Source organism: Eleginops maclovinus, chromosome 22, assembly GCF_036324505.1.
Source record: "Eleginops maclovinus isolate JMC-PN-2008 ecotype Puerto Natales chromosome 22, JC_Emac_rtc_rv5, whole genome shotgun sequence".
NCBI lineage: Eukaryota > Metazoa > Chordata > Actinopteri > Perciformes > Eleginopidae > Eleginops > Eleginops maclovinus.
In genome coordinates this window covers 2,617,823-2,743,463 of record NC_086370.1, presented here as the reverse complement: position 1 = coordinate 2,743,463, position 125,641 = coordinate 2,617,823, and the positions used below count along the sequence as shown (strand labels likewise).

Below are 125,641 nucleotides of genomic sequence, written 5' to 3'. Positions count from 1 at the left end.
CCATGTCTGTGGCAATAGAGTAATCCTAAACAGTCCAAAACTGGAGAGAGGTTACGTAAAGTTGTGGTGATTATGTTGGTTGTGGAAGAGGCTGGGAATAGTTACAGTTATAGTTGCATCTGTTTCATTTGAAAACAAGTGGCTGTGGCGCAGGATTGGCTATGAGAGCCGATATAAGGCCAGAGCATCCTGGTTTATTGAAGTTGTTAAATACAAACCTCCCACCCTAGAACCACTCACTCTCTAAGTCATACCTTTGAGAAGAGGAGGCTGGTTGACGCTGGTTCGGGGTCAGACTGATAAAAAAAATGATGGTACTTATAGTGGTATAGTGGTAAGGGTGCACCACAATGGTTGCAATAGTGGGAACAGCTGCAAAATGCTGAAATACGGCGCAGGATCTAGTGTTCCGCTCTATGTTCCCTGATATCAAAGCGGCAGACATCTGGCCACTTGAGATGTTCAACCAATATGTGAGCTCAAGATTCCATTGCCATGAAACTGTAGGGCCACTAGTTATTAAGCTCTGACTGGCGGTGGGGGAAGGAAGAACCAATTAGGTCCAGGGTGGTGGTAGAATACAAGGGGAACTAAACCGCCATGAGATCCTTTAACAAGTACAGAGTAGCTGTCAGAGTTCAAAGGGACAGAGAACAGTTTACATTTCCCTAGGGAAAAGGTAACACGTGCATGAATGCAAACTTGGGCAAGGTCAACAATTTCACCAGTGTGAGAGACAAGGGGCATAGCTACGTATGGTATATGTGAGTGGGAGGGTTAAGAAGAACTGAAGGAAACCACAGGTTTTGAGCGATCATCAAACATCATGGAAGGCTGTATTGGAATCAGTCGTTGTAGTTGTGATAGCTGGTATCGGTGTGGGGGGAGCTGAGGTGGCTAAAGGAGTTAGGATAGGAACGCAGAGACAAAAAGGAAAATGTGCTGGGATGGAAGGATGCTCAGGATGTTTGTGAAGGCTTTAGGAAAATATCGGAGGAATGATATTGTGCTTAAGATCCTGTAGGGGGCCAAGGTATGGAGCCGAGGGCTTTAGGGAACAGGTTGGAGGAAAGGGATTGACTCTGGGACTTTAAGAACTGCAGGCTTATTGCTATCTGAAGGATTGGAAAGCAGTTCATGGTCCATGGTTAAAGATAACCTTTTTTTACGTACTCGTCTGACACGTTAATGTTAAACCAGGATGTATTTTTGCTTTATGCAGGCATAATATCAACCAGTTTGCGTTAAAATAGAGTTGCTACTGCAGTAAGAACCGTTCCAGTAATCCCACAGCGTCCCGGTCTTCTGACTGTCTGAGGATGGTGGTGCAGGCTGGAGGATCTGTGCAGGCGGACCGGGGCAACGTGAATCCGTCCGAGCATGAACGACTTATTGTCTGTAAATGATGAATTCAATCTGGAGTGGAGTCGCAGTGAACCGGTGCCATCAGCCTTTTTTCAGTACCGAGCTCTGGATCAGTTTGGTCAGTGATCTAACTTCCTGGTCCAGTGCAGCAGTGGTAGTGGTGATGACTGGACCCTTAGGGTGGTCCTTAACCCTTCCAGTGAGGCTAGTCAGGGATAGTGGCCGCTGAAGTTGAGACCATCTGTGACACCAAGATCGATCGGGACTGTTGGACAGCAAGGCCAGAGGAGCACGTGGTTGTTTCTTGTGGCAAGATCTTTGACTTCCACCTATATCCAGGTTTTGTCTAAACCGGGTATCAGGGTCTCTAGTCCCTCTTACTGGGGGCGTGCGCCCTCAAACCAAAGTGCAGATTTTCCCTGCAAAAAGGTAAAGTGATGCCAGAAATCACTGTTGGTCATAAATGGTATAATGACTCCAGACGTATGAAGATGGTGTCAGATCTCTGGTCAGACGGCAGAGACAGCTTTGTTTTTTAGGGAGAATAAATAGGGGATGGATGTCGGTGGGTCTGCCGGTGGACGAGTGGCAGGCAGCAGGCTGACACTGAAACTGAGATTTCTGAATTACATCCTTTCTTTCTCTCCTTTTTTCTGGATTGGAAGTAAAGAAAGCAGAGCTCTGGATTTATTTGTTGTTTGAGGGGCAATATATGACTCAGCAGTTTTTATTTTCCGCTTCGCTCTGATGCAGGATTTTCACCTGAAAGTGGTCTGGGCCGTAATTTCGGCTGGAAGTGACATTAGCGCCCTCATTCTGTATTTTTCTATTGATGTTTTTTTATAAGTTTACATTATCATTTTCCTCACTTGGACTGCCTATGTTTAACTTTTATTATAGACTTTTAATCTATACACACAACATCTAAATCTATCTGTCCTGGGGGAGGGATTATCTTCTGTTGCCCTCCTGAGGTTTTCTTCATCAAATTGGTGTCAAAACGTTTGCCTTACAGAAGTGTACCATGTGTCACTCATCATAGCCTTCTTCCAACTTGATCACAAGAGCTGTAATAGTTCTTTCGTAAAACAGCCACTAGTGTCGGACTGTAGATACTGTATGTCGTCATTCCTTGTGACTCAGCTGTTCAGAGTAATGACACCAGTGATGTGTGCAATTGTAGTTGTTGAGTTGCACCTACATGAACTAACACAGGCCTAATTCTGGTCTGACTGGTCATAGTGCTTACCCCTTGGTGGTATTAACAACTTGGAAACAAACGCTATCATAGTTTGAGTTTTACTAGTGTCTAAACTATGAGATGTACCTTTTGAAAGCCCTAGCAGCTGTATAATCCTGGTGATGCTCAAACCATCCTCCTGACAGAACTTCCTCCTCTGCAATCTTTTCAAAGCTGGTGTGGAACTGGAGAAGCTGCGTGTTCCTGTGTATGACTATCACACACGGGAGAGAGCTCCGTGCTGCAGGGCAGGGTCTACTGCTCACTGAGTCATGTTTCTGGTAGTGAAAGCTGCCGAAGTCTTCCTGTTCATCTTCATTTCGGCTTCCCAGTGCGACGGAGCTGCAGGCTGCTGCTGAGCTAGAGGACTCAGGTGGTGGTGATTCCTGAGGACCCAGAGGGGCTGCTCTGATGAGTGGGTAACATTTCCCCCTGAGGACACGCAGACTAAGGGGTTATCTGTTGTATTATGCACAGTATGTAAAAATGCCAAAATAACAAAGCCATTTAAAACTGTTTCTGACAAACCATTAATGAAGGCGCAGGCTCCCTGTTCTGGTTATCCCGTGCATTCACACGTCAAACACTGCAGGTTCCTGCAGTGGGTTTCCCTCCATTCCTCTGAGACACAGACGATGGTGTTGTGTGATGTTCATGGAAAAGAACCAGCGGAAGTTGTAAATACTTGCTTGAGGTTAACATTGTTGGGATTAAAGTAATACACATGTTGTTGTGTTATGGAGAAGAAAATGTGTTAAAAACTTGGAGCTCAAGGACACTCTCATTGTGTGATACATGATCAGATACAGTCCGTTAGAATGTTCCCTCAGGTTCTTCAGGGATCCCTGCTGAATTATATGTTTGGACTCGTACTCCTGCAGCACAACGTGTAAATCTGTTGTAATAAAAATAAATCTAAACTTCCTCATAGGACCAAGCTCCGAACCTGGGGTGCAGAGTCTTCTCCGTCGCTGCCCCTTCCCTCTGGAACTCAGTCCCCAAAAACATCCGGGACTGCCCCGACCTCATCATGCCTAAATCACAAATCAAAACTCACCTTTTCAAAACTGCTTTTCATCTGTAAATTAATGTCATGTTTTACACATTAAGTGTGTTGTCTTAATTCTGTTTTGATGAATTTGACCTCTGTAAAGGGTCTTTGAGTTTTTAGAAAAGCGGATTATTATTATTATACATAAAATTTACCCCAGGTGAAATATTGATGGAAGCTGAGCAGTTTACTGTAGCTAAAATCATTGTTTTTTATCCAATTTAATGTGGAGAAATGTGCTTCCCACACAGCAAATGAGAGTATTATCATATTTTGAGGACAGGTCAGGACGAACTGGAGGAGGAGGCGTGCCTCTGCGGTCTGTCTGATAACGCATCTTGTTTGATCTCAGAAAGCCTTAAGCCTTATCCATCAGAGTTGCGTGGGAATGAAAGATGTACAGACAAACGATGCTTTGGCAAAATGTGCTGTCCGTGGGGACTTGGCTTGGGAACTGGAAGGTCACCGGTTCAAATCCTGGAAAGACCAAGTGCTACCGAGGTGTCCCTGAGCAAGGCACCGCTCCTTACACTGCTCCCCGGCACTGTACATATGGCAGCCTACTGCTCCTAACACTGGGATGGGTCAAATGCAGAATGGAAATCTCCCCTCTCTGGGACCATTAATGGAACATTCCATCTTCTTACTTGCAAGACACTAATTATTCCAATGTGGTGTTACTTACTGTATTTAAAGTTTCAATAAACTCAACTCAATAACTGACAAAAGCTGTGACTGTTGGTATTCTCCTGGGGGGCCCACACAAATAACCACATTGTATGTTACATAAAAGGATTTTTTTCATGATAGTGTCAGGATGAGATTTTTTCACATCGCCGATGTTTTGGGGCTTGAAAAGTAAACCTTTAAAAAATGAATAGCATAGAGAATAAAGAGGTTCTAAACAGAGGGAGATAGTTATAATGTGGTGTAGAAATATCCCCCGGTGTCGGATGTAGCTTTAAGTTGTATACGAATAATGCTGCAGCTCCTCTCACCCCCCAGTGCTGCTTCCTTTGTGTAACATCACAGCACCTGTGGTACCCAGGAATCTTCTATTTGAAGTATACAGAACATGAAATACCAGATTTCTCTATGCCCCCTCTAATATCATCTCATGAACTGAAATAAAGTCAATGAAATGCTGTTACTCCAGATGATACACAGGCTATTTTAAAAAAGTACTTTACTCTGCAGCTGCAGCTCTCCTTCTCACCGGGGAAATATTAACAAATCATCCAGATATTATAGGAATTCTGTTTCATCAGCGCCAGATAATGATATCATGAGTCAGAGATACGTCTCATCGATCCTTAATGTCAATCAGATTCATATTGATCTACAAACTAACCGAGATCAGCCAACACATTATGTGGAAAACACATACGCGTGAAAGTGCTCTAACAGAGAGACGGGTGTGAGTCCCCGCAGAGAGCAGGGGGGGGGGCTGCGTGTTGTGAAATACTTAATGGCGGTCCTTTCTTTAATGTTAAAGATCTCCTATTATGCTATATTTGAACAATTTATTTTTTAGGGTCATATCTATATAAACATGTCTGAAGTGTTTTGCTCAAAATACCAAACAGATCCCCCATTGTAGCATGCCTCATCCCCCTCTATTTCAGCCCTGTTCCTGAGTGCTGATTCTGTGACTGTAGCTTTAAATGAACTAGCTGCTGCTGGCCACGCCCCTTTGGAGCTGCTGCTGGCCACGCCCCTTTGGAGCGTCATGATCTCTCCTCTGAAGAGAGTTTTCTAATGGAGAAACTCAGCTAAATGCTACGGTGGTGTATTGTACGGTGGTGTATTGCTATCACACTAAAAAAAAAAATAAGGCTCAGTATCAAGTAATTACGTGAAAGTTTGTTGTTATAACAAGATCTTTTTCACGTTTAAACAAGATATGTATGATGTTATTACATGAAATTATCACGTTATTTCATGATATTACACGTTATAACGTGAAAACATGGCTTTACTTTGATACACAGCCAAGCCAGTCTACTAGCGCGCTTCCCTTTCACTTGAATGTCCAATCTGTAGCGTTTAGGCCTACTTGAGAATGGCTGAAAATGTGGATTCTCCACTCTGGAGATTTCTTCGAGGTCGGGGTGTTCCAGAGGACTGTCTCTTCCGAATGGAGCAAGATCATGTAAGTGTATTTTACTGTCCTCAAATTGTAGTTTGCTGTAGAACTGCTGAACATGGCTGCTAGGTGCTGTAGCGAGCGATAGGCAGTGTTGGCAGTGCGCAGCCCTGCTAAAATGCGGCAAATATGTGACCTTATATCAAAGATACTAAAGTCCTATTTTACAGTCTCTGCTTATATCAGCTATAAGCTCTGACTGACACATGTTTGTGGTTTTCAATTTTCACGGATAAAGAACAATATTGTTGACGGCATGCACTAAACCGCAAGGGTAAGCTAATCTGAAAATGGGGGATAGTTGCTAGCTATTTGGCTTCTCCAGTAAATGGGAGTCTGCTCCCAAGCGCTGTCCTGTTTGGACTTTGGGCACTTTCCCCGGTAACTTCGGTAAACGCTCTCTTACGAGCCTTAAAATGGCACAGCACTTTGGACACACCATCATCAGGGCCTCACATGAACTTGAGTAGCCTATTATTAGCAAAAACATGGAGTGGAGGGATCCTATGTTGTTTCAGAACTGTAGTTTTGGTATCACTGCAATACTACAGTTTTTACTAGAGAAGGCTGTAAACGCAATGTTTGGACACTAAAAACTGCTTTATGAATAACCTTCTGTACTTCAATGCAGAATGCAATACTTTTAACACGAAATGTGTAGGCAGTCCTATCCTGCAGGGTAAAAAGAATAGCTAGTGCCTGCTACGCCATCGATCGACCGACAGATAGGCCTAATAAAGGGCGCCATATCTAAGGCTGTTTGCTTGTAAACTCTGATTCGGGTGATGGTTCAGTCAGTCTAGCGTTTGCCACGGCACAAATAGCAATGATAATCATTCCAAGTTTTGAGTCATTCCTAGGTATATCTAAATAACATGTGAAAAATCTACAGATTTATATAGTGAAACATACTTTTTTTTAACGTCAAAGTTGGAGATTTCCTATTCATTTTTCCATAGGGAGGCAACGAAAGGGAAATCCGCGTAGCCTACTATGAATAGGACCAAAGAGATATCAATTTGAAACGTTCACAGTTGTTAATTCACATTAAGGCAACTATTTTTTGTTTTAAAAGTTTTCGGAAATATGATGATTAAATGTCCAAATGAGATATCATCTTAAATAGGCTATGTGGTTTAAAAAAAGACCTATGCAGCTGTTGCAGCAACAGGCTAAACTTAAAACAAAAAGCAAAATTCCCCCTACATCACATATTCAAAATCTACCTTCTAGAACAGACTTTTTTCAAGATGAAGGTAGATGCAGGTAGATTTTAATATGATACAATGGGGTTTAAGGATCAATAAAAGGAACCATTACTATTGCAATTTGTTTTATGTTTGGCCCTTTTTGGGTTTGATTGACTGGACAATTAGTGATCTGAGTTTAGGAGTGTCATTTTAGGCTATATGGCCAATAGTGAGAAGTTGATTGATGAGACTTGATTTTTTTTTGTCTTAATTCCTTCAAAAGGTGAATTTTAAAACACACTGAGCAACAATTGAAGAATACATTCATCATTTCAGATAAAAGGATTGAATTAGAATGTATTTAATTACCAAACAAATGATTATTAATTTAATTACTGTATGCATTCATTGTTTACTTGTTATAATCACTTAGTCTCAGTTCATAAAGATAATGGTATCATACTACGCCCCTTCTTTGATTCCTGTGTGTGTACATACAGTAAGTTGTGTAGTCTTGTACTTGAGTTGTAATTATTATTATGTCTTCACAGATTGATGCCACAGTCCTTGATTATATGGATGACAACACTCTGGCTGACTACATCCCAACTTATGGAGACAGGATTGCGGCAAGACGCTTCTGTTTGCAACACAGTGCCACTGTCAAAACAAAAGAATCTGCAAAACATTCAATGCTGGAAAAACTGAAGAGAAAAATGGGCATTGCTGTGAGTGATGAGAACAATAACCAGGAGACGTCTACCAAAAGACAGAAAATACATTATGCAACGTGCAAAAAATTTGCAGAAAAGAAGACAAGAAAAGTGGAGTTGGGATGGATTCACGAAGGCAAACAAGTCAGAAAGCGCAAAGGAGGGGGGACAAGGACCCTTGATGTACCCGAAGAATCAAAGAAGACTGACATACTGCAGTATGCCAAAGATATTTTCTTCCCAAATGGAAAAAATAAGCTAGGAAAGTTTGAAACATTTAGCCATGACATAGTAGATTATCAGGAAGAAGCTATTTTTGATGATGCTATTACAGTTGGGGAACTCTACAGCGTACTAAGAATGGGAGTGTTGAGATTCTACCTGTGCACAAAGGTTCCAAAAGATAAAGATGCTGAAGAATGTGTCGGGGAAGAATCAAAGATGAACCAACAAATGCAGAATAGCATGCATGAAGAGGACGAGCTGCCTCTTCAAACTGTCGATATAGAAGCTTTTCTAGACACATCTGAGGTGATGATTGGCCCTTTTCTCGGAGAACCCATGGCTGGCCAACTGGATGACACTTTGTTATATCAACCTGATCTGCTGCTCAATGAGGACACTGCCATCATATCAGTCATATTCCCCAGTGCAAGCTCAGCACTCATCATTCCAGACACAGCAAGTGACAACTCATCCAGCATGTCTCGCTCCACAAGTGCAGCAAACATTGCTCCCGAGTCAGCTATAGATGATGTAGCAGGTACCTCTACAGATTCATCTGTTGTGAATATAACACTTAAACTACACAGGGTCAATCTTCTGGAAGAGATGATAGCCCAATTCAAGGATTCAGCACTTCTCAAGCACTCCCTTCGATACACTTACATTGATGAAAGAGGAGCCGACCTCAATGGTGTCTCAAGGGACGTGTATGCTGCATTTTGGACACAACTTCTGGACCACACAGCTGAAGGGGAGGACCTGAGGGTTCCATCTCTGTGTCCTAAATGGCAAGAGGAAGAATGGAAATCCATCGGCCGAATCCTACTCAAAGGATTTCAAGACCATGGCTATTTTCCCTGTCGCTTATCCCCCGCTTTCGCAGTTTCACTAATTTTTGGTGAGAATGAAGTCTCAGATGATGTGCTTTTTGAAAGTCTTCTTCTGTTTGTTTGTCAATCAGATAGGAAGTTAATCACTACTGCCTTAAAAGAAGATCTTTCAGAGGACGACAGGGATGAGCTGATAGATCTGCTGGACCGCATGGATGTGACAGCCCTTCCAACACGAAACAATTTCAAAGGCATCCTTCTAAAGGTGGCACACAAACAGCTTATCCAAAAGCCAAGATATGCATCTGAGAAGATGTCCTTGATAGCTGGTGCCTTCCTAAAGGATGCATTCACAAGCCCTCAACATGTCTTGGACATGTATGAGGAAAAAAAACCAACAGCCAAAAAGTTTCTGAAGCTACTAGAAGCCTCTCCTATGACTCAAAGAGAGACCCAGAGCCTTCGTTTCTTTCAACAATATGTTCGCGGATTGGATGCTACAGGTCTCAGACGGTTGTTAAGATTCATCACAGGGTCAGACATAATCTGTGTGAACAAAATTGAGATTGTGTTCACCCCAATAGATGGACTGGCCCGACGACCTGTGGCCCATACGTGTGGTGCAGTTATTGAACTGCCATGGACATATGCTACCTATCCTGAAATGCGCACTGAATTTGACAGCATTTTGACTGATAAAAGCGCATAATTGTATAGAGTGGTATGTATCTCATCTGTCTCAGTGTAACAGGTTCATTTTTGAGAGACGGAGGTACACATCGTTTGCAAAACAAGCCTTTTTCTTTCAACATGTTGAGTTTCAGAGAGCAGAGCTCAAGATTTTACCACTTTTTTGTGTGACTGATTTTAATGTTAGTTGAGCTCAAATCTATTTCCATATGTAACCTGTTGATGAGTTCCCACAGAGAGCGATATGCTTAATACCTGTATATGTATGGGGTCGTGCTGCTCTTGTTTGTTTATATCTAAACTTGTTTTTTTATTAGGTAATTCATGTTGATGAGTTCCAGAGTGCTGTGAGTTCAAGACCGATTGATTTCAATGTTAATTGAGCACAAATCTATTTCTATACTCTTGTGACCTGTTGTTTTATCAGGTAATACATGTTGATGAGTTACCAAAGGCAGCAATGTGATACTACAATTGTTGCTATACATGTTACTACAAAATAAATGTAGACTTGCACTTATCACTCATTTTTTCACTGATCATATTGCATCATAATGTTGGGAAACACAAGTTTATTTTGTGTCATATTTAAGTTTGTTTTATCCTATAAAAAAAGAAAACATAACCACACTGAATTCTTGTAGGCCTATACATTACTTGGTAAACTACAGTAGGCAAAATAGATCAATAAATTAAAACAAAAATATTATGGTTGGGATCTGTCTATTCCTCAAATATGAAATGTTCAAAACAAATCAACACAGTTGACATTATAGTCCTGAATCAATACTCCAGAAATCATGGGGTAAATTGTGTAAACCAGGGGAAAAAATCACAGCTAGAATGCCTATTGCCACAAAGTTAAGTGAAAATAAAGACTTAGTTTGAACATTATTTGTCCTGTCTGAAAGAGAACATATGGTAAAAACGGGCAAAAGACAACCCAAATGTGTTTTGGTCTGTATGTCTCCCTTTACAGCAGAGTATGGATGGATGCTCGCAAAAAAAGGTACAGTTCAATGGCTTCCTCTGCAGTAGAGGGTGTGTGCAGATGATTTTCTGCCATTGCGAGACAGCAAATATCAAAAACAGTCTCTTCGCATGGAAATGGTCCTCTTGGCAGGCATTCCTCTCGGCATAGTTGTACTTGTTGAGGTCGTACAGTTTTCAAGTGATCTGTACTGCCAAACAGTTGTGGAATGCTGTACAATTTGAGTGGTTGTCCACTTGGAGAAACTGCATTCCTGCTTGGGCGAATTCTGTGGCAGTTCCAAAGCTGGGCCACTTGCTGCAGCTCCCTCTGAAAAAAGGACTAGAAATTAGACTATGCAGGGGCCCCTTTTCAGACCAAACACAGCCCCTTTAGATAACAATGTGGTAGCCTACAGAATAAATGTTTTTGTTTGTTGATTCAGGCATTCAAAGACAAACTCATGTTGAGAAAAAATATATTATTTAGAACCTTGGGACAACCATAATGCTGATTACCTCCGTCAAGGAGGTTTGGTTTTCGGTCGCGTACGTTTGTTTGTCTGTCTGTTTGTTTGTGTGTTTGTCAGCAGGATAACTCAAAAAGTCGTGAACGGATTTTGATGAAATTTTGTGGAGTTGTTGGAAATGACAAAAGGAACAAGTGATTAGATCCGCATTAGCGTCTAGATGTTATGGCGTGTAGATGTTATGGCATCAGTGACCGCATGGTCTTGACGGAGGTTTGCGCTCTCTGAGTGCTTCTAGTTCCAAATGTATTTATGTTGGCAGAAAGTAACAGTTCTGACGGGTGCTGCTCCAGTACCAGCATTGTGGAAAATAATTATCCCCACCACATAGAACTTTTGGCGATATGTCATATTTAGTATTAAATTAAATTGTATTGAATGGATAAATCAAATATCACTATGGGAAAGTGCTTTCGTCAATCAATTGTGCCCCACTCAAAGCCTATTACATTTTGGCGACACCGTCTGGAACTTGTATTTCGTCAGCTGAGAGCTGAGATGCGCTCTCAGAGTGCGCTCCGACGCAGAGGACCCAATCTCACCAACAACCCTCTCTAATAGACGATCACAGTTATCCAAGGCAAACATAAGTTGAAACTAATATAATATATCCATTTAGACATTTAGCGTACATTTACTTTCAGCTTTTAAACAGGTACCGAGGTTCGGACTTTGGTGGCCTGCTGGCCACCAGGGCGCAATTTTGAACAGCCTGCAAGGGTTTGGTTTAAAGATTTTACGCTATAACACACAGGGAAACCAAGGTTTGTACCTACCTCAATTATTTCCAAGCACGTGAACCGAATAAGATTCATGTCCAAGAAATCGCCTGAAAAATGATCCTGGTCTTTGAGCTCTTGAAATGTGTTCATCCAATATTGCGCATGGTGTGTTCTCAGAAATCCCCACCATTGTTCAATTCTTTGATTATGGTTACTCGAACCGGTAATGTAGCATCTTTCGGAAAACGCATCATTATGGGTACCTCTTAGAAACTGTTGCATTTGCCCCAATACACAATTCTCAGTGCCGAGATCAGTTCGGACACGAGAGGGAGTGCCGCCCCTGCTGTCAACCTCATCAATAAAGTACCCCGCAATGACCCTAGGATTGCTACTGGTGGAATACGCGTGTAGCCATATAACCATACGCGAGAAACCGTCCACTGCGCCATTGATGCATATTCCATATGGTTTCAGCTTGTCATAGCCTATGAATCCACATGCCATAAGAAGTTCGGGCCTGGGTTTATGTACCGACGTCGTCTCAGACGACGTCTTAACCTCAGCTCCACTCCTTCTGGGTCGAGAATTTTCAGGAGACAGCGAACAGTGGTCTGAGTAACAACCAAACCCGCTTGTATGCATTTCAAATGAATAAACCTGTAGCCATGCAACATTCCATAATGGTTAAGTTGCTCCTGAATGAAGAGCGCGACTTCCACCAAGTCTGACTGGGCTTTCCTCCTGAACAACCCCAAGAACTTCAGTCGCCTCCTTAGCGTTGGCATGCTTATTATAATTCCGTCCATCCTAAGAAATGCCAATATCTCCCAGTGTCTCAGGCCAAGTAGGAAATAAAAGCATATATTATCAGAAACATCCATCTCGGGCAATTCGGTTGCGCGTCGGGCCGTTTTACTTCCTTTATAGGGTATTTCTTTGAAGCGAACGCTGTTTCGTCCATGTCATTATCTTGAAATAACATGACAGTTTTATGTAATAACGTGATTCATATCATATCTTGAAATAACATGATATTGTCATGTTATAACGTGAAAATGTCAGTATCATGAAATAACGTGATAATTTCATGTAATAACATGATACTTATCTTGTTTAAACGTGAAAAAGATCTTGTTATAACAAGAAACTTTCACGTAATTACTTGATACTGAGCCTTATTTTTTTTTTTAGTGTGATAGCAATACACCACCGTAACAACAACTCTAAGTCCCTCCTGCAGACATCCTGCTGAACACATAGACACACACACAGAGGTGCTGGGGGCGGGATTCAGCTCGTGACTGTACATGGGGGACGATAGGTTGGGACGTGTCACGTGGGCGGGACGTTGTCAGGAGTTCAATGTAAAGCCAGCCCACATTTCCGTTATGACTTCATAACCGAAACAAATCTGGATCAGCTCGTTTGTACCCTAGTTTTTGGAGATGTGGGTAAGGAGGAAAGAGAGAGGGTTGTATTTTCTGACACTTTGTGAGTCTCCTTACACACCGGGGACACATATTTATGTATAAAAGACAGCAAAGAGTGCATTTTGCATAATAGGGGACCTTTAAAGAAAGGACAACAGCGAATAGAAAAGGTGAGTGTACAAAGTCGGGTCACCAAACTAGTCGGGAATATGTTCAGAACAGCATTTAGTTTAGTTTTTAAAGGTCCCCTATTATGCAAAATGCACTTTTTGATGTCTTATACATAAATATGTGTTCGCGTGTGTAAGGAGACTCACAAAGTGTCAGAAAAAAGAAGAGACAAAAGTTTAAGGGAGTTACTGCAGTCACATTTGCACCATCAAGGATTTCTGAACTAATCTGGGTTTTCAAAGAGGCATCCTCTGAGTGTGTGTGAATGGGTTAATGCTGAGGGGTTGCAAAGACCGGAAAAGTGCTATAAAAATGAAGTCCTTTTACCAGTTACTAAGTACATTTACTCAAGTACTGTACTTAAGTAAAATGTTAAGGCACTTTTATTGAATCCCTTTAGTTACTTTACAGATCTGGATTAATGATGGTAAATATAATCAGCCCTTAAATCAGACTTTAGTTCACCTGGAGTAAATCCAGCAGCTACCCTGCAGTATATAGAGTCATTAAAACTAGCTGCACCTTTACCAGCTCTGAGAACACTTTAATGATCAATCATTATAAAACATATCAGAGATATTATTCTGAAATGGACCAATCAAACAATGACTACTTTTACTGTCGCTACTTTAAGTACATTTAGATGAGAGCACTTTCTACTTTCACTGGAGGAACATTTAGAATGCTTTTACTGTAACAGAGTATTCCTACACTCTGGTACTTCTACTTTTACTCAAGTACAAGATACGAGTACTTCTACTTTTACTCAAATACAAGATCTGAGTACTTTTTCTACCTCTGCCTTTTACCATCTGTTTTAAGTGATTGTTGTCCAGGACCCAAATTGTTTCATTTGAAAGAAGGTGTTTGTGATCATGTTGAATTCACTCGATTTTGAGTTTATTTTGTCCGTTTATATTTTATATGAGTCAGGAATGAAGTCATGATTTTAGACAATGCTTATTTTGGCAAATATACTGTTTTGTTTTCCTATCACATTTCAAACCGTTACATTTTGTCTTGTCATGACTTATTTTTGTCAAATATGAATTACAAGTATTTTTTATTTAAACTGACATAAAACCGGAGTACATTTCATATTAGAGACCTTAACAAACCTGACACTTTTCAGAAGTGTAAGATGCTGTAGAAAAAGGGAATACGTTGACCCCAAGTCTACAGGGGTCCCCTCAGTTTACAGCTCCCTGGTCCCTCTGCCGCAGACGCCATATATCTCCCCCTCCGAAGCTGAAATGCACGAGGCTGTAATTATGTATTCCGACTTTAAAGTTCACAATGATGCAGCATTCAAGTGCAATCAGGGAAAAATAACAGGTATTCACATATGGAGTATGAAAGTGTTTCAGTGTTGGAACCATTTTTTACAACTCTTCTTTGGCCTTTAAAGGTTTTGTCATCTAAATGCAAAAGAAAATCCAATAAATGGATTTTAGCAAAAAATATAAGCTGTGTACATTTTATTTGGGAACAAAACAGTCTATTGAGGTAGGCAGAGGAAACAGGTTTTAGCCTGGTACTCAAAGAGCTTTGGATGATTTCTCCTTTTGACAAATAAACAGTTGTGTCATTTTCCATAAGTCACCCTTACAAACTTTATTAAGGTTTATCGGTTCAGGATGAAGGGCCGGGGCCCCTGAGAGGATGGATAGAGCTGAGGCCTGTTCTTCTGACTCAAATATTCTCTAGCTTTGTTTTTAAAGCCTTTAAACCAACACCTACATTTTAGAAGTGAAGCTGTCAAGACATTCCAACTATAAAATGTTTTGAATTTCTGAACAAACAGCAAGGGCCTGTTTCACCCTCAATATGAAGACATGATCCACAGGGAAGAGGAGCCCAGAGGTTACATCATTTAATTTGTATCATTTAAGTCCCAACACTGGAATATGTTACTATAGTCACTTTTATTTTATTGCTTCTACTCATTTTTAGCCATTGGTGTACTTATGTCTTTTTGTATTCTATTCTTAAAGTTAATAGGTCCCCTATTATGCAAAATGCACTTTTTGCTGTCTTTTCTACATAAATATGTGTCCCCGGTAAGGAGACTCACAAAGTGTCAGAAAATACAACCCTGTATCTTTTGCTCTTTACCCACATCTGTAAAAATGGGGGTACAAACGAGCTGATCCAGATTTGCTTCGGTTATGACATATCGGAAATGTGGGCTGGCTTTACATTGAACTCCTGGCAACGTCCCGCCCATGTGACACGTGGGGGATGAGGCATGCTACTATGGGTGATCTGTTTGGTATTTTGAGCAAAACACTTCACAGACATGTTTTGTATAGATACTGCCCTACAATATATTGTTGAAATATAGCATAATAGGAGATCTTTAAGTTACTTTTTATCTGCTATGCCACTTTTGCTGTAACCATGTGAATGTCCCCGCTGCGGCACTAATTAAGGAATTGTGATTCAGATTGTTCCAACGACATTCATAAAGAATGTGAATGAAAACGGATGTCGTGTGTATTTTCTTTGGACCTTGTACTATACTTTTAGCTGTCCGGGGTCTCTGGACTTCCAGTCTCTCTTGTGGAGATGTTTGTTGACACGCAGAAAGAATCATTCGCACAATCAATCCGTACTTTCAAGCTCCATTTAATGTCCTAGCAAAAGGAGAATGTGACTGTTCTAAGGAGTGAGTAAAATAGAAAGTGCATTTTTGTTCACTGAAGTTCAACATAATAAAAAAAAGATGAAAGCATTTTGTAGTCAGACGGAGCAGAATCGTTATTTTGTAGAAATAGCAAAGAAATCAGTAAAGGTACTCAGTTGGAGTATTTGGTGGTATGGTGTAGATCAAAGGCACATCACAGCTTTGTATCTCACTGGGGATTGTTGCACACGCACAGAAAACACACATACACATGCACAAGCCTTCAAAATACATTTCCCATGATGCTCTGCCACAGTCTTACGATCTAGTCATGTCGATGCAAAACGCTCATGGAGATTTCTGAGAGGCAACAAAAAGTTGATCCAGAGAATGGTGCTTTTTTAATTTGGAGCCTGTAAAAGGGGACAACATAGCATTAAAACGTGTCAGCCGTTATTCAAGCGGGATGATCCGGGAGGAATCAGAAGAAGCAATGATGACCGGCGGGGCGTTTTTATCTCAGATCTGTTCTGGTTTCTCATGTTTAAATAGTTTCCTTAAAGAATGACCCCAGACCCTCGTTTACAACTGTTCTTGTTCTAACAGTCAAAAAGAAAGAAAGGAAATTAACATTCAGTAAACATTCTTCTAAAGGTAGTTCCCTTATATAATCTGTCATCTTCTCTGCCATTATGTATACATAAACAAGTTTAATAACAGACCAATCAGTGGTTATTTCACAATTGGAAAAAGCACAAAATGTTTACACTCTTTTACAGGTAAATAAAAGTTTTTCCGACTGTTTTCATAAGGGCATAGCATACTTCATAGTTCGTCTCACGGTTCCCACATCCCCCCCTCCCGGCTATCTGCTATTAGATCTTTACATACAAATATTGACAAAGTGGTGGCTTGTGCTCTGAAGCCATCAAGTCTTTTGGAGAGTAATAATCATCATGAGGAGAGGGGAGGGAGGGAGGGGGAGGGGTTGAGATGCTGGGAATGGATGGGGCGACGGGTGGGTGGGCGACGGGACTCATAGCTGGCCCTCGCTGTCCTGGCTGCCCCCCGGCTTCTCTGCGTCGGGGCCTGGCAGCTCTTTGAGCAGGAGGCCGGCGCTGCGCTCAGAGAAGTCGTCTCCGTCGGGCTCCAGGCCGTCGGGGCAGGGCAGCTTCAGAAGCTCCTCTCTGAGCTGTGCCGTGTGCCTCTGTGGAGGGGGGGGGGGCACAGGGGCAGGGTTAATGTTACAGCAAAACAGTAAGCACAGCTCTCTCATCAGATCAAAAACATGTGCCGTGCTGACAGAAGAGCAGGAGGTTATACGGGATGGGGGTCACCTCACAACTCATTTTAGTTAATCTAGTCATTACATCTATATTCCTGTTTTATTTTGAGTAACATCTGATTTTTATTCTGGTTTTTCCATGCGTACTATCTGTGTGTCTGTCTCACTCTGCTGCTGCTGCTGTGTCACCGGGTCCATGTGATCTTTGAAATATGGAAACTAAATAAGATATTCTAAAGTGTTGTGTTCAGGTGTCCAGCAGCTGTGGGACATCTGGATTATTCAGCGAGGATAAATGTGATTTTGATGTCAACTAGCAGGACAGGAAGACTAAAACACAAACTGTGCTGCAGCTGGGCTCACTCAGCGGTACAGTCTGACTTTATGTTCTCACAGGAAGTGGATCATCCCTTTCCCTCTACATGTTCCACACATTGCTCAGATTTCAGTGTGTTACCTTGAGTGCAGCGGCATGGTGGGACATGGTGCGGCCCACCCTCTTGTCGCTGCTGTACTGCTGGATGTCAGCGATCCACTCCTCACACTGAGACATGATCTCCACTCGCTTCAGGTAGAAGTGTTTGTGGATCACCTGCAGAGACACGACGGGGGACAGTTTAGACACGACGGGGGACAGTTTAGACACAGGGGGACAACAAAGGCTTTGCTTACAAATAAAAGATTCATAGCCGCTGTAACAAAAGCACATTTCTGTTGAATCATTATGTCATTATTGAATGTGTGTTAGCTAATTGATGTTCCAGTGTTACAGTACATTCTGCCCCCCCGTCAGGAGTTCAGACTGACCCACTGTGGGTCTGACAGCACCAGGCATTCAGCGGGAACATGCGTCTGGACACCTGTCAATCATCTGAATACATCAGAGAAACACTCCCCAGCACCCAGACTCGTCAGCTTCAGAAAGAAGATGTTTCAGGATCAGCGTTTCAGCGTGACCCAACCCAGACCGGCTCTTCAGAATCACTTGCGGTATTAAAAGCAGCCTGAGCCACACTGATCTCTCTCTCTCTCTCTCTCAACATCTAGTCCCCCTGCATCCCTGCCTCTCATCTTCCTAGCAACAGTCTCCAGGGCCAGGCCATCAGTATGCCGTGCTGGATGTGTCTGCTGCTTTGGGTGACGGCGGGATAGCCTCAGGTATCATGGGGACTGCTGATTTACTGGTTCCCAGTGGGGAGGCAGAGAGGGTCTGAGGAGCGCTTTAATCTCCCTCCTCTCTCCACATCTCCCTCGGCTCTCTACATCAGTGTTTCCCAAACTTTTTTTCTGGGGACCCACATTTTGAGAGACACAAGCCATCGCGACCCAAGTCAATAGACAGTATCCATAAATCATAAAAAACAGGCCTACATTTAATTCTAAATGAATATGCCTATCAACATTAGGCCTAAATTCAAGGAACAAAATCATCAATAAAAGATTAGGCTACAAATTATACCAAATATATACAACCTTCTTTTTTCATTAGATCTGTTTTCACTCTTTTTGAATATAGGCCTATTCAAGTGACAGTTGAAGTATATCAAAAATCTGTCATTTAATTTCACATCTCATGTAGGGTCTGCCTGGCTAATGGGATAGGTGGGCCTGCCTGCGTTTTTGTAGCGCGTTCCAGTCCAGAGTGCAGGAGGAGAGCGCAACACGCATATCAGGCGCTGCGTTAAGTATATTTCTGTGCGTTGTGTTCATATTTGTCATAACAGAAAATCCCAATTCGCACTTGTATGTTGATGTGAAGGGAATAAGCACAACAATACTGGCTCTACTGAGGACAGGACATTCCGACGAAATGCTTATCCAAAATGACAGTAAGGTCGTAGATTCATGACGTCTTTGCAGAGTGCGATCGCAGCTGAGCTGCAACAACTCAGCTTTTCCTGCCGGACTTGTCATTCAGAATGTCTCTCTGTTGGGAAATAGCGCTCAAAGTTCTCAATAAGCGCAGCGAGATGAGCTTGAATGAGAGCAGTTAAGTGTTCCACCATCATATTCCTCAACGTGCTGCAACACATGAAACATGTAATGACTTGGGTTTGGCCGTTTGAGTCGTGCAAGGCACAGCTTCAATGACTTTTGGAAATCCTGGATATTTTTACAATTAAGGAAAACATTGTCGTGCCGTCGTTGCAAGTTCAAGTTCAGTTCGTTGAGCGATGAAAAGATATTGGCCAGATAAGACAATTTGAGAAGCCAATCATCAGTGAATAAATCGGCAAGAGCATTCTTTTTCTGGACGAGAAATGAATGGATTTCCTTTCTCAGTTCATAGACTCTGGTCAAAACTCTGCCTTTGGACAACCAGCGCACTTCAGTGTGAAACAGTAAGTGCATGTGTTCTGCTCCCATGTCAGTGCACAGTTGATCAAACAACCGGCTGTTAAGTGCACTGCCCTTAATGAAGTTAACAACGCGAATAACTTCGTTCAGCGTTTTGTCGAGGTCGGGGGGTGTTCCCTTGCATGCCAATGCCTGGCGGTGTGTGAAACAGTGATTCCATGGAATATGCTTGCCTGCTGTCTCCTTTATTCTTTTTAAAACTCCACTATTCCTGCCTGTCATGATTGCGGCCCCATCGCTCGTTGTGCCCTCACAACTCCCCCAGTGAAGTCCACGCGAAACCACATAGTCGTTCAAGACACGAAAAATGTGTTCACCTGTGGTTCCAGTAGGAATATCCAAGCGACACAAGTCCTCCATAAATCCATTTCCCCACGCATACTTAACATCAACCAGCAAGGTCCTGCAGTCTAGAGTCGGTCAACAAGCTGCTCTTCCAGGTTGTCTGCAATGTCATGTATTCTTTGGGAGACAGTGTTGTTACTCATCGGGATGCATTAACATTTTTCACCTGCCTTTTCGTCAATGACTGCCCTAACCATATCTATTACGGCGGGCAAAATAAATTTTTGGGCAATCGCGTGAGGCTGTTTCTCAATTGCCACACGGTAAGCAACCTTGTAGGATGCGAGTTGGGCTTTGTCATTTAATGTAACATTTTTCCGGAGAACGTTTGCAGATGACTTAATCTCGTGTGCTTTTCTTTGAAAAAAATCTAACGGTTTGTCCACCAGATCAGGGTGCAGTGTTTCTAAATGTCTCTTCAGACTCTCGTTCACCAGTTTTTCACTGCAAAGGACACACATTGGCCGTGCATCCTGACTAGGACCAGCATAGTTCACAAAGCCATAATTCAAAAAATACTCTTTGTACGGCCTTGCTGTTGCAACTCTTTGTGTTTTCAAAGGAGGCTCAGATCCCTGCACGATACCAGCATTAGCGCTAGCGTCATTTTCCACTACTACACCCTCCCCTGTTTCATTCATGGTTTCATTGCTCACACTCGCTTCATTGCGGACGCAGCTGAGGGTCGCGACCCAGTCTTTGGGAAACAGTGCTCTACACCCCCCCCCCCTTCTCCCTCTGCTCTCTCCTCCTCTCTACATCTCCCTCTGCTCTCTCCCTCCTCTCTCTACATCTCCCTCTGCTCTCCTCATCTCCCTCTACATCTCCCTCCTCTCTCCATCATCATCCCACTCTGAGGCTGCTTCCCATTCTCCTCCCGTCAATATTCCTCCCACCCAACCCCCCCACTCCCTGTCCTCCTTAAGTAACAATCAGTGGTGTGGGCGGGGGTCCCCAGCGAGAGGGATGCTTCAAGGTCACAGTTGTGTGGTGAACAGCTGAACAGACAGGGGAGAGTAATGGAGCCATGATAAGAAACATAAAGACGGCAGCACAGGCCTGACCTTAAGCATGGACATGTCCAGCCATGTGCTTTAAGGGGCAGGGGGGGTTCCCCGGGGCTCCATGTGGGGAGGGTCAGCAGCCGTTTAACTTTTGGTATTTAGACATGACCATCGATCAACGCATGGTAGGAAGCGCTGTATGCTAACCATGATGAGAGTGAGGAGGCTTTGACAAATGACCTTTCAGGAAATACATGTGCGCACGCACGCACACACACACACACACACACACACACACACACACACACACACACACACACACACACACACACACACACACACACACACACACACACACACACACACACACACACACACACACACACACACACACACACACACACACACACACACACACACACACACACACACACACACACACACACACACACACACACACACACACACACACACACACACACACACACACACACACACACTTCATTGAGCTGTTGCAGTCAGAGAAGGCTCTCTGATGGAGAGACCGGCTGCTGATAAACCCAGTGACCTTTGAGGTGATGCTGTCCTCTCAATATTTCACAGGGCGTCAGAGCAAGAGCTGGACGTGGGGAGACGCTCCACACACCCAGGTTCAAGGACAAGACCAAATCATGCAGCCATTAAAAACTTTTGTATTCTTAGTGTTCTGTAATTCATCATCAGAGTGTTGAGGCTCAGCTCTACCGACACTGAGCAATGCAGAACTCCAAAATGGAGCAGGAATACTTGATTCCGCACATGAAACAGATTCAAACATGGCGTACTGACAACAAACGCTCATCAACTTCAAACAACGTTACCTTAACTCCACCGAAAAAGTCATCATTTCAAAGACCAGTATGCCAACATGTTCACAAGGTCATGCTAACACGCCAATGTGGTGCAGGTTTAATTTGATCAAGGTCACAAACTTAGTTTGGTGAGTTAGCATGTGCACATTTTATAATAAGCAGCTATGGCCGATGGGAATCTAATCAGCTATGCTTGTATTCATGTGGTATTTGCTCATAAACCAACAGATCCTCCAACCTTGCCACCTCCAGAGCCTCAGCACCAGCCGGGCTAACACTGTGTGTTTTTAGGGTTGATTCCTCAGAAACTTCTTCCCCGCTCTAACAGCAGTGAGGCAGTTTATTGTAAATGCTTGCAGCGTTTCTCAACAGTTCAGTTTAGGGGCTTGAGGTAACGAGGAACCAGAACCAGGTTTATTTTGTAAAGAAAACAAAGCAATAATAAGTTGAAGACTTCTGGCTTATTTATTTTAAAAATGCACCTTCTTGAAGCAAGGTAAAACAAACTGGTATCAGAACCAAGACTCCGGTCTCTTAATTTCATACAAGTGTTTTTTAGGCTATTCTCATATGTAACCTGCAGAGAGGTATCCATCATTGCACTGGCAGACAAGGAAGTTTGTGGGAAAGCCATTTCAGACCCGAAGTCAGCATCATGACCCTCGAATAGAAGACAAGACCACCAGCAAGCAGCTTGGTGAGAAAGAGACAACTGGTTTGATGGTTAGAAGATGGAAGAAGCACAGAATGAGTGAGTTCCACAGTGACCTCACACATGCACTTTAATGAGTGTTCTCCTGCTCTCACCAAACACATGCACACCACGATCCATATTTTAACACCAGACTCATTGTCCTTAATTCCACATGACAATCTGCTGCTGCATAATTCAAGCCTGTACTCTGCAGCTCTTTAAAAACACCATGTGGCAACACTAGGCTCACACACACAAAACAACTTGGTGATTCCACTAATCCAACGCTCATAGGAGAGAGAGAACAGCAGCAGGGTCTTGAGCTTGTCCTATGGAACCTGATTTGGGTGTATGTGAGCCTTGATGATGAAAAGGACTTTCTTACGAGATAAGCACAGACTATTGAGGGCCCGCGGTGGAAGGAAACCTGTGAGAGGGACTCAAATAGCCAACATTTATCAATTTGGTGTTTTCACAGGGAACAGAACCATAGCTAAAAAAAGCAAGTAAAGGATAACCAATGGAACAACTGACTGAATAACCTTTGGCCCTGTGTTGCTAGGGCTGAAATGGAAATGATAAAGTGAGGTTTAAACCAGCAGAGCATGAGCAGTTCATAACAAGACCAAGTCAAAGATTGAACTCCCGAATGGAAGAACATCTTTTTGTTTGTGACTCTAAGTTGGAACACAGGCCGTCAGTGAGATGAAAGTAACACCAAGAAAACAAGGCTTACTCTAACCAAGAGGGGTCTCTCCATTCCAATCAATTCAAGCAATGGCAGCCATCGGCTTCTTTTCTCACTGACTGAAGTAAAACAGAAGCTCCCTTTAAAGTCTTCGGCTCCTTCATGTTCTCTGACTTGTTTGGAGTTGGTTGCCTGGTCTGTTTCTTTGCACCCTCCAGACATTGAAAACAGTTGGTCCCAATTTCCAAACGGTCAAAATGATTCTATATTACACATCCTGATGAAGTGTTAGCAGATGATGGAATCCTGGTGGAGTGTTTTGGCTTCAACGTTAGACTGCCTGGTCATCAGAGCTTCATGACATGCTGTCATAGGGGAGCATCTCTGTTCCAAATGAGGTCAACATGAGGAATAATGCATGGACTCTTGACAGATAATAGTAAAGCTGTTGCTAGCAAAGTGGCTGCTGTCATTCATCAGAAGAGAGAGACCAGCTGAAACAGCAGAAGTAGAAGCAGAGGCTTTTGAAGCTGCAGAGCAAACTGAGACAATCCAACTGGTTCATATGGAGGCCATGTTTTAGGACAGGCTAAGCTACTGTATGGATTTTCAGTCAGCCTCCAGACGCCAAGGGTAGATCTCACTTCTCTTATTTGTCATTTCCTCGCTCCTCAGTCTGACTGGAGGTTGATTTGTGTGCGCCATCTTAAGGAGCGTCCCATGGTGCTAAATTGTTCCGGAGGAGCGAGGAGCCACCACAACATCCTCCGGTGAAATCCTCAGCCCCTCGCCCCGCCCCCTTACTGTGTATCTGTCAGATTGGACGCTGCAGCGCATCACTGATCTGATGCTTCTTAACCTGAGAGCAGTTTAACAGACATCAAACTCAAGGGAATCACTCCTCAGTTTATACAGTGTTTCAATTAATGTGTCATATCTGAACAACAAAGTGGAAGAAATCTCTTTATTGGAAACATATTTCATGATCACTTCACGCGACACGAGGAAAGGACGTCCCATTGCTCTTAAAACTCATTTCCATGCTTCCTCTCTATTTGCGTTGTTTTCTTGCGTCTCTCCGTGCATCCCTGATGGGAGGGACTAATGCGCAAGGAAAAGACGCAAGTGAGGGAAGCAGGGTTGCATGTTAAGAGACATGGGAGTTACCCCTAGAGGGACGGTGGTAAGGAACCATACATCTACTCATAGAGAAACAATGCTGTGAGCCAAACACTGGAGACCTGCAGATGTGCTTCATATCTGCACTCAACCATCCTGATGGCTCACTGAGAGGGTCCCTCTCTTCACCTCTCATAAAGCTGACACATTTAGTGTCAAGAGGAGCTTAAGATGCCTCTTCATGAAGAGTGACAGGATGTGCTAAGACTAGTGAGAGGAGACAGCGTCAGTCACACATCAGATCAGGGGGAGCAGAGGAACAGCTGAGGGGAACACTGTCAGCAGACAGCGCTGCAGCTTCAGCAGGGTGGGCCAGAGGAAACCAACCAGAGAGGAGGCAAGAGCAGCCTCACAGGGGACTCACTTTGTGGCAGATTACTGGCACACTGCGGGTACATTTATTTTGACTGGACGCATTCCTGCATATCTCTTCAATATCTCGATCTCTTGATTTTTAACAAAGCAACTAGGAATGGTGCTGTGCTCATCAATGGCACATTCCATGTCAGTTGAATAGGCAGGCTAATAGGTAAGATAGCTACTACATAGCTAGCTTCCCACCTAGCTATATCCATAAAAGATTGTTACAGAAAAATAGAAACAAAATTGATGAAGCTTTGGTTGTCATGTAGAACATATGATCTGCTCCTCATTATCACTCTGTACTGATTGTTATAGCAACAATTAAAAATAACATTACCTCCAAAACAGATAGCAGCTAACTTGAACACATTCTTTCAGTCTGATTGAGAAAAAGTTAAATGAAATTCAAATTTAAATGTGGGGCCATTTTCCAAGAATGTCTTACCAGTAATTAATATAAAACTATTCTAATACTTTAAGGAGACAGAGCTGCGCCCTTGCAGATATGCACTTCACTGAGTGCCACAAGCTTGACTAGTATAAATGTAATAGTTGTTAATGTCTTTATGTTCATGTGACAGAAGGCAGCACTGAAGCCACTGCTCCTGGTCTTCCTCTCTTGGATGTTTGTCTCAGCTGGAGACTTTAAGGTGCTAAAAGGCCAGGGGGTGAGAAAAGCACATGGGAGATTCTCAGCAAGGTTAATTGAATTTCTCAGAGCGTATGTGTGAGATTGCTCAGCCAGCTGCCTCTGCCATGTCCTCCCCAGTCCCCTCAATATCTCTCGCTACAACGCTCCGTTTCACACACCGGCTGGGTGATGTCATACACTCTTTTTTCCTCATTTCATCCAATCCAACTGTGGAAAGGCCAGATTTTTAATATACCATCTTCAGATCACACATAAATACCAGCAGCTGTCTGTGGATACAATCAGAGAAGGGTTTACCAACTCACAACGGTTTACTCCCGCTCTCAACTAAATCTTAAAAGCCTGAGGATCTGCTTGATTCCAACAATGAGGTGAATCCAAGTCTCAGGGACTTCATTGCTGTGTGATGGATTCAGAGAATACTTCTAAAGAACCTCACTGCAGGGGGATATAAGAGCCTCACAAAAGGTGGAAAAAGACTACATCTAGAACACTATCCTCCTTCAAAATACAAAGCATTAGCAATCCTCTGGGATTTATAGTCAACGCATGAACGCATGTGTAATTCCATGGAGCCCATATCATGGCTAAATGATTCATTTATTATTAAAGCAAAAGTTACCAGACTTCACTTTGCCCACTATGATAATGACACCAGCAGACACTACTTAACTCTCCAATTAGTACTAAATCAATTGTGACAGTTTTTCTCAAACAAGACAATTAGTCACATTTTGATATTCAAGAGGAAGAGGTTTTCTTTTATTTATATTTAAGTGATTTTTAAAAGATAAATGACTTTCCCAACTGACGGCTTACAAAAGACAACAAGAAATGAAACGTTTATTATTTCTTTCATGTAGAACAAAGCGCTGTGTAATAAACTGATGTGATATCAATATGTGATATGATAGTGGGTATCGTCTTTGATCTTGGATATGGTAATATAGCATGAGCATCTTTCCAGGTCTTAAAGGCTGAATTACAGTACATTATTATATTCTGAACTTATTCTAATATTTGCCAAAAACTTGACAGCCTCAATAGTCAGCCCTACAATATTGTTGCCTTGTGAATATCGAGGCCCAGCTCCCACAGAAACAGGATTGTGATCAAGCTTTGTATAACTGTATATCATGTACACCACTAGCATAGGTGTGGAGAAGAATTCATCTGGAGACATTTTAATATACAGAAGAATAACAAATCAATGTGTTCCTCAAAAGTCCTTCAGCTCAATTTCATTAAGCCAAAAGAGCAGTAAAGCCAAATCCAATACATAAAACAACTCTTTGGAAACCTATTCATGAATTCACTCCATGTTTATGTTTCTATTATAAAATGTGTATCATGTAATCCTATCAGAGTGGTGGGATCACTTGTGGTTCTTCCCCCTGCTCAGCCCGTCTCCTCTTCCTCCGCTCATGTCTTGACATCTCTGAATGAAGCTGCCCTGGATGAGCCGGCTGACAGATTGTTATCTTCCCCTGCACTATCAGTCTAACCAGAGACCATATAAAGGATTACATTATATCAAAAAACTGGGAGAAAGAGAGGGGGGAGGAGAAATTGGCCAACCTCCAGACAATGTCATCTACCGAGGGATTAATACCAGGGGGATTTATTACCAGCCCGAGGGAGGAGAAGTTGCTTTCATTCCTCTTCAGTTGATGGGAAATGTCAAGAAGGGCGAAAGGTGTGAAGCTAATGCATTATGTAAACATCTCTGTATCATATTAGAAATGTGTATTGAGAGTGGAAGTGAAGAGAAAGTAATACGTCTGCCTCCGCAAAGAATACAATCAGTAACTTTAACAGAATTCTATCTTGAACCCCTCCTCTTCAACAAATACCAGCTTTAAAAAGTAAAAATGACCCTGATTCCTCTGTAGGTGCAGTTCAAAGAGAGCCCACAAAAATAGAGATCCAGTTCAACTTGATCCAGAAACTACACTATCACACAGAGCGGCGTGTTAGAGGAAACATCCGAGCCTCTTTGTAAACAGGAGAGTGACTCCTACCTCTTTGAAGCATGGTGAGGGGTTTCGCATCTGCTCCAGCATGGCCCATTTGACAGAGGCCTGCCGGATGTTGCCGTCATACTCCCGGGAGCTCTGGGTGCCGCTGGGAGTCCCGCGGGAGCGCTCATACCCCGGCTCGTTGAAGTAGGGCTCAGCCACCAGGATGAGGGACTGCACCGACACAAGAACCTACACAAGAAAAAATAGGGAGGGGAAATGAAGACTCAGGATACCCAATGGTTTAAAAAGTCCAAACAGCTGTTCAACTCTTCCCTCAACAGACTGACACTAAGACTTCACACTTATACAAATCTGCAGTATCCTATCCATTATTATCTTTATCTATAGATTATTAGTAATGATACACCCATGTTTATTATAATGCACATGCAATAAATAGAAGTGCAATGTGCAATTTCTTTACCTCTATTTTTTCTAATATTTTTGGCTCTTTCTTAAGCTTCATAAGTTTATACCTTATTTTTACAGTCAATGGTTTATACGCATATTTGGATTATTTTATTTCAAACAGCTGAACTTAAGCATGTTTCTAACAATCTCTAGTTTAGTTTGTAATGTTATAGCACATCCTTTCTTTAACTTCTTATACTCAATTTATTTGTATTCTATTTGTTTGTTATTTTTGTAAAATGTAGCAACTTATGAAAAACCTAGTTTCCCCATAGATAAATACAAAAATCCTCCTGCCCTAAAACTCTGCACACATTGCAACACATGAAGGTGTCCCAGTGGTTCGGTGTAACCCTGATCCTTTGGTAATTACACGGACACCCCGAGTGTCCTCCACATCTAAAGCCTCTTAAATATTCTTGGCAGGGATGGACTCTGACAAAAGCAAGGAATATTTCGGACCCATAAAGATATATCCCCTCAATATATCTGTATTACCAGCTCGATTAATGTCTGTCTCAAGGAGAAAAAGGACGCCGCCCACTCCATTACAAACAAAGAGGATCCTGGCGCTGAAGACCGTGCAGCCATCCTGGAGCTGGCTGCTGGGCTCCTGTAAGCTCCATCAGGAAACCAAACCCAAAGACCTTCAACTGTTGTGATCAGCCAGATTTCAGAGGCAATATCCAGCCTTGTTGATGACCGATTTCTCCCAGCCTACTCCCCTGTCTCCTATTCAAACCCCCTCATTTTCCATTATTGATCCGCAGCACGCTAAAAGAAATGATAATCAATGAAGACATCTCTATGCACTCTTGAACCGTGCAAATGAGGGATTTATAAAAGAGAAAAAGGAGGGATCATTTTCCAAGGGCCCCTGCTCGCTGTGTGTGAATGTCATCGTGCTGCGTTCAAGATCCATACCTCTGTGCACCACTAAAGATAACCAGCCGTTGCTTAATGTCTAAGGCTTTAGACAGAGATGTAAGAAGTACTCAGATCTTGTACTTGCGTAAAAGTAGAAGTACTCAGATGTTGCACTTTAGTAAAAGTAGAAGTACCAGAGTGTAGGAATACTCTGTCACAGTAAAAGTATTCTAAATGTTCCTCCAGTGAAAGTAGAAAGTACTCTCATCTAAATGTACTTAAAGTAGTGACAGTAGAAGTAGTCATTGTCTGATTGGTCCATTTCAGAATAATATCTCTGATATGTTTTATAATGATTGATCATTAAAGTGTTCTCAGAGCTGGTAAAGGTGCAGCTAGTTTGAATGACTCTGTATACTGCAGGGTAGCTGCTGAATTTACTCCAGGTGAACTAAAGTCTGATTTAAGGGTTGAGTATATTTCACATCATTAATCCAAATCTGACTAGCAACTACTAAAGGTAGTACATAAATGTAGCGGAGTAAAATACACCATTTACCTCTGAATTGTAGAGGAGTAGAAGTATAAAGTAGCATACAATTGTACTTAAGTAAATGTACTTAGTTACTTTACACCACTGGCTTTATATGTTGTAAACACATATAAACTAGTCTCTTTACAAAATGAAAACATGAGGAAATGTAACATTTGACAGTTTAGCTACGATTGGTCTTGGTTGTCTTCACAGCTGTGTATCCCCCGTAACGCTCAGTCTAGAGTTGAGCATTTTCAGGATAAAACATGAACACAGTCTGCTGAATCAAAGCTGAAAACGTGACGTCTTGGCTGAACATGCAACTGAAGTCTTCTGATCCTGAGTCCAGGATGAGTGATGTGTGTGAGTGCGCATGTCTCCCAGGTAGAGATGATAGTGGTTTGTGTTTGCTTTGATTAACACCCACACAATGTCGCCAAAGCAAAGTAATAACTCGGCTTTAAAAAGGGATCCTTCATGTCAGCTGTTGATGCACTCGGCCCATTAATACAGAGCCCGGGGCGCTGTGGTGACAGGGTACAGATAAACTGCAGCCTGCGACACAAAGACTCAGAACCAGCCCTGCTGATCCTCCTGACAGGAGGCTGCCTGATGGATCTGAAGCTCACCTGTAAGAAGCTTGAGGTCTGTGGGTTCCATTTCTCCTCTGGTCTGCCATGCCATGTGTTGAGGATACTTAAACATACCTGGGTAAAACACAAACGAGAAATGAACTTGAGTTGCATGTTATTTTACAGAGGTCAACATCACATATCTAAGGGGAACAGCCCCCTCCATTGTTGGATTACAATTGAAAAGTAAATATAATCCAATGCCGATACGTGTGGTATATTACTATATACAGGTCTTTTCTTTTGTGAATTTGAATATACTTGCTGTTCATTTTAAATGATATGTGTATCCTATGAATATTTTTTAAATAATAATATACATGTATTTTATAAGCGCTTTACAGGGGTAATAAGAAAGACAACAGATAAATAAAGTAAAAGTCACATTTTAACTCGTGTCATGCTTGACAACACTGCTGCTGTGACAAAATAACTAGGGGAAGAATAAAGTATGCATCTTTCTCTTGATTGGACTCAATATGAAGCTTTGACCGTCTTTGTCTTCCTATTTAACACCAATTACTGTTTAACCTGGTGCAGGGCTCACAGCTGGACACTACAAAAGCTCCAGCAGAGACTCTGATGCATCCATCTTCTCTCCCCGTTCTTCCCTCCTCAGCGTGGTGAGTGATGGCTCGCTTCCCTCAGTTTTATCCCAGCCCCAGTTATTTTTTATAGCAGCTGTCTAGGCTCATTATTGAAATACATGCGGCGTGTCAGCGGCTGCCTAATGATGAGCCACAGATGGGGGGGAGCTCAGACACCTTGACCCCAACTACTCAATGGAAGAAAGCCAGGACCAGAGAGGGAGAGCTAAATATATCCTAACATCGCTAACAAAACAAAAAATTCTCAGGAGGGATGTCTGCCAAATGTCAGCTTTAATAAAAAATTGGACACCTGACAGGGACGGTCTTCAGATGTGCTGGGTTAGTTTGACACTTCAACACCTTGTTGGCTCTTGATGGACAACCATCTTTTTTATTTCACTAAACAGTGAGTGGAGATTAAACCTGGAAACCCATTTATTTCTAGAACTTCCTTCTCTTTGCAGTCACTACATGTCTTAGTTGTGCAGGTTTTATTCTTTATTTACAGAAGATATAAGGCTACAGGGAAATGACATCATTTACAATTCTACTTCAGGTCTTCCTAGATGTTTTTTATACTGCATTTTGATTTTGTTTGTGTACATGTTTCCTGTTATCCCAACAGGAAACAAATACCATATATTCAATTGAGAGGTGTCATAGAATGGGTTTGTGGAAAAATGCAGGCTGAAATTCAACCATGGTGTCTGTTGGGAGATGCATGGGCTTAAACCAAGTCAAGTGTACTATTGGATTAAGTTAACAGTAGTGACTAGAATAGGACAAACTGAGTATTGGATTAGAATCACCTTCAATATTAAAGTGATAGCCAAAAGCAAAGTGCTAGGATCCATAGTTTAAATGAAGTCATTCACACTACAACAGGTTCTAAACACACACATATGTGTGTATAAATGAACAGCCAAGACGGTTTGTGTTTAGCAATACAGCAGCCAAGCTGATGAGACATGCTGGGGCTGAATAATAAATGAATCAATATGAAATTAGTCTGAAATAAAGCCAAATTTGCTACTACAGTCAAAACAGGGAACGCTGGCTCAGTAACCACGGCAGCAGAATAGTTTCCTCTGATTGGTGTGTTCCAGACAAACAGACCCTTTAATATTTCACAGGCCTACTAGTTTGTACATACACATTATATTACCATAAGCTAAAAGCAGAGCTAATTCAAACCAAAGTAAAAAGTCTAGTTTCTCTTTTTACATTTTTTTTAATTTAGGAGGCTTGCCTCGAAATCTCATCTCAGGTTCAATTTATGTGAGTTTGAGTTGTGGCAGTGCAATGCTTAGGAGGAGACAGAAAATGATTTCTTTCTGGCCTTTTAACCTTTCATTTTGGTAGTATATAACTATTTTCAAATATGAAAATTAAGAAATAATTCATTTTTTTCAGTTATCTTGAATCATTCATTATATACAGTGGTATGCAAAAGTTTGGGCACCCCTCTGAGATTTCATGACAATTTGCTTTTCCTTTATAATAGAAGATCACAGCAACAACATTTGTTTTCCTACAAAGATGTAGACGTTTTAGTGTTTTCCAGAGCAAAATTCTTAGGGTAGCATTACATAGTTTTATTATAATAAAATAAAATGCAAAAAATGGGATGTGCAAAAGTTTGGGCACCCTTATAAATAGCATTCATTTCAACACCTGTACGGATTTATAGCTGACAGGTTGCTGCACAAAATTGCTTTGATTAGCTCATTAGACCTTCAATTACAAAGACAGGTGGAACCAATCATGAAAAAGGCTATTTAACATAGGTAATAGCTGGCTGTGCCTGGCCTAGGTTCTTTCTTAGGGAGTGGCAAGATGGGGACCTCAAAACAACTCTCCACTGACCTGAAAGCTAAGATAATCCAACATTATAAATTAGGAGAAGGGTACAAAAAATTATCTGACAGGTTTAAACTGTCTGTCTCCACAGTCAGAAACGTAGTTGTGAAATGGAAGGCCACAGGAACAGTCCGTGTGAAGGAAAGATGTGGTAGGCCGACAAAAATAGGGGAAAGGCACAGGCGAAGGATGGTGAAAATGGTCACAGAGAAGCCACAGACCACCTCCAGAGAACTACAACAACATCTGGCTGCTGATGGTGTAGTTGTTCACCGTTCCACAATCCAGCGTACTTTGCACCAGGAAGAGCTCATTGGAAGGGTGATGTGCAAAAAGCCTTTCCTGAGTGTTAATCACAAGAAGAGTCGCATGAGGTATGCAAAAGCACATCTGGACAAGCCAGAAGCATTTTGGAACAAAATACTGTGGTCAGATGAGACCAAGATTGAGTTATTTGGTCATAACATGAACAGGTATGCATGGCGAAAAAAACACACTGCATTCAATGAAAAGAACTTGTTGCCCACTGTAAAATTTGGTGGAGGATCTATCATGTTATGGGGCTGTGTGGCTAGCACAGGTACTGGAAAACTTGTTAAAGTTGAGGGCCACATGAATTCCTTGCAGTACCAGGAGATTCTTGACAAGAATGTTCTAGAGTCAGTCACAAAGTTGAAGCTACGCCGGGGTTGGATTTTTCAGCAGGACAATGATCCTAAGCACCGATCAAAATCCACCAAGGAATTCATGCAGAAGCACAGGTACAATGTTCTGGAATGGCCATCCCAGTCCCCAGACCTTAACATCATTGAAAATGTATGGATTTATTTGAAGAAGGCTGTCCATGCACGGAGGCCAAGAAACCTGACTGAACTGGAGACGTTTTGTGTGGAAGAATGGGCCAAAATACCACCTGCCAGGCTTAAGGGACTTGTCTGTGGCTACAGGAGGCGTCTACAGGCCGTTATTGCAGCAAAAGGAGGCAATACTAAATATTAATGGAATTATTTCTTAGGGGTGCCCAAATTTATGCACATGCCTATTTTTGTTTGAATGCACATAAACATGTTTCTGTTTGACCAATAAAAGTTATTTCACTACTGAGATGTTTCTGTTACCATAAGGTATAACATATGTTAAAATGAAGTTGCTGCTTCAAAAGCTCAGCAAGTGACAAACTGATGCAGTGGTTTTCCTAAGGGGTGCCCAAACTTTTGCATACCACTGTATATATTATAACTCAAATCCTAAAGGACGACCACATCCCTGCTTGTAATGGATGATTTAGAATAATGAAAGGGAGAATAAAAGCAACCCCTCCACTGTGTGCGAGTGTTCTGATTGATGACACACACTAACAGACTGAGCTGGTTTCCACTCACTTTGCCATCATTGTAGAGGTTAGGGTTAAAGCGCACACTGTGTCCCCCGGTGGTCTCCAGGTTGACCAGAGGGGGGGAATTGGGGTAGTCCTGTGGGAAATACACATCGAACTCGAAGCAGCCGTTGGCATATGGTGTGTCGGCTGGACCTGTGATCAGAACCTGAAACACAGAGGAGAGGCTGTGAGGAGGGAGGACTGAGAGGGTTATTCATCACACTCACTGAGGGAGGGTTCCTTAAAGGGAGGTGGACACACTGATAGCAGCAAGTACACATTTAATCGAGTGCAAACGGCTAAATACCATGGTGAAATAGTGGTGACTCTCTCACAGCCACAGCAATGTAATTAACAACAGGCTAAAGGGTGGAATGAGCAGAGAGAAAGAGAGCGGTTCTATCTACACCTCTCCTGGCAGGTGGAGCAAAAACTATTAGTTTCCTGAACAAATGAGATGAGATGAGCTCATGAATCAAACAAACAAACAAACTTGTCATAAAGACATAAATGCACATGATAAGCTCATTCACCAGAATATCTAAAGATTGAACCTTATAAGGATTGTTTTTCTATAACCCAATTATTACAACAACTTCTTTACTGTAAATACATCAAACTATATATACTATTATTTTACTGATTATCTTTCCGATAACCTAATAACAGGGAATTACTTCAATGATTTGATTTATTTTCATATATTTTCTTGTTTATACTTTTATGTACTCATCTGTTTTTGATTGCTAGTTTATTTAATTATTTGTATTAATATTCTTTTTTTGTCACTGTTTTTATTATATTACATTTTTACGTTTGAACGTGGAATCGATGTGTTTCTTTGATTAAACTTCTATCTCTACAGGTTTTCAAGGTGGGGTGGGCTATCGGGGCTGGTGATGGCTTGTTATTAGAACAAAGGAAAACGGATGAAGATCATTGTCAGAAGTGTGCCTGTTCTTCAATAAAGAAAACATCGATATCTTTCCGTTATCTCTTCTTGGGACCGAAGGGTCGCCGGTTCACGTCCCGATCGGACCAAATAAAAAAATGGAGTGAGCTGGTAGCTGGAGAGGTGCCAGTTCTCCTCCTAGGCCACTGCCGAGGTGCCCTTGAGCAAGGCACCTAACCTCTATCTGCTCCCTTGGCGCCGGGTACCTGGCTGCCTCTCTGCTCTGCCACCTCTCCTCTGCATGTGGTTGTGTGTGCATGTATTTCCTCTGTGTTTGTGCATGTATATCCTCTGTGTGTTAATGTGTGTCAACACAACAGAGTAGAGAAAGCAATTTCCCTGTAAGGGATTAATACAAGTATGTCTTCTTCGTCTTCTTCTTTAACAAACAAACGTAACAAGATAATATTTGTAAACCCTACTTGTATTCCTGAACAGAGAAGGACTCGACCCCAGTTTAGATGTATTATATTCAACCGTTGTATCATACAGCCAACAGCAACTTTTTTTTTCATATTGGATTAAGACAACAACAAAAAATTCTATATTTTTTGGGGGGCTTTTTGCCTTTAATCGGATCGGACAGTGGAGAGTGACAGGAAAGTGGGAGAGAGAGTTGGGGTGGGATCCGGAAAGGACCACGGGTCGGGGCGTACGGTGCAGGTGCCCCAGCCAGTTGCACCATAGCTGGGGCCGGATTACGACAACTTTAACGTTAGTACTATTGGTACAGGTGGCTGGAGACTAACGGCGTGTTATTGACACGTGAGAACCTTTGGATTTCAATTCATCTTACTGGTTCCTGAAGAAGAGAGTCTGGCTGCCCTGGAGCCCAGTTCTCTGCTCTGCTCTTCTCTAGCTAACAGCTGTTTGCTGCTGGCACATCCACATCTCTCCTTTTTGTTAACCAAACACCCGCTGCCCACACGGGACACACCACTTGACCTTTTGTTCAAATGAATGGGGACACACCCTATGTTCTCCGTGGTGATCAGCAGTATTCAAGCTCGTTAGCTGCTAGTGTCCGAGGTGCATTCAGGCTCTGTTTATCAAAAATGTGGATTGTGAATGTGGCGTTAAACATTACTGAGAAACTTGTTAACGTTTAGAGTTGTCTGAAGAATACATTTTCATGGCAACATTAACTATTTATAAGAGAAGTGAATTATTACATGTTAAAGAAACATGAGGGTATGTGAAATTCATTGGGATTAGATTTCAGTAGTATCGAATGGGTATTCCTTTAAGCGGCGGCGCCTCTGATCGGGCTGAACAAATGCTACAAAGCTGTTGTGTTCTGGTGTAAGGGTGCAGGGTGGGGCACAGGATGCGCTGACCCTCACAGATCATGAGATTTCCACCTCATCAGCTCCTGTTCCTTTCTGCTGATGCTGCTCCTCAGGCCATGCTGCTCTCATGGAGAAAGTGAGTTTTAGTCGGTGTGTACGAACGTGTTTGCACGGAGGAAACAGTGCAGCGCTGTGACAGGACTCTTGGCTATGGACTAAGATCCTTCCTTTTATACCCGCATGGTGCTCACAGCAAGAATAACATACAGCTCCGGAAAAAATCAGGAGACCACTACAAATGTTTCTTAAATCTCAATCTCTACATGTATGGCAGCCATTCCAGTGTCTGTTGAATTCCAACACAGAGAAAATGTGCCAGTAGTTTACAGAATAACATAAAATAAAATACAAAATGTACTCAAAGACATACCTATAAATATTAAAACTAGAGAACATGATGAAGTGGTCCCTCAATTTTTCTCGGGGCTGTATATAACGCTTCATTCTGCTTTGTGGTGAAATGCATTTAATGTGGGTTTTTTCATGTGTATTTGTTCCTTCATTAGGGCTACTTTATTTGTTTGTACACCCACAATTCTTTACAAAAATACTACTGTGTAGAAATATATTTATTTTTTAACAGTTTTTATTGAGATTTCCAAATCAAAGAAAGTATTCATTCCATATCATCATACTGAAGTTCTTTTGATGCCATGATGTTATGATGCCTTTCTTTTCTGCCTTTGTTTTTTCATGCTGCTGGCTTTCCTTAAAGGGTTCTTTTGGCGAAACGGAGCTGAAGAGATGAGGATTTTGACATTAAGCAAGAGAGACTTTGCCATTAATCAACTTGCGGGTTGAGTGCCATTAATTAAAGGTCAGTGGGGGAATGAGTATGAGCTGTGATGGTAAGTAGAAACACCTAACGTAGTAACACAGTCACTGTAGTTCTGGTCTCTATTAGTCACAGACCCTGTACACACCAACAAAACTGTGACATATTCATGACTTTAGAACCATTTTTGGTGTATTTTACCTTCATGATGTCCAGTCTCTCTTCATCACAGCGGACAAACACGCTGGAGGAGGAGGACAGGGGCAGGGAGGTGGACAGGGTGACGGCCTCCTGGGCGAGGCGACGAGATCGGGCGGCGCTGTTGGTATCGCTGGCATTCTTCACCTGAGACATGTAGTGGTAGTTCACCTTGAACATCACCTTTCCATCCTCGTCCTCCGTCACCATTTCAAAAGTGTCTGCAAAGAGAGGAGGAGTGAGCTCACAGTGTGTGGAGGAATGAACTACTCTCAACTCAACCTAGAAACATCCATACCACCTGTAAACACTTTAAATAACAACTTTTAAATTGGAATTGATCTTTTTAGCCATGTTTGAATGGATTTTACGTCAAAACAATTCAATGAGGGGAGTATAGCAAAACAGAAGTAAGAGTCATTTAAGATGATTTTAAAAACTGAGAATCATAAGCTTCAAAAAGTCTTTCCTAACCATTAAAAGTGTTTAAATGATTTGTTAGGCCCACTTATCAGTTCTTCTTTCCTTTAGAAGTAATGGAGAGACGGACGGACATGCTGGGGCTAGCTAGTCATCTTGATAAAAATAATGTCATATTTCTGAACACCGTTTACAGCTGAGCAATATTTAGAAACATTACATTATGTCATTCTTCTGTTATAAACATTAAAAGCTGAGAAAAGTTTGAATGTTTTTTGCCCTTAGCCCAGCTGGTCTTTAGTGATTCCAGTAGAATTAGTGTCATTTTATTGACACATAAAAAATATTCCATCTATTGGCAAAAGAGGGAGGTCAAGCCATGAATAATAATCCATCAGTTCTCTCTAAATGACTAAGCTGCCACCAACATGTCCTCATTATCCCCCCAACAGAAACACACACTAATATCCCCTGCTGTGTGAAATACAATGATATAATCAGAAGTCTCTCCAGAGTGAGTGACAGTCCAGCCTTCACTCTGTCAGTACTCGTCTGTTTCTATTCCGCCAGCACAGTCTCCTGCGTTTTCAGACATCAAACTGCACACTGAATACTTTTCGAAACTGGTGTAATATGTGTAAACATGGCTGAGTGGTGTAGTGAGGCCAACACACGACTCAGAACTCACCAAACTGCAGCTTCTTCATGGCAGCCACGTATTTCTCCTCTAGAGAGCGCAGAATGGACTGAGGCTTGGTTCGAGTTGACACCTTCCTCGAAGACTCCACCAGCTTCTCTCTAAGGAGGAAACAAGAATCACAGACGAGAGTGAAACAGAGCAGGGATGCATTCCAAAAAGTAACAGTGGCATAAGAGCATCAGCTTTGGATCATGTTTCCTGTTTAATTTCTGATCAACCACCTAGAAAACAATATGGAAGGATCTTCTTATGTTTTTCCTTCCATTAACTTTTATTATATTCAGATAGGGTCTGTGTCAGTTAGACGAATGTTTTACATCGACACCTTTATTTATTGTCAATTCCATTCAGTCTCGTTCCTGGGCATCCGGTTTGATATTAATGATGTATTTTAAAATGTTCCTGAAACATTTAGCCAGTGAGTTCAAAACACATGAGATTAACAATTGAATACAAATGTGAAAATGAAAGAATGCAAATAATAAATAAAACATGTAATTGGTTTCGTCAGTAGACATGGATCTGTGCGTCATTAAGCAGGACACAGTCCACAGTATAAAACCAGAGTGCAGGGGGTTGTTCAGGTGCCGCTGCTGCTCTGGCACTAATAGGATCAGTAACGTAACCATGTGTGCAGAAACAAACTCAGTCAAGAGTCTCTGAAGCAGGTAAAGCCATCCGACAGCTGATCAGCAGTGATCAAACCTTCAGCAGGAAGGACTTTTAATGTCTCTAAACACCCACTCCCTTGCTCCATGCATTTGGACGGAATAGGACACACACAAGTTGACGCAGTATCAGAGAGGAAGCACCCCTGGTTATAAGCTCTGTTCTCTGTAGACCTTGAGTTAAGGTTATTTCATCATGACTACTCTTTCTAAGGTTAAGAATTAACTTGTACATATTTCCTTTACATTAACATATTCAACCCTGGAAGCGTGGAGGTGCACACAGAGTGCAGCGGCCATTTATTCAGCATGTTGACTGAGCACAGGTTCATCGAATACTTCCTGTCCTCAGTCAATCCCGTCCTGCTCTCTCTGATAACGGCTTGTTTCTGACATTTTTCCTGGAGCCTCTGTCAAGACACCGCACATCTGAGTGTGATGCTGGACGCTTTTTCCATATCGATTTCTTCATATGAACCGACATGACACTCATCTCTTTCTGTTCCCCCACATGCATACTTCAACTTCATCTAATGCCCCCCCCAAGTGATCAGCATGATGGCTGTTAACGTGGATCTAACATAAAAGCCCCTGTAATGGGCGTGTGGGGGGTCATTTGTTTTGTGCTCTGCTTAGAACCTGGTGATGTGGGAGGTGTGAGGCGGCAACATTTTATTGATGCAGTTGCTTTATTAAGGTGGGAGCCTTCCTTCAGTAATCAATCAGGTCCTGGTCCCGCCCCTTTTGATTTAACACAGGCTTTCCTACCTGTAAGCCTACGAGAGAACGTGCTTTAATTCATCACAATTATTACATTTAAATGAAATGTATATTTGTCCCAAAAAAAAGGATATATTTATTACATTATATTTATTTTGTATATTTCAAAGCCTTACGTCAAAGGCTGATCTTGTTGAGAGGTAGACAGTTGGTTCTGCCTGTTGCGGTGTGTGGCTCCACTGATTTATACTTGAGAGCCACAGTGGGCACATTAGGGTAGGTTTGACCTGTGAGAGTATTTGGTCAAGTCGAGATTTAAAAAAAAAGAAGCCCAAAAGCGTCCTTGATAAAGATTGAATTAAATCTTCAGACGTTTTGGTAAGATAAATGATGTTGCTGTCCTTGCAGTAGAGGACAGGACGCAGACTACAGATTCGTAAGAGAGACAAAAATAGAAAGATGGAGATAGGAGAGATCTGGGAAATGATTCAACACCCCAAACACATCTGGGTTTGTTTTGGCCTCAGGTTTAATGTATGGATGTAAATATGTTGCCCAAGTGTTTGCAGACTGGGATTCCAATCCAACTGTGCAATGAATCCCCAGGAGTGTGTCTTTGTGCATACCGTGGTTGGCCTGCCGCAGGCTGGTGGTGGCAGCGTACACAATCTCAGCGGTCCTCTGGATGTCAGGCACCAGCAGAGTGAGACCCTCTGGCTCTGGATCTGAGCTGTCCGGCTTCACCACACCTTTACCCTTATCTTTCTTTGACCTGAAAGACACACATATATTTACATTCAGTTATAATGTGATGTTGATAAGATAAAGGCCTGTTGTCCACATATCATTTACCAGCCTTTCTTTAGCCCTTAGATAATATATCACTTGTAGCTACAAACAGCTAATCATATTCAAGTTTTATATACAGATGTACAATGGACCATGTGACAGCTTCATCATTCCCTGCTGTCTCTCTGACTTATGAGGAGCAGAGAGGTTCTTTTCACTTTTGGTATGTATTTATGCAGAGTATATGTATGGAAACCTGATTACAGAATATATACGCCGAGCTTTTGGAGATGGGGATTATCTGGTCACATCTCTTATGTTAGGGCTGTGTTCCAAGATACATCTCTTTGTGCATTTAACAGGCAATGTGTCTTCCCCAGAAATGTTAATTTAGCTATGAAAACATACAAAGCACTTTCTGGACTTTTCCTGACCACTGCCAAAAGCAGCTGAGTCTCAATGTGTCCTCAATGACCCGGGGGTACATCACATACCCATAGAGCCAATGGGAGGAAAAGGTTAATAACATAAGAGCGTGTTTGCCTGGAGAGTTGGGGTAATGGCTAAATCATAGTATGAAATCAGACATTACTTAGTAAATTTAGCCCAAAATATAACATACTTATATTTATGGAAGGTATAGACCTTGAGGTGCTGTGTGTATGTTGTCCCTCTCACCTGAGACGGTTGGTGTATGTGTCCACACATGTCTTCATCTTGGCCAGCAGCATCCCGACAGAGGTCTGTCCCTCTGAGTGCTCATCATCGTCCTCCTCCTCGTCCTGTCCGGGGTCTCCTGAGAGCGGCAGCAGCAGTGGAACCAGGGTGGTGCAGGTGGAGGTGGCCCTCAGCAGCTCCAGCAGCGCCCGGTAGAGAGGCACATGACGAGCCATATCCAGGACTGGAGAGAGACGAGAGGAGACACAGTGTTAGAGGCTCCAAGAATAGGGCCATAAAATATATCACCTTCTTTATTTTCCAATAAACACATCTCTATTGCACAGTGATAGGACCAGGACCTTCACAATCAAACATCTCAGTCACAGAAGCTCAGAAAATAATAATAGAAATGTGCTGGGGGGTAGGCAATATCATTTGTGACCTTAAATATATGGAGGGGGGAAAAAGATGACTTTTAGTATTTTCAAAGCAACAAAAAACACTGACTCATCTATTGCAATAAAGATCAGTGCTACCACCGGTGGCCAGACGTCATACTGCAATACAGCGTCGGACTTCTTTAAACCAGTAGTAAAAAGCTAGAGCCAGAAACAGAGACAGAAAGGGCTAGAAATAAATATATACCTTATACAGCATATATATATACAGAATATAGATATAGAGAGAAGGATGAATGTATAGAAATAGAGATGATAGATACACTAGATGTATAGATAGATGTGACAGACAGAGTTATCCATTTCTGAAGTGGTTCTTAATGCCACCCACTGGCACGGAAACATATTTATTAGCTATTTATTTGCAGCTACTGTATTAAAAAATGTTTTGACAATTTCCGGTGGCACACCTGATGATCTCTCCCGGCACGCTCCGACTACTCTAAGACTGTGTTTGGGTATTTTGAGCCTTTGTTTTTGCATCCAGCAGCACTTGACCAAAAGCCAATCACAAACAAAGGCCTGTTGAGGCCGTGTGAAGTAGGCATCAACACTGGACCATGTTAGCCAGATCATTTTCTGAGGGGCTGTCTGGTGTGTGTGTAAGTTTGTGTGTGTGTGTGTGTGTGTGTGTGTGTGTGTGTGTGTGTGTGTGTGTGTGTGTGTGTGTGTGTGTGTGTGTGTGTGTGTGTGTGTGTGTGTGTGTGTACATGTGCTTGCCTTGAAGTGTCAGCCTCTAAATAAACAGCTCTTGTTCGGGGCTCGCGGACTGTTTTACATTTATATTGAAATTCCCCGCTCTCCACCGTCGTCACCCAGCATCTGCACAACACTGACCTGCCAGAGCTTCAATCTGCTCTCAGATCCTTACAGCGGTGGCTTTGGATGACACCTAGCATGGAATCCTAGTCCCTTTCAGTTACCTCTGATGGTCTATGTGCAGCTCATCACAATGTTTTTTTTCTACACTATGGGGAATAAATGTCACTCTCATGAAAGACAAAATAATAAAAAAGAAAGGACATTAAGATATTCAGATATTTGATGCAAAAAAATGCAACATTTTTGTCCTTTTTAATTTTGCGCTCATGTTTTGTTCTTTAGCCATGGTAACACTGGTCATTCAATTATTCGTGGTCCCTGGAGGCTAATCCTTCGTTTACATTTAAATGATACTATTTTACCCCCGGACATAAACATAAAGTCTCCCTACTCTTATTTCAAAATGATAAAACAATGAACTAGTTAGAAGGCTTGCAAGGGGATCCAACATGTATATTTTCTACTTTTTTTATGCTATTTTATTTCTGTTGAGATGACATTTTGAATAGTTTATTTTTAGTGTTTTGTTGACTGTGTACAATACGCAAGAACTTCCCAAAGTGGGATCAATAAAGTACTTCTTATCTTATACAAATATATATCGTTTTTAAAAGATATCACAAAACTATTCCAACAAACCTCTATGAACTTTTATTATTTACCTTATGATACAAATGATTGGATACGGTTACTGGTTCACTTTCTTTTTAGGAAAATAACAACAACTGCCTGGTACAATTCTGCAATAAAAAGGTCACATGAACTGGCTTCTCATTTCCTGCCTCTGCACTCTGTCATATTTCCATAAAATAAAAAAAATACCAATCTGGAGCGTGAACACTGATACAGAGCAGAGAGCAAAGAGGCTGTTCTCCTCTGAGACACAGGAGAAGTGGAAACCCAAAGAGGCGGGACATCCATCACCGCTATGACCGGCTTGGTGGAGCTGACCTGCGGTGCTTCCAACAGCCAGCCTTCATCTGGGCCTTCTCTCTGTGACTTAGGGCCTTCTGGGGGCCGTACAGAGATGGGTGCTGCCAGTAGCCATGTTGGATGTTCAGGCTGAGTAATAGTTAATGGAGGCCTGTAGACCCGAACAGGAGTGCCTGCCATGAGTAAGCATGGCCTATGAAAGGGCTGCCTTTAATGAAAGCACTACTGTTGGACTGTAATGCCTCCCTATAGCCCCACCTCGTGTCAAATCAATTGCTAAAATGGCTTCAGGAAGTTGTGTTTCAAAATCAAGTTGTGAGTCCTCCAGAAATACACACTATCATTTCTATACATGTAGTTCAAAACCCTGGAAATAGAACTGATCATCAACCGCAGGAACATCCCTCACTGTCATCAAATGCCAAACACAGATATTCTAATTAACACCAAAACCCTTTTGCTCACACACAACTCCACAGCGCCAGTGAAGATGCAAAGATTCCTGTAATTATAGCTGACAGATTGACGGTTGGTATTTTACTGGGGGTGGAAAGAAAATGAACATGTTTAGAAATGGACACCTCTGTGATGCCAATTAATGTAGATAGTGCCATGGCAGGGCCAAGTGAGGAAAAATAAGTATCATTTCCATATTTTAGAGGCAATCACAGCTTTCTACAGTATATGCATTGTACATGGCTGCAGCCAAAACGTTCCATACAGCTTTTCATTCCTCTGTGTGGAACACCACTTATCATTTGAGAGCAGCTCATAATTAAACTCTTGGGACCTTCGTCCATTTCTAATGAAGCTAGCTGGGATGCAGAGAGATGTGCTACTTTAGAAAGAGCATACTTGCCCTTATTAGCTGGTGCTGCAAATGTGCATGATACTGATAACAAGTTGTTCTTTACGTACGTCAACTTTACTATACACTGCATCTGTCATTGCTTTGTGGTCAGACAGAAGGCAACGCAATCACTACCACAGTCGATATACAGATTGGGATATGCCTTGATTCAAATACAAAAAACACAAATATGAAAAGGTGCGAAACTTGGCAAACATCTCACATTTGTGTACACACACACACACACACACACACACACACACACACACACACACACACACACACACACACACACACACACACACACACACACACACACACACACACACACACACACACACACACACACACACACACACACACACACACACACACACACACACACACACACACACACACACACACACACACACACACACACACACACACACACACACACACACACACACACACACACACACGGTATATAAGATGTTTGTGGCAAATACAAAAACCAAGACGAGTCACATTTTTGAGTATCAGCTTTTAAAAAATCCAGTGTGTCATAGGATGTAGTTTAAGCTCTGATTTACTTTACTTGAAATGAATCAAACTAGAAACTGGCCGGTAAAGAAAGATTTAGTAGCTGGCCATAAACATGAAACCAGATCAATGGTAATGCTGCTCCGTGTGTGCTATGCATTATATGTGGGGCAAAATAAGTAGAATCATTAATGCACAAGACAACGAACTATGCACATCATCTATATCCATTATTAAACTAACAATAGTATAAAGTATAAAGAATAGCAGCAGTACAGTAACCCTCTCAACACAGTGGCAGTGGTTGCAAGTACATAGTCATTATAGACAACAAAGGCAAATATAAATCAAGAATGCAAACGTCTTTGAGGTTGAATCTAGAAATACAAAAGAAGTATAGTAACACAATCATAAAAATGAGTATCGTAACGTAACTATAGAGGCGTAGTAATATACCCATCCTACTGCTTCCATGGCAACCCACTGAGACAACAGTATATGACAGTAACTGATCTTCATAAAAGCCACATGCTCCACATACTTATTTGTTTCCTGTACTGGTCAATAAAATACACAGAATGCAGACTGATGAGGTATTCTGCTATGAACCTGTATTGTGCAATATATGTATTGTGATGGCACTGAAAGTATCTCAAACCACTCTCAAATGTACATTTACCTATTTAAATGCTGCTACTATTATTTAGCCATGGATTAGTAATTATTTGTCTTGATTTCTATTTTTATTTCCAATGTGTCTCTATATTAAACATGCTAGCTACTTTATTATGGCTTGCCTTTTATCTGCTATTTCACTTTTGCTGTTAATGCCCCCGCTGCGGGAATTATACAGGAATTCTGGTTCTGATAAAAACAGCGATATAAAACCATTTATGGAGGTAAACACTGAGTCTCCTGGGGGAACAGCAGAGTGGTGTGGGGGCTTGTTGCTGCTGCAGGATGGGTGTCCATTAACTTCCCAAAGGGAGGAGGGCGTTAAGCATGCGGGTCACACTGATTGAGTGGTCAACAGTCTGACTCAAGCTCTTGGCTCCACAGTGTCAGGTCTGCCGGCCCCCTCAAGGGCAACGGAACAGAGGAGACGGGAGCCCAGACAGTAACTGTGACATGTCTCCGCAAACACACAGTGTGCGTCAGAACACACCGGGGATAATGTGCATCACAGCTAAACTACGTGGAACCGCCAGAGAAAAATGTGGCCTGGAGCTCTGTGCCAATTGAAAGACAGGAGGAGCTTTCACTGCATTTTTGGATATGGTTTATTTTTTAGACTATAACACCTCTGATGTGCAATATAAATGCAGTATATACACCGCTTTATAATTATTACCATTATTTATAAAACGTTGTTACTGCTATTTATTGTTGTCCACATGAATGTGTTTTTGTAATTTGTGTGTTTTAAACGGATCATTCCTAGATTCTCAGGCGAGTACAAGGAATTCATTTTATTATGGATCATAATTTCCTCTTCAAAGTTATGCTGAGCTAGTGATGGGGAGTCGGTTTGTACAGATGATTTTAAAAAACTTCTACATTTCTAATGTTAAGAATAGATTGCCTACTGAATGTATAGCAAGCCCATTGTTTTGCGTCAGGCAAAGATACCGGTGGCATTGCAGTCGCACTGAACTGTGTCTCTTTGATATGTTGCACTGACAATTCAGTGAGCGACATGAGGTTAGTTTAATTTCTTTCTCCATGTTTTGAGCTGTACAGTTCATTTAAAAATCCACTATGGTCTGTAACTCCATATCGAAACTGGCTTCGTAGTCCAACTTAAGGTTATGATGCATTTGTTGCAGCACTTTTAAAGGCAGTTAAAAAAAATTAAAAGAAGCCCCGGAAAACATGTAGACCCCTTCAGCATTATAATTGACTCCTTGTTTTATTATTTATAGGTTTGTCTTTGAGTTAAATGGTTTTTATTTGATTGTATTCTATAAACTACTGACATTTTTCTCTGTGCTGGAATTCAACAGAAACTGGAAAGGCTGCCGAACATGTAGAGATAAAGATTTAAGGAACATTTGGAGTGGTCTCTTCATTTTTTCCACAGGCACTGTCCAACAAAGCAAGTCTACACATCTCTGAATTTAAAGCAGCTTTGTATCGGTCATGTGCCTTACTAATTCAAATGCAAGATACGCCAGGGCTGAAATAAGATACTATTGCAAAAACAAAAGGGGCTTACTGCTTACAGTTCAATGAAGCATACAAAGACACACTATTTACTCTGGGGCTTGATGGATTAGGGCTGATGGTAACCATATTGTGCAGTCTGGTTGTCAAAAAGGACAATTCAAAACAAATGAAAAACTGCCCACTGAGACAAAAGAGAGTAGTAAAGGTTGGTTGTTCTGCCATTATATTATATGATATGGTACTGTGGCATATTTAGGACATTTTCCTCAATATGTAAAAGACCTTTATTCAGGAAAAGTGAATAATGTAAGTCTTTATTTTTTTATTATTCAGGTAAATCGGTTATAAGCAAAACATTTGGAGGAATAAACTGGATTCTATCAAGAAAAATCATTTCCCTCCAGAATAAATAAGGTAATATTATACAAATCCCAACCCTTCCTGGTGCCTATCTCATAGCAATAAGGTGGGGGTTTCTAGTTTGTTGGGATTCTTCCTTTGGATATTAGAAAAATATATGAAAAAGGTTCCTTAAATCTTGATCTCTACATGTGTGGCAGCCATTCCAGTGTCTGTTGAATTCCAACATAGAAATGTTGTCAGTAGTTTATAGAATACAATAAATCATTTAACTCAAAGACATACAGTGGTATGCAAAAGTTTGGGCACCCCTCTGAGATTTCATGACAATTTGCTTTTCCTTTATAATAGAAGATCACAGCAACAACATTTGTTTTCCTACAAAGATGTAGACGTTTTAGTGTTTTCCAGACCAAAATTCTTAGGGTAGCATTACATAGTTTTATTATAATAAAATAAAATGCAAAAAATGGGATGTGCAAAAGTTTGGGCACCCTTATAAATAGCATTCATTTCAACACCTGTACGGATTTATAGCTGACAGGTTGCTGCACAAAATTGCTTTGATTAGCTCATTAGACCTTCAATTACAAAGACAGGTGGAACCAATCATGAAAAAGGCTATTTAACATAGGTAATAGCTGGCTGTGCCTGGCCTAGGTTCTTTCTTAGGGAGTGGCAAGATGGGGACCTCAAAACAACTCTCCACTGACCTGAAAGCTAAGATAATCCAACATTATAAATTAGGAGAAGGGTACAAAAAATTATCTGACAGGTTTAAACTGTCTGTCTCCACAGTCAGAAACGTAGTTGTGAAATGGAAGGCCACAGGAACAGTCCGTGTGAAGGAAAGATGTGGTAGGCCGACAAAAATAGGGGAAAGGCACAGGCGAAGGATGGTGAAAATGGTCACAGAGAAGCCACAGACCACCTCCAGAGAACTACAACAACATCTGGCTGCTGATGGTGTAGTTGTTCACCGTTCCACAATCCAGCGTACTTTGCACCAGGAAGAGCTCATTGGAAGGGTGATGTGCAAAAAGCCTTTCCTGAGTGTTAATCACAAGAAGAGTCGCATGAGGTATGCAAAAGCACATCTGGACAAGCCAGAAGCATTTTGGAACAAAATACTGTGGTCAGATGAGACCAAGATTGAGTTATTTGGTCATAACATGAACAGGTATGCATGGCGAAAAAAACACACTGCATTCAATGAAAAGAACTTGTTGCCCACTGTAAAATTTGGTGGAGGATCTATCATGTTATGGGGCTGTGTGGCTAGCACAGGTACTGGAAAACTTGTTAAAGTTGAGGGCCACATGAATTCCTTACAGTACCAGGAGATTCTTGACAAGAATGTTCTAGAGTCAGTCACAAAGTTGAAGCTACGCCGGGGTTGGATTTTTCAGCAGGACAATGATCCTAAGCACCGATCAAAATCCACCAAGGAATTCATGCAGAAGCACAGGTACAATGTTCTGGAATGGCCATCCCAGTCCCCAGACCTTAACATCATTGAAAATGTATGGATTTATTTGAAGAAGGCTGTCCATGCACGGAGGCCAAGAAACCTGACTGAACTGGAGACGTTTTGTGTGGAAGAATGGGCCAAAATACCACCTGCCAGGCTTAAGGGACTTGTCTGTGGCTACAGGAGGCGTCTACAGGCCGTTATTGCAGCAAAAGGAGGCAATACTAAATATTAATGGAATTATTTCTTAGGGGTGCCCAAATTTATGCACATGCCTATTTTTGTTTGAATGCACATAAACATGTTTCTGTTTGACCAATAAAAGTTATTTCACTACTGAGATGTTTCTGTTACCATAAGGTATAACATATGTTAAAATGAAGTTGCTGCTTCAAAAGCTCAGCAAGTGACAAACTGATGCAGTGGTTTTCCTAAGGGGTGCCCAAACTTTTGCATACCACTGTATCTATAAATAATAAAACAAGAGAAAATGATCTTGCTGAAGTGGTCTCTTATTTTCTTCCAGGGCTGTATATTAAACCTGCCGCCATTGGACAGTTTATTTTTGATAGTTTATTTTTTGATGGCAGGGTTTTAACTTTTACATACGAGGAACGATCATGTTCTTTGGCTGAAGGAGCATATTGAAGCCCACCTGAACAGAAATAAAGCAGGGAGGGAGAGAGGAGGGGGGAGAGTGAGTCATAATGCTAAAATAAATGAGCCAAATGGATCAGAACTTAAACATTTCAGCGTGAAATAACCACAGATGAAGACATGTAGAAGTAAAGAAGCAGACTTCCAGAATCCTCTTTTTGGAGATACATTTCTAACCACACACAGAGCCGTACATCTTTGCCCTGCCTCCCTCGTTGTTTTCCACCCATCCTTTATTTCCCAGCCGCCTCCTATTGTTGCCTCTTCCTCCTCTCTCCACAGGTCTGCCAGAGTACCAACAGCTGATGATGGGCTCGACTAAACCCAGAGCAGAGTGTGGCACAGCCGGGCTGGATTCACCTCCTTCACTTTTTGTTATTGTGTGCTGTCTAGGTGGTAGCTGTATGCTCAACCAGCCCCCACATCAGTGGGAGGGGAGGAGACAACAGAAAGTGCGAGCAATGGCACTCCCCCCTCCCTCCCTCCCTCCCTCCATTTCATTCTCTTTCTTCTTCATTGCCACCGCCATCAGAATCCTCCCTCTCCTGCCATCGTTCTGCTTGGTTATGCAATGCACATTCCTCCCACGAACTAGCTGGTGTTGGAGACCTGCCGTAACACTGCTGTCACCGGCAGCAGATGTAGATCCATATTGCCATAGCGACTGTCTGGCGCTCCGGCTGCTATCGCCTCTCTTCAGACGTCTGCTCCATGGGATTTTACAGCTTTTCTTTCACTTCTGGAATATCATCTGCCAGACTCCACTGACTCAGGGACATAGACAATTTCTCCTTGGCTCAACGGAGGCTGGGTGTCACCATCAGCTGATCCTACGGACAGTTTTGTCATGACTGGCATGGGGGCTACAGTGATGGGCAAGAGGCTTTAATGAAAATTCAGGAGTAGTGCTCATCAGAAGGGATAGAACTGAAACAGGAGGTGTTGGATTCACTGATAAGTTGGCCAGGGGGTTGGATGAGTTGTGTTTAGGCAAAGCAGTAAACTCAAGAGACAGCAGACAGAGAAGATGGGAGGAACAGTGGGGAGGCAGGAGGGGGCAAATGGGGAGAGGGTATCTCCTCACCCCCTCAGAAGAGGCTGCTAGCGCTTTAGCAGCAGCAATTCAAACCTGCTGATAAGCAGCAAAGAACAGCGAGGGGGAACTTAATCAAAAGGGAAGTTGGGGGGTGGAGGGTTGTTAACCTGACAGGTGGAGCTACAGACTGGTGGAGTTGAGACAAGGCATTTTTACTGGAAAGGCGTCGTGCCACTACTACCTTCTTTTGCTCCGTCCGTCTGTTGCTCTCAGGCTCAGTGACTACACATCTATTCTCTCCCCCATCTTCCACATGTCTTTGGAGCCATGGCTTACCAGTGAGGATCCAAAAAGCATGCCGGATGTTGTTGTCTTACACCTGAGACGCCTTAGGGTAAGCTACTTTATACCGTCATTTTTATTTGTGTGTATTTTCAGATTTTGTAATATCAGGCATTTCAGTGAAATAGGAGAAGGGGGTGAGGATGAATGTTCCATTTACATACAATACAAAGAAGGATCGTGTTTATGTTTATGCTCACACCCTCTCCATAGTCCTTCATAGGGAAGGTGGGCACTAAGCTTAAAAAAACTACTTACAATCACATGGGGGTGGGGAGCTGTTAATCATTAACGGCAAGAGTTGGGCGGGCGTGAGGGGGCCCTTAACAAAAGCATTAAATCATGCTTACTTTGACTCGAGGGAACGCCTTTGTGTGTTAGTGATGTCAATAGAACAGTTTGACTGCAGATTATCCAAGGTAGAGGCTGATCGGCGCTGATGGACAGCTGCTGTGAAAGCATCCGTAAACACCGCTGTTTACAGACTCCCCCCTGCCCTGCATGGACATTGTTTTGTCGATTAATGATTGATTTCTTTCTGGTGGGAGGATAATGTTGTTATGAGTGCCACAACCCAGATCAGTTTGGCCATGCTTAGCCTTTAATTGATTGAAAATAAAATATATTTTTGTTGCTTTTTATGTTTGTGACAACTTCTGACATGATCTCCCTGATTGCCCTTTATTCCAGGCAAGTGTTCCCCTGCCAGGTTAGCAGAGCATCAGGATCATGGGCACCACAGCCATCACCCTCGAGGATTTCAAGGCACTCGAGGTCAAGGAGGAGCAGGAGGAGTCTGTCTTGGCATTTCTGGGCATAATTGGCACATTCCTTAACCTTTTTGTAATCGTCTTTGTTTATATTTACACCACACTGTGAAATCTACAACATAAAGGATTCTTTAAAGCTGCCGTCAGAAGAGACGGTAAAGGAGGAAGTGAGCGGGCAAGAAGGGGGATTAGAAAGAAAACTGACATGAACATGTTTCCCAGAAAGAGGTGGAGGAAACTGGACACACGGGAAGAGGCTGAAGATGGAGAAGCCATAATGCCAAGCCATAGCCATGAGCCGGGGAGATAACAAAGGGCTGAGACACACAGGAACCGGGCTATGTGGGTACCAGCGTGGGCAGAGCCAGATGGACATGATTAAGCCCCACTAGTGGCCTGATGGGAAATACAAGCCTCCATTTCAACTCATTTTCTTCGACTGCTGGTCTCTTTGAAGGTCTTGTGGACAACAAAGATGCATTTCTTTCATTTTAATTGGACGTTGATAAGACTGTAAGTACTACTTGAATGGAAGGGCTTTAAACACCTGATTACAAGTAGAACCTTTGAAGCTTCTATGGAGACCACCATATCCCATCAGTCTTCAGGGCCACATATACTGTAGCTTCCTGGCCCCTGTCCAAGATTAATGTGGCTCTTAGTTCTGCTGTACTGTCATCCCTAACAATATCTGCCATTTCTAACCGACTGACCAATAACAACCTTAAATCTAAACAAATTTCCATTTAGGAAAATGTGTGCAGAAACTTTTACATCGTGCTGATGAGGAATTGTTACTCCAAAAGGGAAGAAAACTGAAAAGCCTGAGATATTTTTTATTAAAAAACTGTTTCATTATAAAGAAATGTGAGAGAAAGATAAACGTGTCAATAAACCATGTAGCCTATTTACATGTAAAGTGAAGCTGGGTCTATCTTTTGACTTTTTCTGCATCTCTGTCAACATGTTCAAGTTGGTGGGAGGGGGTTGGAATATTATCATATATTTGTTCCTGTTTATATCAGGTGAGCAATCTTTTTCCGGTGTTGAAAAAGCTTTACATACACCTGAATAAAGTCTAGATGTAACATGCAATAGGGGATATCTGAAAAATAAAATCAGAACATAATCAAAAAAGGATAGCAGCCAGCCATTTCTGTGAGAAGCCCCGAAGGAGTGTGTGTGACAGAAAGTAAGAGAGCCTGAGGATCATCACAGGAGTTATTTTAATGGCGCATGCAGGAGGAAGATTATTGCTTTCATGAGACTGGGACAGGAAGAACCCAATTGGGAATTGAAGAGCATCTTTATGGTTGCATGTTCATAATCCCATAAAATGTAGTCTCCCTCTGCTGGCTGATGCATGCTACATCCCAACTGACAGTGTGGAGAAGGTGTTTTCCTGCTAGCACGAGCTAAACAAGACCAATCTTGACTGAAACCCCAAATGGAAAAGAAAGTGAAAAGGAAAACCGAGTGGGAAACTTCTTCAATTCATCCAGCAAGCTAGAGAGCCCTAGGTAGGGAGAAGAAGCACCATGGCTTCTGTAATGACTTAACAAATAATCTGAAGCCAGTGCTAACAAACCCCACCGTTCACACACACTTATTCAGTGGTGGGGATGCTTTGTAAACACACTCGCCTGTCCGTCAATTGCCTTCTGTTCCACATGGTCTCTACGGTATATGGATTGATAAATCATTACCAGCCAGCCTAGTCATGTTCAGATACCCTCCAACAGCATGCGGACGCCCACTTAACATGAATGATGGAGTGGAATAGACACTACCTCACTGGTGTTGCCTGCTGCAGCTCAGATTACATTACATTCATATTTGTCTTGGATGAGCATAAAGGTTTAGCGAGGTTTAGAAGAGAAGAGATGTTTAGTCTAAATACAACATATGAAAATCACACATCAGATCTGGAAACCAATTAGTGTCAACCACATTGTGCAAGGAATTCATTCCCCGATTAAGATCCATTAGCATCGTGCTGAAATGTAAAGGTGTTACCCCTTACTAACGGCTCGGTGCATATGATGGAGTGCCAGGAGACGGTGAGAAACTGTAATGCATCCCAAAAGGCTTTGCCAAGACACAGATGATTAATGTGGAGCAGCACCCTACACTGATGGGGCTGAGGAGCTGTGTGTGTGTGTGGGGGGGGGGGGCTGGGATAAAGCTGCTTGAAAATGAAAGCCTGCGTGCTAGTGGGTTACAGTAAGAGGAAAATAAAGAGGGGGGTAGTTTAGAAATGAGAGGATTTATTTCTCTGGGGGAGGAATATTTTAAGAGTGCCATTAATTAAATCCAACCAAGAAAACAGTGTTTCCAGTGGTAACAGTATGTATAAAGTCTGTTCCGGACTTTTACCAGCTCTGTGCTGCTTTAGAGGTGTAGAGAGTTATATCGAAAAGGTTTGATCTTACACAACTTCTACTTCAAGAGCCTAAACTGAAAGACGACTGGAGAACGTTAAGACGTGCTGTCATATCATCCGTCACTGGTGACATTTCTACGCTGATCTGCGTTGTAATCAGCAGCTGTACTGAATGTTTTTCTGTCTTCTATCAGACACTACGATGCAGAGAACTATCCTCTGACAGCATGAACAAATATCAAAACAGTGTTTGAGGTTAGGGAGATGAATAAACCGCCCATACGGAATAAAGACTGGGTTAGATCGTGACCATGGTCACTGTTAACACTCCTTTATTATTATGCTGTTGTCACAGTAAATGTCACGATAAAGTATATTCAGTACTTTTAAATAAATATATTTAGCATTTTCAATACAGGTAGATCATTTTGATAACATGTACATACACCCAAATAAACATAACATGAATATAGACCTCACGTCTTCATCGAGCTGCAGGCTGTCAGATCTCTCAGTGACTCATGGCAGCCAGCTCTTCCTGACGATTATTGACAGCTCAGAGCTCCTGGGCAGCTAGCCCTGTTAGAGAAGGTGGTCTCAGAGCCCCCAGATGCTCCATGACTAAAATAAGCTACATGCAACGGGCTAGTTATCAGAGTAGGATGACATATGGAGTGCTATTCATAGATTGTAAAGGTGTGTAATCATTAATGCTATGCTTCATGTAGCAAAACATAATCAAACAAGGGCTATAAACTTCATAACACACACACACACACACACACACACACGTTATTGTGTGAAGAATTAAGCAGATAATGAGGAGCAATTACAACACTCAGGGTGCTTTTTATCAGCTGTTACTTAATGATGAGAGCTCGGCTGCATTAGCACACAGCAACACGCTCACACAGAGAGACTACAGCAAAGTGAAACATCCTAGCACCAGGCACAGTCAGCTGGAACGGGCTCACAGCTGACAAACACACAATGGTCATTTTGAAGGTGTGTGTTTGGGGGGGGAGAGTGATGCTAGACTCTGTATGTTTCAAACAGCTGCAGCGTGTCTGTAAAGGGCAAACTCCTCGTTCTTTTCAATCATTTGCTCAATTAACTTGCTTTCATATTCCTGGCAAATGGTAGAGATTTTAATGGCTGGCCCCCCCGGGCATGAAATGTCATAATCATACTAATAATACCGATGTGTGTGTGTGTGTGTGTGTGTGTGTGTGTGTGTGTGTGTGTGTGTGTGTGTGTGTGTGTGTGTGTGTGTGTCTGAGTTGGTATTATTATTATTATATTACATCCACGTCCTCAGAAAACAAGAATCAAAAGTATCCGCTGTGTATTGGAACTTAAAATTCCCTCACATCGCATTAATTAGAATGTATTTTGTGCTCATATAAAGTATATTATGTCATCAAACATTTTGTATTTACTTTCCTGGCACTTAAGTGGAATAAATGACAAGGGAAAACAAACAAAAAAACTGTAAAACACCGGTATCAGCGAAGCTCTAATCAACGGCAAAACATTTGACAACGGTGCATCCAAACTTCTTTTCAATCATTTCATCAATGAAACTTGCTTTTGTATTCCCGGCAACTGGACAAGATTTAATGGGTTGCCCCCTTGAGCAGGAAATGTCATCATCATACTAATAGTAATGATGTCTCTGTGTGTGTGTGTGTGTGTGTGTGTGTGTGTGTGTGTGTGTGTGTGTGTGTGTATTATCTCCACTGATTTACTTCTCACTCGGGTTGTGTGTTACTGAGGTCTCGAGGGAGTGCAGCGCAGTTATTTGGATCAGCGGTTCTGTAGAAAGCCCCGTCTGCCTTGCTGCACTCCTCAGTCCCTGCATTAAACTGTATAAAGGCGAAAGGACACGCTTCAAAATCCACTTTACAGCACAGCCATTTCCCTTACAGTCAGCAGGGGATGCGTCTGTGTTCTTTCACACAATAGCGTGCCGTTACAATGACAAAAGGAGGATGTGTGCATGTACAGGTGTCACCCTTTAAATGAAGGAGTAAAGCCAGCCAGCCGGATCATCAGGTCTGGGACAAACACATTAAATGAGGCTTTGACTTTTTTGAGCAATAACATTTTGATGGAAGCATTGGTCCTAACAATGTAGACGTTTGCATTGACTCACATTTACCCCCAAGATGCATCAGCATGAGCACATCCTGACTGCATAATAACCATAGTTTGCTCACAGGCAGACGGATTAAACCACGGAGGCAATTTGCGCTTCACAAAATAATGCAACTTCTTTGAAAAGGTTTCAATTGTCCTCCTTTATACTCAGGTTGAATGCTTCAGGAAAAGCAGAATAGTGGGTTATTTTACTTTATAATTTAATTTTACATGAACTGCCAGAAATGCCACAAAATTGTTATTGAAAGTATAGATTTGTTTTCGCCACATCGCCAAGTGAAGAGAGTATTGTAAAGCCCCGCTGCAGTCGGACTCAGAAGGTCAGCCGCACTAATAACCTGCAGGCACGATATAAGCAACGGGCTGACCTGACCTCCACACTGCTGAAGCCCACTGAGGTCTGCTGGAAGCACCTTTTTCAGCCAGAGGTCTCACTGACAGAGTACAAGAGATTACCTGAGCATGTGGTTAAAGCTGCACCGCACCATCTACAGACATGTTCCTAAAAACATGACAATACGCTTTGATCCAATTTGCTCACATTATTACAACATAAATATCACAATTCTGATTGGACAGTGTCTCCTATAAGCATTAAATGTATACTACTGGGACTCCAGTGGGATTGAAAACCAAGACAAGCACAGCCTCAGCCTAAGATGCTGTAGCTCCATCTGCTGTTTCATGCTGCACACACACAACCACACACCCACCCACCCACACACACACCCACACACACCCACACACACACACACACACACACACACACACACACACACACACACACACACACACACACACACACACACACAGAACTAGAGTGCAGTGCAGGAACTCTAGCCTGCAGTAATCACTGAAAGCAAAGACCAGAACATCTATCCACCATCTCAGCCTCAAAGGCCGGCATCTGGCAGCACTTCACATCATGACCAGAAATCCTCAGACATACAGTGGGGCAAAAAAGTATTTAGTCAGCCACCAATTGTGCAAGTTCTCCCATTTAAAAAGATGAGAGAGGCCTGTAATTTTTATCATAGGTATACCTCAACTATGAGAGAAAAAATGAGAAAACAAATCCAGGAAATCACATTGTAGGATTTTTAATGAATTTATTTTCAAATGATTGTGGAAAATAAGTATTTGGTCAATAACAAAAGTTCATCTCAATACTTTGTTATATACCCTTTGTTGGCAATGACAGAGGTCAAACGTTTTCTGTAAGTCTTCACAAGGTTTCCACACACTGTTGCTGGTATTTTGGCCCATTCCTCCATGCAGATCTCCTCTAAAGCAGTGATGTTTTGGGGCTGTCGCTGGGCAACACGGACTTTCAACTCCCTCCAAAGATTTTCTATGGGGTTGAGATCTGGAGACTGGCTAGGCCACTCCAGGACCTTGAAATGCTTCTTACGAAGCCACTCCTTCGTTGCCCTGGCGGTGTGTTTGGGATCATTGTCATGCTGAAAGACCCAGCCACGCTTCATCTTCAGTGCCCTTGCTGATGGAAGGAGGTTTTCACTCAAAATCTCACGATACATGGCCCCATTCATTCTTTCCTTTACACGGATCAGTCGTCCTGGTCCCTTTACAGAAAAACAGCCCCAAAGCATGATGTTTCCACCCCCATGCTTCACAGTAGGTATGGTGTTCTTTGGATGCAACTCTGCATTCTTTCTCCTCCAAACATGACCAGTTGAGTTTTTACCAAAAAGTTCGATTTTGGTTTCATCTGACCATATGACATTCTCCCAATCCTCTTCTGGATCATCCAAATGCCCTCTAGCAAACTTCAGACGGGCCTGGACATGTACTGGCTTAAGCAGGGGGACACGTCTGGAACTGCAGGATTGAAGTCCCTGGCGGCGTAGTGTGTTACTGATGGTAGCCTCTGTTACTTTGGTCCCAGCTCTCTGCAGGTCATTCACTAGGTCCCCCCGTGTGGTTCTGGGATTTTTGCTCACCGTTCTTGTGATCATTTTGACCCCACGGGGTGAGACCTTGCGTGGAGCCCCAGATCGAGGGGGATTAGCAGTGGTCTTGTATGTCTTCCATTTTCTAATAATTGCTCCCACAGTTGATTTCTTCAAACCAAGCTGCTTACCTATTGCAGATTCAGTTTTCCCAGCCTGGTGCAGGTCTACAATTTTGTCTCTGGTCTCCTTTGACAGCTCTTTGGTCTTGGCCATAGTGGAGTTTGGAGTATGACTGTTTGAGGTGGTGGACAGGTGTCTTTTATACTGATAACGAGTTCAAAAAGGTGCCATTAATACAGGTAACGAGTGGAGGACAGAGGAGCCTCTTAAAGAAGAAGTTACAGGTCTGTGAGAGCCAGAAATCTTGCTTGTTTGTAGGTGACCAAATACTTATTTTACCGAGGAATTTACCAATTAATTCATTAAAAATCCTACAATGTGATTTCCTGGATTGTTTCCCCCATTCTGTCTCTCATAGTTGAGGTATACCTATGATGAAAATTACAGGCCTCTCTCATCTTTTTAAATGGGAGAACTTGCACAATTGGTGGCTGATTAAATACTTTTTTGCCCCACTGTATTACGACAATTCCAGCAACAGACATCACCAGCAGGTCAACTATTTGTCCCACAACCCGACTTTCTGATTCCCTTCACAACCATCTTGGCTCAATGTCCACATCAAGTCTTTTTCTGCAGGTGTTGGTGGCATATTGGCAGGTTAATTCAATCATAATAGTAACTCACAATCACACCAGAATGCCCTCTGAATCTCTCTCTCTGTCTGTGTGTGTCATCAGTGTAAATCAGAGCCACAGACAGTTTTTTCTACCTGGTGTCCCGATGCTACCTCTTAGCCTTCATTGGTGAAAACAGGGAGCCTACCTGAGTCGTTGCGCAGGTAGGAGGACATGGCAGGGATGAGGCAGGACTGGCTGAGCAGCTCCTGCAGCACGGCGGGCAGCGCTGAGCTGTTGCTGGCTCTGCTGTCGGCTGAGCATGCCTCAGCACTGTGGCAGCTGCTGGAGCCTGCTGGGTTGATGTAGCTTGCTAACACCTGGGGGGAAACACAATGTGGACACCCTGTTAGACCAAGTACCAATAAAACCTCTCCACTCTGAATTGACAAGTACACACTTTTACATTTATCTGCAATTTAAAATATTGATAACGTGTGGATACTAAGTTATTTTTAATATGCAAGTCCATTCTCTACTTTATCTGCACTATACGTCTGTTGTTGTTGTACGTTTCCACCTGCTGCTGGACAGACAGCGGAGCTCCTTCAACACACTGCTCCAGCTCTGCTGTCACAAGGACAGATACAGGAGAACATTCCTGGCCACTGCCATAACTCTGTATAACAACTCACCTCTGGCTGGCAGACAACTCACTGCTCCTTAGTCTCTCCTGGATAACTGGACTAAAACTCACACTGTACATTTGACTTTGAAACTCACTGTATATTTTACATTTATATTCTATTTAATATTCCATTCCTTACACACTTAAAAGTATATATAATATCCTACACTATATTTTGTGTACATTTTTATTCAGACATTATATTTTCATTTTTTAATGCTCTTTTATTTCTATTGAGAGGTTTAGATTTTGAATTGTTTATTTGTAGTCTTTTAATTTCTCTAATGTGCAATGCCTCGTCTTTTTATGCTGCTGCAACAACAAAAAATCCCAAATTGGGATCAATAAAGTACTTCTCTTATCATTTCTCCATTGCGTGACAAATAAAGGACTTCTGATTCTGAACGCAGTGTTGGTAAACGATGAACCGGTATCATGGCTCCGCTTATGGTTTCTGATGTTATGGAATGACACGGGAAGGAAAAAGTCCTGGAGAGTAAACCTGCACACAGCCTGCGAGTTACCACTGCTAAACAGGCTTCAGACTCAACGCTCATAATCATTAGGCTGACCGTTTTATAAGAACAGACTATATACAGTATGATATATACTCTTTGTAATGAAACACTGAGTTGACAGTTTCACGTGACAGACTTTAGTTCAAACACTTTCTGAAGCCACAGGTTTTTTTTAAAATCTGGCTTTAAAATGATGTGAACGAGTGGACTCACCTGCAGCAGACAGGTGACGTGTTCCTCTTCCAGCCGCTGTTTGGTGAGGGCCTGCTCCACATCCCAGCCTGAGGCTGTGGATCCAGTTCCAAAACCAGTTCCTTTAGCCCAGTACAGCTGCTGCTCCTCACTGGTGGCCCCACCATGACAACTGGACATCTGCGGCTGCCAACACACACACACACACACACACACACACACACACACACACACACACACACACACACACACACACACACACACACACACACACACACACACACACACACACACACACACACACACACACACACACACACACACACACACACACACACACACACACACACACACACACACACACACACACACACACACACACACACACACACACACACACACACAATAATGATTAAACTTAGTCGGCTCTGGGTGGATTTAAGAACACTCATCTGAGCATGTATTCAATTCCCCTTCTCTGTTTTTAAGGACAATGCCTGCCAGTGTTTTGTTGGAGTGGAACGGATAAACGGTTTATATTCTCTGGCCCTCAATAACATTCATTACTTTCAGGGGTATATAAAAAGCTGACAGTATTAGACACTGTCCAGACACTCCCTTATTGGCACTATATCTGGGTGAGTCATACACACTTTGATGAGCTCAGTCTGTTGTATTTGGTTTTAAAAGTTTCATGTGTAAATATTATACAGCAATGTCCAGTGTCAAAAATGGTCTCAGGGAATATAATGAATGTCTACTATAGGAACTAACATTCATCACTGTAACTGCGGCCATTTAATCCAAAATGCTCTCACCTTTTCTGACATACACAGTGTGTGTATCCAGACACATTCAAAATGCACCACTATAGAATAATGTAAATATCACATTTGTAACTCAGGCAAACAACTGCATGGCTCCCTCCCTATACAGCCTCGAATTAGAAACATGTAGGAATCTCTTTAAAAAGGGAAGACTCCTGCATATTCATAGAAAACATTTTTATTCAGATATCTACGGAACCTCTCTAAATAAGAACATTCATATTTCTTCCAGACAATCTGGCATGACTTTAGTTTTTTCTCACTTTATATGAAACCAGAGTCTATACTCTATCACCGAGTATATAGTCTATAGGAGCCAACATGGATGAAATCAATATTTTTGTTTTTTCTGTCTTATTTTGTGCTCTCATTGAAGCTCTTGGACAGGGGGGGCTGATGGACAGTCAGTGACAAGTCTCTGGCTCACATTCAAGTCCTCTGCCCCATGATCTGTCTTCGACTTTGACAACCACATAAATCCACAGAGGCGGTGTCACCAAAACAACAACAAACACTGCCGCTACCCTCTCTACGCAGGTTCCACAACATGGCAACAAAGTAAGTGTGTGTGTCTGTGTGTGTGGGCTAGTGTGTGTGAATAACTCCGCTGTCCGCTTGCACACCTCTACCCGACACCGAGTCCACATCTCCCCTTTCCTCCACGACCTCCGCTGGCTACCCATCAAACAATGGATTGACTTCAAGATATTACTCATTACATACAAAGCCATCAACAACCCCCTACCTCTGTGAACCCCCTGCAGCCCATCAGGAATAAGCGACAGGGCCTTTCTCTGCAGCCCCCCCCCCCCCAAAGTGTCTGGGAAAAAGCTCTACATAAATATGATGTAGTATTCTGAACAGTGGGCCGTACCTCCGACACGCTGCTGCTGGCGTTGGGGTTGCGGGGGGCGTGGTGGCTGAGGGCCGACAGACAGGCCAGGATGAGGTGGATGGCGCCGATCTCCAGAGCCATGCGGCGCAGCAGGACCCCGTCGTCGGTGGTCAGAGGCGTGCTGCTGAACAGCGCCCGCAGCACGTGGAACGGCAGCGTGGGCAGCACGTTGGCAGACGGAGACTGCAGGATGTGACCTGAGAGGAACAAACAGATGATTGATTCACTGGATCATCTAAAGACAGTGTGATGCGGCTATGAAATTGTTTTGGGTATTTGCAATGACCAGTGTCTTTCCACTCCATTTAAGGGAATCATTGCCCAGAAAACACCCGTAGAATAATGACATATTCTGTACGTGTCTGTCTAGCTGCGAGCCTGATGTCTCACCAAACAAAATACTCTGACATCAATATCTATCAACGTCTTTCATTTCAACGGACTGGAAAACTAACCCCACCAGACTCAGGGACAGTTTAACCCAACAGGCCATAAGACTGTTAAACTCCTGAGCTCTGTGATATAACATATAGCGACCACCTGTATGGATTTCACACATTTATTTATGACTAAAATAAGCGGTATTTTATTCCTGTAAAGTATTTAAATGTTACATTCAGTTTTAGGCTCATCTTATTCTATTTTACATGTATATAGTCTACCTCTCTTGGTCACTTGCAACATTCTCTTGCACTTTTTAATTCCTATTCTGTTCTTTTAGACTGTTTTTTTTTTATTTGCATTTTATGAAACTATTCACAAAGCACACATAACAAAATAAACACATCTAGGTACAAACATCAACTACATAACAGTTGACAAATCCCAGACGAAATGAGTAACAATAATAATAATAATCATACAAATAAAAGAATGGATACAATATTATATTGTACATTTCTCTTCAAACTGTTTCCCAGTAGTCACCCAAAACATTACAGGCCCAAAATATATGAGCATGATGGGCCTTCTGCTCACTGCATTCTCTCCAGCATTTTGAAGTGAGGTTTTTATTTTATTTAGATTTATTGATGTTGCATTGCTGAAGGAGATTTAAGATTTACATTGCCAGAACTACACTGTAGCTGCTGTGCAAATGACAACAAAGCCTTTGAACATGTCCCATTAAGATTCAATTCAGACACCGATGTGTGACCGGTCTCACCGAACCGGATGGAAAAGATACTCTGACATTAACACCTATCAATGTCCTTAATTCCACTGTACAGTATTTAATTGTACATTCTGTTTTTGTTTATCTTATTCTATTTACATGTATATAGACTCCTGCATTTACTGGGTCACTTACAACATTCTCTGCAACATTGAGCTCATCTTATTCTATTTTACATGTATATATTTCACTAATGCTGCATGACTTGCACATTAGTCTTGCACTATTTTATTTCTATTCTGTTATTTCTTGCAATATTTGTATTGTTTTTTATTATTGTATGTCGTATATTATATAATAATAATAACAATAATAATAACAATAATAATAATAATAATAATAATAATAATAGGACTATGAGGGAGAAAAACAATAAAAGAGAAATAAATACATTTAAAAACAAAACAAACTAGGCAGCTTTGTTTTGTTTGAAAAAGATAAAGAAAAGGCTGAGAGCATAAAAGGTTCAAATATATAATAAAGGACCGTCAGTCAAAGATAGCTCAGATATATTAGGTGGCATTGTTGGAGGAGCCTTGGACTTGAGATGTTTCTATTGCCATGACTACACTGTGCATATCACAATCAAATATTTGAATCTTGAATTGAATCTTAAACTGACTAGAAAAGTAAGAATCAAATCAGACATGAAAAACAAACACAGTGTGATGTTACTGGCAGCTGTTTGGTCAGACTTACTGCCCTCTCCGTCATCTGTGACCCCCAGCACCAGGCGCAGCAGGCACTGGGCGTGCTTCCTCTCCTTCAACAGCACCTCTGCGTACCCCGGCAGGCGTAGGAAGAGGCCGAAAGCCGCCAGAGAGTGGGCCGGGATGGGAGACATGGTCTGCACTGAGGACGAGGATGAGGAAGATGACTGAGACTGCTGCTTGTTGATTGGCGGGGGCTCGGTGGCGATGGACTCGGGGGCCTCGTACACCAGCTCGCCCGACTGCTCGATGGTCACCCACTCAAATTGGTCGCTGTCCTTGGGTTTCTCCTGCGTAGCGGAGGGCACCACGGGGGCACTCACCTGGGACAGAGTGAAACGTTAGCAAAGGTGAGAGTTAATGGAGGCAATGCTGACAGCAGGATGTAAGGGGGCAAGAACTTTGCAGTGTCATGATGCAGCCAATTCAAGCTGAGGGAGACCATGCTCTCCTCTCTACAAATTGGGAATACAAATCATGAAACTGTTCCATTTCCAACAAAGTCAACTAAAGTATTTAATCAATCTCATGAAACGGCCATTCAATTTGAGCGCTTATTCTTAACATGCTTCAATAGAGTGGTGTAGAGTCCTGAAGCCCGGAAATGAGTTTAACCACATTTGACCGCGTCTGGTTCCCTGGTCTGGAAGTCTATACATATTTAAACGTTTTGTTGGTTGGATCCCTGAGGTAAGATCTGTGTTTAAATCAAGATCACATATTATTTATGTTATGTTCTCGACACAAAATGAGACAGAAACTACCGGACTCATGACTCATGACGCCGTACTTGACTCTCTTGGTGCTTTTTATTGTTCAGCATATCTCTGAGTGAGTGGTACCTGCTGAATGACATCAGGGTAGAGCATGGGCAGCCTCTCTGCGATGAGGGCCAGCCCTCCCATGCCTGCAAAGACCTGCAGCGGGGACTGGATGGGGTTGGTCTCCAGCAGAGACTCGTCTGTAGCGGCATCCAGACACTCCTCCCCAGGCGTCATGGGCTCGTCCTCAGGACAGCTGTTCAGCATGTCGCAGTGGTCCACTGCAAGGAGAGCAAACAGAGGACCTGTTGTGTGTTCACGCACTGTCTCACATTTTGGACACTTTATCAAATGTACTCTAAAATGAATATAATATCTCCTGCTGGGATGTGTAAAAAGATGGAAACCAGGTGTCAGATTTGTTTCTACATATAAAACAAATCTTTAATGCTATACTTAAAGATGTAGTTTGTTTTTAGTTAAATGCTTTAAGCCAGTTGCTGTTTTTTCGTTGTTTTTACTATTATAAAACAGTAAAACAATTATTGGGATTACTGCATAGTCCTTAAAAAAGCAAGGATATTAAGAGGGGTTTAGCCTTAAACATGTGCACATTTTTACTAGCAGGGTAAATCCTTTCACTTTTTAAAAATGTATTTTTAGTATTACTTCACTTTTTTGTGAAGTGGCTGTCGTTTCTCACCCTAATTTCCTAAATTATCCTTTGTTTTGCATTTAATTTTACTCTGTCATTTTGTATAATGTCTGTGTGTTTGAACGTGTTTCATAAAGTTTCCCTGGTTGCAAACTCTTATTTCCACCGATATAGACGTCAGTGTTGAGCTGTGTGGTTACGCACGCTATCAGTCTATCACTCATCTCTCCAACAGCGCAGCAGAGAGCAGGAGGATGAGGAACACTGGCTCTCATTCATCAGCAGGTCTTAATGTCTGCAGAAGGGGGGGGGGGCTACCCTTGGATGAGCTATGTGCTGATCCAAAGACAGAAGATGAAACACCGTCCTAATGCCCTTGTTTACACTTCTAATGTGGCATTGAAGACAAAGTCAGACACTCAAAATGAAACAAAGGGTGAAAGACACACCACCGAACCCCCCTTCTACTAATGCTTACCCACCACCAGTTTATTGTGGAAGCACAGTCTTGCCGTTTAATGATAAAATAAAACTCTGGTCTATTGATAGGTCATCCAATCTCTCACAGAGGAGAACATCTGACGGACGATTCATCGCTATGTTCAACTTTCAAGATGTGTTTTCTTCCCCAACACTTTGACCTCTCTCTCTCTCTCACATGACCACATTAAAAGCACGCTAGCATTTAACAAGGCGGGAGGGTTTTTAAAATGCAGACAACAAAAAAATGAACAAGTGTAATGTAAAATAAAGAAGCTGAACATTATTAATCGATACCTGAGGAAGCCAGTCCTGCTGTGTTTGCATGCGAGTCTCACTCCATAGCTAATGGTCACTGCACTGAACTGGGCTCAAGCGGGATCTACTGCTGATAACGGCTTCCAACGAACAGACCCAACAGCTCCCCCTCATGTGAACTCTGTTATCTCTTAATGGTTGCTGCAAGCTCTGCCGAAGCAGCGTTTAGCTATTATGCCCTAACTATCTGGATCAAACTCCCAGAATCCTGCAGGTCCGCTGCAACTCTCACTACTCTTAAATCCAGACTGAAAACGTATCTTTTTGCCGCTGCTTTTGATTGAGCTGTTCCTGTCACACTGCAGCGTGGCTGTTGTTCATGTATCAAATGCCTTTTTATAAGTCTTTCTGCTGCATTTTTGTTTTTCTTAATGTCTTTTATTTTTCGTAAAGCACTTTGAATTGCTGTGAGTTGAAAGGTGCTATATAAATAAACTTGCCTTGCCTTGATCTTTTGTGCTTTTAGCACCATTAGCTGCTAGGCTAACGGTAGCCTAATCACAGATAGGCTCTGGATTTAGATTATATTTAGATAATTTTTTTAACAACTTTTGGAAGTCATGGTGATATGATAAGAATGACAAAAAAACAGAAGGGAAAATGAAAGGATTTCTCTTGGTTGCCGGCTTAATGGGACATTTAAGTACATAAGAGGGTGGAAAAAAACCCCACTTACAAAACAGAACATTTTGTCCTTCAATTAGAACATCTATGTTCTGAGTTACACAACGACCCATCACAAACGGACCACACTGTGAACTATGGAGAGTGGGCAGGACATGGGGAATAGACAAAAGGTGCCCGAGCAGATCTGCAGATTCACCAGTGCTGAGGTCATCAAAAAGACATCGATGTCATAAATGAATCCGACCTCGTGCTGAACCTGGATCTGCAGACTTAGATGGCTAAATATAAGCAGTGATAAAGGAATCACATCAATGGATCGGCAGTGTGGCCTTCTGGCTAAAGGAAGGTCAGCAGTTTGATCCCAGCTACAACCTGTCCTCCTCACTAAATGCCCTTCCTTTATTATCTGACTCATTGATAAGCAAGGGTAATCAGAACAAAGGACTGCAAATTATTCTATAAAAACGATTCCCTAAATCTAAAGACTAACACAGTACCCTGTATGACACAATCTTTCTAAATGCCATTTTCAGTACATGAGATCTGCATTAATTTCAAAAACTCTATGTATATTGTACATTTAAAGACATAAAGCAGCCTGACAATAGCACAACTCATCAAGTCTAGAAGAAGGAGAGACTGAGCCACTGGACCAGATTCTCACGGCAGCACAGCGCCTTTAGAATGTGACTGCGTTGTAAGCCGCTAGAACTCTTTCTATCCACATTATTGGTATTGCATTAACAAAAGTTGTACAAATAAATCATCTGGTGCAAAACAATTATATTTTAACTATCATGTGCTATTTTATTGACTTGTACTTAAATCTTATTGTTTGTCTGATAGATTATGAAATGTTTTTAGTGTTTGTTATGTACCTGGGGACTGCAGATGGAAATTAGCTGTAAAATCTGGCATAAAGCATCTCTTCTCTTTTATGAGATTAGCCTAATGTATGCATGGTCTTTGTACAAAACAAATACATAAATAAAATCTCTTTATTTCCCTTTCAGATGGCTGGATATTAGATTGAGGGCAGAGAACACCAAATCATTGGTTTTCATTTATTTTTAGCTTTTTTCTTTTTGTCTGTGCATGTTCAGATTGTGTATGTAAATCTTGAATTCCCACATGGGATTGGCCAAATGTTGGTATGAAACAGAAATAACATCAATGAATGTTGAATGAGCTGGTACCTTTCTCCGTGCGCAGCCTCTTGAAGGAGTCTGTTTTGGAGAGGCCCGGGTCGGAGATGACCTTGGAGCCAAGTTTGACGGTCAGGTTGATTGACTGGTAGCCCTGTGGAAGTTTGCGGTCGTACAGGAGAGTCAGGAGCTGGGCCAGGGTCATCTCAGATGGGAGGGGCTGACCTGAGGGGAGCAGAGGGAACAGGCACAGGTCGTTAATACGTGAGCTGATCAGACTCAGACACTTGAGTGTCACCAGATGGGAGTCGGCAGGTGAACCTGATGCTGGCAGTACCTGGAAGCAGCTTGTGGTACAGGTGGAAGACAGGCACACTGATGGTTTTGGCTGAGGGGTCCACACCAGACGAAGCAGTCAACTTGTCACTCATCACGCGACCCCTCCTGGAGGGAGGTCTAGGGGGGGTTGAAAGAGCTCGCTTGGACTGGGACTTCAAGCCTGAAGATGGACACAGAACATGGAGTGTGAGTATTTATTTTGGGATCAAAATACAGACGTTTAAAGCAACCAAGACATTATCTATTATGCCAGTATTATACATGTCAGCAACTCTGCCATGTGCTTATTAGACCTCTGAAACAGATCAGATAAAACACACACACACACACTGTGACCATCTAATCTTATGGTGGATATTTTCCCATCGTTGCAGATGCTCTACTATCTATCTATGTATTCTGTGCCTTCTATTTGTGAGTGAGTAATTGACACATTTCGCGTTATTCATCAGATGTTGATGTTGTCTGGGGGGTAAGACTCAACAGAGGTGGCCTGTAGTCACAGGAGTGTATTTGAAACACACAGAAGTACCTGTGTACACAAACATTTACCAGTTTGGGATTAATAAACTCATTCTTATCTTATCTTACCTGAGGCCACAACCACACTGTAGTTGTCTTGGAAGCCGCTGTCTGCTTTCATTTTCTCCTTCTCCTCGTGGTTCTTCTTCTCCTTGTCCTCCTTCTGCTCATTGATCAGCTTGGCTGTAATGCTTGGTGTGTCTGTTTGGAGAAATAGAAGATACAATGATATGAAGAACTTTATTTATTTAGTTATTGTAACAAATTGAATATTGTTAAGCTTAAAACAGTGAACAAATATTCAAAGAAAATGGGTCATTTTTTTTTACAAATAGTGGTGATAAAATTGGGTTTGATGTTAAACGGTTACAACAATGTTATATGTATTGAAATTATTCAAGCTGAATCCCAAATCTGAAAACAAATATACACATCAAAAGTGACAGAAGAACACTGTAGTGAAAAGCAGTCCCTCATGTTGCAGCAGGGACATTTGACTGAGACAAATGGAGCAGCGGGAAGCCTCGTATATCTCCGACTGCGGATGGTCAATGTGCTAAATTGTGGCCAAATTGTCCGAGGGGATGTCAGGGTTAATGGACTGAAACCTACACTGTTCATTTACTGCCACCTAACCCCTAACTGCTCACTTCTTTCTGCTCTGAGTGAACCCACTGCACCAATGTCTTTCTGGTACTCTCCTCAGCTGCTTTCCATGAGTTTTAAACAATATCATATTTCAATTCAAATAAAAATCCTCCAGTAAAGGGAGGGATTATGCTGTATAAACAGATGAAGGCTTTCAGTTATACATTGCATGCGCACTTAACAGCAATCAATCAGATATCCTTATAAAATAATGACAACAGTATTTCTGTTACAGCAGATAGGTATGACATGACTTGATGATAGAAGGCTTCTTGTACCATATCGCACCCCTTATTCCTGCAGGAACAGATTTTTATTCTTGGCAGCAAGGCTTACAAATCCCCACAGCTCAGTGCATTCAACTTGAGTTTTGTTTGTGAGGCAGCTCTCTCGTGTAATTGTTGTGTGTCGAAACATACCAGACACCCGGTCCAGGACTTCGGCCAGCGTGGTGGAGATGGGCAGGTGGAGGGTGCGGTACTTGTGTCCTGCTCCGTACATGGGATGCTGGATCATGTGGCTGGTGGCATTGATGCGTCCTTTGTATAGCTGATTTAAAAAAGGGGGAAATTGTTATAATTATATTGTCAGGTCGTAGCCAGAACTGCTAAAACAGACGGTCCTCTCTCCTTTCTGGAGAGGTAGTAAATTCCAACAACTGAGTGAATTACCCACCGGACAAGGTGACTGTAGGAAGACTGTGACCTTCTCGTCCTCCAGCATGAGCTGCAGGAAAAGCCTTCGAATGAAGCCTGAGATGTTTCCAGAGATGGGCACGTTGCCTCGCTGGGGCGCAGACTGGAAGAGCTCACAGAGAACCTGAAGAAAGGAAACATGATAGAAATCAAAACAGACACCAAATAATATATCCAAATGAAAAGAGCTTGACCTTCAAACCACAAAGGAACAAACGACTTAGTATTCTAAAAATATAGTTTGTACTATCATTTTGATTAAAGTCAGCTCTATGGCTTTGGAAACTCTCTGTACATTTTATTGTATATTCTTTTTAATATTCCATTCCTTAAACACTTAATGTATTTATAATATCCTGCTTTATATTTTGTGTCAATTTTTTGTCCGACATGTATATTTTCTACTTTTAAAAAAATGCTACTTTATTTCTATTGTAATGTACAATGCCTTGTCTTTATGCTGCTGCAACGCAAACATTTCCCAAATGGGGATCAATAAAGTAGTACAAGGACTACAACAACAACAGCAAATCTGTGTGTGAAATTAGAAAAATCAATCCGTGTCTCAAACAAATGAAATGTTGAGTCCTAACAGAGAGGAACATAAAAGCAGACCTGAGCCATGAGCCGCTGGTTGTTGGGGTGGCAGGAGATGCACTGCAGAAAGAAGGCCACAGTGGCGTTCTCCAAAGCGGTCCTCTGCTGGGTGGTCAGCCCTCCTGCCTGCCCAGAAGACGCCAGGGAGTACCGTGAGCCTGACGCCTGGGGCTGGGATGGAGAGGGGCCTGCCGCAGCGGCGGAGCCCAGAGGCTGACAGCCTGCGTTGGAACCGGCACTGGCACTGGAGTGGCACAGCAGGAAGAGCAGAGCCGTCCACAGCGGGTTCACCTCGGGTCCTCCTAACCAGTCTTTCATGGCGTGACTGTTGCCCACTTCCGTCAGGAAGCGCAGCACTGGAGCGGCCAGTTCTGCAGCCAGAGGGGGTCGGTTGTGTGAGGACGAGGAGGATGAGTGGTATTGGTGATGGTGGTGTCGTCTCTCGGCCTGAGCAGCGGGCAGAGGCAGGTCGGCACTGGCCAGGAGACCCACACAGAACTGGGCCAGGCTGCGGACCAGCAGCGAGGGTAAGCCCGAGTCCAGCAGCTGCTCTATGGCTCCTGGAGACTGGGAGGCAGCGGCCAGCGTGGTGAGTTGGGACTCGGACAGATTGACCGGGGGTCTGGCATGCTTGGAGTCGTCGGTGAGGCCGGCAGAGCTGGTGTTGGCGTCGTGCTGCTTCTTGCCGTCGTCGGTCATTGAGAGGCGGTGGCGCTGGGCCTGAGAGTGACTGGCGCTGGGCATCGGGACTATCCCCATCCAGGACATGAGCAGGGAGAAGTAGCTGGGGTGGATGTGACACATGGAGCACAGCAGGCTGTCCACTGCCTTCTTCAGAACGATGTTGCACGGCAACGACATGGACCAGTTATACAGCAGCCTGGAGGAAGAGGAAATCATCATTAATGCATGTTCATCAGAAGGGGTAGAAGTACTCAGATGTTTTAATTAAGTAAAAGTAGAAGTACCAGAGTGTAGGAATACTCTGTTACAGTAAAAGTCCTGCATTCTAAATGTTCCTCCAGTAGAAGTAGAAAGTACTCTCATCTAAATGTACTTAAAGTAGAGACAGTAGAAGTAGTCATTGTTTGATTGGTCCATTTCAGAATAATATCTCTGATATGTTTTATAATGATTGATCATTAAAGTATTCTCACAGCTGGTAAAGGTGCAGCTAGTTTTAATGGCTCTGTATACTGCAGGGTAGCTGCTGAATTTACTCCAGGTGAACTAAAGTCTGATTTAAGGGCTGATTATATTTCATTATTTTAAACTGTAAAAATAAGTTAAAGACTACAGGCTATTAAGAGGTTGGTTTAACCGAATACCACGGTGTTGACAGTTTAATGTAGCAGAAAACACACATGCATTTAATCTCCCCTGTGTATTTATTCATTTATAAGGCTCATTCATATTTTAGTAATGTTGGAAGTGTTAAAGATATGTTACTAGGACACACGTGAAAAATAATACCACTATGTGTTTTTCATAAATGATGCTTTTTCTGACATGAGAACAACATGTGAAATGTCCTTAACATTAAGTTAATGTGGTAAAATGTTATGGTGAGCATGTATGGCAGTTTTAACCACAAATTGCCTATATTCAAACCATATGTGGGCGGATTTTTATGAATTTTGGGTCGATTCTTTAATTAAGGGGACTCAAAACTGCAATTTTAGATCCTAAACATTTCTGAAATGGATTCAATATACCTCCAAAACGACACCAAAAGTGTCTGAATCGGCCAAGACAATTTTTAGCTATTGTCAGCATATGCTTATTAAAGCTAATTAATGCAACTCATGCTAATTGTGTAAATTGCCCAACATATGCAAATAAGCATCCGGCAGTTTCTATGTGATGGGGAGCCGTCCTAGACATTTGCAACATAAAACTTGGGATAGTCAACATTTCTGGCTTCAAAATAGGACTCTATGAGCTGGCAAACTAAAGCAGGTTGTGTATAATAAGGGAAAGAGTGTGACTGACTCAAAGAGCTCTCTGTTGAGCAGGGCAGGCAGGTCGTAGTCCACCGGCAGCTCGTAGCTGTGCCACAGGATGGCTGCTACGCAGTGCAGGTGGGAGGGCGACGGCATGAGGAGGCCATACTCTCTGGATGAAGAAGAGGAAGGGCCCGCAGTGGCGCCAGTGTATCCCATGGGGCCACTCATCTTGTGGGCCGCCACCCGAGAAGAGTCATGGACCCACTGAAGAAGAGCCTCGATCCTGAAGGGTGGAGATACAGAATCAGCTTTGATAAATAACTCCTCATGTGGTTTTAAAATCTTCAAATCATCTCCTCCCCTCAGTGTGAGCTGAGTCATTTTGGAATTTATATTCAACCAACACAGCCATGTGACAGTAAAAGATGACGAGGAGGACGTAAGGACACTTTTAACTATTGCCTCGTGAGCCTGTCTGGAATATCACCTTGACAGAAAGTGTTTCTCATTGGTTGTTATTACAGGGGCAGTTAAATTAGGGTGTGGATGTACCTGTCTTTGGTTCCAGAGTCCTGTGTGGTGCCCAGCTGGTACAGAATGTCGATGGTGGAATCTGACGAGAGGCCATTTAGTCGCCCAAACAGCAGGGGACTGTTCAAATCTGAAACCATAGAAGCATAGACTTAAATAAGCGTTGGTTTCACCTGATAGTTTTTATGAGTTTTGAACCCCTGTGAGCTCCCTTCAACAGGAAATATGTGGACAGTAGGTCTTTTTTAATTTGTGGACATTTTTCTCTAGATATGCATGGTAAAGCCTCCTAACTCAACTCAACACATCACATTCATTTGGCAGATGCTCTGCCACAGTAGAAGTGCTTATATTGGGGTTTTTTTTTTGGGGGGGGGGGGGGGGGGTAGTTGGAACAATGATGCATACATTTAAATGTGACCAGAGCCTGTTTTTGTGGGACACAGGTTCAGGTCTGGTCAGTAATGGCTATAAAAAAGTATTTTTTCTAGGAGAAACTCATGTTGTTGTTTTTAAGTACCTACAAATGAATTAGAGTGTGGCCATTGATTGGTTAGGGACTCAAATTAGTGCACCAAAAACACACCAACTGAGTCTCTTTTACTATAAACATTTAGCAAATTACAATTCTAAGAAATGAATGAGATATTATGAAGCATGACCAAATATTCAAATTCAAAGGAGACCTTGCAGAACAACACACTTTTTACACCGGGTGATGCAATCTCAAATAAGTCTTTTAAAATCTTAAACAAATTAAGTGAAAGGAAATTCAGTATTTAACTTTTGGAGTTTTTGAGGCTCTCTCCTGCGTCCTATAGTTAAAGCAGTTGCAGTGTGTGGGACTCACTGGCATGGTCGGTGCCGGAGGCGGCACAATTCCTCAGCATGATGTCGATGAGCTTCAGTCCGATGCGTGTGGACTGCAGGCCGATCTTGACCAGCACAGCCTCGATGTTAGGAGAGTGCATGCCGCAGTAAGGCGACATGAGCAGTGCGGCGCACGTCTGCAGCAGGTTGGCGGTGGGGGCTGCAGCACTGGCCATCATGGCCTCCAGGTCGCTGACATGGGTCAGGCAGTGGTGGAGGAGACGCAGCCACCCGATGCTGTAGAAGCAAAGAAAAAGGTTACAACAACACCTACATCAAATACACATGAATTTACTCTCAGTCCAGAATCAGTGGTTGGTACCTGGTTTTAGACACCTGGTCCTCAGAGGGAAGGAAGGGGTTGTTGACGGTTGCAGAGGAGGTGTTGCCGAACGCCGTCAGGCCCAGGAGTTTGATCTGAGACAGACCCAGTGTGCTGGCATCCCGAGGCCGGTGCAGCCTCAGGCAGACAGCAGACGCCACCTCTGCCTTCACCAGCTGGATCTTTATGTAGGTCAGGCCGCTGGTGATCACTGGCGTGGAGAGTGGCAACATGTTGACCCCGTCAGCGCTGATCTCCACGGAGACGGATGAGGGGCAGGCTGATTGGAAGGAGGAAGGGAACACAGCGGAAAAGGACAGGTGAGTTTGAATTAAAGTGAGGTGGAAAGTGAAGGATAGTTGCAAAGATGGTGATTGAAACAATTCTCCTCAAAAAAACTCTAATTTACAATCCTCGTGCAACTGGGTGCTACTCACTGGCCAGAGAGGCGAGGTGCGGCTGGATGTGGAGCTCTTTCAGCAGCACGGCAGCAGGGAGGTGGATGGTGAGGTCACACCAAGCCTCCTCCGGCAGGAAGATGTAGGACCAGGCTGCTGAGCGGGCGCGGCGGTGGGGAGGCGTGGCTTGGAGGAGGACCTCTGCTGGCTGCGCTGTGGGGCTGCTGGATGTGATGGTGCCTGGGCAGGGAAAAATACATCATAGACAATTAGAAAAATGTAAGCAAGGTATTTTACTGTCAAATACTGTCCCACTAGATGTTAGAGATTGAGGAAGAAGGGAAAGCACCTAAGGGAGCAAAGTTGTGGAGTCCCTCTGCGTTGTCCGGCTCTGATGTCATCACTCTGGCTTTGAGGTTGCCGTCCGCTGACTTCCCAGGACCTGAGTCTAAGAACTTCATGATTGTGGACACCATGCTGCGTGCTGTGTTCACGATGGCCCGGGTGCTGGTCACCATGTTGTTACAGATTAACTGCACACCACCTGATAAAACACAAGGAAGTAAGCGCTTCATGTTCAATCGGTTTCACAAACGTTGAGTAAAAGGCTGGTTTAGAAGTGGTGTGTACAAACCCATGTCATGGAAGGCCTTGAGAGCCTCGCTGGTATCCAACACCCGAAGGATGAACCACAAGAGAGGTTCTGACAGCTGACAGGTGGAGAGAGACCCCTACAAAATGTTTAAATAATACATATTACATCTGTTGCATTGTTTCCATGACGTTTTTTAATATCAAGTAATCAGAGTCCAGGCTGCTGCTCACCTGTCTGCCCATGTACCCACAGGCCATGTAAGTGAGGATGGGCTGCAACATGACCTGCACTGAGGTGGCCCTCTTGCTGAGGGTGGTGAGGATGGTGAAGAGGCCATCACCCACAGAGATAGCGTCAAGGCCACCGTGAAAGTTCTCATGTTTGGTCAGGTGGAGGCCGCTGGCTCCTGAGGGACAGAGACAAGGGTCAGCTCGTAGTAGTAGATATATATCCTCCTGATACACACGTTTGTTCTCCAGTTGGTTGGTAAGGGAACAATTCACTCACAAGGGAAATGTTAATCTCCATAACAAATGATTTCCCCGAGTTGAATTCTAAAGCATTTAAACATTGCCGTTGAATTTAATACACTCAGGTGTTTGAGCGCTACAAGTCTGGTCTGGTTTGACCAGTAGCTTGTATATCGGGGTTAATGTTAGTTCACAAATACTTCTGTGTGAGTGGCATTGCTGAGTCAGTTAGTTGACTCTGTTACACATTAATCAGTATCCCATAAATGTTTGGCAAATGTTGAATAGGCTAAATCTACCTTCTCCTAATTCTAGTCGTGGAGCAAAAATAAAAACAAGGTGAAGGACACTGTTGTTCTCACCTATGATCATGGCCATGGCGCTGCTGTTGCACTGGCCCAGTGCTGACAGGATCTGGCTCATGATCTGCTGATTGGCTAGCACCAGGTCGGCCACACCTGCAGGGGGCCCCTGGCTGAACGCTGATCCACCAGCCACGCTCTCTTTGCTGCCACAGACCTTCTCCTCGTCCGACACGCTGCTGTCAGCCGTCTCGCTGCCGGCCGGCGGCAGTCGTCCGCTGAACTCCCTATCCCCGGACAGAGGCAGCTGCACCAGCACGTTGACCAGCTTCAGGAGGTCGAACATCAGCTGGTCTCGCGTCGTCTCTCCGCACACAGCCTTGGCATCTCCTGGCCGGATGATGTTGGCAAACAAACCGCCGAAACAAGCCCGAGCCCCCACAGAGCTGTCGGAGCCGCTGCGGGACACCAGTTTGTCTGCGCAGGTGATGTAGTGGTGGACCAGGAATGTGATGGACTCGATGACGGAGGAGATTGTAGCCACCGACACCACCTCAAAGTTTTGTTCTAGAGTGAACTCTAGCAGCTTCACCTGGGCGTCTAGTGGTCCCTGGCCGGACTGGAAAGGACCCCTGCAGGTTTGGGAGGAGCCATTAGTTCACAAAGACCATCCATAAAGCATCTTCAGAAACTGACTGTGTAGCATTCATTAGTATTGGGTTTATTTTAATATCGTTTGGGCAACCAGAGCTGTTCTATATGTGACAGTGTTGAAAGGGGGAGATAGAGGGGAAGACAGGCGGCAAAGGGTCCGAGACTGGATTTAAACCTGGGTCCAGTGCATCAGGACCGAGCCTTAGTACATGGACCATCAGCTCTACTAACTGAGCTGCGACCATTGTTAAAAAAGTCATCACAGAGGAGGAGAAGCATACCTCTCTGTAGACAGGATGTGCATGAGTTTGAGCAGGAACTCGCTGAACATCTGCGGGCTGGTGGAGGACAGGTGGACCTGCAGGCGGCTCAGGAACTCGTGCATGGCCTGGGTGGCGGTGGGGCCCACCTGAGAGCTGTGCTGGCTCGTCCCGTTGGTGCTGCTGCCAGACAGGAAGCGCACCAGGACATGAACCAGGGTGGGGTCGGACACCATCTGCTGGGCGGTGCTTTCCTGAGAGCTCATCCCACTGCTGGAGCCTGGAAGTTCAAACAGAGCTTATTTAACACCAGAACACTGACAATAGTCTTCAGGGCAGCTCAGATTGTAAGTGAAAGAAGTTGGGGACTGCTGAGCATGTTGCACAGGTAAATTAAATAAACAGCTGGTGATTTAAAATGATTTCATTATGCATGTTGAATTCTGCTAAATCTGAGTTCTGAGGAGATTCAGTGAGAGTGGAGTACTGACCGCAGGCTGGCATGTTAGTCATCAGTGTCAGAGAGTGCAGCACCAGACACCAGGTTCTCAGGGAGGTGTTGGGGTACCACGCCAGCACTGTCAAGAAACTGGTGATGGATGCTGGAAACACACACAAAACATTTAGAAAATAAGAACGCACACAAAAACAGCCAGTGTAAAAGGGACTTCCCTCTCAGAGGGGTTGAGAAGGAGTCCTGACCCTGGTTGAGTGGGATGGTGGGCACTCGGCTGGCGTTGAACATGAAGATGTCTGATCCAGTCTCTTCACTGCCAGTGGAACATGTGTTGAGACTGAGTGTTAACCACAGCTGCAGCAGGGACTCCAGCTGAGAGAGAAGAAAGCAACTATTTATTCAATATCAAAATGACCTAGACTTTCAGAAACTATGTACCACCTTAATGATCCACACTGGTGATGTCATCATTTAATACAAATATGAAACTAATCAGATAGCATAATTTAATCCAAGAAACATATCCAGTGAATCTGGATTTAGACTGACTGTACCATAAATGTTATCTTCATCAAATCCTCACTGAGCAGAAGCTTTTGAGTTTTCATATTCTTCCAAAGCTGAGGATGATTGTTGGGCAGCTGATGACAGCACAGTGTGAGGAGGTTTTACTAATTTGCAGGTGAAATGACATTTCAGCTAAAAAGCTGAGTCCTTCACATGAAGCACAGTGTTATTGCACCGAAGTATACGTTAGAAGCCTCGTTAACTTCTGCAAACCCAGATTAACAGATACTAAAGCTAGTCCTGTTGCTGCAAGACAGACGTTATTTGGGAGACATGGCGTTTGCAGTAAGACAGCACCAGCACACAAAGCCAAAACTACACGGCAGAGCTCCAAAAACCACAATGTTAAAGTTCTGGAGTTGCCGAGTCCCCATGGAACTGATTCAAAATAAAATGGGAGTTACCTAACCATGTAGACTAAATGTTTGAAATCAGTCAGGGAATCTGTTCCCCTTCTGTACTTGTGTGTGCTGACCTGTACGTGGTGAACCTGCAGCATGGAGAAGAGCTTGTTGAAGCAGCCGCTCAACATGGGGATGGACGAGGGCTGGATCATCAGGCTGCTGGCTGGAGGGGAGCCCCCCCCATGCAGGGCCCTCAGCAGGGAGTCATCAGTCCCATTGGAGGCCTGGCTCACTGAAACACACACAGACACACAAGCCAATCTTACAGCAGTGATACACAGAAACATATTCGTGGGTTGTTGAGCACTTCTGGGGCTTGAACAGCAGTTATTTAAATAAAATGGCTTCTGTTCGTGGTGTGAGGTTACCTGTGGACGAGCTGGAGGTGAGGGCCTGCAGAATAGAGTCGGCCTGTAGGGTTGCCATCATTTTGAGCATCAGTTCAGCTTGCTGCTCCAGGCCCACCTCTAGCCGGGCGTCCAGTGCTGTGACAGACAGGGGCCAAAGGTCAATCACATCATAAAGTGGATTTAGAGCGGACAACACCGGTGCTGATGTGAGCCTGTACTCACCCTGTGACACGGACACTGACAGACTCTGGGACCCTGGCTTCTCTGCGGCAACTGGAGGTTTGGACACTGGGATACCAACCCCCCCGATGTACGGGTTGTACCCGTATGTGCCATAGTCAGCGCCCCAGTAGTCATACCAGGTGCTGCTTATAGGCTGAGGACAGATGTAAGGACGAGGGCACAATAAACAAGTCAACTTCTACATTTACATTCAAATACCAAAATGGTCATCCAGTTGCTGGAAGTAAAATATGTTAAGCTATACTTGGTTTAATTCATTCAAGATGTGCAACAAGAAAACAAATAAATCACTTCCCTGTACCTCTTCCAGAACTCCCTCACAGCGTTTATATTGAGTGATCCTTCAGTTTACTAAACTAACTGGTAAAGTTGTTGAATTTGCACGGTAACATTAGGGCCATCACTAATCCTACTAAAATGTTTGATCTGTGATCTTTGACTGATAAGTAGTCACACGTAGAATTCACCACTGTCGAATGTTTCAGTCTGTTAGTTAAACAAATGTATAAAACAATTTAGGCTGATAAATGACACAAACTGACCAAACAAGCACCTTTCCTTCAGGTTGGTTGCACCTTTTCACATAATGTGTTAAAATTAGGGCTGTCAAAGTTAACGCAACTTCCTTTTGACGGCACTGATTTTTTTATGCGTGATCAAGGCGCGCATTCTGACCCTCGGCCTGCTCTGTAGTTTGAAGAAATATCAGGAAACCATGGTAACACTGTGGAGCACAGCAAAAACCCACTACACATTGAAGAGGAGAAGTCACTTTTGAATGGAAAGTTGAGCTATAAAGCATCGACAAGACTGAGGTCATTTGTACGTACTGCAAACTGAATTAAGTTTCCTCGGGAGTAAGAAGAGTTTAAAATATGACTTGCTGTGTATTATGTTTACTGTATTGAATAGACATAATTGCATTATTTATACTGAATAATAATGATAAAATAATAACTTACAATAAATAAACATTGTTTATTTATTATAAACATAATTTATGATTAATTATAAAGCAATCATATTTGTCCACCCACAAAAAATCTTTAACATCCATTTAGAATAGATATTCTAATTGATTGACAGCCCAAATTAAAATGAACATTTAATGATTTTGCAACTATTCTAATACATATTTTAAATATCACATAATAAAAAGGTTAAACTTAAATTGAATTATTCCGATTAGAAATTAGCACTAAATCCAGGGACAAATGATGCATTTAGGTATCTTTTTTCCTGATACATTTTGATCATTAACAAGTTCATCCTTAAAGTGTTGAGAAACTTGTTCCTGCACTCGAGACAATCTTGCAATAGTCTATTTTTAAGTCATATTAAGCAAGTTTGTCCAACACTCCATGAGCTAGGTGCCACTGTAAATGCTGTTTAATCCAGCATTTACAGTGGGGCAAAAAAGTATTTAGTCAGCCACCAATTGTGCAAGTTCTCCCATTTAAAAAGATGAGAGAGGCCTGTAATTTTTATCATAGGTATACCTCAACTATGAGAGACAGAATGAGAAAACAAATCCAGAAATCACATTGTAGGATTTTTAAAGAATTTATTTTCAAATGATTGTGGAAAATAAGTATTTGGTCAATAACAAAAGTTCATCTCAATACTTTGTTATATACCCTTTGTTGGCAATGACAGAGGTCAAACGTTTTCTGCAAGTCTTCACAAGGTTTTCACACACTGTTGCTGGTATTTTGGCCCATTCCTCCATGCAGATCTCCTCTAAAGCAGTGATGTTTTGGGGCTGTCGCTGGGCAACACGGACTTTCAACTCCCTCCAAAGATTTTCTATGGGGTTGAGATCTGGAGACTGGCTAGGCCACTCCAGGACCTTGAAATGCTTCTTACGAAGCCACTCCTTCGTTGCCCTGGCGGTGTGTTTCGGATCATTGTCATGCTGAAAGACCCAGCCACGCTTCATCTTCAGTGCCCTTGCTGATGGAAGGAGGTTTTCACTCAAAATCTCACGATACATGGCCCCATTCATTCTTTCCTTTACACGGATCAGTCGTCCTGGTCCCTTTGCAGAAACATAGCCCCAAAGCATGATGTTTCCACCCCCATGCTTCACAGTAGGTATGGTGTTCTTTGGATGCAACTCTGCATTCTTTCTCCTCCAAACACGACGAGTTGAGTTTTTACCAAAAAGTTCTATTTTGGTTTCATCTGACCATATGACATTCTCCCAATCCTCTTCTGGATCATCCAAATGCCCTCTAGCAAACTTCAGACGGGCCTGGACATGTACTGGCTTAAGCAGGGGGACACGTCTGGAACTGCAGGATTTAAGTCCCTGGCGGCGTAGTGTGTTACTGATGGTAGCCTCTGTTACTTTGGTCCCAGCTCTCTGCAGGTCATTCACTAGGTCCCCCCGTGTGGTTCTGGGATTTTTGCTCACCGTTCTTGTGATCATTTTGACCCCACGGGGTGAGATCTTGCGTGGAGCCCCAGATCGAGGGAGATTAGCAGTGGTCTTGTATGTCTTCCATTTTCTAATAATTGCTCCCACAGTTGATTTCTTCACACCAAGCTGCTTACCTATTGCAGATTCAGTTTTCCCAGCCTGGTGCAGGTCTACAATTTTGTCTCTGGTCTCCTTTGACAGCTCTTTGGTCTTGGCCATAGTGGAGTTTGGAGTATGACTGTTTGAGGTTGTGGACAGGTGTCTTTTATACTGATAACGAGTTCAAAAAGGTGCCATTAATACAGGTAACGAGTGGAGGACAGAGGAGCCTCTTAAAGAAGAAGTTACAGGTCTATGAGAGCCAGAAATCTTGCTTGTTTGTAGGTGACCAAATACTTATTTTACCGAGGAATTTACCAATTCATTCATTAAAAATCCTACAATGTGATTTCCTGGATTTTTTTTCTCATTTTGTCTCTCATAGTTGAGGTATACCTATGATGAAAATTACAGGCCTCTCTCATCTTTTTAAATGGGAGAACTTGCACAATTGGTGGCTGACTAAATACTTTTTTGCCCCACTGTACATACTCAACACATCAATGTAATACCATCAATACACAAGACAATACCCAGTTATAAACAAGAAGAGAGAAAAAAAGGGAAGAATAGGAAGTCACACATACCTTAAACACTTTGGCAGCGAGAGGATCTTTTTCCAAATCAATATCTAAAGGATCAATATCAACATCCATCAGGTCTTGTAGCAAGTCAAAGTCTATGTCTTTATCTTTTTCCAAAGAGGACAGAGGTGGAGCACCTTTGGATAATAAAAACAGCCTTAATATTGCCAAGCAAGCACACTAGGGAAACAAACAGGCAGGCGAAATGTTCTTTAGCAGGTTACTGGGCAATTTTAATGCCGATCTCCTCTACTCCTCCTAAATAAGACAGGAGTCATAATAATTTTTGCTACTTCACTGATGGGCCAAAATGGCTGACTCTACATGTGACAGAACTACAAAAATGAAAACACATTGATACTGTTAAAAAAACAGGGAAATGCAAATATACTCAACAAAGAAATACATTATATTGTGATAATACAAAGTGTTGGTTCAGATCAACATTTATGTGCGTGTGTGTGCGTGCGTGTCTGATGTGGACGGGGCTACCCACGCACTTTGGAATAATGAGGATGTCCCCGTAGTACCTGCAATGATGTCAGGCACCAGGGCCTCATCAATGCTCTCTACCAGGGGGATGGAGTTCGTCTGGGGGAGGCAGTCGTCCGAATCGGCCCCCGCTGAGGAGGAAGACGCCCCGGCTTCTTCGCCGCTTGCACCATCATCCATGCCGTCCAGAGAGCCCGGAGACAGCAACTCACCTGGGACAACAACGTTTACTCTTAGTGACACACAGCTCTGAGAGACATGCACCAGTTTGATATTGTTTTTGTGAGAATCAAAGCACCGTGCTTAAGCTAAATGCTAACATTAAAATGCTAACATGCTCAAACGGACAATGTCATCACTGCAGGCTTCATGTTTACCATGTTTCCCACCTTAGTTTAGTGTGGTAGCTAATCGGCACTAATCAGGAAAAGTAAAGCTGAGGCTGATGGGAATGTCTTCAGGTTTGCACATATTTGGTTCAAATAGTAACACTAGAGGAAAAGTGTGGGTACAGATTTGGTGCCAGTTTATCTAGTTGAACTATTTCACTTAAAAAAATCTAAGGATTCTAAGGATAGCCAAATGTGTCCGAATTTATGCTCAAGGGGACTTGACTATGTTTAATTATTTTATGGAAATGCTTCCCATCATTAAGATAGTTCATTTTCATAATTGGATGAAAGTACGACTAACATAGACAAACATATTCTTAGTACTAGCATGGCTAATAAAAATCCAAACCCGCATTAAAACGCCAATACAACAAAATATATATCCCTAAATATCCCATGTAACACGAGACGGGATGAAGGAGAAATGTTTCATCTGGAACTCTAAAAGTGACTCACTTTCAATCATCAAGTCACTACATATCACCAGACTCAAAGCAACCCAAACACACCTGCTAGGATGTCCTGTAGCATACAAGTGAGGGAATACTGTGCCCAGGCGCCCCCCCAGGAGATGTCCCCCCGGTTGAAGTCAGTTCCCACAAGCAGGAGCAGCAAGCGCTCCAGTTGGTGCTCAGACACCACCTCACACAGGTGGATTGTGGGTCGTGTGGCGTTGGCTATCCTAGCAAGGACCTGAGGGGATAAGATCACTACTTGTTTATGTGTATCTACATGATGGAATATCACAGTCCATGCAGCAGGGTCAGGCGGATACCTTGCAGACGAACAGCAGCAGGTCAGCGTGGCAGGTGAAGTCCATGGAGAGCAGGAAGAGGGCCAGCTTCTGCACCACAGAGATGCAGCGCTCATGGGACAGTGTGAAGGGCAGAGGCTCTACTTCTGGGGCTTCTTTGGCTGTACTGGACTCTGTGTCCAACGTGGAACGGGGCCACTCGGCCGTCCGCCTCAGACGGATCAGGTCTTTAAAGTGCTGGAAGAGAGACGCAATGAAATCAACACAGATTCATCGAAGTTTTGTAACAAATGCTAAATTAAAGAAGGCTCACTGTTTATAGAATGTGTATATATCATTTTAACTCTAGAAAGAGGGTCTTACAGTATTGGTAAGACAGTAAACAACTGTATTGTGCATTGTAGGCATATATAATCCCCTAGACATTACTCAAAATCAATTAACTAATTAAAATCTTCCTGTTCTGTGCTAGTCGCTGCATTCTATAAAAGTGGGTGTCGGAGGAAACCCCTAACTGTCACACAGAGGATAAGTGGTGTGTTAGAGTGTATGCACCATGAAGCTCTCAGCTTCTATTTAAGAGAGGAGCAGTTTCAGTTTTTTTTGAGTATGGAATCCCTGTAAGAGCTCAGTGCTTACAGAAAATAAGAGCAGGGCTCTGTTGTCTGGTCTAGGGACAAGAGATGTTTTCTTACATGATTAACACTTTATGATGCACTACCTCTGTACATTCTTGATGTTGTCATTATCTATTTCACCAGTCAAATCTGTCATGTTCTGTAATACTGTTGATTTTAATATAAAAATACATGTAAATAAGTGCTGGAAGACAGGCAGGGCAAACATCGAGCTGTGTTAGAAGGGCTACGTAGAGATTTTCCCCCAGTAAATGTATTTATCTAGGCATAATAAGTGGAAGACTTCATCTGTAGCTCTGTAGTTAATACTGCGGTCAGGTCTGTGCATGATCTTAATATTATAATATGAACGCCTTCATACTATTAAAACATGGAGACAACTTATTGCACAACATGGGTCTTCTCTTAGAGCTGACCTCTGATCCCGCACAGTGCTGGTGCTGCTCACTCTCCATGCAGATGCTCACCTTGGATGTGGCCTGTTTGAGCTTGGCCTGTTCCACCAGCAGTTTGTAGGAGGAGCCTTTGTTGCTCTGGATCTTCTCCTTCTCGATCTGCTCCACCAAAGCTTTCTGTTTTGCTTTCAATAGATTTAACTGCTGCAATAAAAAGGGCATGATAAAAAGGAGCATTGCAAAACCATTTGAGTCAAACATGAGATGAGAGTTTTTAATGTAGGATTTTTCGCACACAAGCACATATTATCACACTGACTTTTCAGAACATATTTGTGCGTGTGGATTTGAAGTTGTGTCGGAATGAGACACATTTACCTGCTTGTGGTGGACGAGCTGTTTGCGGATCTTGCGTGAGTAGAGTCGGTCCAGGCTGCTGCTCCCTTTAGCTGCCCTGCTGGAGTTCTGAGACTGAAGGCTGTTATTGATGAAGCTCCACTGAATACCTGGAGGACAGAGCAACAACACTCCTCACATCACTGGGACAGATTTCAATCAAACCTTTTTGAGAGGGCTGAAGTGAGAATAAGAGTATGAAAGCCTAACAAGCCTTCTCTCCGGTAAGATAATTCAGAGAGCCATGTTGCACTTCAACAGATCAGAATGTGTGTGGTTCCATATTCAACAGATATGTCAAAATGAAACATGAATATCCTTTAGTGAAATAAAATATATAATCATAGGTGAAATTAAAAAAGTGAATTCATCAAATAAGATGGAAAACCGTGTAGTTTCTATACCTGTAAAAGATCGCTCTCGTTCTTTCCCTCCAAGGTGCTTCTTTCCCCCTGCGGCCTCATCTTCTATACTGGCTACGTAGTCCAGCAGTCTGGAAACCAACATCACTACCCAGCTGATCATGGGGATATCCAAAACACCTGAAACACACATTCCTTGTCATTTTTGCTCCATCAAACATAAATGTGTAACAGTGCCACAGTGATGGTGGCCGTACCCTCGGTCCTGCGCTGGGCGGAGGCTTGTGGCTGCTGCAGGGGAGACAGCAGGCTGTCCAGCAGGTTCAGGAGCCCCTCCAACACTCCACTGTTACTCAGGGATCTTTGGCCGATGCAGGACAGGAGCATGAACACCCTGGGATCAAACAAGATGGAAAATACTGCATTGGTGAACTTGAAACGGGGTCATTTGACACACGTTTGTAGGAGAACAATCTATTAAGTTATTTATTTTAATGGGGACAGTGTTCATTTTTGTTAATGCGCTACAGAGTTAGCCAAGAGGCTATTTCTCATCTGTAGTCCTTGGAAAGATGTTGTATCTCACCCTATAAAACACATTTTATTTAAAACCACAATTAAATACAATAAGTAAAAACATACAATAATGGAAATGCGAATACAAAAATGAAAAAGGTACATTTTAGGTTGCAAGAGGTTAAGGCACAGACCGTACAAACAGACAGAGGGAGGGATGTACAGTTCAAGAGACTGTTTCAGTGTTGACAGAGCTGTTTCCTCTCTAACACGGATTTTAAATGAGATTTAAATAAACTGAATGTGTTTTTCTCTCTGATTGTTGCTGGGATTTAAAGAAACCAGAGCAGCTCTAACTATAGAGCTACATGTTTTGTTTACATTTCCATATTGATTTAGAGTTAGACCCGAAGTTAGCAACAATGGCCCAGGCTGCTTTAAGCTGGGCTTTAAAAAGTGGACCAGCTTTTTTTCCCATTTTAGTTTTTAAAAAAAACCTAAAAAACCAAACAACAACAACAATTGGCTGACATGCCTGCCAACTTTTCTGACTTTTACACTGAGAATAATAATCCTCAATGTGATACAGTTAAAGCACTGGGGGAAGAATCTGTGTGGTTGATTTCCCTACCTGTCCTGAGGGAATATGAGCAGCTGCTCAGAGTTGTAGAGCTCCTGCAGGACGTTTGAGAGGAACTGGCCCCACCAGCGCTCTCCTCCACACAGCTGAACCAGCAGCAGGCCTGCGTGGAGACGGATCTTAGGCGTGCCGCTGATGCAGAGGTGTTTGAAGAGCTCCTCACAGGCCTGGGCATGGAAGGTACTCTGCAGCACTGAGGGCACAGCGTGGCCTGAAAGACACAGAGGCACCAATCAATCAGCTGTGATTAGAAGTATGATGCTGTCCATATTGTACTGGTAAAAGTCTTGGGGAAAAAATCCAAGTATTTGTGTCCCTGTCTGTCCTGCATCAGTCTACTGAATATATATAAAGATCAAATAGGAATAATGTTATTATCACGCTTGTTCACCGTTGTTGGAGTGCAGCAGGCTGAGCAGTGTGTCCAGCAGGTAGCGGATGATGGTCCTCAGCTGCTCTGTGGAGGAGTTGTTGACCAGCTCTTGGACCTCCGGGGCCCCGGCTGTGGGGAGCGACCTGCGGCTGGCCCCCAGTGAGACGCGCAGTCGCTGCACTGCGTGGTGAGCCAAGTTGAGCTGCAGCTGCAGCTGGATGCAGTCTTGGTAAGCGGAGAACACTCGCTGGTCCTCCTCCACCACCTTGTCTGGCTTGCGTAAGAAGTACTGAGCATTGTTGGCGCTGTTGAGAGGCGGCAGGTCGATGTTCTGCAGAAGCGTCTCCAGCCGATGGCAAGCTAGGTTGTATCTGGCGAACAAGAACAGGAGAGCATTGAATGTGAATGATTTCACCACTAAATATATGCAAATATCTCCTTTTTGACTAATATTTGCTACACATTCACAGTCCAGCTATTTTAGATAGGGCTTGGGAGTCAAAGGTCATTGACAGTAGTAGGAGGCAGAAAGTAATGAGGATTATAACACTGTTGGTTTGGTCCTTAGGTTTGATTTGATACTAAACAGTAGAATACTGCCCTAACAAATGCATACAGATAAGTTACTTCTGATTACTGTAAGCACAATATATGCATAGATTTGACAATTTACCCATGGTGCTGTAGATTGTACAATGGAACTTTTGATTTTATAAAATGCTCTTAAGGTAAATCCCACTATGACGCCTCAGTTGATGACATTCATTTTCCACTTTTCTTAAGAATATCTTTTTGATCAATTTAAGGTAAAGCCAGTGAAACCCCACAGAACAGGAAATGCAGGTGGAATAAGAGCTGATTTATTTCCAGGCTTACCTGCACTGGATGTCCTCCTGCAGCGCCACCATCATGGATAAATGCTGATCCACATCTGGCTGACAGGCGGCCTCGCTCTCTCCCCGCAGAGGATCGTGCATCAACTTCAGCTCGCTCTCCCAGGGCAGGATGTAGGTGTGTCCGTAGTAAAAGCCCAGCGGGATCTTTGCCCGAGCATTGGTGCTGCCGTAGCGCCCGATCACAGTGATCTAGAGTTCAGAAAGCAAAAGAGGAGAAGGCATACTTATGGTAAACAAAAAAAACCAACATCAAAGTCAGCCATCATGTGACAATCCAAAATACAGACCTTCATGAACCTGCAGACAGGTGGGGGCAGCAGGTCATGCAGAATGAGGGAGTGGGTGCTGATGTCGGTGGCCACCACCAGTCTGCGACCGTCCACCTCCTCTCCCAGCGTCCAGATGTCGATGGACAGCGAGGCCAGGTCCGCACAGGTCGGGATCAGAGCATCAGTCAATAGCACCGGACGACCAAAGTCCAGCGTCACAAAGCGACGAGCTCCTAGGAGAAAGGACACCGGAAGTTAACTTTGGAATAACTGTACTGAGGTTTACACTATATATTTTCTAAAGGATAACTAATGTAACATGACTCAGAGGAAAGGTGGTGAATATGTGATTTTGCTATGGGACATACCAGAGTGCATCCTCTCTATGATGATGGACTGGTGTGGAGGAGGCTGCAGGAAGTGAGACGCCTGGGAGATGGCCAGAGCCAGACCACTGCCCATGGGGCTCTGCAGCACAAACAAAACCATATTACACAAAGATTAACTAGATAATCCCTCTTGATGTGTTGTTATCTGATTGCTAGATAAAGGGATTGACAAAAAGCTGACCTTGGCTGTCTGTTCTAGTTTAGGCATACGTTCACAAAGGCATTATTTTTATTTACACATGTTGAACTATAAAAAAAAGGATTTGTAATTGAATGAATAGCTGATATGATCAGCAACAATAAATACATTTACGAATGAATTACAACGACGTTTTGGAACCCATTTCATCACTGTGTATCTGCAAGTAATACAGACTGCCTGCAAACCCATGAGAGAATATTCAGAAACCTGGATGAATAAAGGGAAGGATTCATTGTAATTCAATGTACTGTAAGTCTCCCTCAGATATTGTTGTATAACGTGTCATTTTGTACTTCCTTCTTTGTTGAGTGAAAAGGAGAATGAAACTGAGCAGACGTTCGTGCACTGGGTAGTTTTTAGTTGCTGCTAAAGATGAACTGCGGGTCACCAGCCAGCCCTGCATGAAAGGCAGCGGTCACTAGCTTACCACATGAAGCTGCAGGAACTCACCGGCTTGGCTTTCTGTGAGTTCTTGTGCGCAGCCAGGTTGACGGGCCCGGGGTCCATCATGGAGCCGGGGAACAGGTGAGCCAGCTCAGCGCTGAAGGCCGCTGACACCGCCTCGTTGGGCGGCGTGAGAGGAGGAGTCATGAAGAGAGGCGTAGTTTTTGGTGTGGGTGGGATGACGTCAGAGGGGTGGATGAAGAAGCCCGGGGCAGAGGAGGGGTTGGAAGGCACAGAGTTGTGGATGGGCCCCACTCCGGAGGCAGAGGTGGCTGCAGAGGTGGTCTGATGCAGCTTGGCCTCCAGCTTGGCCTTCTGTTCGCAGCGCAGACAGAGGGGTTACTCACTCATTAGATAATTGGTGTTAAAGCAGCAGAATAACTGAAAGAAAACGATCTGCAGCTGGATACTATTACATGTTTCAGGAGGGAACGAAAAAAGAAGACCACATATACACTTGGTAAACAGTAACAAAGCTTTTGGCCTACAGGAACTTAACCAACAGGATGTAAGCTGACCCTCTGATACTCATCAGTCTGAAAGGCCTTATTTTACAAATGGATTTTAGACATGTTATTAAAAAAAGGCCGCAGCCACATGCACCAAATATCTTATGCTTGATTTCTATTAACATTTGTACTATCCGAGGGACAAGTGAAACCACCTCAGTTTTGAAGTAGTCTACTAGGATCACAATATATATATATACACAGTGTATATTGTGATCCTTTATTGTATATACACACTTGTTTACTTTTGTTTCCTCTGCTCTTGCAGTGTGTCATCTTATGTGTCATGACAGATTCAGATAACTCTTCCAAGTACATCTTTTCTTTTGTTTCTTCTCTCAGCTGTGACATTTTTGACTGTTCTTGTCCAAAAAGAAGTGCAGTGATTGCAGTTCAATTAAAAATCAAGAAAATCTAAATTATGGAAAATTATATTTAGTTAGTTTTATTAAGTGAGTGAAGTTAGAAAAACTAACTGCTGGTGTGTGTGTGTGTGTGTGTGTGTGTGTGTGTGTGTGTGTGTACCTGCTGCTGCAGCTTGAGCAGCTGCTGCTGCTTCTCCTGCAGCACCTGCAGCTGCTGCTCCGCTGACACCATGGCGTGGGACAGGGATTGTAGCGCCACCTGTGCTGCAGAGCTCAGCGCCGTAGAAGCTTCTCCAACAGTTCCTGACGACAGGCCTCCTACCGCAGGCGTCACGCCAAACGTGCTCACTGGGGTTAAAGAGTAGGAGTTCAGGAGATGACGACTTAAGAGGGTTCCAATAGCTTCTCAAGTGAACCACAGGTTTTTTTATGCAGTTCATTCTAATTCCAGCATTATTCGTAATTGTTAAAAATAACAGTTAATAACTGCTCTGAGATCAGGGGCCAAAGACATCTATTTAAAGTAATGTTTACCGGTGAACATGCTGGCGTCGTCTCGCTCCACCCGTGTGCCATCACTAGTAGAGATACAACTAAAGTGCAAAGGCTCCACCTCCAGGAGTCCTGTCAGTGCTGTGAAGCTGCCTTCTGCCGCTGCACAGCTGCTCACCTTTCCATTCCCTGTACAACACAACACCAAACAGTCAGGAACACACTCGAGCTTCAGGAAAAAAATACAATTCAAATCTCCAGCTCTTTAGATTTTGAATTCAATAAGACAGAGAGAAAAGAGTCAGTATGCCATTTAAATGACTTAAAATGTAATTAAGGGTGTATACATCCTTATCAGATAAACAAAGACTGGAGTCATCTTTTTACATGTTACCCTTCTAATAAACAAAAATGTATTTAAAGACATTTTTATTTCATGTGCATTGTTTGTAACTTCATGGTTAGTCAGAATACCGTGTGAAAAGCTGATACCTGACAGGATGTCAGAGAGGTCGATCTCATCTGACTGGACTCCGATGCTGCTGTTGAAGGCATTCTTACAGGAGGAGCCGCTGACCTCCAGGTCAAACAGCACCGGGTCGAAGGGAGAGCTGTACAGGCCGTACCTGCAGTGGGGAGAGTGATGCTTATGTCTGGGTAGATACATCCCGGAATTAAGAAAACAACGCAGATGCGGTGGTGGGCTTCATTTCAGCAATGATTTAATAATACTTATTAGATAAAAAAGTAAAGTAATAAAATAGTATTTGTGCCCTGGAGAGGCTGTAAGAAACTCTTTAAGTAGTTGCAGTACCTGGTCTGCAGCAGAGCCTCCAGGGGGGTGAGGCGGTCCTGCAGCTGCCGAGAGATGGTGGTGAGCAGAGAGGCGCAGGCGGTGCTGCAGCCGGCCAGGTCCTCCTCTTTCACGTAGTTCAGCAGCACAAAGTACCAGAACACGGATCCTGAGACAGGACAGAGGGGTTAGGACTGAATGCTGGGGGGGGGGGAGAGGATCTGTGTTGCTGTTCAGCTACTCACCACCAGTAGCTGATGCAGGCAGGTAAGGCATGTTGTCCAGCATTGCCTTCAGGAGACTGACTCCAAAACCCTGCTGACTCTGGTCTCCTTTCCCATTGCTACAGCGAGAAAAAACACAACAGCAGGTTTATTATTATGTCCATATAAACCCCAAAACATAAAGAAAGATGGGCTTTTTCACTATAGGAACCAAATAATGGGTTATGCTTTTTTCCAGTGCAACCCGCTGATCTTTGCGTGAAAAATTCCGGAATTACGGCACTGCTCACTTCATAAATCCAAGTTTAGGTGCTCTCAGCGGAAGAAAATCAACATTTATTTTGCAACATGGCAAACAAAAACAAATATTCTCCAGGGGTATGTGCTAAAACCTTTGCTTATGAATATTCAGTATGTGTTTTTTCGTGCTATGCAACTTATCTGTAGACAATTTATTTTGATGAACAAGTGAGTAAGTGTTGTATTTAATTTATCGGCCCCCTCCCCTCAGTGTCACAGGCCGTTCAGATGGCCACCTGGCATGTAGGCATTACCACTGAAATCATGTCATGCTTCTTACCTTATACAAAGTGCAAGAAAGCGAGCACATTTGTGCGCTATGCTCCGGCCAGCTTCGAAGAAACACATCCGTATGATTTCCGTTAGCCGCGTCCGGGATTTAGCCAGCAGGCCCTCCTTTCCTTCTCTCAAACTGAAAAAGAAGCCCAAGAATATATTTTTGTCTGTAAAATGTCACAGTGGAAGTAACGTGTGAACAAGATGTCTTGTTGTGTTGTTTTAGTCCTACCTGCAAGGTCCATTAGAGAACACCCCGGCCAGCCAGCACAGGATGTCGAGGATGAGGCTCTGAGCGTGCTCATTGGCCGGGCTGACTTCTGTGCGTCTACACAGCGCGTCCAGCAGCTTCTCGTGGAAGTCTGGGAACTGCAGCATAGCACAGCGTTGGACCCTGAGGAGCACAGAAGGAGAAAAAGAAGTTGACTACTGCAACAGGAACAGTAGAGACAAGCATAGCAAGGAGTCACTGTCATCTGATGGAATGAACCTTTCTTTGGGCATCGACGTCTTTTTAAACTTTCTGATTGTGACTGAGACCTCCTGCAGCAGGTCACAGCCTCGCATGTTTTCCACTTTCTTCGAGGGCGCTGAGCTCTCGCTTTTCACTGCAGACACCTTCTCCTACAAACACACACAAACAAATTAATTACTGTGAGTGTGTTCATAGTGAAGTACTAATTATTATTTTATTCCAGAAAGTTAAGGATATGAGAAACTATTAAAGCCATAAAAACATGATTTAAATGTATATTTGCATGGGAGTATTACAAATATACACACATCTTGAAAAAAACGGAAGCAGGGATGTGTACCTTGGAGGCCTGAGCCCGCTGCAGCAGGGTGGACAGTGAGTGGGCTTTGGTGCCCTGGGGCTTGGCACATGGCATCCTCACCACAGGCCGGGGGCTCTCCTCCATGCCCCGGTCACTCACCGCTTTAATGTGAACCAGGAAGGAGCGGTACTTGCCTCCTGCCATGCCTGCAGGGGAGGGAGGATAATAGAGCTTAGAAAACAGGGACGCACTCACAAGTGACAAGCAGCTTCTCGAGCACTAAACCCCTGAGGGTCAGGCTGTGATCAGGTCATGATGACCTCCCAGAACATGTAATTGTGAGTGCAGTTACCTTTGACCAGCTTGGGGCTGGTGAGACTGAGCATGCCTGCATGGCCGGAGAGGTCCAGCCCACTGGCCAGCCACACTGGACCACACAGGATGTCCTCCTTGTGGTCCTCCAGGAATGGACACAGCATGGAACCTGCAGCACACACATGAGCAGCTATACTCAGGGCGGGTAATACACACATTAAGAGAGTTTCACAATGGTAAACAACAACCTTCTGCCCTAAAACATAATAAATATATATATTATATTTTTTAAATGTTGTCTGTCCTGTCTGTCAATCAAACTCAAAGCGCTTAAACACTAAAGGCAAACGTTAACGCTCATGTTTGTTACAGTTTTTCAGAAAATTGTCTCTAATATAAATCAGAACTGGTGTTATTCTTTACCTGATGTCTCCTCAATGTCCATGAACTGGATGTCCTCTGTGAAGTCATGCAGCAGAGGCTGTCCGTTCCTCTCCCCGTTCGCATGGAGGACGCTGGAGAGGGGGAAGGAGATCTGTCTGTCTACCGCCGTCTCTGTTAAAGACATAAGAGGCAGGAATAAAACAGAGAGAGGATCCATTTTCAAAAGGCTGCAATTCCTTTTAGCTGATATTAAATGAAAAAAGAACATCTTTAAGCACCTGGATCAAAACAGAGCAGTTGCAAAGAACAATCTACCAATTCAGTATCGTCAGTGTACCAAATACTTTACAGAACAGATAGCATCTCAAGGCAGTGTCCTTACCGCTGACTTTGCCCAGCCCGGGTGATTTGTTCTTCAGTAAGGTGACCTGGATCTGAGGAATGTTGATGATGTTGGCATTCAGGACAAACTTGAAGTCCACGTGACCCACCATGCAGGCCTTGGGCAGCACTAGCTCAAACACATGCTCGTCCCAGCTGGAGCTGCAAAGACAACGTGGGTCACTACTCAGATATTCAAACTAAAGCACTGGAGATGATTTATAAGAGGGGGAGCCCTTCATTCAACTGGGACACGTATTGAAGTGACTGCAGTCATACAGCGATACTGAATGGAAACAACATATAATTAAGCTTGCTTCTCCAATTTGTGCTGCAGTTTCTTCTTTTTATTTAGTGAATGAAAGAGGATGATCTCAAGATTTAACTATCTGAAGAAGTGGACAGCAGTGCTGGACCGTAATTGTCAATGTTATAACATACCTGTTTTCCCTTTTACACTGAAACGGCAATATGTAGAAATAAATTAACTTCATAAACTCAGACACAGGTCACGCTACCTGTCGCTCTGAAGCTTCCAGGTGCGCGTGTGTTGGGCTGCGTCTCCGTGGTGCTGCTGGTGGAGGTGCTGTGGGTGGCGCCGCTGCTGCTGCTCTTGCTGCACCTCCACCCAGCATGGTGGCACAGTGGCTGAGAAACGGGGGATCAATGTCTCGAAGCGCGTCAGCTCCACCAGCGACATCAGGCTCTCCGTGGACAGCGGCTGGTCCACCAGGAGGTCCACTCCTGTAGGGAGGACAGTTTCAGGTTAGCAACATCGCAGAGGGGCAAAGATTTTACCACCGAAATGTTTTAACTGACTCAGGCCATGATTTCTTAAGTGGACAGTTACTGAGTGAGTGAAGATGGGTGTGGGTGTGCGTGTGCGTGTGCGTGTGCGTGCGTGCGTGCGTGTGTGTGTGTGTCTCAGGTTCACCTGTGATCCCAGGGCTAGAGGGGTTTGAGGAGGGCTTTGCCCCCTCAAGCAGCAGTTCAGACCCTTTGGAAAGGGGGCCATCGATAAACATGTCTCCATCATCTAGATCGTCACACACACCTCCAATTTGAAGAAAATGAAGTTCTCCACCTTCAAACGAGAAACAAAACTAAATGAATACCTACAAATGACCTCACTGCTCTTTTAACTCTAACCTTTATTATTCTCACAGTTTATAAACATATCACCTGCAGGTGCTAAATCTCTTGAACTAAAGAAAACATATATAAAGCAAGGCTGGACATTAAACTTGCTGATGGAAGCAGAAGAATTGATTTTTTCATCATGCGTTTAATGCCTGTTCACACAACTCAGAACATAAATACATTATTAAAAAGGTTTTTATTGAGTTTTGACCAAGAAATTAACTGGGAAGATAACTTTACACCTGAGTGTACTATACATATAAATATAAATATACCCCACTATGCTCTAATAGACTCAAATAATCAATTAATAACAACACATCTAAGGCTTTTAGGCACCTCAATTGTGTACATGTTGCAGCTAAGTTATTGTCCAATTTGAGCGAGAAAATGCCAAAAAACAACAAAACATACCTTATTATTTTTGAGTAATTACACTGGTAATTTGAATTTGAGCCACGAATAGTCATGCCAATACCATGAAAAGTATATATTCTTCCTGTGTGCCACAGAGCTTCAATTTTGCTCAAAAGCTATACAAAAAACACTTCAATGTTGAACTGGAGGACATGTTCCATCATCACCACAGATAATCTGCTGCTGAACACAATCTGAAAACCCAATTCTTTAAACACAATCACAGCCCATCTATCCCAGCAGTCAGCAGAACTGTACTCTGCAGAAACAGGCCCAGGAAGGAAACACTCACCTTTGGTGCAGGCACAAAGGCGGTCAGTCCCAGAGCAATAGGTAACTGAGACAAAGGGGTCTGTCTCCTCTGCAGACCCCTCCTTCTTAGGCGGTTCCACCTTGGCCAGGACCTCCAACGTGGACAGGTCTAGTATCATTATATATCCAGCCCGTGTCGTCACCACCAGGTGGCCAAGGCCCGTCACCTCCACCCGCTTGCACTCTTTATGGCTCATGCCAGAAGTGGAGGGGCCGGTGACAGTGCTGCTGGTTGTTGCTGCTCCACATGCAGTCCCAGTACCAGCAGAGCCACCAGAGCCTGCAGGGGCCATTCCAAACCCAGAGGAGCCCTTTTTGGACCCTGAGGCCAGAGCCTCCTCAGGAACCTCTTCACTGTCGTCCTCCCTGCTGTCCAGCACGTCAGGAGGCAGCAGTATGAGGGAGGTGATGGCATCACAAGGGTCCCAGATCTGCTGCACCTTCACCGGTTCCTCATCCAAGGTGACGATACGGGTGGAGTAGTTGAGCTTGTAGAGGGCAAGATAGCCGCCATGCCCACCACTTGGGGACCTCTGTTGCTGCTGCGGCTGGTCTCCTGGGGGCAGAATGAGGGGGGTCTGAGGCGGTGAGCCCCCCGAGTGGTGGCCTTCCACCCCATTGGCCACTGAGTGTAGGCTGTCTCCTTTGCGCTGGCTGCAGAGTGCAGAGTGCAGGCGGTTGAGGTTGTTGAGAGCCTCCACCTGGTTTGTGGCACTCAGAGACTCGTGGCCACATGGCTGCAGGCCCACCAGGAGGTGCACACCGTCCCAGCAGGGCGTGATCGAGTCCACATAAAGGTTCTCCTCTTCCAGCTGTTTGGGAAGCCTCAAGCACTGCACAAGTGCTCCAGGCCGAGGGGGGGCGGAGGCCGTGGCCGCAGCCAGCGTGCTCCATTTGTCCATGTGACCATCCAACCCTGCCAGATTAGTTGCTGCATCAGCAAACTGCTGAATGTAAGTGATAGGAGGATCCTGAAGAAGAAGCTGCTCATGCGTGTCAAACTCCATCTCTATAATCTGTGGCACAGTGAAGCCCTCCTCGTGGAGCCCCTTGCTCATTAGATTGTTCATTTGAGCAAACACCTGCCCTGAGGACTTGTCATCCACCTCTCTGATGCTGTACAACAGCAGCACAGGTATAGTCCTGCGCACAGCCGGCAGAGAGGAAGGGCTGGGGGGTTGGGAACCTACAAGGTTAGAGAAGCCCTGCTCCTGGGCCGCAATCTGGGGGTTACAGGTCTCTATCTCCATAGGGCCCTGGTCCTGAAGAGGCCCAGGGTGAAAGGGCTCAGGGCCGTGAGTCCTTAGTGGACCATCTGTGGTCCTGCGAGTTGTTGCTGGGGCTGTGGGTGGGGGTCCAGCCTTGGGTGTGCTGGATGCTGAGCGGTAGCTGAGCAGGCCTCCGGCCAGCAGGCAGGGGAAGGGAATGTTGTGGTAGTCAGCCACCTTGTCCTTTGCTTTGGCCTGGCTGTGGGCCTTGGCTTGGTTTAGTGAGGGGTTGGCACCCAATTCCTCCAGGTCCTTAACCGTGTCCTCCAGCACACTGGCCACCACCTCCCACTGGAGCTTCTCTGGCTGCTGCAGCACACTCAGCGACGTCACCCCCAGGCTCACATCCATGCTCTCCCACTGGGACTGCTGGCCTGGAATAAAAACAAGTGGAGAGGTCTGTCAAGTTCCTGATACCAGGTTGGATAAATTTGTTTTTTAAATAAAAATATTGAAATAAAAGCAGAGGTTAAAATGTAAAGTGACACCCAGTATCTACATTGCTTCTGATATGGTGCATCCTAATCTAACACCACCAACACTCAGAAATGACAAACAGTGGTAATTCATGTCTTCATACCGGTCAATGACTCTGATCGGGAATGCTCATCACTGTCTGAATCCTCCAACTGGTCATCACTGCAAGTGAAGAAGTGATTTGTAATACATGATAAAACACAAACAAGATTCCATCAAAGAAACAATAACTGAGTGCTTGAGTCAAGTATATGGCTAGTGCCTTTAAGTCATCCACAGAATGTTTGTTTTAGGATAGTTCCTAAACTCGGTGCCATGTTTTGGCACTATCCTAAATTATCTAACAGCTGGAAATCTATTTTCAAACCTTTATCAGATGTTTCTTTGCTATATTCAAAGTTCCAGGAGAAGAGGTACTCTTAGAAGAGATAATGACATGATCATAGCCCTTCAATTATTAGTGACATCCAGTCCACAACTGGTTTTTTTGTTGTTGTTATGTAGGAGTGCTGCTATCCAACAACATTTCCTGAGTGAGTGAGTGAGTGAGTGAGTGAGTGAGTGAGTGAGTGAGTGACTGACTGACTGACTGACTGACTGACTGACTGACTGACTGACTGACTGACTGACGTCTGGGAGGAAAGGGTAGTGATTTCATTTTGATCTGTTAATTAAATGTATATTTTTATTCTTCAACTCTTTTACCTGTCTCCCTCTAGCTTGGGCAGGTCTGAGCAGGAGGAGGACTCCTCCAGCCAGGCCAGGGTTGGTCTGCGAGACTCGCTTAGGGTCTGCTGGCTCTGCTCCGCGCCCCCGCACAGAATCAGCTGCCTCAGGATGGCCGGGTCGTACGGATTGATGTCAAACTTCAAGTGCACCTGTTCAGCCCACAAAGACACACTCTTGATTCTGGGCCCATACTAACATTTACAGGCTAACACCGATATCATTGAAAGTGAAACACAACCCATAAGAGACAGTTTGATGCTTTCACATTCAGATGTTCTGACCTTCATCATTTTGGAGACGTCCCAGATGCAGATCTTGCCCCTCTTGGTGGCAGCAGCCAGAAACTGTGGACAGCTGCCGAAGCCGTAGCAGGCGATCTTGTCCGAACTGTCGGGGCTGTTGGGAAATTGGGCAGGGCTGGTGGCCAGTGTCACTGACAGCGGCACATTCTGTGTGTGCTCACCCTTCACAAAGGGACAATTGGGAGAATGTCGCTCGTGTTCAGACCTAGGGATAGCACAGAAATGTTGGTTGTCAGTCATATGTCATAGCAGCTAAATAAATGCATCATTAATAAAGTGAACTCACCAGGGCTCATCTGTAGGTTCCCAACAGACCAGACACACACTGCAGGTGAAACACATGGCTCTGTCATCTCCTGTTGAGGCAGGCTATGGAAAGACAGGGCGGGACAAACACTTACACAGCTGCTTTTCAACAATACACAGCAAGCATAAACAGCATTGAAATAGTAATGATTTATAAACATCTGCTCTGGACCATGCTGGGGAAGCATGCAAAATGCGAGGCTGCAACATCCTGATTAAGCTAACGGTGCTAACAGTACATCCTCCGGGCGGATAGAACAGCAGAAGACTCTGGTAACGGCCCTTGCACGTGGAGCAGTGTGCTTTTAAGACAACCTACCTGGTGGTAAAACCCTGCTTGTGCCATTGGATCAGGCTGAGCCCACCTGTACCCAGCATGGGGCCATGATGTAAAAGTCTCCCTCCTGTTGGCCTCACTGTACATCAAAGATCTGCAGAGAACACATAACGAACAGGTTCAGTATTACCTGTGCAGGTGTGGAATGTATCACAGTTCCTGTTCTGTAGTGGATTATTTGCTATCAGTGATGTGCGTGTTGTGTATCATAGATTACAGATTGATGCTCAAAAAGTGGTTTGATTTTAGGGGGGGGGGGGAGACATTATTTCCTGCTCGCTCACCTATCTACAGAGCGCCCGGGGCCCACACCAAGCTCAGGCCTGGCGCTTGATAAGAGGTAGGAGAGCCTGTCCATGATGGATGAGGCCACAGACAAGGCAGCTACGTTCTGGTTTATCTTCTTGAGCTCATTGACAATGGCACTGGCTACCAGCTTCAGCACGTGGTGGGGAAGCTGGAGGGTCACTGTCGCCCACTGAAAGAGAAGCCAAACATCAGAGAGGAGAGATGGATTTAATGACAGTAACAGAAAAGCAGATCAGTAGGAGCTAGCTATATTATGGAGGTGTGAATTTACAGTCAAGCCGGCACTGGTATAGGTAAACACGAGTACATGATGACTAGTGTTACCATCACGATGTAATGCAGCAGTAAGAAGTAAACACATTCTAAAGTGAAACATGTTGCATTGTGTTAATAGAAAAATCAGATCCAGAAAACAATTTGATATGGTTCCCTTTGTAAATGTGGTTATTTCCTCATTTTTTAAGTTGGATTGCACTTTGCTGTACCGAAACACACACCCTGTGTTTGGACAATTACATGCACTGTACTGGCTACACAAGGAAGAAAATTCATATTGATCTTGTTACGCGACATTGAAATAAACTGACATTATATTTTGTTCAGAAGATTAGAATATGATTGAAACCAATACGTTTAAAGCTCTGATGTGCCGGTGTTTACATCCCAGAGGCCAACTGTGACTAGCGTAGGCCAGGTATTCACTGATAACTTTATTAGATTGGTTTGCTTTAATTTCATTTTAGCGTGGTTTTGTTGGATAAGGTAATCTAGACGGACCCCCAGGCAGAGATCCCTGACACGACTTCACACTTAGCTATAGCAAGATTCTGAAAGGAGGGCACAGGATGACCTTAGTCATAGTTTGTTATGCTATCAATAGTTGGGAGAGAAAACTAGCTGTGCCAACACGGCTGTGTTTAAACTGGCAGTGAGAAAAAACAATCACATCTTGAAAGAAATTGTGTGAATTCCATTTGTACCCTAGAATGTACTTACAGGTATTTTGTACTTAATATATATTTAAATCCATATGTATATATAGATAGATATGCATATATACTTAAATCTAAGACCATAAAACCGGTAAAAGATCATGTAATCCAACGCCATAACATAGTACCGGCTGAATCAACAGCTCAGTGTTAACAATAATTCAACATAAGACTTACAGAGCACATTTTCATTTAAGGCTATTGCATTGGATGGCAATAGATTATACAAGTGTTCATGTTATTGTGTCCACCCTAAAGAACCTAACCTACAATGAATGCAGCTCTTCTTTTGCCCACAGGCAGTGACAGCAGTAAGAGCACAGGGGAACAAGTGGAACAAATGACTCTGCAGTACTCAGAGTGTCCTGAGTGGGAGGATCATTAGTCTTCCTTCTCACATGATCTTCTGAGACATCCCATACTGAAACCCGTCTGTGACTTTCAGGTGTCACTAACAGCTAAATGACATGTCCCTAATGTGCTGGTATTAGCATGGAAAGAAAGCCTCTAAAGATGTAACATGTAAGAATTGTCACCTTTTGAAAGATTTCAGACTAACCTTGGCCACTTTGTGATTGGCTGCCGTCTCGTGTGAGGTATTCTTCAGGCCTTCTTTGAGCTGGGTGATGAAGAGTTCATAGCCCTCTGTGTTAGACACGTCAATCTTTTCCTGACAGGCGGACAGCATCTGCTGGGCCTAAAAACACAAGACAAACACAAACACACACACAGTCAGAGTCAGATACTGGTACCATCTTCATAGCAAAGAAAGGATTTCTGGGGTTGTCGAGCCGTTAAATGCATGATTATATGACCTCAGTCACATGTCACTGTAGATACATTCAGGAACATTAACCTAACAAGTGGCCCCACAGCAAGTGTCAGATAATTGGTATTGACCGGTACAATGTGCCTTACAACATTTCATTTTTTAGGTACATCATGGAAGCTGTTGCGATGCAGTTGAACAGTAAGATATAATAGCAGATGAGTGCTCCTCTGTTTCCCCTAGGATTTTGTCAAGCAGCGATCGTGGCAACGCATCCTTAAATGGCCTATGCAAGGCATCTGTAAGCATCAGCACCAGAGTATATTTCCTGCCAAATGTTGCATCAATGACAAAACATGGCTTGTGTAAATGTGTAGTGTGTAGTATCTAGAACAATTTGATATATACAGGTTGTGACATCAGGTCATTAAACATCAATAAGTGTGATGACTGTTCTGCCAACATGATAACATGTTTGACTTTTATTTAGAACAACATAGTTTGTGTTAGCTGTTAGCGATTAACATAATCAATGAGTGTTCCTGCTGGCTCCAAAGAACACCACCTGGGGCACCCACTGTTCAGGGGGCTTTGACTTAATTAAGGCAATAAAATATTCACTACAAAACCAGAGAAAGACCCAAACAGGCAGTGCAGAAGTAATAACAATGAGCAGTTTATCATGATCAAGGGCTTATATACTCAGGGAGGAATGAAAAGTTCAAGGAACACACATTTTAACGGGCACAAACAAAACTGGTGTGAATATGAGTCTCTCTTGTCCCTCACCTCTGTCACCGGCAGCTCCAGCTGGACCATGTCCTCCGGCTTTGACACAGGAGGCTGCAGAGCTGTGTCCAGGAGCAGGATGCCATTCAGGTCCTTCCTGCATCCCACTGCATAGTCGTCCACAAAAAGCACCTTGTCCACTGCAGGGAAGTACTGACACCTGACACGGCCACCAGGTTTAGCTGTGAGAGGAACAGAAGATAGCAGAGTGTCAGGAGGTGTGAAGGAAGGGAGGCTGGATGAAATCACTACCTGAAATACGGTTAAGTTACATTTATCTTTGGGCAATTGAACTTTGAGATAAAATACAGGGAGACCTCAGTTATTCGCCATGTTTGCTCTACCAAGTTGTGCCAAATACATGACAGCCAAACAATTGTTCTGAAAAACAAGAGTGACTAACCATCCTGTACACTCAGCATGAGTCTCTGCACTGTCTGAAGCACTGGACAGACGGTCTTCATAGGTTGTCTTCACTAGTGCTAAATATCCATCATATTCATTCTATTTTCATGCTAACTTTCTTATTTCTACTGTGGAATTTAAAACAGATATTTATTAACCAGCCCTTTCTCATACTTTGCTGCATTGCTTTGGGGTTTTACACAATGGATGCTCATAATATGAGTTATGTTTGTAGATATAAGCTCAGTGTTAAATTGCATTGCCATGACACCAACTTAAGGTATCTTCCTTGTGTGTAGTCCATTGGCTTAAATGGTTGGTGGTTGACAAAAGGAGGGTTGAGTTGGGTGGAGGATGGGTTATGTTTGAAAGCTTGACAAAAACAAACAGAAGCCAGACAAACAAAGAAATGCCAGCATTATTATTAAAACAACGAGAAGAGCATCTTTGAAAACGTAAGCATTTATAATCTCTAAGGACTGTGCTATTGCAATGTAAGATATGACTGTAAGCTTCTTACTTGCTGTGATTAAAGTAAGGCAAGGACGTTTAAGCTGAACAGTGTGTAACAATCCCCCTTATCGATGGACACACTATGTTATTTGTTATTCTATAGTCTGTGACATCACATACAATGTACAGGCTTCCTACACCTTTTTCATATTAAAAGTACATTTTAAAATATTGCAATGCAAATAAGTATCCAGTCCTTGGGAAATTCAGAGAAGCACACAGTCAAAAACAATTAAAGCAAAATAAGATCTGTAATTATTATAAAGGTTACCAGAAATGCAGTGAGGGGCATTGATCATAATGTTGTTCTTTCTTATAAAAGAAAACATGTAAAAAAGGAACAAAAATGGAAATCAGTCTTGAAACACCCAAAAACGGTCAGGATCTTTCCATTCCATCTCTGGTTTTGTCATCCTCTAGCAATGGATCTTACAAACCCAGAGACTAGATAGCAACAACAAGTTTTAAAACACATCTAGACGTTACATAAGCATGCATTCAGGTTCAACTGGGATCAACCGTCTATATCCGGTCGACAGACATCTGATGGTGACAGACACAACATCAGTCCTGACCTGAAAACCAGGAGCCTGTGCAGTAGATGTATTGAGATAAAAGTCAATTTAAAGTCAAGTAAAAATGAATATCCGACAGCTCAGTATTGCATGTACAGTGTCACCTTTATGTATACTATAAACATACACAGCTTCCACTGGAGCAATATTTGTATCAATATTTGCTTATGCAGAAAAAAATCAATCAATCATTTGTTACTAGTTATCCTTTCACATGGTTGCATGGGGCTGTATCCCAGAGGACATTGGGTCTGAGGGGGGTTACACCGTAAACAGGTCAGCAGACATTCACGATGCTGACACACAGAACAGACAGATAACCACTGCAGCAAACACGTTCCTCTCAGAGAAAGCGACATGACAGACCATCATGTTTAGAGAAAAGCTAGGGGAAGATGGTTGCTTAAAAGACTTTGTTACTTTGTTTTGGAAAGTGAGAATGTGTTGTATTATTAGGATTACTATTATTATTATTATCATCATCATCACAGGTGAGATACTAGCCTACATCTCAAAAGTCATATGACACAATCCTCAAATAGGTGCAGCCATCAAACACAATGAGCGGTACAAACTAACACGTTCCACAATCAAGCAGTATTTATGTGAGCGACTGTGTGTGGCAACACTGTTTACAGTCAACAGCCTCATTAACAACAACTTGGATACTTATTGAGCCATGGATTCTTAATCACAGTAAACACTTCATATGGAAACAGGTGCTAACCAACAATTGCTAGCCTAAATGTATGTTTATATTTTACTTTTGTCCAAATGATATAAGGCAGGCTGAACGTTTTTTATAAATACCAACATCCATCAGCAGCTTCACACAATTTATGATGTAAACCATTTTAAACAACCAAACCAAGTGTGTTTATGAAATTCTTTCAAGCTTTTTAAAGAAAAGCGTTTTGCCCCATGTTATGATGTGTAAACAGAGCAGAGGACTGTGATCAGCTTTGCAGGTAGCAGGCGGGTTTGGAGCACAGCTTGTGAAAGGAAATTCCGAGTCTTTGGAAACTTTGTATGTTATGTACATGTCAGTACATTGTGACTGTACTGTGCGTGCAGATTTGCAACACAAACAAGACAAGTGTTAGGCTGGTTGTTTGACTGAATTATCCAAAAAAGCAAATATTGCTTGATTCCACCCAGTGGTGTAGAGTAGCCAAGCACATTTACGCAATACTTTAAGTACAATTTTGAGGGGCTTTTTTTTTCCTACTTAGTACTTCTACCCCACTACAGAGGTCAATTGTGTACTTTTACTCTAGTACATTTATGTATTACCTTTAGTTACTTTACAGATCTGGATTAATGATGGTAAATATAATCAGCCCTTAAATCAGACTTTAGTTCACCTGCAGTAAATTCAGCAGCTACCCTGCAGTATACAGAGTCATTCAAACTAGCTGCACCTTTACCAGCTCTGAGAACACTTTAATGATCAATCATTATAAAACATATCAGAGATATTATTCTGAAATGGACCAATCAAACAATGACTACTTTTACTTTTGGAACTTTAAATATAAGTTGATGCTAATACTTATCTACTTTCTAGTGACGTTTTGATTGCATAAGTTTGACTTGTAACAGAGTATTCCAACACTCTGGTACTCCTACCTTTACTTAAGTACAAGATCTGAGTACTTCATCCAACTCTGATTAAAGCAAACTTCAGCATCAAGTCAGCTTACTTTCCGCATCAAACCGATGCTTTCAAATGACTGACAGTAAACACCACAGGCTGTGGAGTTAAGCAGCGAAAGTGCCGCTTGCTAGCTTGGTTGCTGTCACAGTAACTCCCATTAGCATAATGTAACGTTACTACCTTCAAGTAGCTAACATTAGGTTTCTACATTATTGCCCAGACATCAAGTGTCATTGTAACGACATATCGTGACTGACCACTAGAATGACAGGAACTGTCAGGAAAGGTTGCCCGGCTAACTAGCGCTGTGCTAAGTTAACCAGTTAGCTATTAGCTTGCATGGTTTATGACATAACTGTGGTAAACAGGAGCAAACACAGGCGTTAGAGAAACACTACTGTACATTTGAAAATAAACCGCTCAACATCCAAAGACGGTATACAAGCACAGCCAAAAGGAATCCTGTACAAGTAATGTAACTAGGCCCAAATAACACTACTAGGAACAGCTAGCGCTAGCCTGTGTCGTGTTTAGCGTTAGTGTGTGTTGACAACCAGAGGCTGGTTTCTCACACTGTTTGTGTCAGGGCTGACAGACGACTCAGATGCTTACCGTGCAACGCTGAAGCCTGGAGAATGGCCCCCGAAGTGCCGTCTATTACTTTAATGCTGCCGCGGCTGGTGACGGCCAGGATAGCGTTGAGGGCCGGGTGGTAGGAAAGGCTTCGCAGGCCCTCCTCGTCGCATCGCAGGCAACCGTCTCTCAGTACAATCCAGTCTGAAGAGGTGGAGGAGCCGGAGCCCGGCGAGGCCGCGGCCGCCATCTTTCCTTATTTTTCCCTTCCCTTCCTTTCTGGCGTTTGTAATGAACCGACGATGCAATAATACTGGTAATTTTATAAGACTATCTGCGAACTATTACTCCTCTGCCACTGCTGACTCCTTCTGCGGCTTCTTCTCCTCCGCCCGATACCGCAGCAGTGGCTATTCACCATCAGCGCTGAGGAACTCCAGGCTAGGCTTTCTGTCAGTTACACGATAGGTAAACGGAGCTAGCGTATCTCTTTGCCACTTCCCGCGATAACACCAAGAGAACACGAGAATAGAGGCTGCAATACATAATAAGACCATCAAAATAATAGCTCTGGCTCTGCAATGAACAACCGTGAACAACAAGTAGCCTTAGGTTACCATGGTTCTTTTATTGTGCTGATAGTTGTATATAGAACAAGTTATAGAACACAACAAATTACTTAACACAGTGTTGAATTAAAACCTTTAAAAAAGAGACAGACCGAGTTCTATTTCTTATTGCTATATTTTAAAAGTGGAGCTTTTACACTTGTTATAGTTCTTTTTATAGATTAAATAAAAGAAAAGGAAATACAGCCGGAACACCATGATTTATCCATAAAACTAATCCAGCAACGTATTTTATAAATGAAAATGAAAAGGTTTTGTCTGCTATACTCAATGAGATTGTGATTGGGGCAGGAGGCACATTTATGAAACAGAAAGAGATATAATATAAATGTACTGATGTTTTTAATTTTTAATTCAGGGTAGGTTACCCAAATTTCACTCCACCACTTTTTGACATGTGCCATCACCCCTAAAATCCAGCTTTATATAACCTCCCTTATTAACATGCTTTGCATACATCATCCTGCTAAAGCTCTCCTTTCTAATGACAGCAGCCTGTACAGTTGTGCTCTGTACTGTGAAGGGCATTTTACAACGAATAAAGGCAATTAAAATCATTAATCAAACTTCAAACAAGAGTGTTGGAAGTGGATTCTCATGAGATTTAGTATGCACAATCATGTTCCCTTCAGGAACAATTGTAATGTGATGCTCTGCTGACTCATAACTTCAATTAAGAATTGTATTTTACAATACTGGTTTATATCAAAGTAACTGCACAACTAAGGATATTCCCTTCAACCACAGCTGTTCTTTATGTTAAGGGACATCAGAATCATAAAAAAGATTGAGGTACTGTTATCATGTTGTTATAATGTTAAACACCAAAGCTGCAATCGTTAGCATGTTAGCATTGTCATTGTGAACATGTTATGCAACAAGCCTCACAGAGCCCCCAACAGGACTGTAGTTGTGTGGCAGCTTGTGAAACAGCCTGGACTCTTGAGTTAACAGGACTGGTATGGTGCATTGTGACAGCATTAACTGCACTGTAGCTGTTTTCCAGGTGAACATGTAATCACTCACATACGTGATGATTTTAAAGACACAGGGCAGTTGTGTTCCATCACTGGATGTGGCTCATACCTGGAATCTACTTTCCTCTATGAAGCAACATATAGCAGCTACAGGGTCCTAAAGGTTCTGGATCAATGAAATCAGAAAAGAGAACACAAAGTCAAAGTCATCTTTTTCGTTAATCTCCTGTTTGTGTGATACAGACAGGGTGATCAAAATGCTGTTTCTCACAACGCGAGGAATAAAATACAAATATATACACATGTATATACACATACATAATCAATCATAAACATGTATATACATATGCACATATTAAGAGGCACATATAAAAGGCACAACATTCAATATTTACAAAATAACAAAATAACAGTCGCTTCAAAACAGATGAGGATGAATAAATTGCAACAGTAGAAATATGTACGGTAGTGCAAATGACTTTCAATAGCAGCATAGTAAAAAAGTGTCTGGTGCTGTGTGTGTGTGTGTGTGTGTGTGTGTGTGTGTGTGTGTGTGTGTGTGTGTGTGTGTGTGTGTGTGTGTGTGTGTGTGTGTGTGTGTGTGTGTGTGTGTTAAAATCCTGGTCCAGGTGGGGACAGGTGGGAGGGAGGGGAGAGGGTTCAGCCTCCTGACAACCTGCTGGAAGAAGCTGTTTTTCAGTTGGGTGCTGCGGAACCTTCTCCCTGAAGGTAGGAGGGTGAAGTAGCAGTTGGAGGGATGGGAGGGGTCACCCACAATGCCGAGTGCTTTGGGGAGAGGCAGGTGTTGTAGAGGTTCTGGAGTGATGGGAGTGAAGCACCAATGATCCTCTCAGCAGTGTTGATGATGCGCTGCAGGGTCTTGGAGGCGGTGCAGCTTCCAAACCACACAGTGATTCATCTGCTGAGGATGCTCTTGATGGCACCTCGGTAGAAGGTGTGCACGATGGGAGTGGGGGGTCCTGCTCTCTTCAGTTTGTGGATCAAGTAGAGGCACTGCTGAAGATTCTTGGCCAGTGACATGGTGTTGTTCCTCCTGGAGAGGTCCTCTGTGATATTCACCCCCAGGAATTTGGTGCTGCTCACCTGCTCCACAGCAGCACCATTGATTGTCAGTGGGTGGGGGTGTTGGGTTGAGGTTCTCCTGAAGCCAACAACAATACCTTTTGTTTTCTCCACATTAAGGAAGAGATTGGTATCTTTGCACCACGTGGCCAGCTGGTTCACCTCCTTCCTGTAGTGGGTCTCATCGTTGCTGCCCACTACTCTTGTGGTTTTGCTGTTTTAGTTGTGCCTTTCACAAGTCAAGAATGTTTTGTATTGTTCAGAAACTGAGGGAAGACTTTGGGAGAATTACATGATGGAAGCATAAAAATATCCTGAAAATTGAAAGAATGGGAAAGAAACAGAAAGAAGCGCTCTTCTACATCCTGCTCATCTATTCTCTCAGACTGAGGCTCATATCTCTTTGCTGATGTGTTAGCCAATGCTGAGAAGGGATCGTACATCCAGGACATGGTGAAACTCACTCCAGCACGTGCACTTCCCTCTGCATCAACCAGTCAGCTTGCTGCTCCCTCAATACAAACACGTTTGCAATCCTGGCTCCAAAATGGTGAAAAGAGCCCCCCATTGATATCAGGACAGCAGAAAGTCTATAAATATTCAGTCTAAAACTGAACCCCTCCTGTTTCACTTGTACCTTATCCATTAAATAAAAAAAAAAGAGATAGCACTGAAAGAGTTTAGCCCATTTGAAACTACATCACCAGCACATACAATGTATTTGGCTTATCTGAAGCAAATGAACCTGCACGTTCCTGGTTGTTCTGGGTTGTTATCTCTATGGTTTATTGCAGTTGCTTCGGATAAAAGTGTCAGCTAAATGAAATGTAATATAAGATCTGAATATTTCGTCAAAATAAAATTATCAAATTGCCTCAGAACCTTTCCCTTCCGCTTCTAAATCTCTTGGCTGCTGACCGGCATAATTAAATGTAATGAGTCAATGACATCCTCCACTGATTTCACCTGCTATGTTTCTCCATCTCAGATCTTGATTATGGGATGTGACTGTATGAAACATTAGTCACTACACTACACGAGCACTCAGTAGCAACCTTCCTAATTAAGAACAACCTGTGTCCAAGTGAGCCAACTGTTCACCTCTTTTCTGACTGAATTTCTTTTCAGAAAGTATTTTCATGCAAAACATGAATGATTTGCATGCAGTACTGTATAGTTTACTATGACATATTACATTTTGATGCTGTTTGTTTTCATTGTGTGCATGTTTTGTTTATAGAATTAGCTTACCACTAGGACACGAGCACAGACTGTAGGCCTACAGGAGGTTGGGCTGCTGTTTCGAAGCCTTGAGGGTGGTGTTCTGGCCGTCCCAATCTAATTATTTTGGAACCATATCTGACACAAGAGGGTGGAGCAAAACATTAAAATCGTACCAAATCTGAACGATGTATGACCAAAACCGCCACGACACTGTAACGCATACCCAGCTTTATCGTTGTTTTTTATCTAAAGGGGGCCTTCATTTACAAAATGAAAACTATGCTTTAGGTTCTTCCAGGTGAACGTTTTTTTAGGGACTTGGTATGCTGGAAAATTAATCAAAATTGGAACATGCTTCAGAATCGGGATATAAAGTGTATAAGTTGTTCAGAAAATGTGGCACTATAGTTCTTATCTGTAAGATCAGTTCAAACATTTATTTTTATATATATATTAAAAGTACATTTCAAGTTTGGCCCTAACCTTTCTTGCTTTTTTGTGGAATGCTGTTGCTGTGTAAAGGCAAGCTTTTTGCATATTTCACCATGTCACAGGAAGCTTTACAAACAGGGAACTCTACATGGTCTGACCCAAATTTCACATTTTTGGTAAGTGTAGAGACTTCAGCATGTCCATATTGAATTACAGCCGTAGCAGCACCTACTGAGCAGAGAACGTCAGCCTCATCTGACAAAGATCATTTAATTTCGCTGGTTTACATGTTCTACAGTGGATATACACCAACAGGGGAATTAGTGGCTGCTCTATAGCGCCCCACAGTGGACATCTCAGAGGGCACATATACCTCATGATGACTTAACAGTTTTTAATGGGATGTTTTGGATGAATGGAACCTGTTGCAGTATACACAACTGTTTAAGATATTAGTTTGGCCAACTGTGTTAATCATTTGAAAAACTCAGCCAGGAACAGAAGGAACAAATAACTATTCATTTACTGAAATTATTGATCAAATGATTTGGTCTCTGTATTAAATGGGAACCGGGGTGAAAAAACAAGGCACCATATTCAGCAGATATGGTTTCAATATCACTCCAACTTCTCCATGTGACCCACTTCAGCTGCTGAAATCCATAAATTAAGAAAACACGTCTGTGAAAAATGAAAAGCATAAATGGGAGTTTTCATTCATTCAGCGCATAGCAATGAAAAAGTTATGCAAAACAATCTTTTTTTAGTACCATCCCATTATTTTCATCAATTCTTCTTTGAGCATGAATATATGCACTACAAAAATGTGGCATCAAATTCTTCATAGGGATAATTAATAAAAATGAAATAATTTAACTAATATATAACCCTGCAACTTCTGCCTGGTGTTTTAGGAGACGTCTGCATCCTGTTTAAGGGGTTAGGCTAAGCTGTAAAAGCATACACATTTTAATTGACCAAAGACAAGAGACACCTATATACAATGATATATATTTCCTACTCCCCACCTTCTACAATTTAACAGTTTAAAAAGAAATAAACACCTTTTAAAAAAAATCTTGTTCCATTGTTTCCATTTGACCCAACCTCCCCCATGCTCCAGGGTCGATGTCCATGAAAATGTCCAAAAGTGAAGCTCATCCAGTCACACACCAGTATATAATGATAGGAAGTAGATGTACAAAAGGAAAATTGGATATATGAGGAGGGGCTTCTTGGTTTTGAATTCATCTCCGACGAGCAGTGACGCCGCGCTGTAAGCAGCCCAGAACACTCCGAACAGCTGAAAGATAGGAGCACACGATACCAGAAATATGACATTTATTCATCAATCTCAGAGGTTCCACATCACTCAGATAGCAAGAGGTTGTTCAAATGTTCATTGTGAATTGAGTTAATCTGGGGCTGATGTATTACAAAGTATTTTACTATGTTTACATGTCCATTATTTATAATAATTTATGTTGTTTTTATTTTTCTCTTTTTAATTATTGTTCACTGCAACAAAAACAAAATACACGAAGAATAAGAAAAAAAAACTTTCGCTGGAAATAAAATGCCAATAAAAGAAGGTCAAAAATAAAACACATTTTTTATTAACATTCCTCTTCTCATACCAGAAACAGGTTTTCTTAGGTGCCCTTTATCCTCACATACAACACAGCGTTCAGGAAGGATTCAGGTCCTTCATTTTACACGTTTGACTCACTTTGATTAGTGTAGAAACCATCTCAAACCCTCCAATCACCAAGAGTAACGGAGCGATAACGATGAGAGGCAGAAGGGAATATCCTATCACTCCAAGAACCTGGCCGAAGGAAACCTGCTCAGAAGAACAAGGGGGCTCCATGAGAACAGGTTCCAGTGATGACTGAGGAGATGACTGTGTGTCCGCTGCTTACCTCACCACCCAGAACACGAGCCAGCAGGAAGATTGTTAGTGAGCCAAATATCCAGATGGTGATGATCCAAGACACGACCTGCCAAATAAAAGCTTTGACAGTTCAGCATCAACACTGAAAACTTGTGACTACAACAACTCCCTGACCTGCATATTATCAACAATAGGTACTAAAGAACTGATCCATGTCACATGTTCTACTTACGCCCAAAGTTATTTCATTTTTGGCAGGGCTATTTTGACACTATGTCTAAAATATTAAAACATTGCCCCTTTATTGCAGCATGGTGGCCTGCAAGACTAGTATTTTCTATTTAGTATATTTCTACTTATTTTATAAAAGGAATTTTTCACCTCAGTTAGCCACCTTAGCATTTACATCATTGGTAGCAACTAGCAAGAAGGCTACTTCTGCTTTGGTGGAAATCTGAGCCCCATCCACCTCTCAATGGCTGCAGGATGTTATGAACTTCCTCAAATTGGAAAAGATCAGGTACAAGCTGAAAGGAAACTCAAAGACATTTTAGAAGTCTAAAAGTTCCCCCTCTAGTTATTCTTTTTTAATTAGTCATCTATTTAAGGGGGATTCTGTCTGTTTTGTTGTATTTAACAAAACAGGGGTAGTATTGAAGCTTCCTGTAATAAGAAAACCAAACCCAGAAAATGTGAAACACGTTTGTATTGTCTGTTAAATCTGCACTCCTTAAAAAAGACATACAAATAATAAACAGCTCCACACATATGACTTTAAATTCAGTATGATGTCTTCAATTTGAAGTTGTGCTTTATAAATTTAGCATACGAGTGAAACAGAGGCGCCTTCATTAGCTTCAGCTGTATTTTGTTCTGAACAGTGAGTGAGGAAAAAGCTCTTTCCCGCTGCAGGAACTAAACTACCACAGATTCTGTCTTTGTGTCCACTGTTCTCTGCACGCCTTGCTACATTATACATTCGGCACTTCTCAGGAGCTGACGCCAATGGAAATGAAGTTTTCGGGGACTTTCAGATATTAGCTGTATTATACACACTGATCCGATGTTTTGTTAAATCACAACAAGGATGGTGGATTACACCTTAAAATCAAAGGTAGTGCCACCATTGTATTACTGGGTTTGTATGGAGCAGGACGACATCACATAGAGAAAAGTATTACTCACACCCCCACAGGGACAGAACACGGGGAAATAAAAAGGACGAAAAAGGAAAATAATAATAGATTCAATTTATATAGCGCCTTTCAAGGGACCCACGGCCGCTTTCCATGTTGTGAGGACACACAGAAAACAAACAAACAAAGTAGGGCAAATAAAAGAGTAGAAAAAAAGTAAATAAAGTACAATAAATGCAGTGGTAGTGGAAGCAGGGGGGACTAAGATGGGTTTGTTCTCCTTTTTCACATCCATTTCCTTTAACTGCCAAACCGCAAATACAAATAGCCTCCGATATTTGATCTCACCGTCGGCTCATCGTGTATGTCCAAGATACACCAGTTGGTAAAATAAATAAAAAAGTAAAGAAGCCTCACAACATTTAAAAAAACAAACAATGTACAGCTGTGTCCTGCAATGGAATTGTTGGAAGCATGGCTGAATGTATGAATGTGGATGACACAGTGCTCATCGTAGTGTCCTTCTCACCCTGAACTGTCCGTAGATGGAGATCATGGAGAAGAGCAGCACCACGGCCAGAGGACCCCAGAAGTCTGGGTTGTCCCTGACCACCTGCCGGTTGAAACCCAGAGACGGCATGGGCATCAGCACACAGCGGATTTTGTAATAGATGTCCTTCAGGTCGATGTCCAACTCCTCCCTTCACAGAGACAAAACAACATTCATCATCAGAGCTGTTCAACTGTTTATTGATGAGGGACCAGTCAGTTGTCTCTGCATCTAACATCAGCCACTTTTTGGATTCTGTGTAGATAATAATTGGGATGTGGCATAAAGTAAAACATGCTTTATAAGTGCTTCAGCAGCAGCACCTGACTCACTGTTCAATCACTGTTTCAAAGGGCTGGGAGAGATGAACTAAAGTCAGCATCAAAGCTAATCGTCACCTTCTCCTCTGTGACAATAAACAAACAATATCTTATTTAATACATCTGTGCACATGATTCTCCATCCTGTCTGTGGAGCTGCTAAGTTACTGTAGTGAACAACTCACAGAAAATCATTGAAATGACAGGTAGCATTAACGAGACGCATTTAGCTGTAACAAACTCTTATCTGATAATATCTAGATGATAAGTAATATAACTAATACATTTGAAAAGTTCAAGTTGTCTTATTATTTCATCAGCAGGATGTTTGATGTATATAGAGATCATATTTGGAACATTTGTGTTCAGAGTGGACAGACAGGCTCCCTTTCTGCTCTGGGGTACCCCTGTAGCTATCACTGAGTTTAACCTCTGTCATTATATTAAGCTGCAGGTAATACACTAATAATCTCAGTTGTGCTTTGTTCTTAAGGAGCTGTAAAATGTTTTCCGTGACGAATCATACTGAATATTCACATTAATGGTTCACTGCGGACCTGACTCCACTCTGAAAGCTAGCCTAGCTGCCTGTCCTGAACGCAGCACACCTCTCTCAACAATGTCAACTGAACCAAACAGCACCGACTGGTTTAATTCAGGGACTGCAGTTCCCTCTCTAGGGTTCCCCTTGCTGTTGTAATGTCAGGTGACTGACAGGGAAAGGTGTCGTCCTGTTTGAAGGAGGGAATTACTCAAATATGTTTAGTTACATTACAGTGGTGTGTTCATAAAATGAGTTGGTCTATTCCAAACTGTAATTACTTACTAATCTTTAATGCAAATACTACATGTCGCTAACTTTTAATGTAAATAGTTTTGATTGTTTACATTTGGTTTACAGATGCTGCTGGCCTATCAAAGTACACTAACTTCATTGATATATGTTAATCTGCATATTAATACTGTATATTTCATTAGAAATACTCTAGGTATACATTTTTTATTGGTGATATGTATATACTATATGTACTGTTTTTCTTTTTATGTACCTGTAGCATTAACAGTTTCTCTGGTTTTACCATTTATAGGTATGTCTTTGAGGTTTTGGGTATTCTATAAACTACTGACAACATTTCTCTGTGTTGGAATTCAACAGACACGGGAATGGCTGCCATACATGTAAAGATAAAGATTTAAGAACAATTAGGAGGGGTCTCTTAATTTTTTCCAGAGCTGTTACTGTTTATTTTTTATTTTAACTCATGTGCATTGCTTGTCTACATGCTACTGTGACTAAATAATTTCCCAAACTAGGATCAATAAAGTATATTTTGTCTTAATTGACTTTTCAATTATTTGCCCAGCGTTACACTTTCTTAATCATATTCAACAGCTGCATGGCCATGATGTGTGTAATAATGTCATCACACTGCGTCCACTCTTGATTAGAGATTACCTGCTGATACTGGTGTTAACTTAAAGCCTAATTGTACCTAACTAATCAACTAGAACGCACTGGCTATAGGCAGGTCGTCTCTGTCACTCTGTAGAAGGTTTGTAGCCACTAAAGGCTTGTGTGAGCTACAGCCAGATAGTCACACACTACCCACTGGCTTGGAACATTTGATCCATAACAAAAAGCATGCTGCTGTTGAAAAAACATAGATCTGAGTCCTTTTTTTTTTTTTAAAGCACGAGTTTAAAAAACAGTAACTCACAGCAGAGGTTTGCTCTCTTCACTCTCATCCTCCTCCACCTCCAGCAGCCAGCCGTAGCCTCGCTGCCTCAGGAAGGTGGTGGCATACGGGTCTTTCCCATTCTCACTGCCCAGGTTCAGCTTGATGTCCGGAGCACTGATGGTGCCGCTGAGCTCTGTGGACAACATGTTTGCTTGTTTGAGTGGTGAGGCACAGGGAAAACATTAAGTACTAGGATGTGTGAAGAAATACCGCAGACACAGTATGAATGTTTAACAGCTGTTTTGTCACAGTTGTTTAACTCCATCTCGCACAAGACCAACTAATATCAGTTCCCCCATTATATATTCCCTTTTGAGAAAATAACCATCTCACTCAGTACTGGAGAAGAAAAGAACCATCCACCTGAACTAAAGCTGAAACCATTAAGTAATCAATAATCATTAATGTGAGTGTTTGCTGCTGTTTCTTGTAAATGGTATATATTTGGGTTTGTACTGTTGTTTGCACAAATAAAGGCAATTTAAAGACAGCACCTCGGTTTCTCGAAAATGCAGGTGGCAACTTTTCTGTGTTATTTTATCATGTAGACTAAATGAGTGATCAACTAATCGAAGATTGTTCATTTGATTTTTCCCATTTATTTATTCATGCAGGGGGAGTTTTACCAATCAGCTTAACATGACACAGGTACACAATGGCACCTGGAAGCTGTGTGTGTCATTCACTTATTATCAATGTATAAAATGTAGTTATGTTTACTGCTACTTCTTCGCCCTGCTCTATAGGTTTTGGAAACATATACTTGAATATCTTGCATATAGTACCATCATTGTACAGCATTTATTCAGGAAAATGTAGTAAATATTGTAGTTCTTTTTTTAGTGTCTACTCTCAGTTCGAATCAACTCGGTTTAATTTGCAATATTATTTCCACTCTCTTCACTCCAGAGGAGCGATCTCTCTCTGCTCTGTGTGCGGCGGGGCGGGGCAGCTCGCTCACAGTGTAGTGCACACACACAGATCTGCCGGGGACGGAGAAAACAGAGCATTCAAAAATGACACTCAATACAGCTTGATGTGGACAATGCTCGTTTGTAATCGCGGAAATATGAGCAATCTGGCCAAACGGCATCATGCAGACTGCGCCTGCCGTAACGCGTAGCTCCGTCGCCCCAATTACGAGTCACGTTACCATGTCAGGTACGCAGAGATGGGAGAAGTACTCAGGTCTGTTACTTGAGTAAAAGTAGAAGTACTCAGATGTTGTACTTGAGTAAAAGTAGAAGTACTCAGGTCTTGTACTTGAGTAAAAGTAGAAGTACTCAGATGTTGTACTTGAGTAAAAGTAGAAGTACTCAGGTCTTGTACTTGAGTAAAGTAGAAGTACTCAGATGTTGTACTTGAGTAAAAGTAGAAGTACTCAGGTCTTGTACTTGAGTAAAAGTAGAAGTACTCAGGTCTTGTACTTGAGTAAAGTAGAAGTACTCAGGTCTTGTACTTGAGTAAAGTAGAAGTACTCAGGTCTTGTACTTGAGTAAAGTAGAAGTACTCAGGTCTTGTACTTGAGTAAAGTAGATGCACCAGAGTGTAGGAATACTCTGTTACAGTAAAAGTCCTGCATTCAAAATGTTACTCAAGTAAAAGTACAAAAGTATTAGCATCAAAATCCTCTTAAAGTACAGACAGTAAAAGTAGTCATTATGCAGATTAGACCAATTTCAGAACAATATATCTGATGTGTTTTATAATTATTGTTAAAACCTTAACGATACCCATCCCTAACAAAGAGTCTATTTTATGTTATGTCTGTTTTTACTGTATTTAACTATATTACTATACCTTAACTCTCTCAGAGCTGGGAGAAGTACTAAGATGTTGTACTTGAGTAAAAGTAGAAGTACTCAGGTCTTGTACTTTAGTAAAAGTAGAAGTACCAGAGTGTAGGAATACTCTGTTACAGTAAAAGTCCTGCATTCTAAATGTTCCTCCAGTGAAAGTAGAAAGTACTCTCATCTAAATGTACTTAAAGTAGCGACAGTAGAAGTAGTCATTGTTTGATTGGTCCATTTCAGAATAATTTCTCTGATATGTTTTATAATGATTGATCATTAAAGTGTTCTCAGAGCTGGTAAAGGTGCAGCTAGTTTTAATGGCTTTGTATACTGCAAGGTAGCTGCTGAATTTACTCCAGGTGGAACTAAAGTGTGTAGTACAAGTTCCTCAGAATTGCAATTAAGTACATTAGCTGAGTAAATCTACTTAGTTACTTTTCACCACTGAACTCCCCCAACTACATCAGGTGTTGGCCAGAGTAAACAACAGTGTTATATTGTGGCCATTTCTATACTGCATTACCATTGAGCTTTATTTCAAGAATAACGTGTGTCTTTAATAGCAACACAGCCTGAACAGTGAGTTATATCAAATAAAGCTTACATTGTTTTAATGGTATTTGTAAGCTAGCTTCGTGAACGACACGTATCAGTCGGCTACCCATTAGCATAGCTAAACGATAGCTGGCACATTTAAATAGATTGTTTAATATTACAAAGAGCCCACTGTCTGAATGAATTCGTAGGTTGGTAAATGCACTAATTTAAAATGAATAAAAAGGAAAACGTAACGTAACACTGGTGAGAGGTTAGCTCTTCTGAGGCCTGCTAGCTGTGGAGCTCTGCTGGTTAGCCTACCTTCAGCTTCTGTCGAAGAGACGAACGTAAAGTCTCCATTGGTGGGAGGAAACTGCATGCTTAATGTTATATTAATGCCACGCGCTTTAGGTAAAGAGATATGACATTTAGCTAAGAGGTTGGTGAGCTATGCCGAGAAGAGTTGTTAACGCTGTCATTGACCCCAGCTCATCAGTAAAGTTAAACTATCGCATTTTGTTTTCGTTCAGTCCCACTTCTCCTCTGCGGTGAAAGCAGGAAGTGCAGAGGAAAGTAGACACGTCTTATGATGCATTCAAGTCGTGACATAAAGCTGGAATATGGGACTTGTTTATTACAAAGTACTTATGATGCATTCGAGGTGTGATATTAAGCTGGAGTATGGGAATTATTTATTAAACAGTAAACGCGTTTTATTATGCATTCAATTCAAAGATTCAAAGGCTTTATTGTCATATGGGCAGTAGCTACAGTGTTGTTATGGCAATGAGAATCTTGTCCCAAGCCCCTCCAACTATCTATCTATCTGTCTGTCTGTCTGTCTGTCTGTCTGTCTGTCTGTCTGTCTGTCTGTCTGTCTGTCTGTCTGTCTATCTATCTATCTATCTATCTATCTATCTATCTATCTATCTATCTATCTATCTAACAAACAAACATGTCATTAAAACTACTACACTTTTGTCTAACAAGTACTTGTCTTATCTTTGCAGGTAATAAAGTTACTCTTCTCAAAACGTATTATCAAACAAAGTAGTTTTTGTCACACAGTCCTAATATGGCTGAAGCTTAAGTTTAGACATACATGTGCATCTCAATATATTAGAATATCGTGGAAAAGTTCATTTTTCAGTGAATTAAAAAAATTAAACTCATATATTATATGGATTCATTACACACAAAGTGAAATATTTCAAGCCTTTATTTGTCTTAATCTTGATGACTATGGCTTACAGCTAATGAAAACCCAAAAATCAGTATCTCAGAAAATTAGAATATCAATATTGTACAATAATGCAGCAATTCATGCAAAAGGAGGCCCAACCAAGTACTGAGTGGATTCATATGAACATTGTTCTCAGAAGGCCGTTTTTTTTATAGGTCTTGTGTATTATTTTAATTTCTGAGATACTGATTTTGGGGTTTTCATTTGCTGTAAACCGTAGTCATCAAGTTTAAGATAAATAAAGGCTTGAAAGATTTCACTTTGTGTGTAATGAATCCATATAATATATGAGTTTTATTTTTTTGATTGACTTAACGAAACAAATGAACTTCGCCACGATATACTAAAATTCAATCAAAAAGGAGTCAAGTGTGCCCACTGCAAGCACTGTTCCATATTTTCACGTTTGCCATTTTATGCCATTCTATTGTATTTACGCAATTTCACAATTGAAACTAAATAAACCAATCGTCTGTATGACCTCCACCACCGGAAATTATGTTATGTTTTTGTAAGGAATCCTGTGGACCCTTGAAATCACATTTTACCTGCTTTTTTATTAAACCTGATTTATGAGGAAGACTATATGCAAATACATCCTAATATGCAGGAGCATTCAACAGTACATATTTAATTTTTAGAAAAATCCTCGTGTTTTAAAAGTACAGTCTGTTTTGTGCAACATAAATAATTATTGAGACAGTGAAGATAACATATAACAGTATTCCCAGTGCTGTAAAGTAACTAAGTGGATTAATTCAAGTACTGTACTTGAATACAATTTTGACGGGCCTGTACTTTACATGAGTATTGAGGTAAAAGGTGTACTTTTACTCCATTTGTATTAATGATGAAATATAATCAGCCCTTATATCAGACTTGAGTTCCACCTGGAGTAAATTCAGCAGCTACCCTGCAGTATACAGAGTCATCAAAACTAGCTGCACCTTTACCAGCTCTGAGAACACTTTAATGATCAATAATTATATCAAAACATATCATATTATTCTGAAATGGACCAATCTGCAGATGACTAGCTTTGCTTTTGGTACTTTAAGTATATTTAATGCCAATACTTGTTTACCTTTACTTGAGTAACATTTTGATTGCAGGACTATTTGTTGTAACAGAGTACTCCTACACTTTGGTACTTCTACTTTTACTCAAGTACAAGATCTAAGTAATTTTCCACTTCTGATTATTGCCCAACCATGCGATCCCCTGAGAAATCTTTAAAATATCAGATAGTTATTGTTTTGGACATCAACTTCCTCCCGCGAGCGACATGCTCATTTGCATGCTTGATATATTCACCGGCGTACCGCATTTCATATATATACGAGAGTTCTTTTTATACATCCATGGGTCTGACATTACACGCAATGTTGTTTACTCTCCATTAGGTCATGAACAGAGAGCAACATCTAGTCAAGTGTGAAATTTGTAGAATGTAACAAAAAAACCAGATCTTGACTAACTACACAAGCATGTTTATCGTGGGTAGCCGGGTGAAGCAGTTCAGTTTTGGAACGCACCTTTTCTACCGTTGATCCCTCCCTCTCGGTCTATTTGGCCAATTGCAGCAGCTAATGCGGAAATCCTCCTTTTGCCGCTAAAACCAAATTCGCTCCAGTATCTGCAGTTCCAAGCTGCCTGGATGTTTTGATTTAAATAACAAAAAGAAGTAAGTTTTTCATTTAATTCATTACATTTTTGCTTTTGCATGTTGTCTAGGTCAGTGTGTGTCATCTTTGACTGACTGCAGCTCACACGGACAGAGATTTCAGGCACCGTTGAGACTGTCCACTGTGTTCAGTTAGGATACTTCGTAAGGTTGGTGACATCATCAAGACACTAACTGTACCGTTTAATGCGACACAAACCCTTCCTAATATTGCTAAGAGCAGGAACCAGTACACTGAACTCCAAAGAAAGGATGACACTTTCTTACGTTACTATTAAACGTTGAGATGACAAACCTATCCAACGTTGGCTTATGGCTACGTAACACATTTCAATGGTATAATGTTTGAGGCGTTATACCAAATTCTGCCTACCCTTGTTCCCAGAGAAGGTATTTTGTAACCTGAAATTCCATTTTTAGAACTACATTCTTTGTTGTTTGTGTTTGCTAGCTTTGCCCTCTCTTGGGTTTGATGAAAATAGGGAACTGGGAGTACTTTGCATTAAAGCTGGGGGTATGTTTCAAGGTTTCAGGTTGTATTGGCCATATGCACAGCACATACAACGTATATGTTGGCAATGAAAAGTATGTGGTTAAAAGGCTGTAATGGCAAAGGAAGTATCCGTTTTACAAGCGATTAACTATACATAACTAATTCAATTTGAGTGAAACAATAGACCTAGCATGTCTGTCGGAAAACAGAAACAATGAATCAGGAGTTATTTATAATCTGTTACATGATATCTGTTGGGACCTCTGTAATTGCTCAGAATAAAGAGCAAATGAGACATTGTGGGGGTTAAAACCTTAAGCATTGACAACTATTCAAATACATTATAGATACAGAATGGAGTTGTTTAAAAGTAGTAGTGTTTACACATGGCTTTTCCAAACTGACATATTTAACAGCACCAGAATATGAGTATTATATATTTAGTTGACGTAATTCCATACAAAATAAATTCAATCGATTATTAACCTGGCTATTGATTTGGGAGGGGTTGAAAACAAGTTCCAGTGTTGTAATGCCACTACAGATTGTGCCTCTGTATGTAAATAATCAATTATCAAACATAGTTCCTCAATAAATTACAGGACCACGTGAGATTTATTGACCACAATAATAGAAATGTTATGGCATTAACAGTCTTAGAGAAGACTAAAACATGAAAATTGACTTCAAGTAGCAATTATATTAAATTACATTCAGTCCAGGGAAAGACCAAGTGGTTATGACGAGGTGAACCACAACTTCTCTACTTTGGTCTGAGCCTTTGTTGCATGTCACTCTCTCCATTATTTCCTATCATCTTTCAACTGAGACGTCCACTCCTAAATCTGAAGTGATGGATAGCAAAGGTCACCCAAGGGCCTAAATGGCCATCAACATTAAGCAGCAAATCTACAATGTCAACATACTTACCATGTGTGGATACTCCTGTATGCAGCTGTTTGGTGTCATGAATATATCTCTCCTAAAGTTTGAACATTTGTTCTATCAGTATTTCTGATTGTTCTACAGTTTCAGAATCAGCGTGGCTGAAATCACCAGCTGACAATGGGAATCTCTGGCCTGCTGCAGTTCATCAAAGATGCTGGAGAGCCCATCAGCGTGAAAAAATACAAAGGCCAGACCGTGGCTGTGGACACGTACTGCTGGCTGCACAAAGGAGCATTCTCATGTGCTGAGAAGCTCGCTAAAGGAGAACCAACGGACCAGTAAGCATTTTTATTATTCTAGCTGAAATAAAACAGAAGGTGTTAATAGGTGGGTAAATATTTTCTTTAGTGGGTCTGTTGATACCCAATTCTTTTATTTTTCTATATTATCTATTTACTTCTTTATTCTATTAATGGGTAATATCGTTTTAATGGTTCAATGTTTAAACCTGATATTATAATTTGAATCCATCCAATTCTAGGTATGTGTGGTACTGCATGAAATTTGTGGACATGCTGTTGAACTTCGGAGTCAAACCAGTTCTGGTGTTCGATGGACGCAATCTGCCGTCAAAGCGAGAGGTGGAAAAGGCGCGCAGAGAGTGAGTATTAACCTTTATTGTACATACGAGTATGGATGGAACATGACACATGCATATTATTGTCTGCAACCTCACAAGTAAAGCCATCGGGTCTGCTTCTCTCCTCATCAGAGGTTGTCCCCAAGTCCCAAACTGGAACTAAGTCAAACTGATCACACATTTTATTCATCAGTCATAAACACTCAATATGGGTTGGAGCTGTCTTACCTTAAAGAGGGTGTTTTCTCTGCAGAACTATTCACCCCCTACAATCAGATACTGAAGATGATTTACACATGTTAAAGGTGTATGTTGCTGCTCTTTGCCCCTATAGAGTGCCGCAGGAACGAGTCCTAAAACCCGGAAGTAAGTTAGCATTGTACAACTTCCGGTTCCCTCGTCTCAGAGTCAGTGGGATTTCTCCGTAGGATTTTGGAAAATAACTCGAAAGGTCTGTGGTTGACACAAATTTAAGAGACGGGTCACATTTTGTTCTACGACATTAAATACATAAGCATATTCCAAAAGCCTATGGAGAAATCACATAGCTTTTTTGTCGAAGGAACCCATGCGCAGCTTATTTCCGGGTCAGCCTACAAAGATACGTCATCGCCGAGGCGCTCTATTGTTGTGAAGTCTAGCTGCTGCATGCATATAACATTAGCAGTAAATGCTAACTGCATGCTTTAAAGCAAGCTCTAACAAAGCCACATCTCATTGAAAGCAGAATGTGGGGATCAGAGGGAGGGAAAGGGACACAGATAGATGAATTGTTAGCATCGAAGTTGGCAAACACAGGCTCAAGCTCTGATAGGCTGGCCTTTAAGGTGGAACAGCTATTCTCATGTCAGTTGAAACAAAAACAAAATATTGCATGCACATAACTTTAGTACAGTGCATTAGCAGAGATGGCACTGCAGACAAGCTCTGTCAAAGGTACATCTGCTTCCAGACTGCAGAACAGAGAGAGAGAGAGTGCTGAGGCCACTAGAAAAGAGACGAGTTGCTCTTGCCGAGAGAAGAAGAAGAAGAAGACATACTTTTATTAATCCCTTACAGGGAAATTGCTTTCTCTACTCTGTTGTGTTGACACACATTAAACACACAGAGGATATACATGCACAAACACAGAGGAAATACATGCACACACAACCACATGCAGAGGAGAGGTGGCAGAGCAGAGAGGCAGCCAGGTACCCGGCGCCAAGGGAGCAGATAGAGGTTAGGTGCCTTGCTCAAGGGCACCTCGGCAGTGGCCTAGGAGGAGAACTGGCACCTCTCCAGCTACCAGCTCACTCCATATTTTTTTTGGTCCGATCGGGACGTGTAAAAGCAGAACTCTGGTGCGGGTTTGTGGTTCAGTGACGTTGTGGTTCACAGGCTGATGTGTTGGAAAGTCACCACTGGCTCCCAACTCATGGCTTGACCAGATAGAGTTAACCGGTCACCATCCCTGCAGTTGAAGACACCAAAACAACGAGAGCAAGTCAAAACAGCGCAGTCATTTTGTAATCTTTGTGTTATCCTGTAGGTAATGTTGCTTATCTGTGTGTTTACTGTGAGCAGCTACAAACTGGCAGTCGGGGATTATGTTTATCTACTTAAAAACTAATAAATACTGAGGCCAAAGTTGGGAGAGGAGATACAGCAGAATCGCACCATGAATTAAAGAAAAACAGCTCCACAGAAAATCCTGAATGTAAGAAAAGAAATGTGGTTATAACGGAAACAATAACTGACGGCCAAACACAATAAGACATTGTTATGCATTCCTGCTCCCAAACACGCTCAAACAAAGCTTGGTTTATTAGAAGGAATGCATTCCACAACAGCAACAGAGCGACATTGTTTATGTGTGAAGGTGCAGAGCGAAATGTACCGACCTGTCGACAGGAGAGACCAAACAACCCCCCCCCCCCCCCGCAAACAAATAGCTGAACATCTAGGTCCAACACCTTATTGTTCTGTTTCACAAGGAAGCTGAGCTCTGTCTATGCTGCTTACAGTGGTGCCACACAATCACTCCCTCTAGACTGTTTATGTCATTGAATTTGTCCAGAAACATACACTTCAGTTTTAGGACAAATCCAGTTTACTTTGTAATCTGACTAGCAGGAGGCATCCTAACTGATTAGATAGTTGTGTTGTGATGTGCAGCCCTCAATACCTAAAATAATTACACAGGTGAGGTATGTTGTTCGACAGATGTTGTTCCCCCAGTGTTAACGAGAGGAAAAGGAACCTTTCTGCACATAGAAGTGAATCTGTGGAATAGACTGGCAGAAAATCAGCATTAAACACAAATCTTTAGCAGATTTATTTCAGATTATTGTAGTCGACATCTTATCGTCCTGGTTCCCTCGTCCAAAAAATGAATCTACAGTTCATGGAGTCTGAGTGTGTCCGTTGTATACAAAGTATTGTGCCATAGGGGATCGTCTGTTTTAATAAACAATCACATTACATTTTTTTGCTCTCTCTGTCCCTCTCTGCCTCCCCCAATGCAAAGTGTTCCAATATTCATTCAATTTCATCCTTGTTCCTTTCAGGCGCAGAGAAAGCAACCTTCAGAAAGGCCGGCAGCTGCTACGTGAAGGCAAGCTGTCCGAGGCCAGAGACTGCTTCACTCGCTGTGTGAACATCACCCCAGCGATGGCTCATAACCTCATCAAGGTGAGGACTTCCTGTCTTCTTGTCTCTCCTATATAACAGACTTATATGAGTGTCTTTACTCTGGAGCAGCCCACTAACAGTTTAGAAACTTAGTCAAGAGGATAGGATTTGATAGTTGCAAGGCAGGCTGTAACAAAGCGAGTCTCAAAATGAGCAAACCACAGAACCAACTG

At 42.5% G+C, this 125,641-nt stretch overlaps 3 protein-coding genes across 4 annotated transcripts in view; 1 reads left to right on the top strand and 2 right to left on the bottom strand.

Annotated features, from left to right (window-relative positions):
- Nucleotides 1-15,887: 15,887 nt before the first annotated feature.
- birc6 (baculoviral IAP repeat containing 6) lies at nt 15,888-105,978 on the bottom strand. Its single transcript, XM_063874736.1, has 74 exons — nt 105,573-105,978; nt 101,811-101,992; nt 100,812-100,949; nt 99,236-99,429; nt 98,934-99,045; nt 98,595-98,677; nt 98,288-98,513; nt 97,983-98,155; nt 97,381-97,439; nt 95,513-97,174; nt 94,598-94,747; nt 94,182-94,407; nt 93,665-93,825; nt 93,322-93,453; nt 92,936-93,067; nt 92,623-92,789; nt 92,298-92,431; nt 92,040-92,201; nt 91,812-91,943; nt 91,253-91,350; nt 91,029-91,176; nt 90,707-90,840; nt 90,257-90,403; nt 89,883-90,070; nt 88,855-89,163; nt 88,182-88,281; nt 87,832-88,046; nt 87,525-87,733; nt 86,667-87,019; nt 86,267-86,486; nt 85,377-85,513; nt 85,162-85,299; nt 84,740-84,867; nt 84,434-84,565; nt 83,350-83,565; nt 83,084-83,267; nt 82,221-82,394; nt 81,694-81,827; nt 78,565-78,718; nt 78,361-78,477; nt 78,064-78,224; nt 77,267-77,393; nt 77,056-77,166; nt 76,586-76,844; nt 75,711-76,282; nt 75,109-75,284; nt 74,918-75,014; nt 74,633-74,827; nt 74,323-74,523; nt 73,886-74,165; nt 73,544-73,800; nt 72,715-72,823; nt 72,209-72,445; nt 70,235-71,096; nt 69,600-69,743; nt 69,344-69,473; nt 68,346-68,477; nt 67,753-67,914; nt 67,467-67,640; nt 64,272-64,471; nt 63,419-63,752; nt 61,525-61,742; nt 59,845-60,009; nt 58,634-58,805; nt 40,864-41,086; nt 40,023-40,168; nt 38,881-38,885; nt 37,997-38,102; nt 36,892-37,109; nt 33,619-33,780; nt 29,784-29,861; nt 27,342-27,530; nt 17,644-17,778; nt 15,888-17,108 (listed from the first exon to the last, which is right to left on the bottom strand). Exons 1-74 carry the CDS (start codon nt 105,781-105,783, stop codon nt 16,938-16,940), a joined length of 14,979 nt encoding a protein of 4,992 aa, XP_063730806.1. The 5' UTR covers nt 105,784-105,978; the 3' UTR covers nt 15,888-16,937.
- Nucleotides 105,979-110,134: 4,156 nt separating this feature from the next.
- yipf4 (Yip1 domain family, member 4) lies at nt 110,135-118,419 on the bottom strand. The gene is made up of 6 exons (XM_063874951.1): nt 118,169-118,419; nt 115,497-115,650; nt 113,438-113,609; nt 111,801-111,878; nt 111,608-111,721; nt 110,135-111,181 (listed from the first exon to the last, which is right to left on the bottom strand). Exons 1-6 carry the CDS (start codon nt 118,224-118,226, stop codon nt 111,044-111,046), a joined length of 714 nt encoding a protein of 237 aa, XP_063731021.1. The 5' UTR covers nt 118,227-118,419; the 3' UTR covers nt 110,135-111,043.
- A 2,238-nt stretch (nt 118,420-120,657) lies between these two features.
- The window catches only part of exo1 (exonuclease 1), a 14,825-nt gene continuing 9,841 nt past the window's right edge, over nt 120,658-125,641 (top strand). Inside the window, exons 1-4 of one of the 2 annotated variants that reach the window (XM_063874272.1) lie at nt 120,658-120,774; nt 122,297-122,493; nt 122,697-122,816; nt 125,345-125,468. In XM_063874272.1, the coding sequence (XP_063730342.1) occupies nt 122,333-122,493; nt 122,697-122,816; nt 125,345-125,468 (405 nt within the window). In that variant the 5' untranslated portion in view covers nt 120,658-120,774; nt 122,297-122,332. Of the gene's footprint in view, nt 120,775-120,828; nt 120,924-122,296; nt 122,494-122,696; nt 122,817-125,344; nt 125,469-125,641 lie in introns of those variants that run through there. The other variant, XM_063874273.1, reaches the window with a different exon arrangement.

Bases quoted from the DNA above. Each gene is read 5' to 3' on its own strand.
- yipf4 (XM_063874951.1), bottom strand. From the start codon at position 118,226: ATGCAGTTTCCTCCCACCAATGGAGACTTTACGTTCGTCTCTTCGACA. The intron at 111,879-113,437 runs GTGAGAAGGACA...TTTATTTGGCAG, and splicing joins CCATCTACGGACAGTTCAGG to GTCGTGTCTTGGATCATCAC. The intron at 111,182-111,607 runs GTGAGTCAAACG...CCTATCTTTCAG, and splicing joins TGGTTTCTACACTAATCAAA to CTGTTCGGAGTGTTCTGGGC.
- birc6 (XM_063874736.1), bottom strand. From the start codon at position 105,783: ATGGCGGCCGCGGCCTCGCCGGGCTCCGGCTCCTCCACCTCTTCAGAC. The intron at 97,175-97,380 runs GTATGAAGACAT...TTTTTATTCCAG, and splicing joins CCGATCAGAGTCATTGACCG to GCCAGCAGTCCCAGTGGGAG. The intron at 78,225-78,360 runs GTAACCTCACAC...TGTGTGTTTCAG, and splicing joins CACCTCCAGCTCGTCCACAG to TGAGCCAGGCCTCCAATGGG.